This window comes from Carettochelys insculpta, chromosome 16, assembly GCF_033958435.1.
Source record: "Carettochelys insculpta isolate YL-2023 chromosome 16, ASM3395843v1, whole genome shotgun sequence".
Classification (NCBI taxonomy): Eukaryota; Metazoa; Chordata; order Testudines; family Carettochelyidae; genus Carettochelys; species Carettochelys insculpta.
Window position 1 is genome coordinate 2099817 of NC_134152.1, and position 109933 is coordinate 2209749.

Sequence of the window (109933 nt, forward strand, 5' to 3'; positions counted from 1 at the left end):
CCCTCGCGCGCACCGCCAACCGCCCCGATTCGAATCCGCGTCCTGGGCGCCCAATGACGGGGCGGGAGCGAGGCCACGAGATCCCGCCCCGTCAGCATTCCGGCCAATGACAACCCCCGCTGGGTTTGAAAAAAAGTGCGCGCGGCGGCTGGGCGGGGCCATGCCTGGAGGCTGGGCGCGGGCCCGCGCGCGGATCGGTGGGGCGGGGCCGACGCGCAGGGGGCGGGGCCCCGCCGCAGGGGGCGGATCCCCGAGCTCTCCGTGACCCGCATTGCGACTGGGCCGCGGCCATGCAGTTAGGCCCCGCCCCGCTCCTCCTTCCCCGCCCCTGCCAATCGCCGGGCTCGTTCGGAGCCGGCTCGCGGGCGCGCTGGTGGCTCGGCTCGGCTCGGCTCGGCTCGGCTCGCTCCCGAGCGGCAGGGATGAAAGCGGGCGGTGAGCGTCCCCTGCGCGGGTCCGGGCCTCCCGGGGGAGTTGGGGGTCACGGTGCGGTGTGGGGAAGGGCCCCCCCGCGGGGGAGTTGGGGGTCACGGTGCGGTGTGGGGAAGGAGGCCCCCGCGGGGGAGTTGGGGGTCACAGTGCGGTGTGGGGAAGGGGGCCCCCGCGGGGGAGTTGGGGGTCACGGTGCGGCGTGGGGAAAGGCCCCCCCGCGGGGGAGTTGGGGGTCACGGTGCGGCGTGGGGAAAGGCCCCCCCGCGGGGGAGTTGGGGGTCACGGTGCGGCGTGGGGAAAGGCCCCCCCGCGGGGGAGTTGGGGGTCACGGTGCGGTGTGGGGAAGGGCCCCCCTGGGGGAGTTGGGGGTCGCGGTGCGGTGTGGGGAAGGGGGCCCCCGCGGGGGAGTTGGGGGTCGCGGTGCGGTGTGGGGAAGGGGGCCCCCCTGGGGGAGTTGGGGGTCACTGCAGTGGGAATTTGGGGTTGTACAGGAACTGGGCTGCCAGCCAGTAGCTGGGGGGCTCTCGCCCCTGCGGTGACCTGCCTCCCGCTCCTCGTGGGGCTGGGAAGGATTAAGCCCACCAGAGCAGAGCCTCTGCTGGCTCGGCTGCAGATGCGGTCGGGGTCCCTGAGAGAGGCGCCTCTCCTCCCCTGGATGACGCTCTGAGCCCCAGTTGCTAAATTCTCAGGCCTGAAGGCTGTGAAATGTCTGAAATTCTCCTCCCAGGATCCTACCAGCTTCTCCCATCATCAGATGGGCTCAGACCCCTGCCTCCCCTTCCACTTCGCTCTGGTGGATCTGGTGCCTCCTAATTTTCCTTTTTACTTCTGCTGCGCTCATAGAAGAGCGTGTGTCTTAGATTTTACTTTTAAATTCCAAAGAGAGGGAGCCCCACTGGTTTAGGCGGGTGGATTTAAAAATCAGCCGAGCCTATAGTGGGACAGGACCTGCCTGTAGGGGGAGGGGACTCGCTCAAGCTCCTGCATGGACACCCCGGACATTAGAAAAGAGCTACTAGTCTTATCTTGGCTACTTTGAGTTTTTCATCACTCTGGAGAGTTTCGCATAAATTCTAAAGTAAGGTTACCATTATTGGGTGGAGGAGTGGCTGCAGGAATTGCAGGTGAGATGTTTGCCTCAAAAAGGCAGGGTGTTTGAATGAATGACATGTATATTATTGAAATGCACTTATTGCAAAATTCCCTATCAGAAAGAGCCACTTGAATAAAAATACTTAAAAATCTTAATTCAAAATGAGAGGGGTTTTTGATATTTCAAGCTGGTCACAGGACTAGAAGTCAGAATACAGGATTGCAGTTCCCTGCTTCTAAATAGAAGTCTCGTTTTTGGAAAGGTTTTATGTTTGTCAGAGCAGTAAAATCTAAAAGTGAAATATGACAGCTAACCAACTCCCTGTGCTCTCGTGCTCAAAGATTGTTCAAATTTAATATATAGTGCAGGATATCAAAATGCTTTACAAACTGCAGTATTTATTCTTAATTTAATATGGCTTTCTCTGGGTTGGAGGAAAGCACGGTTATGGAGGGAAGATGGAGAATGTATAACGAATGAAAAGGGATCAAGCTCCCCTACTTTTATAAAAGTGCTAAGGACACCTATGTTCAGAGCAGACAAAACTTTCCTTTTTTGTAGTCTGTGCATAATAAATTGCCTGGCACAAGAGCACTTGGTCTATTTAGGAAGATCATTTAATAAATTACTTTTTGCCAAAAATTATACATGGGTTTTCCAAAAAGAATATTTTTGCTGAAGGCAAGTTTATTTTAACAGGAAAGGTTGTTTTATTTTTTTAACATTTTCTGCATTAAAGGGACAGAAATCTGAATAGTTCACTGAATTTGATATGTTCTGATTCTTGCTATGGGATACTTAACATTAGCCAACCTGCTTCTATAGTATACTATCCATGTGCAATCAGTACCTGAATTTAACATATTAGAAATGCAGCTTGTGTACACAATGTAGATATGTTTGTAGTGTCTGGAGCTATGTTAAAGTAAAGTCACCCTAATCTAATTTCTAGACTGTTCGAGCTATATAGTCTGCCATCTGGTCTTGCTTCAATTTCCTGGACTGCTGAGTCAGTTTCAGGTCTGAGTACAGGCTTAATTGGCATGCCAGTGTAGAGATGCATTCCCTCTTGTGTTGTAGTACTCTTGCTCAAATTGCAGGTGGGGGCAGGAGGAAAAGGAACACCTATAACAGGGGTCTGCAACTGAAACAGCAAGAGGAGCCATTTTTTTCAAATTCAGTTACAAAATCAATCCTTCAAGAGCTGCAATGCATGTGAATACAAGACAGTCCTTAATAAATAACATCAAACTGTACTTTTTGTCAACCCTATCTTAAAAATAGTGCACTCACAATGATTTTTGTATGAGTTAGAAAGTTTTTTACCCCCATCTCCAGGCTTCACCTGTTTCAGCCTCCAAATCTGCCCCCATCCCCAGGCTTTACTGCCCCAATCCTGTAAACTGCACCCCCCCACCACCAGGCTTAACCCCTCTGAGCTCCAACCTCTGGCTCTGCCCCCAGGTTTAACCCTCCAAGCTGCAACCTTCCCCCCACCTCCAGGCTTAACCCCTCTGAGCCCCAACCTCTTCTTCCACCATCCCCAGGATTAACTCGCCTCAGCGTGCACAGCTCCTGTGCAGCCACCCTGCTGCTTCTTGCTGCCTTCTTGGTGTGGGTCCACCAGGGGCAAGCTTGATTTCCCCTCCCCAGGTCTCCTGCCGGCTTAGAGCTCTGCCCACATAGGGCTTTCGCTTCCAGGGATATCTGCCTGGGCGCATCTGACTGCTGAGTGGCGCCAGAGGCTGCAGCCACTTAAACAAAAATCTAAATTCAGTTGGTCTAAGGGTGGGCAACTGAATTTAGGGTTTGTTTGTTTTTTTGTTTGTTTAAGCAGCAGCAGCCTCCAGAGCTGCAACAGGAGTCAGTGGTGGCAGCGCTTAGAGCTGCAAGTGGCTTGTTAAAGAGCCGCATGTGGCTCCGGAGCCACAGGTTGCCAACTCCTGACTAGAATAATAATAGTCCAGTGATTTGTATGTATCAGAATTGCCCTTAAATTACATGAATATAGCTTTATTCAAAAGGAATTAACAGGCAAGTCAAGCTTCCAGGGGAGCATGGGCATTCCTTTAGAACAGTAGCTCTCTTCATTCTTGACCCTGGAAACTTCAAAGTGGTGTTATCTATTTTGTTCCAAGAAGATATTCCAGATGGCCCGTTGCTTGTTTTTTTTTTTTTGTCTGGGCAGATACCTATATGCCTGCATTAGGAAATACCCAGCTGAGGGGATTCAGTCTTGTTGAGTCTCCCTCTGCCTGGAAAATGTTGCTAGTTCTTGTTAGATAGAGGGGTACTTCTGGTGACCATTCCTGCAGCTGCACCATGTTCTCTCTCCTTTCCAAACTGATATAACACAATGGCATCTAAACTGTGGTATATACTAGAGCAGCATTAGCCCACTGGTTTTCCACATACTGGCTTATTACAAAGAAAGGGTAAAAACTAAAAATAATAGAGCACATCTGAAAAGATATCACAATAATATACAAAACCACCTCACTTTTTATTTTAAAATTTAAAAAAATGTTGGATGAAAGATTGGGAGAGAAACTTGCATGAAAAGAGGGGTTTGAAGCTACTGCCATAGAATACATCACCTTGTTCTATTAGTGGGATGCTGGGCTCGATGGACCTTTGGTCTGACCCAGTATGGCCGTTCTTATGTTCTTAACTTACCTAGTGCTGATATAGTTAATTATAAATGAGCAAGTCCCTGCAGTTGCTTGGCTTGTTTTATTTATTTAATCCATGTATGGTTTATTTATGGTTAGGTAGACTTGTTACCTTACCTCCTTTTGTAGGGATTCTAATGGTCAGCCGGCTAACTGATTGGGGCTGTAGCAGCCCCCTCACCCCGCTGCCCACCGTGGGCAGGGGCTTGCTCCAGCCTGGCCGGAGCAATCCCTGTCAGCAGCCACCTTTGGTTTGGAGGCGGGGAGGACAGAGGCTGGGGACTGGGATTGCTCTGCCCATATGGTTAAACCTACTGTTTAACTGGTTAACCAGTTAAAAGGGATTTTACATTCCTATTCTTTTGCCTTTATTGTTGTGTTAATTTACACTTATTTTAAAACATTTTAATGCCGTGGATTGGAAATTAACTGATAGAATAAGGGACAGAAAAAATCATTAATTCTTGCAAGAGGAATACACTGGGATCCTGAGTAGTACCTGTCTTTTACGTGACTAATCTAGAAGAAAACTCAGCTCGTTACACTTCCCAGCTAATCTATCACTGGATAATAAGACCTACAATTTGGATTTGAAAAATGCACCTGACACTGCCAAGTAGGAAATGTTCCATGGTGAGAAGAACAGCCCTAATTCTTCAATTTGCTGAAGAGTGTGGGGATACATATGTTTCTAGCCTTTATTGTTGCAAAGTTAACTTTTCAAATGTGACCTAGTGCTGAGCAAACAGACTGACCCATCACCTGCTTTGGCTGCTGTTCTGAGCTTCATCAAGCAGCAGAATGAAACTGACAATTCTCTGGTCCCTGCTGGTCTTTAGAATGGGTAGCAATGAAATTGACAAGATTAAAGTAATTTTTCACTCCTCTCGTGCTTGGCAAAGGTCTGAGAAGCACGCAGGCAGGCACTGAAGCTGTCCGCTAGGGAGAAAAATCCAAAAAGAAAGCTGTCTGGCAGTGAAGGATCCCTCTCGTGTAATGTCAGGGCTTAAAGTGACAGATTCTTTACTCTTCTAACTGGTCAGGGTGCTTCAAATTTCTGACATCTGCTGTTCAGAATGATGCAAAATACAGAGTTCCTAAACAGTCTGCAGGGCCAGCATCTCGGTAGAAATCCAAACATCTGACCCTTCTCAGCAAGTGGGAGTGGGACTGGACTTCACACCAGAGTATTGCCCCATAATCTCTACCGTGAGCACACCTCCCCACATCATTAGCTTTTGTTTCTGCCTCAGGCTAACTTAGTCCTTTGGCTAGCAGATGCAGGATGAACTTTTCCATCCTTCCTTGGGAGCACGTAAGGAACAGATCTCTCTAGACCAGACAGCAATCTAAATACCATAAGGAACTAATGCATAGAGAAAGGACTTAGATTGCTGAAGATGGCAGTTCAAGGACTAATGATAGGAGGCAGTGGAAACGGCTAGATGAGAAATGAGGACGATGTTATCAGGAAAACAAATTGAAAGCGACTGGTCCCATCATTGATGTTCCTCCAACACATTAAATACCACTTGAATGGGAATCGCGTATAAAGGATGTTTTGTGCAATGGGGAATGTTGGGCTGAATGACCCAAGTGATCTCTTCTGGCCTTGTCAGTTTAACTATTTGTGTGTGAGTTGGTTAGTGATCTCCTTTTTTTATATGACTGTGCAATTGATTTGCTATTGTAACACAGTCAGATTCTTGTATTGTCCATTTCACTGAAGAAACAACAATAAAGCAGTCTTGGTAACACTGATCATTTGCGTGTTTTTGTGGACTAGTATTCTTTACAGCTGTTGACTTTTGTCTTAAATTTCCTGCTCACTAGTGCTCTTTCACTTACTGAGATGCCTTTTTTTCTTCTTCCTAGTAATCCACTGTAGATGTTCCAGGTGTTTTTCTTTCCCTTCAAAGCGAAGGGTAAGAAAACGACCTCGAGTCCTGACATTATTGAGTCTCCCTGAAGATGTTCTGTTTCACGTTCTGAAAGGCCTTCCTGCCGAAGATATCCTCTCTATCCGAGCTGTGAGTCTTCTAACCCTCTTCGCTCTGTCAGTTTGAGGTCCTGGCTCCTGATGGCAGGACTGGACATGGGAAAGGCTGCATCTTCATGGCAGAGTAAATCTAACTACTGGATGTATTCCTTTGTTTTCCTTATGATCTGTGCCATTGTGGTAACAGTTTTGTGCTTAACCCCTTAAGCTTAGAGGATTAGCAGCAATATTTGAATGTTTTGCTTAAATTTTCAAAAGGGAGCTGTTAAGACAAATCATTCTGATCAAACAGTTTGGTTTGGTTCAGGGTGCTTCTTATTTTCCAAGATTGACTTTTGTCTTTCTTAAATTATTAATATAAATAAAGCAGAAGAATAGTTGTACAAAAATTTACCTCTGTCATGTTAACATGGCTGTGGAAGTAAGCCACAAGAGATTTTCAGTGAATCCCTATGAACTGAAATAATGTGTGTCTGTTTTTTTCCCCTAGGTGCACTCGCATCTTAAATATCTTGTAGATAATCATGCTAGTGTTTGGGCATGTGCAAGTTTTCAAGAAGTATGGCCTTCTCCAAACAATCTGAAGATGTTTGAAAGGTAACGGTTAGTAATCCAGGCTTGGCCTATGGATTAGGGGAGATTTTCAAATGTGAGGAGGAAAATTAGGTACCCAAATCCCATTGACTTTCAGTGACAGCTGGCCACCTCTCCCCCTTTTTTTCTTTTGAAAATCTCCCTCTTGATGTGATTAGGAGCACTATTGGCTTCTTGTCTACACTTCAGATTGGAGAACTGTCTTTCTAACTGGAGCAGGGGCCATAGTGGTATTTAGAATTTAAACTGAAGCTATGTCTACAAAGTCCCATGATGGAATGTAGTGTATAAGCGAAAAGTGTTGCTTTTACTTATCCATGATATTTGCTTCAGTATAAAGTTATGAGCCAGAAACGTGGACCAAAAGACTGCACAACTGTGTTTTTTAAAGACTTTTAAGAGTAATGTTTGGACTTGTTCCATGTTTAAAATGAGTGCAAAAATATAAAGTTGCAAGCAAGTAACTGTACTTTGAAAGCATAAAGACACTGTCTGAAAAAGGTGTGTGTGGAGAGAGGCAGAACATGAGAGCTGAGTCTGTATGGTGCCTTTGTAAAAATCCTCTCTCTGTCAGAAGTGCAAATTCTGCATTCTTGCACTGCATTCTGCAGCTGTCGTCATCTAATAGAAATGACAATGGAAGCAAAGTCTTCTGCTGCACTTGAATCTTCAAATGGTTCAGATCCGCACCAAGTAAATGTTATCTTTTTATACTCTAATATAGGGCTGCTGAAAGGGGTAACTTTGAAGCTGCTGTGAAGCTGGGTGTAGCGTATCTGTACAACGAAGGCCGTAAGTATGAAAGCACGTGCCGCAGAGAAGATGGGACTCATTATCATCATCAACAACCACCATCAGTGCCCATTGGTGTTCATTGCCCCCCCCCCCCACTATTTCCTTTCATCTTTCCCTGTCCAGTGCAAAGTGGCTTAGTTTCTGTAGACTAGCTCCTCACCAATCTACTGTATCTCTACCCATTCACTGTGGGGTTTACCTCTCTAATTTGAGCCATCCATTATGCCAAATACCAGGTTCTTACTTTTCGTTCATTGTTCATTCTGTAGATATGCCCGAATAGCTGTAACTTGCATTGTATAACCTCCAGCAGTAGGTTCTCTTGCAGCTGCGGCCGTGGGGGGGCAGGGCAGGGGTATGCATTTTTTTGCAAGGGAGAACCCACGCCCCACCTCGCCCCGTTTTGAATTGCTTTGGGTCACAAAGTCTTACTGAATTGTCAAAATGGGTCCCTGTCTGAAAAAGGTTGGGAACCACTGGTCTAGATCATGCATCATGCTGCTTCCCAGATAGGTGAACTTCTCTATGTTCTCTAGTTCAATCCCGTCTATGCTGATCTTCCTTCCTAATTCCTTATCTCCAAATACCATTGTTTTAGTGATGTTCATGATCAGTCCGTACTGCTTCCCTTTCTTGTTTAGCCCCTGCACCATTCTGGCTTGCTTCTCTTTATCTTCCTTGAGCATAAATATATCATCTGCGAACCTCAGGTTGTTAATGCTGATCCCGTGCACCAATATCCCTGCTGTCTCTTCCTTGATCTTGTTCATTGTTCTGTCTAGGTGCGTGATGAAGATACTCAGTGATACCGGATCTCCTAGTCTCGTACCTCTACTTGTTCTAAACCAACTGCCAGTCTTTATCCCTACTACTTTATGGATGTTTGGATTTTTTTCTGGTCATGTTTAAAATTGTTAAACAGAAACCCATTGTGTGCCCCCTCCCCCGATTTTTGTGTATATGTCGAGGTCTTGTATACCATTGTGCCTTCTCGGCAACAGCTGCCCGTGGCATGGTGAGCATTTCCCTGGCCACTGCATTGCCATTATGGCACAGTAAACCTGTAAACGGCACTAATGGATTCCACTCCTAGCTGAAATGTGCCTGCGTCTGAATTACGCAGCAGCCCTTGAAGTTAGTTCAGCTTTGGAAGTCTCCAGTCCAACACAGCTGCTTATGTTGCACGTACTTTAAAATGCAGATTAAGTAGTACGAAAAGTGTTGATTAAAAGGAAGATTCTGCCTGGTGAAGGCTCTGGACAATGGGGGTAGCCAGTATGCTTGGCTCTCCTGCTGTTACCTTGTGATGTATTGGCACTTAAAAAATCCTCGAGGCTTAAGCATCGCTGTGGGCTGACCGTGCAACACAATTTTATATTGCTGCCATTGACTTTTGGTCATGTAATTTTTCCTGTCAAAGCATCACACTGAATCTAGGAGAGGCATCCTTCTCCTTTGGCCACCTGTTGCTGTTTCTGTGAAACCATCCAGCTGGCTGTAGTGCTGTGGCCCTGTTCAATTCCAGACAGCTATTATGGATTAACTTCTGTTCCCTCTGTAAAGTATCTGTTTCCTTTCTTCAGTGTCCGCCTCCGATGAGGGTCGTGCAGAAGTAAATGGGTTAAAAGCGTCTCATTTCTTCAGCCTGGCGGAGCGTCTAAATATCTGCGCAGCCCCATTTATTTGGCTCTTTATTCGTCCCCCATGGTCCGTGAGCGGGAGCTGTTGTAAAGCTGTGGTCTATGAGAGCCTCAAAGCAGAATGTCAGTTGCAGAAGGTAAGTGGTGCCCTCTCTGTCGATGGCTGTGTGGCAGAGGGTAACACGTCCGACCAGCATTATGCACAACTACATTTCAGCTTCTCCAAGGAGCATCTGGTTCGCAGGCCATTGATTTATATCGATTTAACCCCTGTGGGGAAATTAAAGTTAATCTGGAGCAAAATTCTGCTGTATGCAAAAGGAGGTACTCATTGGTATCAGTCAAAGAACTGTCCTGTGATTGGTGTATCAATTTCCACCTCAAAAGTGATGAAATAGTGAAGGGGGAGGGAATAGTCAGTGCAGGAGAGGCCAAGCCTGGGACTGTTTTGAAGAAGTCTCCCTCCTTTCTTGGTTCTCTGTAATAAAGTATAGTTTTAAAATTCTTTTTAGGCACAGAATGGCTCTATTCTCCACTGCTTGGCAAAGGTTTTAAGTCTCTTTGAGGTGAGTAACATTCCTGCTGATGGCTTTGTGAATTTTGAAAGTACAATTTTACAGGCAGTTTTCCCCTCTGACTTCTCAAATGCTAGTTGTTCTGTTTATCAAGTATCGGAGGGGTAGCCGTGTTAGTCTGGATCTGTAACAGCAACGAGGGTCCTGTGGCACCTTATAGACTAACAGAAAAGTTTTGAGCATGAGCTTTCGTGAGCACAGACTCACTTCTTCAGATGCTGGTCTTGGAAATCTGCAGGGCCAGGTATAAATAAGCCTATAAATAAGTATAAATAAACAATTGTTCCGTTGTTATCTTCACCTGAGATGGTACCAATTGTTCTTGGTTACCCCAGTGTGAAAAAGTTTTTATGTTCTCCTTATAGTGGCAGGAGAGCCCTGGCGTCTGCAGAGACCTTTTCTATTTAAAGGGAAGGTGTTGATGTGAAATCTAAGTAAAGATTTCAGTTAGGGTAAAATCCTGGGCCACATTTTCTGCTGGAATAAGCTTGTGCAGCTCCATTGACTTTAGAGGAACCATGCTAGTTTACATCAGCTAAGAATCTGTCCCCATTTAAAAAACACAAAAAATGATCTGAGCACACATTTAACTGCTAGTTCTTCTTGTTGTTCTTGCTATATGGTAAGCCTGATAGCATCGTTTTGAGACTTGTCACACTGGCTATCAAAGGAAGGGGGCATACAGGCCACCAGGAGGCCTACATTGCTTTTGCAAAGTAAGTCTTAAGCCAGGGCCTCCACAAGATGGTACCTGCAGCGGTCCAGGAAACTTTGAACATTTGGAGAATGCTCCTGATGGTGATGGACTGATTCTGTTGGACTGTAGCTTTCAGTCTGGGGGTCTTATCTACTGCTTGGAGTCCTGGGAGCACAGGTGTTCATCTGACTTGGTGTGTACTATAAATAATGTGCCATAACTCATATGACCTTTTATTTTCAGGATGAAGAGAAAAGGAAAGAAGCCCTTGAAATGTTTGATGAGTCTTCCAAACAGGGTTGCCTAAACAGCTCCTACCTCCTCTGGGAAAGTAACAGAAGAGCCGCTGTGAGTACATTTGACTCTTAAAATTATCTTTTCACCTCTGACAGTGGCACCAGGAGTAGAGATCTGTTGTGTTGAGCGCTGTATATACACCCAATGAGAGACCACTTACCGTCTAAACAGACAAGATGAATTAATGGAGTCAGAGAAAGTAGTACCCCCCTCTATATATTGCGAAGATAGTCTCTCTCTAAGTGACTTGCACAAGGTGACACTGGAAGTTTGTGGTCCAACTAAGGACTGAACCCTGATCTCCTTTATCCCTGTCCAAGTCCTTAAACCTGGGATCATCCTCAAAAGAATGAGGCTTTTTCTCACAAAGGACAGAAGAGGTAGGAGAAGTGATGCCTTTGGTTAGTAGGAGTGCTCCAGCCTTCCTAAATGTTGTACCAAATGATTCTCCCCACTGGAGAAGAGGGACAGTGCTTTCTTAACACTGTTCATATTTCCTTTCTCCAGATGTCAGATCCTGGCAGGTATCTTCAGAGCCTCAGGAAACTAAGGGACTATGCTGCGAAGGGTTGTTGGGAAGCCCAGGTAAGACTGACTAGTGACACCAAGATGTTGTGTTTTGGATAGCCCTGTCCATGCTGGCATAGAAAGACATGGGAGAGTGCTTGAATGTGATCCACCAGCTGGCCATTATGAACAGCAGCTGAAACTCTTCTCAGACACATAAACACACTCTTCAAAGTAATCTCTTCTGACAAGACTGCACTTGCATAAAGAAACCTGAGCAAAGGCTTATCATTAGCAAGCCTGTCCCCAGATCCTGCACGTGTATTGTGTACAACAAAATAACTGTCCTTAATGTCTCTAGAGCTGGTCCCATAAGCTAGATTTCTTTGTTCTTAGCATGGGAAAATGGGTTCTGATGTTTTTAGTTCAAATTTTGTTTCTCTGCCTAAATGGGAAATAGCTGACTTACTATTTATATATCCTGCCCTTGTTTGCCTATTGTAGGTGTCTTTAGCCAAAGCTTGTGGGAATGGAAACCAGCTGGGATTAGAAGCAAAAGCCTCCAATGAGTTGGTGTCTCAGCTCTTCCAGGCCTCCCTTCCTATCAGAAAGCAAAGAATCTTCACTGTGCAGAAGGGAATGAATGAAACAATGAGGTAAAGACAAGCTCAGCGGCCAGGCCTTTGACAAAGAAATGTCAATGATATGGCAGGAAAAGCTGCTACTGTTTGCCTGTGATAGTTACAGTTGTGTGGGATAAGAAGTGGCCTGCCAGATCATTAAGCTCTTTGTGGAGGTATCACAGTTTTGGGACACAAGCAGTGAAGTGCAATGCAGAAAAGTCTGTACTGTGTTCCACGAGGGTTCGCACCAGGAGCACTGCGCAAGTGGTTCTTATTTTGAGAAGTTCGTGTTTTAAGATGTCTTTCTTGGGGCATGTCTACATGGCTGGGAAAATCGACCCAGAGGGTTGCTCATCCAGAGTTCAGTTTTGCACATCTAGTAGAGACCTGTGGAATCAATCTGTCTGGAGTCGACAGTTGCAGCCTGTATTCCCCACTATGGCAAGGAGTAAGGGAGGTTGAAGGGGGGAAATGCTCCTGTGGAGCCACCTCAGTGAAGACGGTCAGATAAGTTCATTTCAGATATGTTGATTCTGGCTATGGCAATTTTGTAGCTATAACTGTGCATCTGAAATCTACTTACCTGTCTAGTGTAGACCAAGTCTTACTTGCAATCTTCATCAGTTTGCCTGAAAAACACTTACTGTGGTCCATCAATCTAGAGTTTGATTGAAGTGTCTGCCATTTTAGTTGGATGCAACTGGACATTTTACTGAAGTCTTGTTTTCATGTTCAGTATTTTCCTGACTGGTAACTTTTAAAAGAATAAAAGTCTTTATGTGTCGAGAGTCTCTGATGTTACGGCTGTTGCTTAGCATATATCTGGATGGCTTTTCACCTAAGAGATCATGTGATTTTATTTCCTTTCTAGATACATCCTGATTGACTGGCTGGTAGAAGTGGCCACCATGAAAGATTTCTCCAGCCTCTGTCTTCATATGACAGTTGGGTGTGTCGATCGGTACTTGAAACTGAGACCTGTATCCCGGGCCCGGCTCCAGCTTTTGGGAATTGCATGCATGGTCATTTGTACCCGGTGAGTTTTGACGACTCATGTATGTGCATCAGTGGTGATACCAACCCACTATGTAGCTTTTGCATTCTGCATTCTCCACTGCACTAGTAATGGAGCTGAAACCAGCCTTCTGGGTCCCTTTACATGATCACTGCTCTTTGAATGTTGCTCTTCAGTGTGAAACTTCTTAATTCCCACTGAAATACAAAGTGGTGTTGCTGCTACCTAAATACTTACTTAAATGTGCTGGTGGTGCCAGACCATGCCACACGTAAAGGGCTGTCTTCACTGTAGAGTAGATGGCTAGCATCTGCAATCCTATTAGGAAGCTGGTCAGCATATCCTTATGATCAGCCCATCTGCCATAAGACACTCAAAAGCAGGTTTCTACCTATGTCTGTGTTCATGCAGTTTGAATAACAAGTCTTTGTGGCAGAGAAGCGTTGTGTTCCTGGCATAGTGTACTACATGGGACTTCTGCTAATTCTGCTGCTTCTGCTATTTCAAAGGCCTCCAGGGTTTAACCAGAGGCTGCCAAATAGTAGACTGAATTCCATGCACAAGGGATAGGTCTGGTTACTGGTTCTGCAGCCTGACTATGGAAATTATACCCTGTGAAAACTGCTCTAGGATTTAGGCCTCCTAGTCACGGACATGATAAATATGGAGGCCTAGCAACCAGGCACTATCTTGTGAGAACACTTGACATTCTCTAAAGAACTCAGAACTCTTCCTATTATTTGCCTAAGCTGCACTAACTTCCCCTCACCAGTGCAGAAGTCTCCATAGCACAGGAGAGCCGCCCCAGTGCTAACCATCTTTAATATTGCAGCTTCATCAGCAAAGAGATTTTGACAATTCGGGAAGCCGTGTGGCTGACAGACAACACCTACAAATATGAAGATCTAGTCCGGATGATGGGGGAGATAATCTCTGCCCTGGAAGGCAAGATAAGGGTAAGTTTGGAAAAATGAAGTAAGGGATGGGACGTTTACCTTGGGTTGTCCTGTGCCAAGTCCTGGAGAGTTATACTCTGAAATGTGGGACCTTCTTCCACTTCTCTGTAGATTATGTATACTGTTCTAGGTGTTCCTGGTTTCTTCTGAACCAGCATCCTTTGCTGGTGTGGCAGGTGACTGGGTTCTTAATTTGAGTAAGCATGTTTGAGGATTGTACATAATTCTGTATCTGCAAGTACTTGGTGTGACTGCATTAAATTAACTCTCTTGGAACCAAGTCCAGACATCTCATGTATGCCTGTCTGAGTGTCTGGGGAAACATCTTGGTACCAGTGGGGTATTAAGAGGCTGTCTCTTGTAATGATACCCCATGAAAAGAGGTCACCTGGGAACAGTTCTATTCTAACATGTTTGATGTGTTACTGTGTCAGGGTTTTGCCAGACTCTTTGTTCTCCCTTATACCTTTAGATTCCTACTATTGTGGATTTCAAAGAAGTGCTACTGAACATCATCCCTCTGGAGAGAAGAACTCTTCACCTGTACAGCTTTATCTGCGAACTCTCACTGTTGAACACAGGTCTCTGCATATATTCCCCTGCCCAGCTCGCTGCCGCAGCATTGCTGCTGGCTAAGATACTGCACAGGCAAGGTAAGGACCGTACTGCTGCTAGTCACCTCACAACAAGCTGTGGGTTCTGCACGGGGGAGTGTCCATCCATGTTACCCCCCTGGAGAGCAATCTTTCTGCTTTAGCACCAAGGTATCTACTTGTGCTAGCCTTCCGTGGTCATTTGAAAGATGACTAGCCATTCAGAAGGATGTGTTTGGGCTTGGTTCCTTTCCCCAGTAACTTGTGTGTGAAGCTCAAGTGTTAGCATGAAACGTGAGTTGAAGAAATGCCTAAGGAATACCTTCTAGTACTCCTATGGACTAGATTACACAGTAGGACTCCCTTGTTCTGCCACTGACAGCTGTTGTTGGAGCTTGACAGTCGATTCTGAATTTTGGATGGATTATCTGTAGACATGGTCTCATGTAGGAGCTGCTTTATTTCTGAAGTACAGAGTTCTGGGCGCTAATATACGCTTTCCCTTCTCTAGCACATCCTTGGACAAGCCAGCTGTCTGAATGCACTGGATTCTCTCTTGAAGACCTGACACCCTGTGTGCTGAGCCTATACCAGAAATGGTATAACTTTGAGGAGCTTTCTGGGTAGCTCTGAGGGATGGAGAGGTGTTTGCAGACCAGCAGCACAAGTTTTGATAATGAACTTTTGCTAATTCATTGCTGCCTCGGAACTAAGGAGGTGGCATTGGTCAGAATATGACTTACGCCCCACAACACAAGAAGGTTGAGAGAACTATTGTTCGAAGCCCCCACATTGTCTGAATAGTGGCTCTTGGCTCTGGGAGGGGATTGTATGCATTACTAGAAGTCTCAGCCTGCCAAGTCTCCCCTGAGTCATAAGGCTGGGACTTGCTGGTTGGCATATTACAGGAAGATCCCCAGCAGGGCTGCAAGCTCACCTTGGTGCCTGAAGGGGTGTCAAAGTCCAAATCCCGCTCTCTGCTGAAAAGTGACACAGAGGCAAGGCACAAAAATGGTGTCTGAGGCCGGCTGAGCTAGTCCGGTTAGTCAGCGTCCTTGCTGATGAACTGGGGTTGCTCTGTCACACCAGAACTGAGGGGGACCCATCTTTAGAGGAGGATGTTTTTAGGTCAGCTGACTCTATGAACCGTATCATTTCCAATGTGCTCCTGTATGACCTGTGCTGTGATTTTCTTTCTTCCTAGTTTCCATGATGATGTCCCAAAGGATTATAGGCAGGTGGTGTTGACTGCTGTGAAACAACGATTTGAAGATGAGCGTTATGAAGAAATTGGCAAGGAAAAGGTGGGGAATAGCTTTATTGTTCTGCTCTCTAGTCTTGGTGGCAGGCGCCTTAGGCAGAATGACACTGGTGGAGCAGCTATCCAGCACTCTGAAAAGTAACAAGTTCAAATGGCAGATCCCAGAGGAAAGGTGAGGAGAACACAAGAAATGCAGTGGGTTTGGCATCACTCAGCCTGTGGAGATAGCGGTACAGTTGGGGTGTCTGTGCCAAGGGGCAGAGTGAGACGTACTGATCCTGGAGAAAGCTTTGGCAGCTGGGAGGGCACTGCTGTGCTAGTCTGACTAGGTTGTCCTTTGTTTAGGTGATGAGTCACAGCCAGCTCTGTTCACTGCTAGGAGTGAAACAGGAGGACCCAGAGCCCAGTCCCTTACACACAAGTGCAGAAGAAATTCGGACTTTCCTTAGCTCTCCTTCTGGAAAGAGAACGAAAAGGCAAGTACAGCTAAGCTCTGTTGGAATGGCATACTCTTCTGTGTTTGCAGCCCCTAGGCCTGGTCACTCATGGGCATCTGACAAGGGGTCTTCTGCCTCCCCAAAGCATCACTTGTGTGCATATTATTGAGTGGGATTTTAACCCCCTTCCCTGATCCGAGCTGCTGTTCTCCATGGATTCCATCACTCCTTTCCTTCATCACCTTCGCTCTTCTTGGCCTCTTCCTCTGCGCAGGCTGGAAGGGAAAGTTTGGGTTTCACATTAGCAGTTTCCACCCTCACCAAAGCATATGAGGAGTTGTGTCTTTAGTGTTTGCTAGAAGAGCTGAGGGAGAGCCAAATGGGCAGAGACTGACCTGTTCTCTCGTTCAGGATAACTTCTTCCATGTACGTACTGAGTGAGTAACTGCAGAGTTTCCCCGCAACAGGAGAAGGGAAGACAGCATTCAGGAAGACAGGGGCAGCTTTGTGACTACCCCCACAGCTGAATTATCCATGCAGGAGGAGAGCCTTCTGGACAACTTCTTGGACTGGAGCTTGGACTCTTGCTCTGGGTACGAAGGAGATCAGGAAAGTGAAGGGGAGAGAGAGGGAGACGGTAAGTAGTGTGTTGTTTTTTCCTTCACTGATGACAGTAGACATGAACCAAGCCAAGGCTGCATATTAAGGGACATTGCTGCTGTCATAATCCAGTGTGACAAAGCCCCAGCCTTGTCCTCATCAGGTCATGCACTACGCGGCAGTTTAAATGCAGCCCCAGAGGCTTGCTGTGTCCCCTGCTCTGCCTCCTGCTGATGCAGAGGCTTGAGTCATGGCACCGCTGAGTCATTCTCATCATTAGCTAGTCCAAAATACAGTCATTAGTGGAGGAGGCCCCCCACAAAGGGGTGCCCTCTAGGGCTGCCCTGTGGTGTGGAGTGGTCTGGAGGGAACCTGGACCCATCCTACACATAGCAGGTTGTGGCCCAGGGACTCTAGGCAGCTGTGGCTGGATGGGGCTTCCCTCCCAAGGCCCTCCTGGTACAGCAACTGCTCCCTGGGCCGCTTCCACCAGATGCTTCCTCAGCTTGAGTTCTCCTTCCCTGTCCCCTATCTCCTTCTCCCCTGCTTACCTGAAGGAAGCCTCTTTTTAAGGGTGCTACAGGCCTTAATTAGCCGCAGGTGCTAAATTGACAGCAGGTGCTAGTTTAGCCTGCTGCTGCTAGATGACCCCGGATAAGCCTCAGTCTCTGGGAAGCATAACAGCACATACCCAGCTGCCAACATATCTCCCTTCCACCAGGCTTCTGTAGCCTGCTGCGGGCCCGGGTCTATCACACCAGGAAAAGCTCTCCAAGGAATCTGGCTGTAGCTAGCCATGTGGTGGACCTTCGTCAGCACTATAGCTTCTCCTTTTGCTTTATTAGTGCTGTGACTTAAAAGCTTTCATACCATGTCCCGGGTATGAACAACGGTTAGAACACACCTGTGGAATAAGGAATCCCCGCTTCGCACAAGGGAGAATCAAGAGCAAGTGTGTTGACTTTTCTGAACCCACAGTGGCTGTAATTCCTGTGCTCTGACTACACTGCTGCGCAGGTAGATGCAAATCACTCTTCTGTATCTTCCTCTAGTGACTGCTCCCAGTGGTGTCTTGGATGTAACTGTAGTCTATATGGATCCAGCAGAGCACTGCTGCCAGGACTCCAGTGATGAAGATAACCCAGCTGTGGAATGGCCTGGACAGGACATACCATCAAGGGAGGCTGAGCAGGCAGAAGCTGAGAAACAGTGGCTCACTAGTCAGGGCCAAAAAGAACCCACCCGAGAAGCCACATCAGGCTATTCCTCTGTGCACAGCACCAGTCCTACTTCTTCAGTAGATGGCAGCTTTCGAGCTCCGAACAAAACTACCTCAGCACTGTCTCTGGGCAGTGCCGCAAACAAAGGGCCGTGTGTGCCTCACTACTTGAAATCCCACTTACAGTCTGTCTGGCCCAGGTCTGCTGAGGGCGGGTGTGAGAGAAGGCAAGTCAAACGGAAAAACGTGTCTGAGCATAATGAAGAAGAGAGGATGAACTTGGGCTTCTTGAGCCTCTGATTTCAGTGCAGTTTCCTTTCATTTCGGAGGGTCCTTGGAAACAGTGTTTTGGTGTAGTCTTGAAGGGAAGATATCAAATAACAGTCAATCTCTCTACCTGTCCCCCCTGCACGCCAGCCCAGGCCCACCATGGTCTGCAAGCTCCATTTTGTGCTTCTGTGTCTTGGCAGCTGCTTTTTCAAATGTTCCCCATTGCTCATCCTATGCAAATTAAGAACCCCCTCTGGCATTAAGCATGTGTAAAGAAAACCCAGAACCCTGGTGTGCTACCCAAAGCCACCTTAATTGTATCCTGCACTGCACTGCTCAGTGATGGCTGACTCCTCTGCAGAGGAAGAGGGGGGAAATCTGCTGCTATGAGCTGTCCTCCCCATCCACTGTCATAATCCAGAAGCTCCTGAAGAACGTGGCTGTAGCCAGGCAGGTGGCAGAGAACTGTTAACACTGCAGCCTGACCTGTTGTTAGTTCTCTCAGAGGACTCCCTTATCAGGTTATCTGTGTGTGAAGCTAATGCCAGGTCCTAGTTCACTCCCAGTCGGTGCTCCCTTATGCCCTCTGGACACTAATTACACAGCCTTAGGGTATATTCTGGAGCCAAGCAAAGGGTAAATGGAGATACTCTCACAGACTTGAGCTTTTAAACATCCCTTCTCGGGGACAGGCTCTGGGCCTTACTCTCCTTCCCTTAGTCCTACTATTGCAGCTCCAGTCAGTTTCATCACTTTACACTGCTGTCAAGGCCTCTCTAGCCCCATGTGTTTTGCTCAACTGAAGAACATCCCATCGGTGCCTTACTATGCCACTGCCTTGTGCCTTTAGTTACAGCACCAATGGTGCAGCTGGCAAGAACTTGTTCCCAGTGTCACTGTTAAGTGCTATCTGTATTGCACAGTTTGTCTTCCTTGTTATGTCTCTAAAATTGCCACCAGCAGAGCCTGATTCTCCTTTCATGTTTGAATTTCCTTTGAACACTAGAACAGAGGCTGCAAGGTAACAATAGCAAATAGCCCTCTACATGAAATCCTCTCTTAGACAGACATTCTCCATGGTATCGCAGTCAGCAAGGAAGAGCTGGCATCTCTCCCACAATACAGGACAAAGGATTCCATGGCTAACGTAGTCTGGGCAAGCTGCATGAGAAGAGCAAAAGCCCTAAGAACTGAGGACTAGAAACTACCTGACCCAGTGAGTTAGTTGTTACAAGAGGGACTGACCCTCAAGAAGGTTGTGAGACAGTACCACGGTACGAGACTTCTGGCAGCTGTCTGTCATGCTTAGAATCTGATAACACTGGAACTGTGCTCTGTTTACCTTCCCGTCCTTTAGAAATGGCTATGGTGGAGGCAATGACCGTTCACACAGTGTAGCGACTTTTGTATAAAACAATCTTTTTATACATGTCCCTTTGCATTTATTTTACAAAAAATAGCGGAGGCAGCGCCTATCTCTCTATAGGAGAGCTGATTGTAAAGAGGTGGTGATGGGAGAAAGTGTCTAACAGTGACATGCCTTCAGCCCCAGAAAGGTGAAGTGACTTACTTAGGTTGTTTCATCACTTATTTCTGCTGACTAGATGGGGCTGCTGGTTATAGCTGATCTGCAATCTCTACAACTACCGGTTGAACCTCTCTAGTCCAGCACACTGGGAACCTGACATGCTGAGCAAGAGAATTTGCCAGACCACAGGCAGTCGATACTGTCTAGCACATTACCAACACTTTCGCTTATTGTGGTCTCTTAACAGACATTCAGGGGTAAATCGGAGTTAAATAACACAGAACAGTGAGAGCTAGGAGGGCTGGCTGTAAGCAAACTTTATGGGACATGGGGAAACTGCCAAAAATAAGTGGTTGTCTGGCTAACTAAAATCATGCTGCACCACACCTGTTGCTGGATGAGAGATTCAACATGCAATACCATTGCAGAACAGGTACTGGGGTAGACTGTTTTGCAGCTGCTATCAGCGGGAGCAGTTATGGATTGAAAAGCAGCACCTTATCAAGCAAGCTGCTATTTTCACTTTCCCAAGCTGGGTTTGAGAATTCTGCATCCTGGGGAGGCGCAAGCCTTATAAAGCTCATCGTTTCTTCCAGCTATGGGGCTGCTGAATTGAATTTCATTTGCCATTTTGTTGCTCAGTCTCCCTCTTTTGAGACTGCTGTTTGAAGCTCTTCACAGGCTGCTTGGGACATAACAATCGTGAATAATTTTATATCATCTGCAAACTTTGCCACGTCACTATTTTTCTCTTTCTCCAGATCATTTATGAACTTCTTGATTAGGATTGATCCTAGTACAGACCCCGGTACACACCATTCTTGTCTGAAAATTGACAATTTATTCCTATCTTTAATCTGTTACCAGTCCATGAGAGAAGCTTCCCTCTTCACCCTTACTTTGCTTTAAGTGGCTCTAGTGAGGGACTAAGGTAACTGCAAAGACTTTTTTGAAAGCTAAGAATGGTATGTCCACTGGAGCTTCCTTGCTTGTTGGCATCCTGAAAGAAACTCTCGTAGATTCCCATTTATGAAGTCCGTGCTGACTCTTTCCCAAAAAGTTATGTTCATCTATGTGTCTGACAGTTGTGTGGTTTCAGCTAGTTTGCCCAGTATTGATGTTAGACTTACTAGCCTGTAATAGCGAGGATCACCTGTGGCGTCCTATTAGCCACCCACCAGTCATTTGGCAGCTGATAGTTTCATCCTCCTCAACAGCATAGATGCTGGCTCACTGGAGCTAGTGCTGTTCTACTGTGTCCTAGAAACTCTCCCTTAGGTCCTCCAGTTCAGCCCCTCTGGTCTCCAAAGCCTGTACATAGACTTGGAGCCTGGAGCACCTTGCACCAAATGCACGCACGCCCCCTCTCTATTAGACAGGTAATCGTCCATGCTGAATTGGATGTAATACACCGGATAGCCCTCACTCTATTGCGGGGCTTCTGCCTGCACTCTCTCTTTACTGCTGGGGCTTGTTACATTCTTGAGTGGATTTTTTTTAATCATCAGGTTTTGCTTTTAGGTTTTAAAGACTATGGAGTAGCTGCTATCCCCATTTCCTCCCCAACATGCACTGTCCTTCCCTCCCCGGCCCTGTGGCTGACTGCACGGGCAGCCAGCCTGCGCTGTTTCTGACCAAGGGTAACAGCTCAAAGAGAAAAACCTAGCTTCCCATTATCTTGCAGGGGCAAAGCCAAGCCTAAGCACGGCAAATGTCTAAGCCTCTGCTCTGGCTTACCAGGTGTTCTTTTGTATCGCTCCTGCCCACCATCACACCCCTCCCTGGGTGCCAAATTCTTTTGCAGAAAAATAAGGGGGTAAAGTCCAGCCATAGCAGGTTTCCTGAGTGGGTGACAGCTGCTGCCTGCTTCCATCTTCCTCCAGAGCAGTGTTGTTAATCCAGCCTTGCAGGAATGGCAGCTTGAGCAGAGATTGAAAAAATAAGAGCTTACTAACAAGGCTCCTTGATGCTACAGCTTCCCTGGATGTGGCAGCAGGATCTTTACGCAGCTTGTTCAGCAGAGCAGAACGTGCCGTAACTCCTGCATTTTCCTTCCAACTGGTTTCCAGGGGAGATGCCCTAGTGGCTTGAGCAGGAGGAGACCTGAGTTCTGTTTCCAGATCTGCCATAGTCACTGCCTGTGAGCTCTGCCAAGTTACTTGACCTGTGTGCCTTGACTCCCTCTTTGGGAGGTGTGCCTCCCCTCCTGAGGTGATGGGGGCCTGAGGAAAAGGTACTGTAGATGTCAAGTAGGATTATTTAAATAAAGAGGCTATAAGGCCCTGCGATTCAGCCACAAAGACTTTATTACAAAACAGACAAATGTTTACAGACCCGGATTTTCTCATTCAGCAGGCTCAGTGTGTGTCCTAGGGCCATTGCTCCTAGTTGCTTCTAAACAGTAGGGGGGCAGCCATCTGCCAACCAGGGTTTAATCTTCACAGTAGAGGAACTCATTAAGCTATAGCACTGGCTCAGAAGTCAGATTTCTAAAACATCTCTGTAAAAGCCCTAAAATGAATCCCTATCACACCCCCCCACCCCACCCCACCCCCAGGGATTCTAGAACAGGAGCATCAGAGCAGGTTAAACCTTCCCGCAGGTTAGACTTCCCACAGTTGAGTCCAGTTTCTTGAGATCTGAAAAGCCACAAAGAAGAAGAAAAATCAGGGGATGGAGCAGGTTCAGCCCACCCTGGTCTGTTACTTGGGGCCTGTGCTATTGACTCCAGGTGGCACTGCCAGTTGACTTGGCTGTGAATTTAAGACAAGGGCCAAATCCCCATGTGTTAGATTGTACGAGGGCTGAATTTGATTCCATACATTGATGGCCATCAACAAATTTTACAGCCTCCAACAAGGGAGACACATTTTAGCCAGCACAGATGTAGGTGGACTTGACCAGCCATGTGCTGCCTGCTCTAGCAAGATCCCAGCCCCTGCCCACCTTACAGCCCAAGACGATGGACATTAGAGAAACCTAAAGTCAGAAAAAGAGCTGGTTCTACTGATGTGGGCTTCAGAGAGCCTCTGGTGGGCTGTGTTGTCACAACTCAGCAAAATTAGAGCTAAATCTATGGATGGAATGAGCGTCCACTGCTCAATGTCCCTGTGAAAGCAGAGCTCTAGGATTGCTTTGATGGGCGAGCACGGCATGAAGCAGGGCATCCCTCTTGCTGCCCGTGGTGCACATTTTCGTTCCTCCTATCCCCTACTCAGGGAACTCTGACATGACTATCTGAGATAGGCAGAGCCCCTCTGGCCAGGTAGGCACATTTAGCACCAAAGAACAGTGCTGCAAATTTTCATCTTGTTCCAGCCTGTGGGAACAGCCAGCCAACCACCTCAACTTCTCCTGAGCAGTTACTCTCAGGATGTCAACCCTTTCAGAGCTGATGAGTTCCTTGTGATGACAAATAAAAGAAGTTGGGGGAAGACCTGGGGCCAGCATGTGCAACTCCCCAGCAGGGAGGAAGCAGACTCAGGTGTCACTCCTCCTACTAGAAAGTCCTTCTCCCTGCTGTCAGAAACTTCCCACAGACCCAACTGGAGGAAGGGAGGGACCAGTGTTTGAGTGGGGACAGAGGGCTGACAAATGAAAAATAAGCATCCCTGACACTCTAAGGGTTACTACTGGCCTCTTAGCTCTCCTCCGAGCTCTTCCCGCCCCATGCAGAGAGAAGCTTTCATTAGATTCATGTACAGAGGGGAGATCTGATACAAGGCCATGGTCACCACCACCTGCTGAAGTGCCACATTCCACTACCTCTGGGGGATGGGGTCCATGACTGCTTTCCCCACCCATGTGGGATGCACCTCACCTATGGTACCACCTTGAGATCCACTGAGTCATATGCTGAAGCTCTTCTCCTCTCCAGCGGCTTCCCCAACAGACTTCGCAGTGCCCCATAGTCAGGCTTCTCTTCAAAGGCCAAGGCCATTGCTCTCTGCAAGTAGCTCAACAGGCCATCTGCACAGACCACAGGGATGGCTGGGATTCTCCACAGCAGTAGCCCCAGCGTTCCCATCACTCCCACTGCTGCTGAACACCACTGATGAAAGGGCTTTCATCGTGTCACGTTCCCAACATGCCCTGCTACACATGCAGCAGCTGGAAGAACTCAGGTCCAGGGAGGGAAGTGCCTTGACCAAGACCACCCACTGAGTCAGCAGCAGAACCTGGCATAGATCCCATGTCTCCCAGTTCCCACTCACTTGCTTTAACTGCTGGCCCACATCCCACTGCAGCAAGAGCAGGAATTGCAACCGTATGCTGACACCGGAGTATGCAGGTCACCCTCGCTCCAGCACCATGAGAGAAACTGGATCAGTAGGGGAGCCTGAGAGCTGGCACAATTCACCCCACCCAGCTATTGAGGATCTTTCTGGAGCTCCCATGGCCTCACTAAGCACGATCTGCAAGGGCAGCTCTCATGGTAAGGGCTATTCATTTAGGAGCACACTGGCACAGCAGCAAAGATTTGAGACTAGCTAGGATCAGAGACAGCCCATCCGCTGACACTGCCTGGGGAGACAGAGACCAGTTCCTTGTTTCAGTGACCAATCAGCCCCCGCCCACAGCGACCCACTGGGTCCTGCAACCACCCCGGTACAAGCCCATACCTGGAACCGGGTTTCGGCTGAAGCACACTTGCAGAAGCCCGACCACATCTGTTAGGTACCTACAGTGTTCAGCGCACACACAATGCCATTAAATACAAGAGAAGGGCCAGAGCACCTGACCAAACCATCCCAGCGCCACAATGGCAGAAAGGGTGGAAGACGAGTGGCGAAGCTCACACCTCCATCCCAGTGCCCACACTGATTTCAGAGTGGATCCTGCTCCCACTGCAGTCAAGAGGAGTTTGACCAGCTACTTCCAAGGGAGATGGTGCTTAGATTACAGACACCCCAACGTTTGCACCAGGGCTACTAGTGGTGAACCCCCATTAGTTCTGAACCCCCTTCCCTCACCACTTGCCTTCCAGAGCCCCCCAGAATGGTCGGCAGGGTCCCCAGCCCAGGGCTCACCTCTCTTTCTGCTTCATGACCTTGTGCACATCAGCCAGCTCATCAGTCCAGGGCAGGAAGCCACACAGCCACTTCACCAGACAGTAGCCCAGAGACTGCAGGTCACTGCGTCGAGATGGTCCTAATGAGAGCGGGACAGAAAACCGGCAGCTCAGGAACCGGTGTGAAAAGCACAACTTGAAGTAATGCTCACAAAGGCCTGGTTCAAGGGGCCCTTCTCCACAAGGGTCTGAACTCTGAAAAAGGTACGGCTGCACAGCAGGAAATATTTCCTAATAGGGTGGCCAAGTGGTTAGAGTCAGATTTCTGGGCTCTCTTTCCAGCTCAGCCACCAATGCACTGCAACTTTGGAAACACTTCACCTCGTTGTGCCTCAATTCCTCTTTGAATACAGCAGATGTCCAGACTCGCAGAATCAGAAAGTAGTGTCTGTAGGTCCACGTATGCCCCTGACTTGCCTTCTATTTCTGTCCCAGGCAATAAAGGGTGGGGGGACCGACCACCCACATCTCTAGATCCTTCTCACCACCATGTGGGCTGGTGCAGAACCTCCAGTGTCCCCGTCCTGGACAAGGAGGTTGAACACTTCATCTGCAGGAGCACCTCCTGGGGAAGGTCATGAGACCACGGTAGAACCCAGGTGGGGAACCCCACACACACAGGCGCAAATGAGTGAGGAATGCACTCTGTCAAGCTTTCCAGATGCACATCAAACCAGCACTCCCTGGGTTGGATTTCTGCTCTCCTCCCGGGCTGGGTGACCACCCCCCACGCGGTGGAAACAAGAAGAGCTGCTGCACGACAGGAGGGAGTAGCAGGCTGACCGGGGAGCAAACCATTACTGGATGCAAGCCAACAACTTATGGAAGAGCAACGAGGAGGAAGGAGACAGGCAGAGGGATGACTAGGCAGGAGCTGTCACAGGCTCACCAGCTCCCCTGTGCCCATCCAGGCTGATGAACTCGACGGTGCCCTCGTGGGGAGTCCTGCTGCCTTCGCGCTGAGCCACGTGCTTTCCTCCAGGGGAGTATCGGAACGCAAAGCAGTAACCCGCCAGGGTGACCTAGGAGAGACAGGTGCCGTGAAACTTCTTCCTGGGCAAACGCGCAATGGCAAGGAAGAGTGCGCTCTGCTCTGGGCGACCTGGGAGCCCTTCCGCTCCCAACAGCCCTCCTCAATTTATGGGATCCTCCCTCCTCCAAGAGTTCCTGCGCCTTCTCCCTGCACCACCGCTTGATACACAGAGACTGAAGGGAGCCCAAAGCGAGCTCCCTGGGGGTGAACATGAGGGGCTCTGTGACCCTCACAATCCTGCACAGTACCTGCTATTGGACACAGGATGCAACCAGGAATCAGCCTCCCTCCACTGCCCCACTGCCCCTGCTGTTCTCACTTCCTACCTCAGTGAGGTCAGCTGGGTTCATGTAGATGTTCTCGGCGGTGATGTCCCCATGCACGTACTCGTTTCCGTGGATGTACTCCAGGGAGTCTAACTAGGGGCAGAACAGATGTCAGACCCACCAGCAGCCCCAGGTAGCTCTGAGCTAGAGCAGCTTCCCCAGGCTCTTAGCTGCTAGGACACTAAAGCTGTGTCTACACGTGCACGCTACTTCGAAGTAGCGGCACTAACTTCGAAATAGCGCCCGTCGCGGCTACACGCGTCGGGCGCTATTTCGAAGTTAACTTCGACGTTAGGCAGCGAGACGTCGAAGTCGCTAACCTCATGAAGGGATCGGAATAGCGCCCTACTTTGACGTTCAACGTCGAAGTAGGGACCGTGTAGACGATCCGCGTCCCGCAACGTCGAAATTGTGGGGTCCTCCATGGCAGCCATCAGCTGGGGGGTTGAGAGATGCTGTCTCTCCAGCCCGTGCGGGGCTCTATGGTCACCGTGTGCAGCAGCCCTTAGCCCAGGGCTTCTGGCTGCTGCTGCTGCAGCGGGGGATTCATGCTGCATGCACAGGGTCTGCAACTCGTTGTCGGCTCTGTGTATCTTGTGCTGTTTAGTGCAAGTGTGTCTGGGAGGGGCCCTTTAAGGGAGCGGCTGGCTGTTGAGTCCGCCCTGTGACCCTGTCTGCAGCTGTGCCTGGCACCCTTATTTCGATGTGTGCTACTGTGGCGTGTAGACGTTCCCTCGCTGCGCCTATTTCGATGTGGTGCTGCACAACGTCGATGTTGAACATCAACATTGCCAGCCCTGGAGGACGTGTAGACGTTATTCGTCGCCACATCGAAATAGGCTACTTCGATGTAGGCTTCACGTGTAGACGTAGCCTAAAGGAGCAGGCTAACTGCACAGCCTCTTCCACGCTATGCATTTCATGGTGTGGGACACGTGAGTAATGTGGAGGGAGGCCTATCGTTCCCTCCTGGAATTGCGTCTCCCAGTTCCCTTGGGTTGGCCCAAAAGCTCGTTGCTACCTGACCGGGACCTAGCACAATGTTACACTATGGAGAGATCAGAGCCTGGAGCCCTGCTCAGTCTGCTCTACCCCATGCTCCAAAGGTGCTGAGCAAAAGTTGCACTCCCTGCCGACTTGGGTGGATTTGTGGGGACTCAGTGTCTCAGAAAGCCTGGCTCTGAGGAAGTGACTCAGGAAGCTGGGGCAGTTTCACTGGCTCGTCTGTGCATGTGTTTGAACAGAAAGGTAGCAATGGGTGCATGCGTTTAATGGTAGCAGTGTTTCCCTCACATTCTCCCAAAGGCCATGCACAAAGCAGCAGCTGCACAGGAATCACCCATGACACCACAGGTCCCAATCCTAGAACTCGCAGCCTTGCAAAGGCCAGAGAGAATCCAGCTCTGAGCAGCCCCCAGGCCAGGGTCCACCTGCCACACACCACTCTGATGGCGATCTGGAAAGCCGGTGTCTCTGTCAGCGTGTTCATGCCATCGTCCAGGATTGACTGAAGGCTTCGCCCTAACTCAGGGAACACCAGAAACCTGTGAGTGGCAAGAAGAGCACATTGCACTGGGGCAGCAGCACCTGTCCACTGGAGGGTCACACAGCTGTCGCTCCTGACCCTCTAGTTCAGTGGCTATCAAAGTGTCAATGTCAGGTCACTCGTGGGCTGCAGGCTCGGGACTCACCCCTCTGCCCCGACACAATGGGGAGCCCACCCTGGCTCTCCAGCCCTGCTCCCCCCATTACAACTGGTAGCTACCTTTTCGTGCTCCAGTGGGCTGATATGAACAGTTCAGTATTACTTAGAGATAAAGCAATGCTTTTCGTTACCGGGATTGTGAACGGAAAGGTTTGCACTGAGCGGCGCAGGCCACAAGTCCCAAAGGTTGAGAATCACCGCTCTAGTTTAACAGCAGCTTCCCTCTGTTGGACACCAGAGCCCGTTTGGGGAGGGGAGAGGCCCTCGCAGGCCAGCATTCCCTTGGAAAGATTCCTGATGGGGCCCTCTGTACTACCACAGAGCTCAGTCTAGGGCAGACAAGACGGCAGGCGATGGGAAAGGAACAGCAGGAGGGAGGGCTCCTGGGAAGAGGGAGCACTGTGTGCATGGGGAGCCGGAAAGCGTCCAGGCCTGAGCACGAAACGATACAAACACACGGGTGGAAAAGGCTGGGCGAGAGCAGAGCAGGGAGCAGGGAGCAGCAGGGTAAGTAGGGCAGCCTTTGACGCAGGAAGAGAGTGCAGATCAGCACAGGAAGGGGGCTTTATCTGCAGCATTTTGGAGAGCCTAACTGGGAGGCAAGACAAGGAAGTCCAGGAGCCGGGGTTACAGTGATTGGATGAGAGCAGGCCAAAGCACAGACAGTGGGTCAGTCGCTAGGGGGACAGAAAAGGCTGCCATTGTGAGGAAGAAGTGAGAGCCTGACAGTGGGAAAGGGGGAGATAAAGAGGATAGTGGAGTCCCAGGCAGGAGGGAATTCCCCAGCTGTCCCTATCTGGCAGCTTGCAGACCTGCCTTACCTGTAGTTACTCTCATGGAGTCCAAAGCCAACGCAATCTGGGATCCCCAGCAAGGGCACCGAGTGTGTCCTCTTCCACTTAGCCACTAGAGGAGAGCAACAAGACAGAAGGGCGTGGCTTTGCCATGCTGCTGGCCAAGGAGCTCTGCAAGCCGCCAGGGCACACAGCCAGTGCCTTGTGCCGGAGCTGCCTTTCCTGGCCCCGCAGGTACAGACCAGCTGCACTGGGTCAAGGCTCATCCTGTCATCTGTGCCACCCCCCTAAAAGGCCTAGCAGCAGGCAACCAGGTGTGACACTAAGAGCTCAGAGGGACCAGGGGCAGGCATCAGGGATTACAGGAAGGGCAGAAGAGAAGAGGGCTATAGAGATGCCAGGGCAGGGCATGGGATGCTACAGCTCCAGGTCCGCTGAGAAGGGAATGGCAAGGAGACTCTCAGGGTGATGGGAACCACAAAGGGGCAGGATGGACCTGGAGCCCCACTCCTGCTGCCTGGATCCAACTTGCCCTGAGCGGCCTGGCCCGGGCTGAGCCAGCTGGACAGAGAGCGCCTCTGCATCGCCAGGGTTGATGGAACAGCCCTGGGAGGAGCTGGGGTACGGAGATGAAGAGCTGTCAGTGAGACACAACTCTTCCCCATAGGAGCGTCTGACTGCAGCTGGGAATGGGAAAGTGCTGCCTCACTGGCAGCCTGGAAGCTCATGCTCCAGGGAGAGTCGTTTCCACCACTCAGTGCTCCGAGGCACAGCCCAAGCCAGGCTTTGAATCACCCCCGTTTGGTCTCTGCAGCATCTCCTAGCGGATACGCACAAGAGCTCTACAGCTTGGGATCACGCCAGGAAGGGGCCTTACCTGTGATTTTCTTTGCTGCTCGCTGCAGGAAGATCTGCTCGTTGTAGGTCCTGCCATCTTTGGCGTCCTGAGGGGTGGGAAGAGAGGAATGACACTGAACTGGTTTACGTTCACAGATGTGCTGCGGCAGTATCACCACCACGGCAAGGTCTGAGGCAGAGGTAAGAACCTGCTCTCTGGCTCTCACAGCACTGCACCGACCAAGGACAGGGAAGTCACCCGCAGGTCAGTGGCAGAGGTAAGAACTGAACATGGGTCTCCTTGCCTCCCAGGCCAGTGCCCCATCTACTGACCCACACATCCTCCCACTAGCAGTACCGCATAGCTATTCCACGCACAGGAAGGCCTCCAGCCAGGCAGCTCAAGTGCTACTGCTCAGCGCTCTCTGCAGGTGTCCCAGACAGCCCTGACGCTGGTTGGAATTGGGCGATCCTGCAGCTCCTTCTGAGGTGGGAGCCTTCTGATGGAGGAGCTTATTGAATGCCTGAGTTTCCTATGGCCATTTAGGGGGGATGGAGGAGCCAAGTGACAGCCTTGAAAGTGAAACCCAGTTAGCCCATAGCAGGGAGGGGCATGGCTGGGTCAGATAACATGGGAAATCCAGCAACAAGGGCTGCGCTGAACCCTGAGAGCTCCCCCGCAGTTCAGCCTGCTGGGAAGTACTAGAAATCTGGCAAGGCAGCCTGTTCTCATGCTACTTCCTGCCCAAGAGATGCTGCAGCCAAACGTCAGTGCTGAACTGAGCCCCAGGTTTTCTGGAGGTCCCAGAACGCCTTCCTGTACATCTGCACGTCTTCCACACGCATTTGGTGCTGCTCGTCTGTCGCTGCACTTCCCTAATGGTCTGAATAATCCAGAAGCTGCAGGACGTCACGCACTAGCTTAGGAGACATCACAGAAGGGGAAGGTGATAATTTCAGGCCCAGTCAGGTATCCGGAGCCCCTCCCACAGGTGGCCAGGAGTGCTGTAAGGCAGCAAGCTGGTGCGGATTAACAAACTGCAGAGCTCTTTCAGTACCTCCCACCAAGAGTAGTTTGGCTGGTGTACAGAACCTATCCTAAACCCTCAACACCTGCAGCTGAGTCCCACCGTATCCCATAATCCTTTGCCACTGCAAAGGGCTGGGGGATTGAGTCACACAATTAATGCAGTGACAGGGTTCACGGGAGGTGATGCTGGAAAGGGACGGGACTGCTGAATGACAGAAGTAGCTGGTTCTGCTTTACTGTATTGCCACTACAGAAAGGAGGTGGTGTCCTGGCTGCCTGTTAGCTCTAGTTATACATTCCCTGTGGTGTTAAACCCTCCGCTGGAGGGTGCCACCCTGTCACACTTTCCTCTGCACCTTTTCAGTGGGTCTTCCCTGGCAGAGTTCCAGTGACTGGGCATATTCTTCCTAAAATCCCTTGTCCGGAAGAGTCACCCCTGAGGTTGGCCAAGAATACTTTCTAAATCCCATTAGCCAGAAGAGCCACAGCAGTGCAGAACAGTGCCGTACATACCACTCCGGTTCGTACGCTGCCAACAGCAGTCAGAAAATTTCCAGCTGCAGTTTCTGAATTATTGGAAATGGCACCAGTTCTGGGGAACCCGCTTGGACTGACAGATACCAGGGGAGCTGATCCAGGGTGAGAAATTTAGATCAATCAGCATCTGACTTTATAAACCCATTTTGTGTAGTGATGCCAAAACACAGACATGCCATGAGTTTCAAACAACACCTTCCAGCATTTTGTTCTTGCTAAGCTTCACAAAACAGGCTTAAAGAAGATCCTCTGACATTTATAAACAAAGGGGGCAAAGCCTACCCTCGTTTACAACAGAAGATCTAATGGAGGGCAGAATTTAGCTTTGTAATCCAAGGGCAGTCACCGTGGGGCAGGATTTTTATACCCTTAAATCTGTTTTCCTTCCTACTCTGCTCACTCCTGTCTACTAAGTGCCTCCTAATCCAGCTTCCACTGAAGTCTGAGCAAGATTCCCATGGGAGCTGTATTGGGCCTTTAACCAATGAGGTTTGCTTCCTCACTTCTCTAAGTCCACCTGCAATGACAAAGACGATGCCAGTTAACGCAGGGGATGCTATGGAGAATAAGACGAGAGAATCATCTAGGTTTCTGCATTCTAACACTCCTTTCGCCTTGCTACCAGCAGTGCTGGTAGGTCAGACCAACGGGCCCCATACACAGAACAGACCAGAACTCACAAGCTTGAGAGAGTATCTTTGCTTTGGAGAGCAGGCTCCAGATGCTGATTGTGCTGTGGAAAGATGGAATAAACGAGGTTACAGGTGCACGTGACAGAGGTACTTGAAATGCTAGCTGCTCAGAAACTCGCACAAGAGAGGCTTGATTCTCAGTTATCCTCTGCCTCCCTCACCTTGGGACTGTGAAAATACCAGCTGTGCAGGCCTCTTTGCAAGCAGCTGCATGACAGTTCCCACCTTGCTTCAGAGTCACAGGGCCTTTGTCTCAACTCTCTCTAGACGCTGCTATGGCAACAAGCACTGGAGTTCCTAGCCATGGCTGTAGTAACACAGAACTCTGCTCTTTAAACACGGCATGGACATAAAACGATTCGTGCCCAGAGACCTGTGCCGTGGGCCTCTGACAAAATACAGCAGAGGCCAGAAAACTGTGCAAGAGCCCTAGCCAGAGACAGAGCTGCAGATGGTGCACATTATCCTCTCTCTGGGGCTGGAGAAGGCTCAATGGCTGTCAACACTTCAATGCTCTCCCTTTCCAGCTAAGTGGAGGGTGGCATCCTCTGAGCCTCAGAACCTGGTGTTTCCACTTGTGAGTGAGATGGGGTGGAAGAGGGGTGCTCTAAAATGGAAGGCAGAATTGAGAGCCTAATCCTCAGGCTTTAAATACTACCCACCACCCAGACAGATGCTGGGTACAACTTTGGATGCACTCCCAGCAGAGACATGTCTCTGACAGGCCTGCTGCAGACAGAGCCAAAGATTCTGCGAGCATAGGAATACAAATGTGCTCTGGGGCTTGCTGCATTGTACCTGGAGAACAGGAAGTCTGCTGGGCTGAAAGAGTCAGAGGCGGCAGGACCAGGATGGGGAAGGGCAGCCATATCCCTTATTTGCCAGAGATGCAAATTCGCCTGTGACTGTCTGCAAATGGGGAAGTGTCAGCAAGAGGCTTCCCTTGTGACTGCTTTCAGGGAGCAGCTTCCTGTCTTTCCACACACCCTGGGGATCCTCCCCAGCTGGCTGAGCTTCCTGCACACCCCAAGAAGAGGCAAAGGGGGGTACTCTTCATCTCCTCCCCACCCAGACAGCACCCCAGCCTGAGATGGCTCAGCACCTTCGTACATCAGCCCACACGTGCTCTGGTGCAGAAGCTTCCCCAGTTTCCAGCGCTTGCTGTTCTGGTCGGTCAGGATCTCACCCTCTGGGAGGGGCGGCACTGAGGCACACTTGAGCCGCCGGGGAGATCGGGGACTGGCCTTTGCTTTGGAGAGGAGAGGAGACAAAAGCAGGGCTCTGATCAGATACCGGGCACTGCGGTGAGCAAGGCCAGCTGCCCTCCCATGCATGCAGCTCAGCTTCCAGCCAGGGACAGCACAGCAGTACCACCCCAGCCTGGCCCAGCCCCATCTCTCTCTCCCAGACACTTCCCCTGCTCCCTCGGTGAGCCCTCACTCCACGTATTTCCTTCCAGCAGTGGCTCGGCTCACCACACCACCCCGTACCTCAGCCAGGAGGTAGGGAAGGGAACAAACAGGATGGCAGGACAACACACGGGCCTCTGGGGGCTGAACAAGCCACCTCTGCAAGTGCTCTAGTGCTTTCCTAAACGCCACGAAACATCTGTCTGCCCCACCCCAGGCAAGCACAGAAGCACTGAGGAACTCCCAGCTCTCACCCTTGGCTGTCACCATGGTCCTTGGGGAAGTAGCCTGTGGGCTGCAAGCCCCCTCTTTGGTGGAGATGGAAGCTGCTTCTTTCTTAGGAGACACCCACTGCTCTGGTTTTCCTGCTGACAGAGATGCCTCATCCTGCCTTGGGACTGAACAATCAAAGAAACAAACCCTCACAATGCTGTCCACATTAGGCCAGTGAATGTCAATCATAATTCTCTGCACGGCACCTTCCATCTGTAGGGCTCAAAGCCCTATACTGTGAAATGTCTCACACCCACACCTCTCCCCTGCCATAAAACAAGTCAGTGCTGTTAGCCCCAATTTACAGATGGAGCAACTGATGCACAGAGGAAGTCACACCGTAATCTGTGGTACAGCTGGTTCAGAGCCCAGGAGTCCTGGGACTCTAGTGCCCACACCCCTCTCTACCACACTGCCATCAAAGGCAACAATTCTGCCATTTTGCCATAAGAGAATCTATGCAGACAGACTTGTACTTGGTATGCCAGTGCTGCAGCACTTCCTGTAAACGGGGAGCTGCAGTTAATCTGGAATCTCTACCAGAGGCTGCTGCTTAATGTAATCTTACCTACCTTTCAGAGCAGAAGCAGCAGCAGCATCTGGAGTGAGTTGCATTGGCTCCTCATCATCTTCCTTAGGCAGCTTACTCCCACAAAGAGGACAGAAATGAAATGACGTCTCAACCTTCTGGCCACACTGCGGGCAAAAGTTGATCATTCTGCAAGAGAAGACAGGGCAAAGCGGGGTGGAGAGAGAGAGGTGTCAGGGGAAATGTGAGCAGGCAACTTCTCAAAGGTTTCTCTGGTGCTTTGGTGGCTCTGTCTCTGGAGCAAGGGGTTGACTACGAGATGTCCATTCACCCTCCATCCGAAGCTCTCAGAATATACGTTATTGTGAGAGCAAACGTAACTAAGCTGCAAAGATCAGGAAACACATAAAATGATTTAAGGAGACTGCACAGCGAATCAGCAGTACAGAGGATGGGAGTCCCCATTTCAGCCGCTAGATCACAGGTTCCCTAACTGGGTGGGGGGGTGGGACAAGGCAACCCAGCCCTCCTGCCCCCCACCCCAAGAAAGAGCCTGCACTGGTGTTACCTCCTGCAAAAACGGAGGTAGGATCAGCTTCCTGCAGGGTGGGGGGAAGCCCTGCAGCTGCATGTCAGAGTCGGTATCTCAGGAAGCATGCGCGCTGCTTCCCCCCCACCCCAAACAGCCAGTGTGTTGTCTGAAAAGCTGGGTCTGCTGCCTGCTGGCAACTTCCTTCCACCAGCTGCCTTCCTGCGAGCGGGGCAGGAGGACCCCGGGTCCATGCCACCTGCTCCTTGCTCCCCAGGGCAGCCGCGCGCTGCCTGAGCAGTTGGAGCTGGCACCCACAGGATCCCGCATTTTTGGCCCCAGCTCAGAGTGTAGAGGGGCCGACAGATTGCACGAACCCTGGAACCCCAGAAGAACTAATCTGGCCTGAGGCCTTGAACCTTAGCCCTACCTACCCTCCCCCATGGGGCTCGGGTGCCAGGGGTGGGAGGCATCTCAGTTGGGGCCACATCAGTAGGCCTTGGAGGGTTATTTTTCAACTTTTTTGCATCTCACTTGTGTGGTCCCTGACTTATTTTTCCGTGGGTCAGTGACCCCTGACCCAAAACAAGCCCCCCCCACCCATAAATAAAGATAATGCTGAAACGTTTGTGTTGGACAGATTTTATTTAAAAATGAAGCCTAGACAACAAGCCCCCATCTGGCAACAGCTTCATAACACCTCTGCATCCCCACACTCACACACCTCAGTCCTGAGCCTGCCCTACATCAGAACCCCGTCCTGAGCCTCTCACATCCCATCTTCTGCCACAACACTACCGCGCAATCCACACACTGCAAATCTGTGTCCTCAGCTCCTCAGCCAGAACTCCTGCACCCTCACATCCATCAGCGTGTGGTTTGCTCAGCACCCCAACAGTCTCCAGCCTGGAGCCCCCTCCCTGAGCCAGCAGCCCCTTCTCCACCTCTTCCTGCATGCAAATTCCCTCCCTGAGCTTGCACCTTTCACCCCTCCCCACACCCGAATCCCTTGCCTTCTGTCTCAACCCAGCCAGAATGAGTGAAGGCTAGGGATAGCAAATGATGGAAAGGAGGGGAAGAGAGAGGGTGGAACCTCAAAGAAGGGGTGGATATCGGGGCTTGCCCTGACACTTAAAAAGTGATCTTGGGTGTAAAATGATTGGAGATCACTGCTGTAAAGATATTTTAAATTTCAAACCACAAAAAGTAAATTTGTTTTTGCCCTTCACTGTGTTGGGTACCAACTGAATTTTTCTGTTAAAGGGGGCTGGATGATGGCAAAGAAGAGCTGGGGGCGTGTGAGGGTTTCTCAAAAATCAAAAAGCGGGTGTGATGCTGAAATGTGTGGGAACCACTGCGCTAGATAATGCTGCCAGTGAAGTCTCCAGACAGCACTGGGAAAGCATCTGCCTTTATCAACATCCCTGTTATCAACCTCAACAGCAAGTGAAACCGTTTCTGCACCATCTGAGGAAGGAGTCCCTATGCAGTTGTCTTTGCTAGAACCTGGCATGCACCTTGCCTCTCCGCCCCTCACCTAAGAACATAAGAATGGCCGTACTGGGTCAGACCAAAGGTCCATCCAGCCCAGCATCCCATATGCCGACGGTGGCCAATGCCAGGTGCCCCAGAGAAGGAGAACAGAAGACAATGATCAAGTGATTTATCTCCTGCCATCCATCTCCTGCCCTTGTTCTGAAGGCTAGGGCACCATACTTTATCCCTGGCTAATAGCCATTTATGGACCTAACCTGCAAAAATTTATCAAGCTCTTTTTTAAACCCTAATAGAGTCCTGGCCTTCACAGCCTCCTCGGGCAAGGAGTTCCACAGGTTGACTGTGCGCTGGGTGAAGAAAAATTTCCTTTTATTAGTTTTGAACCTACTACCCATCAATTTCATTTGGTGTCCCCTAGTTCTTGTATTATGGGAAAAGGTAAATAATTTTTCTATATTCACTTTCTCCACACCATTCATGATTTTATATACCTCTATCATATCGCCCCTCAATCGCCTTTTCCAAACTGAAAAGTCCCAGTCTCTCTAGCCTCTCCCCATATGGGACCCGTTCCAAGCCCCTAATCATCTTAGTCGCCCTTTTCTGAACCTTTTCTAATGCCAATATATCTTTTTTGAGGTGAGGAGACCACATCTGCACGCAGTACTCAAGATGTGGGCGTACCATAGTTTTATATGGGGAAGTATGATATCTTTTGTCTTATTATCGATCCCTTTTTTAATAATTCCTAACATCCTATTTGCCTTACTAACTGCCGCTGCACACTGCGTGGATGTCTTCAGAGAACTATCCACTATAACTCCAAGATCCCTTTCCTGATCTGTCGTAGCTAAATTTGACCCCATCATGTAGTACGTGTAATCTGGGTTATTTTTTCCAACATGCATTACCTTACACTTACCCACATTAAATTTCATTTGCCATTTTGCTGCCCAATCACTCAGTTTGCTGAGATCTTTTTGTAGTTCTTCACAATCCCTTTTGCTTTTGACTGTCCTGAACAACTTGGTGTCATCTGCAAACTTTGCCACCTCACTGCTTACCTCATTTTCTAGATCATTGATGAACAAGTTGAACAGGATCGGTCCCAGGACTGACCCCTGGGGAACACCACTAGTTACCCTCCTCCATTGTGAAAATTTACCATTTATTCCCACCCTTTGTTTTCTGTCTTTTAACCAATTCCCGATCCATGAAAGGATCTTTCCTCCTATTCCATGACCACCTAATTTACATAAAAGCCTTTGGTGTGGGACCGTGTCAAAGGCTGTCTGGAAATCTAGGTGTATTATGTCCACTGGGTGCCCCTTGTCCGCATGTTTATTAACCCCTTCAAAGAATTCTAATAGATTAGTTAGACACGACTTCCCTCTGCAGAAACCATGCTGACTTTTGCCCAACAATTCGTGCTCTTCTACGTGCCTTGCAATTTTATTCTTTACTGGTGTTTCTACTAATTTGCCTGGTACTGATGTTAAACTTATCGGTCTATAATTGCCAGGGTCTCCTCTAGAGCCTTTTTTAAATATTGGTGTTATATTGGCCGTCTTCCAGTCATTTGGTACCAAAGTGGATTTAAAGGATAGGTTACAAACCACTGTTAATAACTCCGCAATTTCACATTTGAGTTCTTTCAGAACCCTTGGGTGAATACCGTCTGGTCCTGGAGACTTGTTACTATTCAGCTTATCAATTAACTTCAAAACCTCCTCTAATGTCACTTCAATCTGAGTGAGTTCCTCAGATTTGTCACCTAAAAAGGCTGGCTCAGATTTAGGAACCTCTGTAACATCCTCAGCCGTGAAGACTGAAGCAAAGAAATCATTTAATCGCTCCACAATGGCACTGTCTTCCTTGATCGCTCCTTTTATATCTTTATCGTCCAAGGGCCCCACTGCTTTTTTAGCGGGCTTCCTGCTTCTAATGTATTTAAAAAACATTTTACTATCGTTTTTTGAATTTTTGGCTAGCTGTTCCTCAAACTCTTTTTTGGCTTTTCTTACTACATTATGACACTTAATTTGGGAGTGTTTATGTTCCTTTCTATTTTCCTCACTAGGATTTGACTTCCACTTTTTAAAAGCTGCCCTTTTCTCTCTCACTGCCTTTTTAACATGGCTGTTTAGCCATGGTGGTTCTTTGTCAGGTCTCTTACTGTGTTTTTTTATTTGGGGTATACATTTAAGTTGGGCCTCTAGTATGGTGTCTTTAAACAGTTTCCATGCAGCTTCCAGGGATTTTAGTTTAATTACTCTACCTTTTAGTTTCTGTTTAACTAGCTTCCTCATTTTAGTGTAATTCCCCTTTTTGAAATTAAATGCCAGAGTGTTTGACCGCTGCGGTGTTCTTCCCAACACAGGAATATTAAAAGTTATTATATTGTGGTCACTATTTCCAAGCGGTCCAGTAACAGTTACCTCTTGGACCAGATCCTGCGTTCCAGTCAAGACTAGATCGAGAATCGACTCTCCCCTTGTGGGTTCCTGTACTAGCTGCTCCAAGAAGCAGTCATTTAAGGCATCAAGAAATTTAATCTCTGAATCCCGTCCTGAGGTGACATGCACCCAATCAATATGGGGATAATTGAAATCTCCTATTATTACTGTGTTTTTTATTTTGATAGCCTCTCTAATCTCCCTTAACATTTCAGCATCACTATCACTGTCCTGGTTAGGTGGTCGGTAATATATTCCTAATGCCATATTCATATTAGAGGAATGAATTGTTATCCATAATGATTCTATGGAACATTTTGATTCCTTTAGGATTTTTGCTTCATTTGATTCTATATTATCCTTCACATATAGTACCACTCCGCCACCCGCACGACCTGTTCTGTCTTTCCGATATAATTTATATCCCGGTATGATAGTGTCCCACTGATTGTCCTCATTCCACCATGTTTCTGAGATGCCTATTATGTCAACTTCCTCCTTTGATATGAGGTACTCCAGTTCACCCATCTTATTAGACAGACTCCTAGCATTAGTGTAAAAGCACGTTAAAAAACTACCACTATTTATATGTCTGCCTTTCACAGACGCGTTGGATTTTTTTATATGCGATTGTTTCACATCTGATCTTGCCCATATATTATTTCCCACGTTCCCTATCTGACTAACTTCTAGGGAATCCCTATCTATGGAGCCTCGTGTAAGAGAAGTCTCCATCCGATCCAGGTGCTCCCCTGCACCAATCGGCTTTCCCCCACCTCTTAGTTTAAAAACTGCTCTACGACCTTTTTAATGTTTAATGCCAGCAGTCTGGATCCACCTTGATTTAGGTGGAGCCCATCATTCCTGTATAGGCTCCCCCTACCCCAAAAGTGTCCCCAATTCCTAATAAATCTAAACCCCTCTTCCCTACACCATCGTCTCATCCACGCATTGAGACTCTGAAGTTCTGCCTGTCTATCTGGCCCTGCGCGTGGAACTGGAAGCATTTCAGAGAATGCCACCATAGATGTTCTGGATTTCAGTCTCTTTCCTAGTAACCTAAATTTGGCCTCCAGAACATCTCTTCTACCCTTCCCTATGTCATTGGTACCAACATGTACCACGACGACCGGCTCCTCCCCAGCACTGCCCATAAGTCTTTCTAGATGCCTCGAGAGATCCGCAACCTTCGCACAGGCAGGCAAGTCACCATACGGTTCTCCCGGACATCACAAATCCAACTATCTATATTTCTAATGATCGAATCCCCCACTACTAAAACCTGCTTCTTCCTAACAGCTGGCGCTCCCTCCCCTGGAGAAGTATCCTCGGCACGAGAAGATACAACAGCACCCTCTGGAAGGAGGGTCCCAACTATGGGATGGTTTCCCTCTGCTCCCATTGACTGCTCTCCTTCCCTGAGCCTTTCATCCTCCGTAACAGCATCAGGACTGTCAGATTGGAGGTGGGACAGCCCTACTATGTCCCGGAAAGTCTCATCAACAAACACCTCTGCCTTCCTTAGCTCCTCCAGTTCAGCCACCCTGGCCTCCAAAGCACGCACTCGGTCTCTGAGGGCCAGGAGCTCCTTGCATCGAGCACACACATACGCCACCCATCCACAGGGTAGGTAGTCATACATACTGCACTCGACACAATAAACAGGATAGCCCCCACTCTGCTGCTGGGCTTCTGCCTCCATTTCCTACTCTAATTATATATGAGGGCAGTGCCTGTGCCTGTGGTCACTAAAGCCTCTCATAGGTAGCAGGTCACTTGCTAATTGAATCTTCCCTTTGCTGCTGCAGGGAAATCCACTAGTGGGGTGAACACCAGAGAAGAGAAAGGTGCTGGGAAGCGGCAGGGCTCCCAGGATGGTATCTGAGCAGGAGTCACGGTGAGACATGGGTCCCATGATGAATGGCCAGCGTTGCAGCAGCACTGCTATAGAGCACCAGCGGGTGGAGAAGAGGTTAGATCCATGGCAGCTCCCCTAAGTGATGACAGGGCTGCAATGCCAGGTCTCACCTGCCTTGGCTGGGCCACACGTACACCAAAGTCAAAAACACAGTAGCCCCATTGCCTGAGGTCCTGCCCAGCCCCACAGCCCCATCACCAGAGGTGCTCCCGCTCTGACACGCCATCCTGCCCCCATTGCCCTGTAGCCCCCCAGCATCTCTCTAGCTCTGTATCTCCCATCACCCAGAGAGAGCCTCCAGTTGCCTCGTCCCCATAACTGTGACCTGCCTTCTAGGGCCCCTACCTGTGCGCCATCACCCTGGGGTGCCCCGAGCCAGGACAGCTCCCATCACCCTGGGGTGCCCCATCTCACATCAGCCTCAGGCACCTACCTGCCCCTGTTCCTCGGAGTACCCCCTTCACAGCCCTATCCCAAACACCCAACTGGTCCGCCATTCCCAAGGGCCCTGTCCTGCCCCAGCTTGCAGGGCTCCCTCCCACTTCTCCAGCACCCACCTGCACCCCGCCCGGGGCTCCCCCCCCCAACACCCGCCTCGCCCCGCCCGGGGCTCCCCCCCCAACACCCGCCTCGCCCCGCCCGGGGCTCCCCCCCCCCAACACCCGCCCGGGGCTCCCCCCCCCCCAACACCCGCCCGGCCCCGCGCGGGGCTCCCCGTTCCCCCCAGGCCCTGGCGGCCCGGGAGCTGGGCCGGGCCCTACCCGTGCGCCGCCCGCTTCGGGGCCGAGCAGCTCGCCGCCCCCCGGCGCCAGGGGCCGGGCCTGCGCACACCGCGCGGCGCCGCTGCAGCCGGGCCCGGCCGGGCCGCGGGGATCGCTGGGCGCCCTGGGCCTTCCCGCTCGGCCCGCGGCGCCGGGCTCCTGCCCCGGCCGCGCCGCCCCATGGCCGCGCCGCCCCGCCCCGCCAGGGCCCGGCCAGGGGGGTCCGGGTCACGTGCACCCCGGGAGCGGGAGCGGGGGGAGCTCGGGCCCCGCCTCTCCCAGGCCGTCGCACCGCGTGCGGCGCCGGTTCCCTGCCGGGCTACCCCAGCCCGGGGCGCAGCACAACGCGGTCTGCTGCGGCCGAAGCCCCCGTGGCGGCGGGCTGCGCAGGGACCGCCGCCCGGCGCGGTGACAGACGGCCCGGCCTGCCCGGGGCAAGGGCCCGTCTCCGTCCCGCGACCCCCTCCGAGCGCTTGCGGTGCTCGCATCGAGCGCCGGGGCGGTGGCCGGGGTGGCCTGGGTCGTAACAGCAGCCGAGGGTCCGGCGGCAGCTTGTAGGATCGCGGCAGAGCTCTGAGCATGAGCCTCCCCGGGCGCGGACCCGCTGCACCGCTCACGCTCAGCGCTGCTCTGCTCAGGCTATCAGGCGCCACAGGCCCCTGCGTGGCTCTGCTCAGAGCGTACGTGCCTCGTGGCGGGGACCCCCGCGCGGGCTGGGCTTGGGGCGGAGGAGCCCCTCGCCCGCTGAGGTCGTGGGCCGTGGGTAGGACCCCAAGGTGCTGCGATCAGACAAACAATATACAGCAAACTCTCTCGTGTCCAGTGTTCCTGCAGCTGGAGCTCCCACGCAACCGGCACGCGCGCTCCCTGCTTGTTCTGCAGGAAAACGGACCAGAAGTGACCCCTGGCCATCGCTGCCAGAGTCATCCTGACGGGTCTGGGCCCCAGCGTGGCCAGCGCTCACACAGCCCCAGCCGGCTTCCCGACCCCACTGGCGCTCTCATGGCTTGCCTGTGCCACCCTGCGCTCCGGCCTGGTTTCCATCCCCAACCCCACCTGTGGTGCTGCCTGCGCGCCCCCACACTCCAGTCAGCTCCCTTGCGCCGGCGATCCCCTGGCCCCAGCCCCGGTGGTGTTTCTGGCCCTGGAGTTGCCGGCATTGGCTCACGCCCCAGCGCTGACGACACTGCCCCGGCCCGGATCCTGCGGCTCTGTCTTTCCATGCTGCCTGTGCCTGTCCTGAGCCCTGCCTGTACCTCCCCAGCTGCTCTCTTCAAACCGGCATTTCTGAATTATATGGCAGCCTCCTGGTCCCAAGGTTGCTGGATATGAAAGAGTTTATTGTATAGATATTAGTTATTTACCATTAAAAATCTGACAGATGGAAATGCGTCCACAAGATGCAGGGCAGTGAAGAATCAGCCACATGGTTTAAATCAGCCCCTTTAACCAAACTCCACCCTGCTTTGTGAGTGGCATATCTGAACTCCTCTCTTGGCCAGTGGCAATCCTTGAGGAATCCAAACTGAGCTTATCAGTTGGTCCCTTTTGCCTCTCAGTACCATCGGCGTTAAATTTCCCACCTTGTCCTTGCCAGCTTTGGCTGGCATTTCCTGCAGGAGCCAGGGTCTGGTTTTGAAACCACATGGCTGGGCTGTACTGCCAGTTTTCTACAATGACTCTCCAATGAGTTTGGGCCAATAACAGACCCTGCTGTTCAGTGCCTCTTTTCTGCCTGACCTTTACCCTCGTGCCATTCAGCACAACCACAGATGGATTCTCAATGCTCCCTCTGCATAGCTGTTACCAGCAGTCTCCTGTCAATAGAGGTGAGGGTCTACAGTTCTCCAGCACTTCCAGTTCCTAGGTACATTGGCCCAGCTCCTCAGCTGTGCCAGAACCCTGCTCGGTGCGTCTGGCGCCATTAGTTGTGTCCACCAGTGCTGAGCACTGCTCAGCCCAGGTGAAGAGACTAGGGACAGGGGCTTATGCCACCTTCGCAGCTCCTGGGAGTGGGAGTTAACCATCCCCTGACATATAGCACTGCCTCGGCTGCAGTGGGCCCCAAGAGACCGTCCAGGAGCCTGCAGAGCGACCTGGCTGCGCCTCCCTCCTTCCTTGTCACGTGACCGCCAGTGCCAGGATGCGCCAGAGAGGTCACATTAGTTCCAAAGGCCTCCTTGCCAGGGCTATTTCCAGGGGGGGGAAATCTGGCTGGCTCTGGGCTGCGACGCGGCCTGGGATCTGGGCTTGTTTCCGGAGTCGGTAACACCCCTCCCTCCCTTACCAGAGTATCTGAAACTGCTGCTGTGCTCTGCTTGGCCAGTCGCTGGGACGTTCCGAGTGGGAAGGTTTCAAACCGCGCGCTAGCGGCCGGTTGGGCTGGGGCACAGGGATCTAGTAGGTGAAGTGGCTTTGTAATCCCCAGGCACTTTTCTTGAAAAATAATCATTCGGTAGGCTCAGTCCCAGACAATCAGTCTGCAGCTTCCTTCCATGCCAGTTGATAAAAACTGCCCCTGATCAGGGAGGACACTGTTGCCTAGCAACGCCTGGGAACCGGCATTTCTGTGGGTGGGTATCACCCCGGGGAGCGATCCCTGGAACAACTGATCCTTGTCAGGGCGCTCAGTGAGCAGCAAAACTACCACAAGTGGCTAGGGGGATGGGGGGGGACCTACCAGATGCCAGATGCTGTTATTTGTGCTGCAGTTTATTCCAGTGTTTGACCACCCTGACAGTTAGGAACTTTTTCCTAATGTCCAACCTAAACCTCCCTTGCTGCAGTTTTCGCCCATTGCTCCTTGTTCTATCCTCAGAGGCCAAGAACAAGTTTTCTCGTTCCTTCTTATGACACCCTTTTAGATACCTGAAAACCACTATCATGTCCCCCCTCAATCGTCTCTTTTCCAAACTAAACAAGCCCAAGTCTTTCAGCCTTTCTTCATAAGTCATGTTCTCCAGACCTTTAATCATTCTTGTTGCTCTTTTCTGGACCCTTTCCAATTTCTCCACATCTTTCTTGAACTGCGGTGCCCAGAACTGGACACAATACTACAGCTGAGGCCTAACCAGCGCAGAGTAGAGCAGAAAAATGACTTCTTGTGTCTTGTTCACAACAGACCTGTTAATGCATCCTGGAATCACGTTTTTTTTTTTTTGCCACAGCATCACACTCTTGACTCATATTTAACTTGTGGTCTCCGATAACCCCGAGATCCCTTTCTGCTATACTCCTTCCTAGACAGTCGCTCCCCTTTCTGTATGTGTGAAACTGATTGTTCCTTCCTAAATGGAGCACTTTTACGTCAGACCATTTCTCCAATTTGTCCAGATGATTTTGAATTTTGACCCAATCCTCCAAAGCAGTTGCAACCTCTCCTAGCTTGGTATCATCTGCAAACTTAATAAGCGTACTTTCTAGGCCAATATTTAAATCGTTGATGAAGATATTGAACAGAACTGGTCCCAATACAGGTACCCCTGCGGAACCCCACTTGTTATGCCCTTCCAGCAGGACTGAGAACCATTAATAACTACTCTCTGAGTACAGTTATCCAGCCAGTTTTGCACCCACCTTATAGGAGCCCCATCTAAATTATTTTTGCCTAGTTTATTGATCCGAATACCATGTGAGACTGTATCAAATGCCTTACTAAAATCTAGGTATACCACATCTACTACTTCTCCCTTGTCCACAAGGCTCGTTATCCTATCAAAGAAAGCTATCAGATTGGTTTGACGTGATTTGTTCTTTGCAAATCATGCTGGCTGTTCCCTATCAGCTTACCACCTTCCAAGTGTTTGCAGATAATTTCCTTAATTACTTGTTCCATGAAATTAATTAGGGGCTGAAGCACATGACTTATGAGAAGAAGCTGAGAGAACTGGACTTATTTAATCTGTAGAAAAGAGGAGTGTATTTGTGTGGGCGGAGGATTTGATTGCAGCCTTCAACTGCCTGAAGGGGAGGTGGTCCAAAGAGACCGGAGAGAGGCTGTTCTCAGGGGTGGCAAATGGCAGGACAAGGAGCAATGATCTCAAGTTGCAGTGGGGGAGATGAAGGTTGGATGCTAGAAAAAAGCATTTAACTAAAAAGGCTCTGGAATGGGTGGAATCTCCATTCGAAGAGATTCTCTTCAGTCCCGCTTCACAAAGCCTCAGATGGGACGAGTTAGTTGGGCTGGTCCTGCTTTGAGCAGGGGTTGGAGTAGGTGACCTCCAGCCCTAATCTTCTATGATGCCATGAAAGGGTCTGCGTGACGGTGACAGGTGTCTGAGCTTGCAGTGCCGTCCTCTCTCCACAAAGCAGCACCCAGTGATGCGTCGGCAGCCCTGGGGCTGGGATGTGGGGTGACAAGGGGTTAGGAAGAAAGCAGGACGAATCAGTGCAAGGGCCTGGACTAAGAGCCTCCTTGGAAATGCTCCAGCCCCTGTGCTGAGAGCACAGCCTGACTCCTGCCTTTGATTTCTGTATTGCAGGTGCTAACTAGCGAGGGAAGTGGGCCAGAGGGGAAGAGCTCCCAGACTTTGAGTAAGGTTATTTACTTCCTAGCAACTGACATGCTGTAGAATCTTTAAAGCATCTTTGCTTAGCAATCAAGTGTTCTACTCGGCACTTTTTTTGTCCCGGCACCTCGGCAGCCCCCGCCATGGGATTGGCTGGGAGTCGGGGGAGGGGGCGCTGGTTGAGGACAGGCTCCTCTGTTTTCTCCACAAGGCAGGCCCTGGTTCTACTTGTGGCGCTCTGGGGATGCGGATTCCTGACCCGAACTCTGGATCAGTCGAAGAACAGATCGCTCTCTCGCCTGCTGAGCCTTCCCAGGTTTGATGCGGAGCTTGGTGCATGCTGGGTGCCAGGGAGGGACCCTGGGGGCTGATGGGTGCTGGGTGGATCTCCACATTGGATAGCTGGTAGGAGCGAAGCTCCTAGTTACCTCCCTTACTAGGGTGGTACAGAGGTGTCTGAGAGGGGATCTGATGGGGATCTATGCTGGGGTGGCCAACCTGTGGCTCTCAAGCTGCATGCGGCTCTTTGAGCCTTTCACCTCCTCAGAGCCACATGCCGGGAGTGCCGCCACTTGGGGGGAGGAGCGTGTGGTGATGGCAGTCCCTCCATCAGCTTCAGGGCCTAGCCCAGGGACCCTGTAGAGACTAGCCATATGCCAGCCACAGCACTTCGAAATTGCTGCGGCTCATCCAGACAGGGCTCCTTTTCGAAAGGACTCCAGCAACTTCAAAATCCCCTTATTCCTATCTGCTGATCTGCGGCAATTTCGAAGTGCTGCGGCCGCCCGCATGCTATTGAGGTGCTGAATATGTATTTCAGCGCTTCATTAGTAAACTTCGAAATGGCCATTTGCATGGTCATTTCCAAGTTTTGGGCTAGTGAAGACACAGCCAAACTGTCAACTTTACATATTCTTATTTTCCAGTAGTGTTCTGTAAAAATAACTAATTTATAAAAACACAAGATCTAAAACTTGCATTTTTTCATAAAAATCTTCCAGGAAAATTTGAGTTATGCAGGGCTTGCAGGAACACCCCGGGTAACTCAAGTCCCACCCCCCGGCCATCTGCCCTGCAGACCTCACCCATGGCCAGGTTTTAATATCCCCCAACAACCCCAAACCAACCCCAGCCTTAGAGCTCCCCAGCAGCCCCAAACTGCCCCCAGCATTACACCCCTCCAGCAGCCCCAAACTGCCCCAGGCTTAGAACCCCCCTGCAACCCCAAACTTCCCCCAGTCTTAGACCCTTCACCCCCACATCCCTAAACTGCCTCAGCCTTAAATCCCACCCCCCCAGCTCTAAAAGGTCCCGGCCTTAGACACTCCTGCTCCTCCCACAGCCTCTTCACTGGGGCTGCTAGGCTCAGTGGCTCCCCCAGCCCTCCTGCTCTCAGCAGGTAAAAGTTGTTAAAATCAAGAACTCAGGTGTTAAGCTTTCAGCACCTAGGCATAAGGTAATTGCTATTTCTAGTGACAGATGTCTGCCTGAGGCAGCAGTGTTAAGAAACTGCAAATGACTTCTTTAACAGCCACATGCAGCTCGGAACTGCCCAGCTGTGGACCCTTAACAAATCTAACCGTGACTCATAGGTTGGAAATCCCTGCTCTACATACATACACTACTTCCTATTTCTGGTGCCCAATTATTCAAATACATCAGAAAAGTACCTAAACTTAAATGGTTTATGTAAAGTTACAAGCACTTGGAACAAATTGGAGACTTTTACATGTATTTTCATGGGAATTTAGTGTCACACTTGTGATGTTTTCACCTACGAGCAGAAATTTGGGAACCAATTGTGCTCATATAGCAAGGGATGTGTGTATTGGCTGGCCGTATTCCTAGAGATTTCACCACAACATAATCTTTAATTCCTGGAGACTCCCAGCCAGTCCTGGGGGGTTGGTCACCTATTTCATGGGTGCAGGGAATGAGTTGGGTTCTGGGTGTTTTGTGTGATATCTGGAGCATTTATAAACTATAAAATGAAACCAAGAAGCAAACTAGGAACAGTTTTTTTTAAAACTAAGAAAAAAGCTGTTATTTGCCCTCTCCATAGTTCTCTATTGTCTATACCAGGTGTGTCCAACCCGCAGGCCGCATGCAGCCCTGGACAGCTAGTAATGTGGCCCTACAAGATAGTAAACTTTTAACATTATTATGTGATTTATGTACATTAACTAACTATATTATATATTTTATATGCGGCCCAAGACAATTCCTCTTCACTCAATGCGGCCCAGGCAAGCCAAAAGGTTGGACACCCATGGTCTATACTGTTATCACCTTCATTTAAAGCTTTTCTTTCATGCTATACAACTATTATGCCCGATTTCCTGTATATAACAGTCTATAACACACAAAAGGTTCAGGTTACATTGGAATAATCATTGCACATTCTTGTTACAGCAGGAAACAGAATTACTTATTAGAAAACACCATTCAGAAGACAGTGATCAAAAGAGAGGCTGTTAATGTAACTTCTCCTAGGAGGCTGTTGCTATAACTTCAGACAATAGGAGAGAGCCCCCTAACATAGATTCAGTACGGCCATTACAATGAATACTCATTGAAAAGCCTAAAACTCTGCCTTTGATTCTATTCTTGTGGTTGGGACCCGTACCATGCTTGCTGTCACCTTCAGTCTCCGGGTATGAGTTCAGTCTTCCAGGGCAGAGCTATTGTAGGCCAGGTGAGTTAGAAGTGCTGAGAAAAATGGAGAACTCTCCTCTCTGCATCTGTGTTTTTCAAGCAGAGTCTCAGCCATCTCTCCTCTTTTAGTGAGAAGCCTCACTCCTGTCTCCATTGTGTTTTCTCTTCATTTGGGCAAGATGCCCTGGGAGTTTAATTGTAGGCTCAGTCAGCTGAGTACAAATTCAATTTTAGATGCAAATAGCCATTTTTAAACTAAAATCTCTTAATGGAAAAATCTTTTTTTAAAGCAGTGATGCCCAAACAGCTTTACTAAAATAAATCTGCAGCCGAGCTTCCCACCTAATGCAGTAGGGGTGGAAAGTAGATATATTCTTGTAACCTGTACTCCAAAGAATGATCTACACACAGAAGATGGGTTACCATAAAGCCCATGAGTGTATGTGATGAAAGCTCATGGCCCACGTGTATTATGTCATCCAAGTGCAGCAGCCAAACCAGAAGCTCTGAGGTCCTCTGTCCAAGTAATAAGCCATTGTTTGTAGTGCGGGGAACACTGCAGGCAAGAATGAATCGTTCCACGAGTAACAGTCTAGGAGAACCCTGGATTTTGGAGGTACAAACCACAGAAACCTCATAATTGCGTCTTTCAACTGGTTTAAGGAGATGCCACTCAAATGGCTTTATTCCTCTCCATGCTCGTGGGCTCCCCAAAGCGTAAATGACACAGCTCCGCCACTGCGCAGCGCCTCGGAGTTAAGGATGGGTGGCCCTGCCCGGCTCTGCTCAGGGAGGGGAGAGGCGGTACAGAGCTCCCCCCCAGTGCACGGGAACGGGGGGGAGGCAGGGCCAGGCAGTGCAGCGGATGCCCGAGTCCCACGGCGGCAGGACCCCAACGAGTAAGGGGCGGACCCCTGGCGAATAACTGCCCTGGGGCTCTCGGGGAGGGGCAGCTGCAGCGGCTGTGTCCGGCGCAGGACATCAGGGCTCCGCAGCAGTCCCTCCCCGGCTCCGGCGGCCCTGGGCCCCAAGGTGCTGCGATCAGACAAACAATATACAGCAAACTCTCTCGTGTCCAGTGTTCCTGCAGCTGGAGCTCCCACGCAACCGGCACGCGCGCTCCCTGCTTGTTCTGCAGGAAAACGGACCAGAAGTGACCCCTGGCCATCGCTGCCAGAGTCATCCTGACGGGTCTGGGCCCCAGCGTGGCCAGCGCTCACACAGCCCCAGCCGGCTTCCCGACCCCACTGGCGCTCTCATGGCTTGCCTGTGCCACCCTGCGCTCCGGCCTGGTTTCCATCCCCAACCCCACCTGTGGTGCTGCCTGCGCGCCCCCACACTCCAGTCAGCTCCCTTGCGCCGGCGATCCCCTGGCCCCAGCCCCGGTGGTGTTTCTGGCCCTGGAGTTGCCGGCATTGGCTCACGCCCCAGCGCTGACGACACTGCCCCGGCCCGGATCCTGCGGCTCTGTCTTTCCATGCTGCCTGTGCCTGTCCTGAGCCCTGCCTGTACCTCCCCAGCTGCTCTCTTCAAACCGGCATTTCTGAATTATATGGCAGCCTCCTGGTCCCAAGGTTGCTGGATATGAAAGAGTTTATTGTATAGATATTAGTTATTTACCATTAAAAATCTGACAGATGGAAATGCGTCCACAAGATGCAGGGCAGTGAAGAATCAGCCACATGGTTTAAATCAGCCCCTTTAACCAAACTCCACCCTGCTTTGTGAGTGGCATATCTGAACTCCTCTCTTGGCCAGTGGCAATCCTTGAGGAATCCAAACTGAGCTTATCAGTTGGTCCCTTTTGCCTCTCAGTACCATCGGCGTTAAATTTCCCACCTTGTCCTTGCCAGCTTTGGCTGGCATTTCCTGCAGGAGCCAGGGTCTGGTTTTGAAACCACATGGCTGGGCTGTACTGCCAGTTTTCTACAATGACTCTCCAATGAGTTTGGGCCAATAACAGACCCTGCTGTTCAGTGCCTCTTTTCTGCCTGACCTTTACCCTCGTGCCATTCAGCACAACCACAGATGGATTCTCAATGCTCCCTCTGCATAGCTGTTACCAGCAGTCTCCTGTCAATAGAGGTGGGGGTCTACAGTTCTCCAGCACTTCCAGTTCCTAGGTACATTGGCCCAGCTCCTCAGCTGTGCCAGAACCCTGCTCGGTGCGTCTGGCGCCATTAGTTGTGTCCACCAGTGCTGAGCACTGCTCAGCCCAGGTGAAGAGACTAGGGACAGGGGCTTATGCCACCTTCGCAGCTCCTGGGAGTGGGAGTTAACCATCCCCTGACATATAGCACTGCCTCGGCTGCAGTGGGCCCCAAGAGACCGTCCAGGAGCCTGCAGAGCGACCTGGCTGCGCCTCCCTCCTTCCTTGTCACGTGACCGCCAGTGCCAGGATGCGCCAGAGAGGTCACATTAGTTCCAAAGGCCTCCTTGCCAGGGCTATTTCCAGGGGGGGGAAATCTGGCTGGCTCTGGGCTGCGACGCGGCCTGGGATCTGGGCTTGTTTCCGGAGTCGGTAACACCCCTCCCTCCCTTACCAGAGTATCTGAAACTGCTGCTGTGCTCTGCTTGGCCAGTCGCTGGGACGTTCCGAGTGGGAAGGTTTCAAACCGCGCGCTAGCGGCCGGTTGGGCTGGGGCACAGGGATCTAGTAGGTGAAGTGGCTTTGTAATCCCCAGGCACTTTTCTTGAAAAATAATCATTCGGTAGGCTCAGTCCCAGACAATCAGTCTGCAGCTTCCTTCCATGCCAGTTGATAAAAACTGCCCCTGATCAGGGAGGACACTGTTGCCTAGCAACGCCTGGGAACCGGCATTTCTGTGGGTGGGTATCACCCCGGGGAGCGATCCCTGGAACAACTGATCCTTGTCAGGGCGCTCAGTGAGCAGCAAAACTACCACAAGTGGCTAGGGGGATGGGGGGGGACCTACCAGATGCCAGATGCTGTTATTTGTGCTGCAGTTTATTCCAGTGTTTGACCACCCTGACAGTTAGGAACTTTTTCCTAATGTCCAACCTAAACCTCCCTTGCTGCAGTTTTCGCCCATTGCTCCTTGTTCTATCCTCAGAGGCCAAGAACAAGTTTTCTCGTTCCTTCTTATGACACCCTTTTAGATACCTGAAAACCACTATCATGTCCCCCCTCAATCGTCTCTTTTCCAAACTAAACAAGCCCAAGTCTTTCAGCCTTTCTTCATAAGTCATGTTCTCCAGACCTTTAATCATTCTTGTTGCTCTTTTCTGGACCCTTTCCAATTTCTCCACATCTTTCTTGAACTGCGGTGCCCAGAACTGGACACAATACTACAGCTGAGGCCTAACCAGCGCAGAGTAGAGCAGAAAAATGACTTCTTGTGTCTTGTTCACAACAGACCTGTTAATGCATCCTGGAATCACGTTTTTTTTTTTTTGCCACAGCATCACACTCTTGACTCATATTTAACTTGTGGTCTCCGATAACCCCGAGATCCCTTTCTGCTATACTCCTTCCTAGACAGTCGCTCCCCTTTCTGTATGTGTGAAACTGATTGTTCCTTCCTAAATGGAGCACTTTTACGTCAGACCATTTCTCCAATTTGTCCAGATGATTTTGAATTTTGACCCAATCCTCCAAAGCAGTTGCAACCTCTCCTAGCTTGGTATCATCTGCAAACTTAATAAGCGTACTTTCTAGGCCAATATTTAAATCGTTGATGAAGATATTGAACAGAACTGGTCCCAATACAGGTACCCCTGCGGAACCCCACTTGTTATGCCCTTCCAGCAGGACTGAGAACCATTAATAACTACTCTCTGAGTACAGTTATCCAGCCAGTTTTGCACCCACCTTATAGGAGCCCCATCTAAATTATTTTTGCCTAGTTTATTGATCCGAATACCATGTGAGACTGTATCAAATGCCTTACTAAAATCTAGGTATACCACATCTACTACTTCTCCCTTGTCCACAAGGCTCGTTATCCTATCAAAGAAAGCTATCAGATTGGTTTGACGTGATTTGTTCTTTGCAAATCATGCTGGCTGTTCCCTATCAGCTTACCACCTTCCAAGTGTTTGCAGATAATTTCCTTAATTACTTGTTCCATGAAATTAATTAGGGGCTGAAGCACATGACTTATGAGAAGAAGCTGAGAGAACTGGACTTATTTAATCTGTAGAAAAGAGGAGTGTATTTGTGTGGGCGGAGGATTTGATTGCAGCCTTCAACTGCCTGAAGGGGAGGTGGTCCAAAGAGACCGGAGAGAGGCTGTTCTCAGGGGTGGCAAATGGCAGGACAAGGAGCAATGATCTCAAGTTGCAGTGGGGGAGATGAAGGTTGGATGCTAGAAAAAAGCATTTAACTAAAAAGGCTCTGGAATGGGTGGAATCTCCATTCGAAGAGATTCTCTTCAGTCCCGCTTCACAAAGCCTCAGATGGGACGAGTTAGTTGGGCTGGTCCTGCTTTGAGCAGGGGTTGGAGTAGGTGACCTCCAGCCCTAATCTTCTATGATGCCATGAAAGGGTCTGCGTGACGGTGACAGGTGTCTGAGCTTGCAGTGCCGTCCTCTCTCCACAAAGCAGCACCCAGTGATGCGTCGGCAGCCCTGGGGCTGGGATGTGGGGTGACAAGGGGTTAGGAAGAAAGCAGGACGAATCAGTGCAAGGGCCTGGACTAAGAGCCTCCTTGGAAATGCTCCAGCCCCTGTGCTGAGAGCACAGCCTGACTCCTGCCTTTGATTTCTGTATTGCAGGTGCTAACTAGCGAGGGAAGTGGGCCAGAGGGGAAGAGCTCCCAGACTTTGAGTAAGGTTATTTACTTCCTAGCAACTGACATGCTGTAGAATCTTTAAAGCATCTTTGCTTAGCAATCAAGTGTTCTACTCGGCACTTTTTTTGTCCCGGCACCTCGGCAGCCCCCGCCATGGGATTGGCTGGGAGTCGGGGGAGGGGGCGCTGGTTGAGGACAGGCTCCTCTGTTTTCTCCACAAGGCAGGCCCTGGTTCTACTTGTGGCGCTCTGGGGATGCGGATTCCTGACCCGAACTCTGGATCAGTCGAAGAACAGATCGCTCTCTCGCCTGCTGAGCCTTCCCAGGTTTGATGCGGAGCTTGGTGCATGCTGGGTGCCAGGGAGGGACCCTGGGGGCTGATGGGTGCTGGGTGGATCTCCACATTGGATAGCTGGTAGGAGCGAAGCTCCTAGTTACCTCCCTTACTAGGGTGGTACAGAGGTGTCTGAGAGGGGATCTGATGGGGATCTATGCTGGGGTGGCCAACCTGTGGCTCTCAAGCTGCATGCGGCTCTTTGAGCCTTTCACCTCCTCAGAGCCACATGCCGGGAGTGCCGCCACTTGGGGGGAGGAGCGTGTGGTGATGGCAGTCCCTCCATCAGCTTCAGGGCCTAGCCCAGGGACCCTGTAGAGACTAGCCATATGCCAGCCACAGCACTTCGAAATTGCTGCGGCTCATCCAGACAGGGCTCCTTTTCGAAAGGACTCCAGCAACTTCAAAATCCCCTTATTCCTATCTGCTGATCTGCGGCAATTTCGAAGTGCTGCGGCCGCCCGCATGCTATTGAGGTGCTGAATATGTATTTCAGCGCTTCATTAGTAAACTTCGAAATGGCCATTTGCATGGTCATTTCCAAGTTTTGGGCTAGTGAAGACACAGCCAAACTGTCAACTTTACATATTCTTATTTTCCAGTAGTGTTCTGTAAAAATAACTAATTTATAAAAACACAAGATCTAAAACTTGCATTTTTTCATAAAAATCTTCCAGGAAAATTTGAGTTATGCAGGGCTTGCAGGAACACCCCGGGTAACTCAAGTCCCACCCCCCGGCCATCTGCCCTGCAGACCTCACCCATGGCCAGGTTTTAATATCCCCCAACAACCCCAAACCAACCCCAGCCTTAGAGCTCCCCAGCAGCCCCAAACTGCCCCCAGCATTACACCCCTCCAGCAGCCCCAAACTGCCCCAGGCTTAGAACCCCCCTGCAACCCCAAACTTCCCCCAGTCTTAGACCCTTCACCCCCACATCCCTAAACTGCCTCAGCCTTAAATCCCACCCCCCCAGCTCTAAAAGGTCCCGGCCTTAGACACTCCTGCTCCTCCCACAGCCTCTTCACTGGGGCTGCTAGGCTCAGTGGCTCCCCCAGCCCTCCTGCTCTCAGCAGGTAAAAGTTGTTAAAATCAAGAACTCAGGTGTTAAGCTTTCAGCACCTAGGCATAAGGTAATTGCTATTTCTAGTGACAGATGTCTGCCTGAGGCAGCAGTGTTAAGAAACTGCAAATGACTTCTTTAACAGCCACATGCAGCTCGGAACTGCCCAGCTGTGGACCCTTAACAAATCTAACCGTGACTCATAGGTTGGAAATCCCTGCTCTACATACATACACTACTTCCTATTTCTGGTGCCCAATTATTCAAATACATCAGAAAAGTACCTAAACTTAAATGGTTTATGTAAAGTTACAAGCACTTGGAACAAATTGGAGACTTTTACATGTATTTTCATGGGAATTTAGTGTCACACTTGTGATGTTTTCACCTACGAGCAGAAATTTGGGAACCAATTGTGCTCATATAGCAAGGGATGTGTGTATTGGCTGGCCGTATTCCTAGAGATTTCACCACAACATAATCTTTAATTCCTGGAGACTCCCAGCCAGTCCTGGGGGGTTGGTCACCTATTTCATGGGTGCAGGGAATGAGTTGGGTTCTGGGTGTTTTGTGTGATATCTGGAGCATTTATAAACTATAAAATGAAACCAAGAAGCAAACTAGGAACAGTTTTTTTTAAAACTAAGAAAAAAGCTGTTATTTGCCCTCTCCATAGTTCTCTATTGTCTATACCAGGTGTGTCCAACCCGCAGGCCGCATGCAGCCCTGGACAGCTAGTAATGTGGCCCTACAAGATAGTAAACTTTTAACATTATTATGTGATTTATGTACATTAACTAACTATATTATATATTTTATATGCGGCCCAAGACAATTCCTCTTCACTCAATGCGGCCCAGGCAAGCCAAAAGGTTGGACACCCATGGTCTATACTGTTATCACCTTCATTTAAAGCTTTTCTTTCATGCTATACAACTATTATGCCCGATTTCCTGTATATAACAGTCTATAACACACAAAAGGTTCAGGTTACATTGGAATAATCATTGCACATTCTTGTTACAGCAGGAAACAGAATTACTTATTAGAAAACACCATTCAGAAGACAGTGATCAAAAGAGAGGCTGTTAATGTAACTTCTCCTAGGAGGCTGTTGCTATAACTTCAGACAATAGGAGAGAGCCCCCTAACATAGATTCAGTACGGCCATTACAATGAATACTCATTGAAAAGCCTAAAACTCTGCCTTTGATTCTATTCTTGTGGTTGGGACCCGTACCATGCTTGCTGTCACCTTCAGTCTCCGGGTATGAGTTCAGTCTTCCAGGGCAGAGCTATTGTAGGCCAGGTGAGTTAGAAGTGCTGAGAAAAATGGAGAACTCTCCTCTCTGCATCTGTGTTTTTCAAGCAGAGTCTCAGCCATCTCTCCTCTTTTAGTGAGAAGCCTCACTCCTGTCTCCATTGTGTTTTCTCTTCATTTGGGCAAGATGCCCTGGGAGTTTAATTGTAGGCTCAGTCAGCTGAGTACAAATTCAATTTTAGATGCAAATAGCCATTTTTAAACTAAAATCTCTTAATGGAAAAATCTTTTTTTAAAGCAGTGATGCCCAAACAGCTTTACTAAAATAAATCTGCAGCCGAGCTTCCCACCTAATGCAGTAGGGGTGGAAAGTAGATATATTCTTGTAACCTGTACTCCAAAGAATGATCTACACACAGAAGATGGGTTACCATAAAGCCCATGAGTGTATGTGATGAAAGCTCATGGCCCACGTGTATTATGTCATCCAAGTGCAGCAGCCAAACCAGAAGCTCTGAGGTCCTCTGTCCAAGTAATAAGCCATTGTTTGTAGTGCGGGGAACACTGCAGGCAAGAATGAATCGTTCCACGAGTAACAGTCTAGGAGAACCCTGGATTTTGGAGGTACAAACCACAGAAACCTCATAATTGCGTCTTTCAACTGGTTTAAGGAGATGCCACTCAAATGGCTTTATTCCTCTCCATGCTCGTGGGCTCCCCAAAGCGTAAATGACACAGCTCCGCCACTGCGCAGCGCCTCGGAGTTAAGGATGGGTGGCCCTGCCCGGCTCTGCTCAGGGAGGGGAGAGGCGGTACAGAGCTCCCCCCCAGTGCACGGGAACGGGGGGGAGGCAGGGCCAGGCAGTGCAGCGGATGCCCGAGTCCCACGGCGGCAGGACCCCAACGAGTAAGGGGCGGACCCCTGGCGAATAACTGCCCTGGGGCTCTCGGGGAGGGGCAGCTGCAGCGGCTGTGTCCGGCGCAGGACATCAGGGCTCCGCAGCAGTCCCTCCCCGGCTCCGGCGGCCCTGGGGCTGGCCAGAGCTGGGGGGCGGGGCGAGGTCACGGCGGGAGCGGCGGCCCTGGGTCTGTCCGGAGCTGGGGGGGGCGGGCGGCAGCCCTGGGTCTGTCCGGAGCTGGGGGGGAGCGAGGTCACGGGGGGGGGCGGCAGCCCTGGGTCTGTCCGGAGCGGGGGGGGGGGGGGTGAGGTCACCGGCCCTGGGTCTGTCCGGAGCTGGGGGGGAGCGAGGTCACGGGGGGGGGCGGCAGCCCTGGGTCTGTCCGGAGCGGGGGGGGGGGGGGGGGTGAGGTCACCGGCCCTGGGTCTGTCCGGAGCTGGGGGGGAGCGAGGTCACGGGGGGGGGCGGCAGCCCTGGGTCTGTCCGGAGCGGGGGGGGGGGGGGGGGGTGAGGTCACCGGCCCTGGGTCTGTCCGGAGCTGGGGGGGAGCGAGGTCACGGGGGGGGGGCGGCAGCCCTGGGTCTGTCCGGAGCTGGGGGGGCCGCAGCCGGCGGGGGGGGGGGGCGCTAAGGGGAAGGCAGCGCCCCTACAAGCTACCCCCCTTGATCCGCGGGGCGGGCGGGGCGGCTGGGCACGTGGCCGAGGACGCTGAAGACCCCGCGCCGCAGTACCGCCTCCCGGGTCACGTGACAGGGGCCGGTCACGTGAGGCGGCGCCGGGATCAGCTGGCCGCCGAGCTGCCTCCCCCGCAGGTGGCGCCGGGCCCGAGTCGAGCCGGGAGCGCGATGGCAGCGGGGCGGCACTGACCGCCCGGCCCGGTAAGCGGCCCCGATCCTTCCCCGCTCCGTCCCCTCTGCTCCCCCCGGGGCGCGCCAGGGACCCCGCCAGCCCCAGCCCCCCCCCCCCCCGCCAGCCCCCCGCACTCCGGTCCCAGCCCCCCCGCCAGCCCCCCGCCCACGCCACCTGCACTCCGGTCCCACCCCCCGCACTCCGATCCGCGCACTCCGGTGTCAGCCCCCTCCCGACAGCCCCCCGCCCCCTGCACTCCGATCCCCACCCCCCCGCACTCCGGTCCCAGCCCCCCGCTGCTGGCCTCCCCCTCCTCCTGTACTCCAGTCCCAGCCCCCCGCTAGCCCACCACCCCTGCACTCCAGTCCACTCCGTTGTGTATCTTTGTTTCCCAGCATGGAAGGCTGGGCTGTAAAAGCTGGGGCGAGCTGTGTTCTGTTGTAGCCCTTCAGCATGGGTGGCTTGGGTGTGACCATGAAATTCCTGTCCTGTGTGTGTGTAAACGTTATGATGGTGACACTGTTGATTGCAGGATTGAATTGCTCTGACAGGTAGGGAAACGTGGGAGTTACAGTCCCATAACCTTGCATGGCGACAAGTATCAGAAGAGGCAGCCGAGTTGGTCTGTATCTTCCAAAACAACAAGAAGTCCTGTGGCACCTTATACACTAACAGATATTTTGGAGCATCAGTTTTCATGGGCAAAGACCCGCTTCATCAGATGATGAAGCGGGTCTTTGCCCATGAAAGCTGATGCTCCAAAATATCTGTGATCTATAAGGTGCCACAGGACTTCTTGTTGTTTTTAGTCATACACCCAACAGTGGGATTTTTGTCGCCCACTTGCGTGAGATTGTCTTGTAACTTTTGGCAGCCTGTGTTAGACTTCACCACCTAGAGCAATTTTGTGTTGCTTGCAAACTTTGCCTCCTCCCTTTTTCTAGATCAGGTAGGAGTATGTTGAGCAGCGCAGGTCCCAGTAGCAATATCTGGGGGGACTTGACTTCTCTCCTTTATGGAAACAGACCATTTACTCATTCCCTTTGTTTGCTGCCTTATAACCAATTACTGATCCATGAGATGACCTTCACTCTTATCCCAGGACAGCTTACTTTGCCTGAGGGCTTTTGTTGAGGGATTTTGTCAAAGGCTTTCTGAAAATCCAAATATGTTATGTCCACTGGATCACCCTTGTCTGTCTATATGTTTATGGAGTCCCTCAGATACTTCCAATAGACTGGTGAGGTGTGATTTCCCTTTGCAAAAGTCATGTTGACTCTTCACCAGCAAATCATGTGCATCTGATAATTCTGTTCTTTGCTATAGTTTCAACCAATTTGCCTGGTATTTGGGTTAGGCAACTGCCATGATTGGCCGTGGAACTTCTTTTAAAAACTAGGGTCGCATTTGCTATCCTCGTGTCACCGGGTACAGAAACTGAGTTTTACACTTGGCAGTACGTAGTTTGCAACTTCCAATCTGAATTCCTTCAGAACTCTTGGGTGACTATTATCTGGTCCTGCTGATGTACATTCAACAGTAGGGCTGTCAAGGGATTTAAAACAATTTAGTTAATTGTGGTTTTAATTTCACTGTTAAACTGTGATAGTATGCCATACATTCAAATATTTTTGGATGTTTTCTGTATTTTCATATGCAGGCCTGGGGCTAAGGCTGCATGCAAGTAATGTGCTAAATAGGTGCATTAATTGTTGTTACAGTGAACTCTTTCCTATCTGGCATTCTATCATGTGGAACTCTCAGATAACCGGCATTTTAACCATAAGTAAATGTTAGTTACGTTTTCCATGAGTACAGTGCAATGAAAGGAAATACACATAAGTACTGCAAATACAGGAGAAGTTTACAGTGTACAATGCTACTTTTTTGGGAAAGTTGCTCTGCATACATTTTTGTTTGTTAGTTAGTATCTAATCTTGTTTTCCATTAGTGTTTATGCATTGCTAGGTACACCTCTCTATTATCCAGAATATTTGAACATCTGTCAACCTCACGGTCCTGGGGCTGCCAACTATGAAGGAGTTTAATGTAATTGACAGCCCTATTAAACAGTTATATCAGTCTGACCCAAAACTGCTCCTGTTGACACCTCAGTTTGGGATCATTCTGCAGATTTGTCTCCAAGAAAGAATGGCTCGGGTGTGGGTATCATCCCCTGCAGTAAAGGTGGGTGGAATGGCCTTGTCTGTCTTGAATCTCTATTAACATGTCCATTGTCCAATGGCAGGATTCTTGCTTGTGACGTACTGACAATTTTTTGCTGTTAGTTTTGTGCCTTCTGCTAGTCGTGCTTCAGATTCCTTTTTGGGGGCCTAATTGTACTTGGCTTGCCAAAGTTTATGCTCCTTTGCATTTTCCTCAGGAGACTTTGATTTCCAGTTTTTAAAGGCTGCCTTTGAGCCTTTCTCTGTTTCAGTCAGTATCACTAAGTTGGTGGCTTTTTGGCCCTCTTCCTCTTCTTTTTAATGTGAGTTATGCCTTTAATCTGAGCCTCTGTTGTGGTGTTTTTAAAAGTTTCCATGCAACTTGCAGGCATTTCACTCCTGTGGCTGTTCCTTTCCTTTTCTGTTTGAGTTTCCTCATTTTTGTGTGGTTCCCCTTTCTGAAAGTAACTGCAACCTCTGTGGGCTTTTTTGGTGTGGCTAACCCCACAGCCAAAGATGTTAAATTTAATTACTGTGGCTGCTGTGTGACAGAGAGAGTGAGCCATGTTTTCTACCAAAACAAAAATGCAGTCGTGTAGCACTTTAAAGACTAACAAAATAATTTTTAGGCGATGCGCTTTTGTGGGGCAGACCTGTGGCTGCTGTTACCAGTTGGTTTCGTTATATTGACCTCTTGGACTAGAGCTTGTGCGCAACTCGCTTGATTAAATCAAGAATTGCTTCTTCCCTTGTGGCTTTTAGGACCAGCTGCTCTAAGAAGCAGCCAATTACAATGGGCGCCAACAGGACAGCACGGTCTGGCTGAATGGCAGCGTGACGGGGAGATGGTGGACTCCTGTGTCGGAATTTCAGGCACTGCCACTAACTTGCTTTGTGACCCTGGGCTGTCACTTGGCTTCTCTGTCCCCGCTTGCAGGGATTGCACTGCCCCGTCTGGACGCTTTGGGTGGCTACTTGTTGATGGCTCTGAAGGCACAGAATTCTGTGTAAATGGCAGCCCAGTGTCTGCATTCAATGCACCTGTCAGCAACTGTGCTACCTCCAGGCTTAGAGCCAAGGGCAGAGCTGGAGCGTACACAAGGTCTGTGGGCTCACATGGCCCCTGAGTTCTCTGGGCACTCATCTTCTCCCTGCGGAAAGATCAAAGGGTTCGGTTTTGTCACGTTGCAGCCGCTGCTTGAAGAGGTCCTGATGAAAGAAATCACCACTGTTTCAACAGCAAGAGAACAGGCAGTTTAGGGGGCCGTGCCCCTCAGGGGATGAAGAGGCTTTCGTCTCAGTACTAGAGACAAAAGTGGGAATGGGAGCCAGAGTGTTTGATTAGGGCAGGCTAAATTTGGCTTGGACCCATTAGGGCTGGGCTGAGACCGCCTTGGATAGGCGCCATCCTTGGGGTGAGGACTGTGAATCCTCTCTGAAATGTCAAGTGGCTGGCGGGCCTCTCCACCCCTCCCTGGCCCTTTGCGTGGGTTTTGTTCTGTAACCTCTGTTGACGTGGGCTTGGACCTGCCGCCCTGGACGATCCTTCTGCCTGCCTCCGCGGTGCCAGGCTGCAGGGCAGCGAGTGCCCCCCCCCCCCGCGGCAGTGCCCAGAGGACAGCCTGCTCCGGCGTTTCCTGCTGCTGCAGGGGCCGTCTCTGCCTGTGGGTGCAATAAACGCCTCCGCTTCGTACAAGAAGGAAAAGAGGCAGGTGTGGAATAGCTGCCGTGGGGTTGAGAGCCAGCCTGTGCTGCCAGTGCTCACCCAGCAGGGTTGTCCAGCGACGGCAGGGCACAGGGACGGGGGTGCCTGTAGAGGTGTCTGTAGGGGCGTCTGTAGAGGTGGTTGCAGAGGCTTCCAGAGGTGTCCTGGCAATGGCGCAGTGTACGCGGAAGTCCTGCTGCCTCCTCCAGTCTGTGTCGGATTCCCCTGCACAGGAACCTGTGTCCTCGTGGTGTGTGAAGGAGGGCGGAACTGCGAGGTGTGGGCGGGGGTGGTGCACGTCCAGTGTCTGATCCTGAGGTCCCCGTCTGCTGTGCTGGGCGTAAGGATGAAAGATCCTCCGTTGCGTGAAGCTCGTGCTCCAGCCTCTCCTCCAGTCGTCAAGCTGCGTAGTGCCCATAGAGAGGGTTTACTTGCTGCCTTGCGAGGGGATTCCCGACTCGGTGAAGGCTCCCAACCTCTGGCACCATCCTTGAGCTGTGGAGTGGATGAGGGCTTGTCCTTTGACTGTTTCAAAGACCAGGGTGTGGGAGGAAGGGCATGTGGTGCAGGCTGCGCCGGGGGCAGAATTCCTCCCTGCCTGGGCCGGCAATGGGTGGCGGTGTTCTTACGCGGCGCGCCCGACAGGCAGCTTCGGCTCCAGAGGCGGGAGGCCCGGACGCCGGGCCCAGCTTGGCTGCAGCAGCTGTGACTTGCTGCTGGCCTCTTGCAGGAGGCCTGTCTTTTGCGAAGCGGCGGCTGGTTCGGGGCCCCCCACGGAAGGGGCCAATGGCAATGCCTGAAACTCAGGCTTCAGCTGGAATGAAGGGTGCTTCGCATTTCCCCACAGCAGCACCCAGCACTGTCTCCAGCAGGGCTCCCAAAAGCAGTGGCTGGTTGTGGCTTTAGCTCTTCTGTGCCGGAGTTTCTCCAAGTTTAGTTTGGGGTTCGTAGTGTCACTGGTCTGCACTGGGGGAAGCGTCATGGTGGCGTTGGGATGATGAGAAACCATCCCCAAGGGCACATCAAGTGACTCCCTCAGCTCAGGGTCTCCTCCCCAAACACCGAACAGTTACTGGCCCCCCTCGTGGTGTCTTCCCAGCACTCCGCAGGTGAGTGGGCTGGAGAGGCTGGGTGTGCTGAGAGCTGGAGGGTGCTGATCCCTTGGCAGTGAGGGCTGGCACTGGAAGGGGAATGGTCCCTGGCTGACGCGTCAGGGATGGGCAGACCACGGCCCTGCTGGAGATGGGGCTTTACGTGTAGCTATACATGAGCCTGGCCAAAGTGTGCCCCAGAGAAGGGGTCCCTCCTGCAGGCATCAAGGGGCTCTTGAAATGTTGAGATGAAACGGGAAGACTGAAGCAGCCCCTCGGGAGGGGTCCAGGGGCTTCGGCACGTGACTGAAGGAGGCGTTTGCCCTAGGAAAGGGGTTGATGGTGTGTGGCACCTGGCGGATGTTTCTGTGCCTCTGCTCCTCGAGTCGCTGTCCCTTGCCACCTTCGTCTTCTGTTCCCGTCTCCTCTCCCGCCCCTCGCTTGCCGTCCGACACCCCACGGATTTGTCATGCTCCTGCCAGTGTAACTCCTGGGCCATGTCGCCGAGCTCAAGGGGGTGCCTGCCTGTGAGATGGGAGGATTGGGCCCAGAGCCCCCATGCAGCTTGCTGGCCGCATCCCTGGTGAGCCAGTGCTCGGCTCACTCGCCCGCTCCTTGGCAACAGGCTCTTCCTGTGGGCACCTTTCAGTCGACTCCTCCTGGGTTCTGAGTCCCTCCGCCAGTGAGTGTGGCCTGGGTGCCGTCTTCTCCCGTTTGCATTAACTGCCAGCCAAAGGGCAGAGGGTGACGACCTGCCAGCTGGGTAACCGGCCCTGCACTGGAAAGCGCGAGCGTGACTTAACTCTGTCCTGTGGCCGCCCCTTGTGGCTGCGGAGTAGAGTGAGGCGCTGTTACGCCAGGTGCTGTGCCAGCCGCAGAGCCTGCTTGGCAGCGCTCCCTGTCTGAGACGAGGCTGCCAAAGGGCCGAGTGACCGTGTGCGTGTAGCACAGCTGGAGAGTCGAGACAGGGATGTTAAGGGAATTGAGGTTAAGTCTCCGGAGTCCCATCCCGGGGCCTTAATCGCAATCCACAGCCCCGAAAAGACTGGTAATTGCTCCAGGACGGAATCCCAGAGGTTAGCGGGTAACCACGGTGGGCATTGCTCAGAGGCAGGCTGAGCAATGACAGCACCACTTTACCACAGAGGTTCCTGGACGGGGTCTGGTCTCGCTTTCTCCCATGTGTCGTCCGCCCCAGCTACCTTCCCAACGGCTTGTTCTTGTCTCTTAGTCATTTCCCCCGCTCAGCACCTGCAGGAATTCCTCTGCAAGCCAAACTCCCTTTTCTCGTGACTTGCCCTGTTGCCTCATTTCATCAGTGGGAGGGAGGGGTGAGCTGTTTGTGCTTGCAGAGATCTGCTGCAAGCCCCGGCAGTTAATTTGGGGCTGTGTTCTGAATCCTGTAAAGCCAGAGCCTTCTAGCCTGAGACGCTACCAGTTCTGCTGGGAGCTGGCCATGTCTTTGTGCAGAGGGATAAAGGCATACACGGTGTAGAAAAACAAGAAAGCAGTCCAGTAGCACTTTTTAAAGACTAACAAAATAATTTATTAGGTGATGAGCTTTTGTGGGACAGACCCACTTCTTCAGACCATAGCCGTACCAGAACAGACTCAATATTTAAGGCACAGAGAACCAAAAATAGTAACCAAGGTTGACAAATCAGAAAAAAGTTATCAAGGGTGAGCAAATCAGAGAGTTGGGGGGGGCGGAGTCAAGAATTAGATTAAGCCAAGTATGCAAACGAGCCCCTCTAATGGCCCAGAAAATTCCCATCCTGGTTCATACCGCGTCTTAACGCGTTGAATTTGAATATAAAGAGAGTTCTGCAGCCTCTTTTTCCAGACTGTTGTGAAAATTGCTCTTCACTAAGACGCAGGCTTTTAAGTTGTTAACAGAATGGCCCACTCCATTAAAGTGCTGGCTGACCAGCTTGGGGATCAGGAGTGTTCTTATGTCTGTTTAGTCTGAGCTGTGGAGAAGGCTGTGAAGGGTGGCTGGTGTGCTAACATGTTATGGATTTGGTCCCTGGGTACAAAGGTCAACTGGCCTCTCGGGGGGGTTTCCAGTCTTCCAGCATCTAGTGAAAATTTAATTCCTTTAATAAGGTGATTGCCTAAGGCCATGTCTATGTTACCCTGGAAGATCAACCTGCTCAGGTAGGGACGTGCAAAACTGAGCTATCGGGGTCAGCAGTCAACCCCTGGACTCCAAGCTGTCGTGGGGAGTGAGGGAGGCTGACAGGAGAAACCCTCCCATTGACCTTCCTCCATGAGGACGGCCAGGTCAGGCCACTTCAGAAAGTCGATTCTGGCTGCGCAGTTGCTGTGACTAGACTTGCACGTCTGCAGTGGACTCTCTGTGCCTACTGTGGACGTAACCGTAGTCTCGCCTGTGCGTGCCTGCTCAGGCTGGGATGCTGCCGAGCCGTCGGGTTGGCGAGGATCTCGTGGCTCCGGGGCGCAGAGCCTTACTGCCCAACGTGAGCAGCCGTGGCGGGGCCTGGTGCTCAGGCTGTGAGCCCAGCCTCTCTCAGGTGGTTCTCCGAAGGTCTCGGTGCAGAGGAGCTGGAGGGCGCCTGGAAGAGGGAGATTCTGGGGTTACCAATGGATTAAAGTGTGTCTTTCACCCTGCCCCTGCTCGCTGCCACGCTGGGGTTTGCGGCCTGTGAGGCCGGCATGCGGCGTCTTCCCGCCTGGCGTGAGGCGAGGGCAGACACGCAGCCGGTCCTGCAGGTCAGGCACGTTCCCACTCTACCCGGCTCTCCTGCGTAGAGGTGCTGACAAGGGAAACTGCCTTTTCCAGTCCTGGTTTCCATGGAGACGGGACATCGGAGGAGCAGAAGCCCAGTAAGCAGTTGCCAGTTCTCGGCGCGCCTGGCCTCTCTTCCTGCTGCAGGCAGCCAGCCCCCAGGACAAGATGTCGCGGCAGAGGAGCTCTGGAATAGGCAGGCCCCAGTGTATTGCACACTGAGTCATCTAGGCCTTTGAGCAGGGCTAGACGCGGCAGTGCCGGTCCACGCTCGCCCTTCAGCGCTCCCCGTGCTAGTGAAACAGCCGAGAGCGGAAAGGCGATTGCGGTGCAGGCACAGCTTCTGTCATCCACCTTCTGCTCGTTTCCTTGAGACCTCTCGCTACGCACTGGGGCACCGGTGGAGCCGGTAGCTTGGGAAGGTGGGGTGGAGAATGCCTGTAATTTTTCTCTCTCCTCCCAGGAACTGGGTGGTGGTATGCTGAGGATGCATATGGCCCCACTGGCCCCAGGGAGTTAAATCCCCCCCCCCCCCCCGAGAGAGGTGTGAACGCAGGTGATCTCTGGGAGCGAAGGTTATCGCCTGGCTGTCCTTGCTGCAGCAGCAGGTTTCTCCTCCTCTTCCTGTTTTGTTTAACGTGCTTGGGGAATGAGTACTATGTGTCGTCGTCCAGAGCTTAGTGTTGAGGTCAGGGTGAACTGTATCCCTGGCTAGGAACTGGACCTGTGATATGCTGAAGCTGCAAAGAAGCATGCTCACATGCCAATTCCACAGCGTTCCTCTCATGCCTGTGTTTGCATCCGTTCGTGATGGGCGCTTTGCAAGGAAGATGCTCCTGCTGACGCTGGTGGAGAGTCCCAGGAGCTGATGTTCAGCTGATTAAACATCCTTTGGTTAATTAAAGCAACAGTGTCCTGGCTTCAGAAGTGAAGCCCCAAAGCCAGGCCCAGCACATTCAGTATTCAGAGCGTCTTGGGTTGTTTGTGACATCTTTGGGAAGGAGTTTCCCACCAGCGCTGTACGCTCTGAGCTACAGACTCTGGAAAAAACCGGTATGGTCTCGGTCATGGGCTGACTTCTAGGTTTAACTCCCGAGTTCTGCTTCCATCTGTCCCCAGAGGGTCAGACACGTTAGTCGGCGTTGCAGCAACGCATCTTTCGCTCTCAAGGGGTGCTAATTCCACACTTCTCTTTTTAAACTCATCAGAGGTTTGCTGGGTTGTGACTGATGTAAATAGAGTCTTCTGGCTTCATGTGATCTTGGTTTTACTCCACAGTTGCGGCAAAGGCTGCAGTATCACTAGCGCTTTGAGCACCCTGATTGGAGCAGACCGCAGAGCCAGAGGTCCTGTCAGGGCAGGGAAAAGAATTCCTGCTGCGAGCGCGGTCTTCCTTCCTCCCATCCTCTCTGTTACTCCTGGGTTGTAAACTCTCAGTGAAAATGGTCTGCACCGTTGAGGCTGGCCAAAAACCCCACAGTCTTCTGGTCGCTTGGCCCAGGGGAACCTCAGATGTCACATTTGATGTCTCTCACAGAAATCAAGTATCAGAGGGGCAGCCGAGTTAGTCTGTGTCTTCAAAAACAACCAGAAGTCCTGTGGCACCTTCCAGATGAACAGATGTTTCAGAGCATCAGCTTTCGTGGGCAACGACCCACTTCATCGGACGCCGTCTGCCAGCTGATGCTCCAAAATATCTGTTCGTCTACAAGGTGCCACAGGACTTCTGGTTGTCACAGAAATGGGGCCGTTCAATGTGCACGTCAAGCTCTGAGTCCCGCTGGAACACTGGAACGGATATTACTTGCTTCTGCAGTGAGGGACCTTTCTCTGCGTGTTCTGCTCTGGCCCGTTGTGCTGAGACTTCACTGCTTTTATCCTCTGAGTTTTGCATGTCCCACCCTCACCTCAGCTGATTTGTTGAGCTTTGTCTTCGCCCCTACAGATCGGACGCTGAGGGCTGAGGCTGTGCAACTGATGGGAATTTCACTTCGGGGTGGCTGGTGTCCATCAGGTTTGCCCCCTGGATCTGGTCCTGTGGAGTAGCCAGCCAGGTGCCACTGCTGCGTGGGGCCGTGGTTCTCTTCCACTGGTAGCAAATAGTCTGGAGCTGGAGAGTTTCTGCTCTTGGGTCATTTGCTTGTGTCTCCATCAGATCCTGGAGAGCTTTTCATTGCCCGCATGCGGCTGTGGCTTCTGCCGCCGTGGCACTGCAAGTTAGAGCAGTGATTCCCGCGGGGAGAGGCAGGCTGGTGCTGGGGAACGTAGGCCTCCTTCAGAAGGCCAGCATACAGGCCATCTGTTTTGAGGGAGCTGGGGTGGGTGAGGGTGCAGGCTCTCCTGTTCCGTCCCAGGAAAGCATTGCGGTTCTGAACCTTGCCAGAACAGGCAGCTGCTTCGGTGCAGGGCCACCGTGTGCAGTCAGGGCACCAAAGCCACGGCCTGGTGTGTGCTGCAGTTTGGTGGATGCGACACCTGTGTCTGCAATGGCGGGAACCCGACACTTCTCTTTGTCCAGAGGATGCTCAGGCTTGTGTCCTCCTCAACTGCTACCCAGGCGAGGTTCAGGTGCCCCCCGGCTGAGCAGCAGAGCGCCCATGGCGCACAGCTGGCAGCACACATTCCGACCGGTGGAGCAAACCGCACGTGCCCCTGAGCGTATAACAAAATTTATTCTGAACATGGGTGGAAAACAATAGAGGAAACGCTGGTTCCCGGCTGGGTACGGCACGTCATCCCGTTCTGGGATATGGGCTGCAGGTTGGTCACATGCCTTAGAAGCTGGTTTGCCCCTGGGATGTTGCCGCTGGGTGGGAGGCAGGCGGATACCTATCTACACACGTTCTGCCTGTGGGTCCGTACTCAGCCGCGTTATGGGTCATCGCTACAATGCAGTTATTGCAGCAGCCGGTACTGTGGCGATAGTGCACTCTACAAGGCAGTTCCTGTCTTGCAGCGTGGCTCAGGCAAGGCGATCCTTTCACCTGAAGTCGCTCATTGATTTGTCTGTCCCTCTTTGCTGCCTTGAGCTCTCCATGGAGGCTTGAGGCTCAGCCGGCATTATGATGGGTTCATCCCTGGGGACCCATCTCTTTGGGGAGGAAATTCCGTCTTGTGAGGTGAGGAAAGTAATAGTTACGTTTGTGTCAGTCTGCGGCAGCTGAACGCTCTCACTGCAGTCAGTCGAAGGACGCGGGACTCTGCAGCCTATGAAATTCCCACTGCAGTCAGGCAGGGGCACAACCCCCGTGGCAGGGTTTTACCAAGAGCCCCTGTGACATACCTGGGGACAGTCTACACTAGTGAGGAGCTGGGTCGCCCCTGCCCTCTAACCTGGAGCGCCCTTTATGCTGTTTAGCTGTTACTGCCTCTGCCTGCGTGGTGCAATCCACCACTAGCATGTAAGTCTCTCCTCGCTGTCTGTGCGAACTTGCCACCTGTCAGTCACAGCCAGGTTTTACTGGCTTGGATTGTAGTGCAAGGTGACCCCAGCGCACTCCCAGCCCCGGGTGTCCTCAGAACCGGGCATCTGATATGGCACAGCCTTTTCCCAGGCAACGCAAGCTCAGGGAAGTCCAGCATTTGAGGAGTGGAAATGCTGCCCCTTCTGGCGCAGTGATGCATGGGGGGGCGGGGTACTGCCTCTTTATAGTCCTCTCTCCCCTTCAGCCAGGGATCAGGAGCCAGAGGGGTGGCGTGGCAGGGAGCCCCAGGCTGTTCTTTTGTAGATTTGTCTCCCCTGCCTCTTTTCCAGCCAGAGAATGGCCACTTGGCAGGTGGTGGCCCAAGGACCTTGTGCGCCTGGGCGGAGGCAGCAGCTTGCTGGCTGGGGTGCAAGAACTGGCTTGGCCGCTCCCCAGGCTTGGCTCATTTGTGTGTTAGTAACACCAGACCTAGGAACCTTAGAGTGCCACAGAGAGCGTCGGTGCCCGTGTTTCACCAGGACATGAATGAGCAGCAGATTCCGAGTTGAAGTGCTCTCTCCCAAGGCAGGCTTTGTACAAAGCTCACTAGGGTGGTACAGAGCTACAGTCTGTCTCAGCCCTGTGAAACTCACCACCACCCCGTGGGTTTGCTGAGAGAGAGGTGATCAGGTCTTGTGTTTCCAGGCATAAGACCGTTGCTGGACGGTGTCGGAAAGGAGCTGGCTCACCTGCCGGCTTCTCCACCTGCTAGCCGAGTGCTGCGTTTCCTGCTTTGCTGGGGGTGTTACAGCAGCATCCTGCATTCCAAAAGAGGTCTGGGCAGACCCCTGGGAGCTGTGATATGCTGGTGTCCAAGAGCCACGACCACCGTTACACCCTACCTCCCTCGTGGCTTGAGGAGAATTACAGGAGCGGATGGAGGGGAAGCAGGTGCCCTTGTTCCAGCCCAGGGCGCTGAGGATGTGTGTCTGCCCAGATCTTACCCTTGATCTGCTCCCACCTGACTTCCTCCTCCCCTTGCTTTCTTCCCTGCTCCCACCCAGGCTTCCCTCTTAATTTTTTCCATCCATGTGCGGAATAAATTTAAAAAATAAAAAACAGATGTGTGGCAATACACCTGTCTCGTAGAGCTGGAAGGGAGCGTCAGAGGTCACTAAGTCCAGGCCCCTGCACTCACAGCAGATTTTTTTTTTTTAAAAACTCTTTGTGGGAGATCCCTAACTGGCCTCCGCAAGGATTGAACTCACAGCCCTGGGTTTAGCAGGCCAGTGCGCCAGCCGCTGAGCTGTCTATCCCTCCCCATCCTGGTTAGCTGCACCGAGGCACGTGCGGACATGCACCACCAATAGACACATGCTGCTGGCTGTGGGCGCTCTGCTAATCAGCTGGGAGGCACCTGGGTGGCTGCTTAAAGGCTCAGCTTATAAGGAGCATGGCCCCCATCCCCTCTGAAAGAGCCAGGGACAAGGCCAGTTCCTAAACTGCTGGCCAGGGCTGTGCCAGTTGCTGACCTGGCTTTCAGGTGAAAGCCAGACATCCAAGCTCCTGGGAGTCCTGCTCCTAGGTTACTTAAGCTGTGTGTGCACGAGACGCCTTGATGTTTTGTGGGGGGGGGGAGATAAACACCAATCAAGTCCTTCGTGTGCAGCGTGCCCGTCCCTGGCGCCTGGGCGGTGCGAGGTGGGGGACGGAAAATTCCTTTGTTTGTCCCGAAGCTTTTAGAAAAGTCTGAGGTTTTGGCTCAAAGTGCACAGAGAGGTGCAGAAAAACCTGCCTGGGTGGGGCCACATACCCTCCCCCAGAGGTGCAGTACCAACTGGCAATCCAAAGGGGTGAAATCCCAGCTCATCTCTCACCAGGGTGGAGACTTCTTTTCCCCCCACCCCATAGGGAAATTTCTCAGCGCGGTGGCCAAATAATGGGGACATGGTTGGAATGAAGAGCTGAGAGAGAATCTTGCAAGACCAGTTGAAGGGCTGAGGTGCAATCCGAGTACTTATGTCTCCCACACACCTCCCTTCTGGTCTCTGCCAAACTCCCCGTGGTGTTTCGTCCTCACCTGTAAGAGCCCAGTGCAATGAAACACGGTTAATGCAATCGAAGGTTGCAAAACTGAAAGCTCAGCAGCCTGGAAATTCCAGAAGCAAAAGAGACGCCAGCTTGGGAGCTCCTCCGTTTCGGCACAATGGTAAAAAACTAGCTTCCTGCCTCCAGGCTTTTGAGGTTGTAGGAGCCTGGGTTGCTAGTGTGTAAAAGGTAACTTTGTTGTGGGAAGGACTCCGGAGGTGGAGAAACTGACTAGAGACAAGTTGCTAAATACACAACACACACCTTTTGCCCCTTGTTCATTTTGGTTCTAGAAATCACAGGGTTTACCTGAAATCACCCTGGATGGAAGGCTTGAAGGGAAGTCTGGCTTTCACAATGATGTCGTCCCTTTAAGGCTGGTCACCCACCTGGTCCCCTTCTCTGTCTTACCACACATCTTTCCGGTGGTGGTGGTGGATGCCTGGCCTATACAGACGTGTTCTGCATTCCGAGGACGTGCCGTGTGGCGTTGGGTGCAGTCCCTGTGTTATATAATTATACACAATTGCCTCTTGTTTTGGAGTTACGGGGCCAGCCTTGCAGGGGTGACCTCTCTTTTGTGCAATTACCCCATTAGGTGCAGTTTAGGCCACTCACGTGGCCTGAGTCTCCGATAGTACCTGGTTAAATGCCTTATGATTTCAGTTGGGCTGTGCTTTGGCTTCTTCCCTCCGGACTCATTCTGTATGGTTATTTGTGGCAGTTTCGGCAATGTTGAACCGAGCCCTCGGGTGGGCGACAGGCTGCTTTCATCTGGGGTTGGGAATGTGAGGCGGGAGGAGCATGTGAGCTCACCCCTCTGTTACTCCACAGGCAAAGGGGTTTTGCTTGAAAGGTGAGTTTGCATGAGACCAAGTCTGGAAAATTTCAGCCCAAAAATTGAGTGGTTGGGAAAGCTGCCTGCACCTGTGGGCACAGGAGCTTAGCAGGGTGCTGTTACCTGTCACCTGGCAGCTCTTACTGTCACGTAACTGACTTAGAGCATTGAGTGTTCAAATACTGGCCTTTCAAGTGCCCAGCTCTGCATGTGGCCTCTCTCCTCGTTGTCTCTCGTGCCCTCCTGCTGCTGGTGGTGCCCTTGCCGGTAGGGTAGCTGGAGACCATGCGCTCTTTGAGGCAAGGCCCTGGTCATGTATCGGCCTATTTGAGGTCGCTGTACCCCTGAAAGGGGCTTTGCACACTTGTTAATGGGAGTTTCCAAAGTCACCGAAGTGCACACAAGGCCCTGCAGCAAAAGTCAGTGGGACTTGGGCATGTGATTCACTTGACCACCTTTGACAATCCCGAGCTGTGCAAATAACCTTTCCCTCCTCGCTCTCCCAGGCGGTTGGCTCCGTTGGTAGAAGAAAGTGGGTGAGCCCCGCTGCTGCTGCTGCTGTTTGCTGGCTCTTCCGGGGGCTGTGTGATGTGACCTGAGCTGGTGGCCCCAGGGGAGTTCTTTCCCGGTGGGTAAGGGTCCGTGTTGCCCAAGAAGCCCACGTAACTGAGCGCTGTGCTGTGACTCTCCCTAGTGACCCAAGACCCAAAGGCGAGGAAGCATGAGCTGCTCCCTTCCTCCCTCCTTCCAAGGAGTAGTTCCTCGGGGACGGGTTTGACGCACAGTTGCGGAGGGGCAGAGAGAGGGAAGCTGGCCCTGCGCCTGCGTGTGCTGTGCAGATCCTACATCGCAGCATGACTCCCTCTCGCCCCTCCTCCCCTAAGAGCTAGGTACAGGCGGATCAAAGAGAGTCAGCTGGTGAAACCTGTGTGGGGGCTCTTCCCCGGCTGTCTCCATGGGAGACGATCCCCGGTGGTTTTGTACGTTTTGCTCACTGCTGACTGCGCTTTTCTTCTAGAGTCCAGGCCAGAGGTGACTCTCCCCGTCCACCTGAAGGATGGTCGTGCTACGGCAGTTTGGGCTGCTTCTCTGGAAGAATTACATCCTGCAGGTACTTTCACACCGGGCTTGCTGTGCAGAGGAGAGCAGGTGGCTCTGGAGATGAGGCTAAGAGAAGAAGCATCTAATGAATGATGCCTAAAGTCAAGTCACTTCTTAAGACCCTTCCCACTAAGTCCTCGAGCTCCAGCGAGCCTTTCTCGTTAGCGCGGGACGTTATGGAGAGGAGGCTGGCTCTGGGGTGCTGGGTATGAGAGAGGCCAGTGGCTGTAATTTGTGTCATGTGCTACACCCTCACCCCTGACATTTACCCGTCTTTGTCAGTTCCCGGTCTAGCCTGTTGTGCTTTTGGTTCTTTGCAGTCTGCTCCAGATAGGGCCTGGAGTTACGCCATCTAGCTGTCATGCCTGCAAAGCTGAGCCGTGAGAACAGGGCAGCTGGACTCTGGCTTATCTCGTTCAGCCGACTGACGCTTTGGAATTGGCATTAGTTTCCAGCCATTGAGATTCTGGTCGGGGGGGCACTGTTTTAAGTGCCTGCCGTCTCTGTTGCTTTTATTTGAGGGTGGGGGCTCCATCCATCTGGCATGCAGCCTGCACCCAGCTGGCCTGTTGCTCAGGGCACCGGGGCATTTGCTCCCCAAACATGGTGGGTGTGACATGCGGGATGGAACTGCTGCTGAGCAAGCGCCTCCCCTCTGCCTGCCCCACACTCCTGATCGCCACCGAGCTCCCCCACGACCCTGCTGTGTGTCGGTAGCGTGGAAGCAGCGCTTGCCGGGAGGTGAAGAGGTTACCTGCCTCATCTCTACCCTGACCGAAAGAGGCACTGGCTGGCGGAAGCGGCTAGGCTGTACACGGGCTCAGTCTCGAGCTTGTGTACCCTGTGAGTCACGCCACAGACCCCAGACGGCAAGACCTTTGAGGCTGGGACTCTGTCTTCCCTTTGCCTGTACAGCGCCTAGCACAGTGGGGTCTTGGCTTGCTCGGGTTCCTTCTGCCTGGGAGATACAAATGATGGTCATCGCTTTGGCCTTTGGCTCTGCCTAGAGTGAAGTGCCGTTGACTTGCGATGTGTAATGCTGTCACGAGGGAGCCCTGGTTTCCTCCCCAGTGCTACATTTTCCCCCTAACCTGTTTTCCCTCATTTCTCCTGCAGAAGCGACAGATTCTGGTGACGGTCATAGAAATCTGCTTGCCATTGCTGTTTGCCGCAATCCTTATTGCACTCCGTCACCGGGTGCACTCAGTCAGCCACCCCAATGCCACCATCTACCCCAGCCAGTCTGTGGACAAGCTGCCATGGTTTTTCCATCGCCCACAGCCCCGCCCCTGGGAGCTGGCCTACATCCCCTCCAACAGCACGGCCGTGAAGAACGTCGCGGAGGCGGTGGAAAAGGCGTTGCACATCAATATCAAAGGTTAGAAAGGGCGGGAGGTTCCTGGAGGGGAGGGAAGTCTTTTCGACTATAGAAGCTGGTGCGGACATGTAGGCAGGGACTCGTTTTATGGCCTTATTCAGAAAAGCGCTTACGCACCTTCTTTCAGTTGCCCGAGTGGTCTGTGGAAGAGATCGGATTATGAAAAAAAGGCCTCGCAAGCTGAGCACACGCTTAAGCGCTTTGCTGGACTGGGATTTGCAAGGAGGCTGTTTCAAATGTCACAGATTCAGCTTTGGAAGGGACTGGCAATGACCTTCCACCAACCATTTGTAGGGTCCAGAGTGGGCGGGTGCTGAGTGGGTGGCGCTGTTTGGAGGATGTTTGTACAGGGCTTGCCTAAGCGGGGCTGAGTCTGGCTGGTCTCTGGTACACGTGAACTAACCTCTCCCAAAGTGTGGTGAGGAGGAGGAGGAGGAGGGGAGAAGATCCTCTCTTGTGGTGGGATAACCCAACACCGTGGTACTAGCAGCTGGTGCTGAGAGGGCATCAAACCAGGGGCTGTCTTCAAGTGGGGAATGGAGCCAAAGGCGCTGATCCAAGCAGAGCTCAGACGAATTCCCCTTCCAGCCGCTTCTCTGTGCCCTCACCATGGGGCCCAGCAGGCTGCTAGGACTGACACCCCAAAACCTGGGGCTCCCCCTCCTGGCTGGGTATCCCATCCGCTTCCTGGAGCTCACTGTGTGGATGTCCCTGTCCTGCAGCTCAGGGCTTCCCCTCAGAGAGGGACTTCGAGGACTACGTGAAGTCCGATAACCGCTCGGGCAACGTGCTGGCTGCCATCGTTTTCACACACCTCTTCAATCAGAGCACAGACCCCCTGCCGCTGCAGGTGAGCGAGTCCCCTGGCCAGGCCCTGTCTGTGCCAGGGAGTAGGCCAGCGCCTCTCCCGGCTGGGGGGTGACCCCTCTGCCGCCCCAAGCTGGCGTGAGAGAGAGGGTATCCCAATTACCCTGTTACTGCCCCCCGGCCCCCCCGCGGTCTTTTGACTCCTAACCTCCTTCTCGTCCTGGTGCCCGGCAGGTTAATTACCGGCTGCGCTTCAAATACAGCCCTCGGAATGCCCCCCGGAGCGAGCAGACCGGCCTGAACCCCAACCTCGACCGGGACTGGCACACCAGCTACCTGTTCCCGCTCTTCCAGCTGCCAGGCCCCAGAGAAGCCAAGTTCCCTGATGGGGGGACGCCAGGTGAGCCAGCTCGCTCGGGTCCGCAGCTTCCGAGGCCAGGAGGGACGGTTGTGAGCTGTGGCTGACCTCCTGTGCAGCACAGGCCTGAGCTCATTTGAACCAGTCAGTGCCGGAGAGCCCACCACAACCCTGGCAGAGTGGTTCCCATGATTAATCCCCTCACCCCCAGCAATTTCCAGCCTGGCTCCTGCCTGACCTTGTCGCGCTTCAACTTCCAGCCAGCGGATTGCGCTGCGGCTGTTGCTGCTAGAGTGAGGCAGCCATTGCCAAATACTTGTTCCCCATGTAGGCTGTGATCGTCACGCCTTCAGCTTGTTCGACTAACCGACCCCGGTGCCCCTGCCGTCGTTAGAAGGCAGCTTTGGAACCCTTCCGTCAGTCTGATCCCTCCTGAGTTGTGGGCCCCAGAGTGGGAGCCGGGATCCCAGCGGAGGTTGTGCCAGAGGCAGGGGTAAAATAACCCCTCTGCTGGCAGGGGCCATTGCCCTGTTCATGCAGCCCAGGATGGCATGTGCCTGCCTGGCCTCAGCATTGCGCTGGGAGCTCCCGGTCAGCTGATCATCCACTGGGACCCCCGCGAGTTCCTGTTTCCCAGGATAGTTTCCCGCCTCACCCCACACGTACGGCCCTTGTTCCTGCTGGACACGCTCCTATTTAACCACCTGACAATGCACGCTGTTTGCTGACCAAGCCATCCAGTTTGCTCTGTGTCGGTGATCAGGCCTGGCCTGCGCGTTAGTTACCTCTCCCTGAGTTTTGTGCCCTCTGCAAACGTTCTCGGCCACGGTTTTATGTTTCATTCTAGAATGTTAAATTGCGCATGGCTGAGAACTGACGCCTGTGGGATTCCTCCCTGGAAACACCCCGTTTGACTTCCCCATTTACAGTTACATTTTGAGACCTCCTCAGCCAGCCAGCTTTTAATCCATATGACTGTGCCATGTTCATCTTGTATGTCTAGTTTTTAAGCAAATGTCATGCAGTAACAAGGCAGGTGACTCACAGAAGCTATTACATCAACACTGTTACCACCTCTATCAACCAAACTTGTAATCTCATTGAAAAATCAAGTTAATTTCACAGGAACTGTTTCACATAAATGCATGTTGGTTGGCTTCAATCATGTTATCCTCCTTTAGCTCTTTATTAGTCGTGTATCTGCCGCTCTTATCTTTCCTGGGTTTGATGTTGGACTGACATGCCCAGAGTTAGTAGGGTTGTGCCATTTTATCTCTTTCAAGTATCAGCACAATAGCAACTTTATTCCACTCTTCTGGAACTTTGCCTTTGTTCCAAGACTTAATGAACATTAACACTAATGGTCCATTGAGCTCCTTGGGCAGCTCTTTTAAACTCTTGGATGCAAGTTCTCCAGGCCTGCTGATTTTTAAAATTGTTTAGTCTCCTTTTCTGTGGTATCGTAGTCTGCCAGCTAGTGAGCCAAAGAGGCTGTCCTCTGAATAATAACTCCGTCAGCCTCGAATACCTCATCCCTTTCCGTACCTCTGCTCCAGTAAGCTGCAGCCCCTTGGGAACGCGCCGCTAGTGATCATCCTGCCCTGGCAGGCAAGCAGATGGATGCAGGCTTTCTCTTACGCTCTGGTAACAAGGGGCTGTACGGTTTAGTCCCTGGCTTGCACCTAGTAGAAGGCGATTTGGGCCTGTGTTGTGCGCAAGCGGTTTTTAAGGCAAACGGGTGACCAGCTGTGACCTGATGGGCTGCTCAGCACAATGGCTTCACCGTGCTCGTTCCAGTTGTTTCTTCCTCACGACACCAGGGCACCTGTCGGGTGTTGCACTTATTGAGACACGTGCCCTCTCTAGGACAGTGCACATTGAGGGAGAGTCGTGGCTCTGCCCGGCATCGCTGCCTGCCTCTCGCCCGGCAGCTGGTTTTGCTCCCGAACTGGAGGTGGGCAGCATTTCTAGCCGTCTGTGCAACCATGGGCCACGTGGAACTAGGTGGGGTGAGCTGGGCCTCGGCCCCAGACCCAAATCCCGACCTGCGCAACAGCTCAGCCCAGCTCCCATCTCTGGGCAAGAGGCGCCTCCCCGGCATGGCTGCGTGCCCCTCTCTAACACCCACGCTGCCTCTCCCGGCCAAAACCCTTTCCGATAACTCGCCGGCCAGGGCAGAGGGTCCCTGAGGGCGGCAGTGAAGTTGCTAGTTGCTGGGCCTGGCATCTCGAAGCCAGCGTGAAAGCTGGTTTTCGAAGCTGTGCTAGTCCAGCTGAGGTGGGACACGGCATGGCCACACGACTGTGGTTGCTGTCACTGCAAGTGGGGCCGTCTGAGCGACTGGGCTCCTTCCATGCAGCCCAGGATGGCACTCGCCTGTCTGACCACATCATTGCACTGGGAGCTCCCGGTCAGCTGATTATCCACTGGGACCCCTGAGTTCCCGTTTCCCAGCATAGTTGTCCCCGGCATCCCGCAAGTACGGCCCACGTTCCTTGTTCCTAGCTGGACACGCTCCCATTTAACCATCTGACAGCGCACGCTGTTTGCCTGAGCCCCGCTGACCAAGCCAGCCAGTTTGCGGGAAGAGGGTGCAGGGACCTCTGGAGCACCAGTGGCTTTGCTTCCGCTACACACAGGATGACAAGTGTGATCGGTCTTAGGGCTCAGGATGCTTCTCCTCCTGCTCCCGGAACTGCCTGGCAAGGCTGCCTGTTGTCCTGCTGTTTGCAGCGTTGCCCCTTGTCACTGGGAGCTCGTGTTCCATGCACCCCTCAGTGTGCGAGCTCCTTGGGGCGTGTTCTGCGGCTGTGCAGCGCCTAGCGCCATCGGGTCTGTCCCTGCTCGTTACGCTGCTGCAGGGCAGCGCACAGGGCTAGGCGCAGAGCAGTGAGCCAGCGGGAAGCTGTCCCCTCTTTCTGCAGCGCTCACCCCCCAACGCTTCCTCGTGCAGGGTACATCCGGGAAGGGTTCCTGGCTGTGCAGCATGCTGTGGACCGAGCCATTATGCAGTACCACGCCAACGCCTCGGCCTCCAGCCTGCTGGAAGGGGTCACAGTGGCTGTCCGGCGTTTCCCCTACCCGCCCTACATCAACGACCTCTTCCTCCTGGCCATCCAGAACCAGCTGCCTCTGCTGCTCATGCTGAGCTTCACCTACACCTCGCTCAACATCGTTCGCGCCGTAGTGCACGAGAAGGAGAAGAAGCTGAAGGTAAATGCCAAGCTGGCGGCCTGCCATTGCGCACTCTGGTCTGGGGGAGAGCGGGGCCCTGCTTCCCGGACACGATGGTGCCTGAGTGGCCCCCTGCTGTGCACTGGGGAGGTTGCTGTGCTCCCCTGGCCCCTCCGGCCTGGCTCTGCACCTCTGCTGGGCTCTGCACCTTCCGCCAGCTGGGAGGTGACCACGAGGGGAAATGGCGCTGTCCCAGCCTGCGGGCTGGCAGGAGACCCGAGTGTGCCAGGTGGGCTGGAGGCTGGAGGACCAGGGAGGCAGGAGGGATGGGGAAGCGAGGGCCAGGTGGATAACCCCGTGCGAAAGGAGCGTGTCGGACAAGAGCCCTGGAGCAAAACCAAGGACCGGCCAGAGCCATGTGTTGCTGTGTGCCTGGCGTGCCCCTTGGAAGGAACAAAGAGCCAGGGAGTGGAGTGGCTCAGGTGCTAATGGCCCTGAAGTGGGCTTGGGTCTCCAGCCAGCGCTCGGGGGACACTTGGTGTTTTCATGCTGCCGTCCTGTGGCCACCCGCCACCCAGAGTGGCTGGTGGCTACAGGTCAGCGGCAGGCTGGGGTTTCAGGGCGTGGGTGACGACTGCACCTTGCTTGGTTCTCCTCAGCCGCCTGGCTCTGTCCCACTCTGGAGATCCAGGAGGCCACCCTCCCTGGCTGTGCTCCTGCCGGCCGTGGGGCAGTGGGGGGCCTGCCTGTGGCTGGCTGCTGGGGCACCGGGTAACGTGCAGCTTCTGTTGGCCTCCTGCAGGAGTACATGCGCATGATGGGCCTCAGTAACTGGCTGCACTGGAGCGCCTGGTTCCTCATGTTCTTCCTCTTCCTCCTGGTGTCCATCTTCTTTGTCACGGTGCTCTTCTGCGTCAAGGTGAGTGTCCTGGCCCAGGCTCCCAAGGGGGGGGCTTTAGATGACAGGGCTGGGGGGGTCCTAGGCCCTTACACTTGAGGATGCTTCTGAGGTGCATTTCCCCGGCACTCTCTGCCCCTTTGGGTCCAGGCCAGCGATCCCAAGCAGGGGGAAGACCTGGACGGCAGTAGTGGGTGTGAAGGGCGGCTGGCCCCTTTGTGCCATGGGGAACGTGGAAGTTCCCTTTCCTCTGCCAGGCTGGGCCTCTGCTGCCCTTGGTTTTAGGAGCGTTTGCCTCCCTCTCTGCGGGCCACCTTAACAAGCTTGTTATGCAGCCTGCTCCTGGCGGGAGGGGTAGCTTAGTGGTTGGAGCATTGGCCTGCTGAACCCAGGGCTGTGAGTTCAGTCTGGAGCAAACAGATTTAAAAAAAACTGTTGAGGTGGTGCTTGGTCCCACCAAGAGGGCAGAGGAGACAGGACTCAATGACCCCTCAAGGTCCCAGTTCTATGGGAGAGGTTTATCTCCATATATTTTCTATTAACCTGTGGGCCTTCCTGCCCCAAGGTATCCTGGAGGGCAGAGCTTAGCCAGGTTCAGAAGGGGAGGGGTGTTGACATGGGAGCACATGGCCAATGGAGGAAACGTCCCTCGTGGGCAGGCGATCCCAGCACCCCTGCGGAAGGATTTCCTGGGCCTGCCCCTGGAGCAGCTAGTGCCAGCCACCGTCAGAAAGAGGCCCTGGGCTGGAGGGACCATGGGCCTGGCCGTTCTGGTGTTGAGCCTGCAGGAGCCCGGGGCATATTGAGGCACAACGGCCTCTCTTCTGAGTGTCGCTGCTCAGAGCGCCCGCTCGGTGCAGGCTGGAGCGTGGAGCTTGCCTGCGCCTCCAGCGCAGTTCCTTTCTCCCTCGGCCCTCCCCGGAGTCCATTCTGTGCCACCCCTGCCCCAGGAGGGTCGCGGGTCCCAGCCCAGCTGCCAGGTAACCGTGCTCCTACCCTGGGTTTGTTTGTAGGTGAGCCAGCAGGGAGCAGTACTCACCAACAGTGACCCGACCCTGGTGTTCACCTTCCTGGTGCTCTTCTCCGTCTCCTCCATCTCCTTCAGCTTCATGGTCAGCACCTTCTTCTCCCGAGGTGAGCCGGCCTGTGCGCGGCCGCCCCGCGAGGTGCAGCGCCTTCTCCGCTCCCTGCGCAGACCCGAGCGGCCGGCTTGAGTCCCCCGCGCAGCCTGGCAGAGCCAGCCCAGGGCAGATTGGCTGCAGAGCCGGGGAGAGCCCAGGCACCCCGCGCCCCACAGCTCCGTCGTGGTTCCTCTTCCCCAGCCGGTGGAAGGGGCCGTGGCTGGAGCCGCTGGCGGCTTGGCCAGAGCTGCTGGGGCTGGGCTGGGCTGGCTCCCCTGACTGCCCCTCGCTGCGGGGGGAAGTGAGGGGTGATGTGCCCCACTTCCCCGGCCAAGGGCTGTGCGAGGCTTGGGAGCGGCTGGGGGGTTTGAACAGAATTCCCAGCTTCTTCCTGCTGTCCCCTCCAGTGGAACTCGCGTGGGCCCTGGTTTGCGAGCAGCCCAGCGCCCATGGTGTGCGGGGCAGTGAGCTGTACTTGTGTGCGCCTGTCGTGGCCCCTGCTTGGCAGAGGAGAGTCGTGTGGCCTGGCAGCCCGTTTGGAACCGGGAGTTCAGCCTCAGCGTGCTGGGGACAGAGGGATGTGCCGCAGCCCGCCAGAGCAGGGCCTTGCTCCCTGTCCGCAGCGGCAGTGGGATGCCCGCTGGCCTCACTCACCCGTCGTTTGGTCTCCTGGCAGGGGGTGGGGGGCTGCCAGCCCGGCTCGAGAAGCTGCAGCTCTGGGTTCCCGTGCTGGGTGAGGAAAGCCAGTAAATGCTCCATCAGCCCCTCCAGCAACTGCCGGGGGAGCTGCGGGGAGCAGCTAGCTGTGAAAGGCCCCAGGAGGGGCAGCCCCTTCCGAGGGCTCTGCCTGAGCATCGTGGCTTGTAACATCCCCCGGTCTGATGGGAGAGGCCTGTGTGCTGAATTGCCGACACCCTCCCGCTCGGGTGGGGGGCGGGGGGGCAGGACTCCTCTGGTGGAAGCAGGGGTTGGTTTCGTCCATCATCCTGGGGCCGACAGGCACCGCGCTTGGGGAGGCCACAGGTGTCCGTGGCTGCTGCGCTCGGTACAGTAGGCCCCTGGGAAAGGCTGGGAAGTGTGTCCCCCCCGCCGGCAGGCTGTCCCTCCAGAGCTGTCACTGCACAGCCCCTTCCACTTGGGTTCTGCGCTGCAGTGCACCATACCAGCCCCGCCCAAACAGGCCAGCTTGTGCAGCCAGGCCTCCCCGAAGCAGCTGGCCTCCGCACTGCGCAGCGTGGAGCTCTGGAGGCCCGTGCAGGGAGCTTGGGAGACTCTGGGGCCAGTCGTTCAGCCGCCTTGGCAGCCCGTCTTCCCCAGCACTTAGCTCTGCTGGGCGCGGCTCTGGAGCAGGCACAGAGCATCTGTACCCCTCGTGTTTCTCACCACGCCGACGAAAACTTCTTCTTTCCCCCCTCCCTCCTCTGCCCTTGCAGCAAACGTGGCCGCTGCCGCCGGGGGCTTCCTTTACTTCTTCTCCTACATCCCCTACTTCTTCATCTCCCCGCGCTACGACCTGATGTCCCACAGCCAGAAGCTGTCCTCCTGCCTCATCTCCAACGTGGCCATGGCCATGGGAGCGCAGCTGATAGGCATGTTCGAAGGAAAAGGTGAGTGACTTTCAGGGTTCCTGGGGGTGGAATAACTTGTGTTGTGTGCACCGCGCTCTGTGTGATGTGCACCCCCAGCAGAAACACGTGTCAGCTGTGGGCGCTCTGCTGATCCGCTGGTGGCACCTGACTCTCTCCTGGGTGGCTCAGGGTGGTTCCCTCTCCGCCCTGCTGGGGTCACCGGCACGGGAACACCAGGGGCCATTTGGCACATGCCTGTGGGCTTGCACTGAGCTCTAGAGTCCCTGGACCGGGGACGTGAAGCGCCTTGATGCCAGCCAGAAAAACAGGCTCTGATGTGGCCTCCTCTTTCGAACCGTGAGTCTCTCTCCTGACCCCGTACCCTTGGAGGAGTCTGGCCAGTGGCGTAAGCCAGAGCAGGAGTCAGTCCTTGGAGAGCTAATGCGAAGGAGCTCCCTTTGCAGGGAGATGGGTCAGCACACACGCTGGTCGGTCTTGAGGTTCTGAGCAATGGAAGTCTCGGGAGGAGCCGTGTCGGATGTACCTGGCCGACAAAGCTCGGGCTCTTCTGTGGCCGTGCTTGTTAATTACCCAGTGCATACCGCTCCGAGGAGCGTCCATCTCTCGAGCGTGGAGGAGGCGATGGGGCTGGGTGGACAGGGTACCCCCAGCCCGAGTGTTTCCTTTGCCAGCTCGGTGGCCTGTCATTAGCAGTGGTTTGGTTCCTGGAGTGAGGGGAGTTGCTGCAGGTGTTGGCTGGGGGAGGAGGAGGGTGTGTGGTTATATGGGTGTTCAGCTGCCAGGGTTTTGCAGATCTTCATCAGTGAAGTTGCAGGCGTGTGCTAAACCGGGGCTCCCAGACGTACCTGTGCCGCGACCCCCTTCCCGCAGCAAAACTCCCTCCCTGGCCCTGGAGCGGGGAACGAAGCCTGAGCCTGCCCAAGCCCTGCTAGCTCGGGGGTCGGGGGGAGCCAGGAGCTTCAGCCCCAGGCAGAGGACCTACAACCTCAGCCCCAGCAAGACTGTGCCAGCCCTGGGGTCCCAGGAAACTGGAGTCACAGGACCCCCTGTGGGTTCCTGACCCACAGGTGGAGAACCACTGTGCAGCTGAATGTATTTTGGTGGTTTGCTCCCCCCGAGGCAGAGACACGCAGGGCCCTCGCCGTGTGGAGAAGCTCCGTGTGCTAGCAGGGGCTTTGTCTTGGGATCACTTCTTTAGAAGTCCCAGTGACTGCACACCACCAGGCATGTTCTCCCAGCCGGTGCTGAGCTGCACTGGCCGCCTGGGACCCACCGCTCTGGCTGGCAGATGCCGACGCTGTCTCGTGTGTTTCAGGGACCGGCGTTCAGTGGCGGGATCTCACGAAGCCAGTCAGCGTGGACGATAACTTCACCTTTGCCCACGTGCTGGGGATGCTGCTGCTGGACTCTGTCCTCTATGGCCTGGTGGCCTGGTACGTGGAGGCCGTCTTCCCAGGGGAGTACGGCGTGCCGCAGCCCTGGTACTTCTTCCTGACGGTGAGGAGCGCTGCTGTGTGCCGGGGGCTGGCTGCAGCCAAGATCCAGCACAGGGCGTCTGCTCTTAGGAATTCTCTGCCCTGGGTCGGGAGGGAGCTCAGAGGGAAACCACTGCAATGGTCTCTTCTGGACTTAACCCCTCAGCAGCTGTGCCCCGAGCTGGGCAGCCGAAGCCGTGTGCAGCCTTTGATCTGCTGTGTCTGGCCATTAAGGGCTGGACAGGTCGCAGCCAGTCTGGCCCCTGGACTGAGCCTTGTGTGCTCTGTGGCGGGGCAGGCGGGGAAGTGGCCCCGGGGGCCTTGCACGTGCTTTGGCGAGAGCCTTCGGCCAGCGCCCCGTTTCCCTGTCCATCCGTGCTCTCCCTGCCATTCCAGGTGCGCTAGAGCAGCCTTCCTGGTAGCTAGAGCAGCCGTGCTCCTGGCGCCTTTTCTGTTGGGAATGGCTGTAAAAAGGCTTCCCTGGGGCCCGGAATAGAGGGGGTGGAGAGCCTGATCCTGGGAGGTGCTGGGCAGCCTCCGCTTGTGTTGTGCTGCAGACGCTGCGGTCCTAGGTGGATGGCCCAGCGCGGGTGTGAAAGGGGGCGTTTCTAAAGCGCGGCTGAGTTGCGTCCTGTGGCTGGACGTAGCAGCTGAGCAGAGGCAGAACATACTCCGTCGGGATTGCTGTGCGTGGCAGCTGGGTAATCCGCTCCATCTCTCTCCCCTCAGCCCTCCTACTGGTGCGGGACTCCCCGGACCGTCCTAGGGAAAGAGAAGGAGGAAGAGGAGGATCCGGAGAAGGCCCTGAAAAGCCAGTACATCGAGGAGGAACCTGCCGACCTGGTCTCGGGGATCAAAATAAAGCACCTCTCCAAGGTGAGGTTGGCCAGGCCAGCCCCTGCTCACCAGCAGGCGCCATGGGCCAGCCGCGTGCTCCGGCTCTTCGGAGCAAGCGAGACATCCCCTGCCCCCCACAGGAGCTAAGGGGCTCGTACAACACTCTGGGTACCAAAGGCCTGAGCGGGGCTCCTGGGGTTCGAGCACATTCCCTGCCCTGCAAGAGCGGGAGCCGTGCAGGGCTTCCAACCCCACCCCCCCATCCTGAAGAGCTGGCGGGTGGAGGTGGCGCGGCAGCTGCTGGGCGTGCCGAGGACCCAGAGTGGCTGGTGCTAGTCCCTGAACTCCCAGGAGAGGCGCCTCCTGTCTGCACTGGGCAGTCGGGCCTTGCCCCGAGCCCGACGCAGTTAACAAACCCAGCTGCCCCCGCCGCTTTCTGCAGTCGTGGCTGGCGAGCCCTCCCAGGCCATGGGCCACCCTGTAGTGTCCACGCAGGCCTGGGAGCTACAGGTCTGTTTGGCCTGGGTCGCGAGTCCTGCAGCTCTGTGCGTGCTGCACAAGCTGCTCTATACACGTCCTCTGTCCAAGGGCTTTGGGCTTTAACCAAAGGGACCGGTTGGCTCCCTGGCGCCTTGCCACGTGTCCAGCCACGCATGCTCAGGAGGGACAGGAAGGATGGCTCTAGACTGGCTCCCAGTAGCTGATGGCGCTGTTCTGATTGACGCTGAAAAGAGGTCTGCCTGCAGGCTGTGGCTGTGCCGTGGCTCAGGGGGAATTTGGGGCACACCTGTCCTTTGCCAGGGGTCTGAAATGCCTTCACTCGTATTGGGATAATTGCCCAACTGCAGCTACCAGCAAGGCGCAGAGTGGGGCCGGGCAGTGTTCAGGCTCGTGCCAGGGCAGCTGAGCAGGGGGTGAGACAGCCCACGGGAGGGATGCCAGCACACAGGCTGCCCAGTGGAGTGGATGTGACGTTGCTCTGCTTAGACACGTTCGAGGGTCGTCTCTGGAGGCCTCGGGCCCACGTGAGGAGCAGGGCTCTCGTATGGCCTCGTTGCAGCTGGTGCCTGGGGGCGCGGAAGGCGAGTTCCCTTCTAATGCCGGGCTTCTGCAGGTGTTCAAAGTGGGGAACAAGAGCAAGGAGGCAGTGAGGGACTTGACCCTGAACATGTACGAGGGGCAGATCACAGTCCTGCTGGGACACAACGGGGCTGGGAAGACGACCACGCTGTCCATGCTCACAGGTACGCCCCCGCTGGCCACCCAGGGGCAGGTGCCCTGGAGCACAGGGGTGAGACTTGGGTGTTTCTCACTCGGGGGCGTGTGAAGCCACAGCCATCTGCCAGGGTTTCTGATCCATCCCCAAAGCAGCCTCTGGTGGCAGCTTCAGCCCAGTTTACGCTTCCGTGGTCCCATCCACCAGCTCAGCGGGGGCCGAATGAAATCTTTTCACTGCTCTCCACCTTGGACTGGCTTCATTCAGCTTTAATGCTTCAGATCTGTGTCCTCCTTCCCTGTGCCAGCCAACGTGCCCTCTGCCTCGCTCGGCTCCGTGCCCCATGCATGTCAGTGGGTGGCACTGTGTGGCTGGTGTCTGTCCCAGCTCCACTCGGGGCATGTGTCTGAACCGGGGAAGTTGCTGCCTGGAACCCTCTGCCACCGCCCTGTTTCCTGCCCTAGCTGCTTGCTTACCGCAACGGTTTTCATTTTCTGCCGTCTCAAAGCTGAGCAGCCCGCTCGGCCTCGTCATGTGTGTCCACCCTGCCAATCCTTCGGCCCCCCGCCTGCCCCATGCTCCAGCTGCCCAGCCCAGCCGGTGGTCCCACATATGCCCATTTCCTTCTTTGTCACGTCTTTGGCCTTCCCGCTGGTGCCAGCTTTTGGACTCGGGAGCCTTGAGTCCAGTTCCTTGTGTGTCTTCACGTTCCCGGTCTCCAGCCCAGACCCCCAGGGCAGACCCGGTTGCTCGCGTGTTCGGATTCTTTCTTTGAGTCCGACTTTGATCTTTACCTTTCTCCTCTCGCCCTTCCACTGGCCTTTTCCTTTTCGTCTCACTCTTCTCTCTCTGCTAAGCTTCAGTCCGAATGTTCCACTGCCCTGGCTGGCCTTGGCAGCTGTTCTGTGCAGGTTTTCTTTGGCCCGGCCCGGTGAGGCTGGGCTTGTCTGTGTGTCTGAGATTATCCTTCCCTGACCTGCCATATAACAGACTCCTCCCGTTTCGCCACTCAGCCCTTGTGGCTCCCGGCACCAAGTGGGACAGCCCTGATGCTAGTAGGTGCCCTCCTGTGCTCAGCCTGAGCTGCTCCACCTGCTTCCTGGCCGCTCTCCCCGCACTCAGCACCGTGCTGGAAATGTTTGGTGCTGGCCCTTCTCCTAACCCCGCGCTGCCAAGTGCTACAGAAGCCGGGGGGGTGTGGGGGGGGGCGTAGTCTAGCAGCTGTTCTGTGTGGGTCTCTGGCATCCGCCCTGTCACAGAACCACGGTCCTTGTCGTGTTCTGCTTCAGGCCGGTTGCTCTGCGCGTGCTGCTCCGCGCTCCTCGTCGTGTTGTGTGGCGCCCTGCAGAAGGGTTGCTGTGCTGCGTTGTGTTGTGTTGCTGCGGCTCCGCACTCGGCTCCCTGGCGGGGACGGGCTCTTGCCAGTGCAGAGCACTGTGAAGCAACATAGCCCCTTTTTCCAGCTCGTGGGGCCCGACCCCCTGCCTCTGTGGCCCCAGGAGCAGACGCTGGCGTGTGGGAATTTCAGCCGGAGGCTCCTGTGTGGCGGCTGCCTCGCCCTTCCCGGGGCTCTCAGCAGCGTGCAGAGCACAGGACTTGCTGACCAGATCAGGCCAGTGGTTCGGCCGGTGCAGCGCCCGGTGCTGGAAGCATCGGCCGACGGCTCGGCTCCTGCCACTTGAACAAAGGGCGGGGCGAATTCCCCTTTGCCCCAGGCATGGCAGCTCCGGGGCATTTGCTAGCCTGCGGCGAGGGGTGTGGGAAGCCCCCAGGGGCTGGAAGTGGGGGCTCAGCGAGGGCTGGGAGGAGACAGGGCCCCGGCACCTCCTTGCTCTGACCTCTCTGCCGCGTGCGTCGCACCTGCTAGGTCTGTATCCTCCCACGAGCGGCCAGGCTTACGCCAGCGGCTACGAGATCTCCCAGGACATGGTTCTGATCCGCAGGAGCCTGGGGCTGTGCCCCCAGCACGATGTTCTGTTCGACAACATGACCGTGATGGAGCACCTGCACTTCTACTCCGGGGTGAGCTGAGACGGGGGGAGGCCCAGGAGGGAAGGGATGGGGGGCCTCGCAGTGGGGGCTGGGCAGGCAGGAACGTAGCACCTGTTACTGCCGTGTGTCCCCAGAACTGCAGAGCGGTGGCTTCTACTTGTCACACGAAGGCTAGAAGTGGGGGTTCTCCTCTGGGCTGCAGCCTGTGCCGGGGCTGTCTGCGGGCCAGCCTGCAGCAGGCAGGGTGGACGCACTGGCTTTGCTTTCAATAGCTTAGTCCGCTCAGTTGAGCGTGAACCTGTCGCTGATAGGAGGTGAGCCAGGTCTGCCCCGGGGCTTGCACCAGTTTGAGGAGGCTGGAAGCGACGCTGGTGCAGTTCTGAAGCGGACAGCCCTGTGGTCTGTACATCTGGGGGCTGAGAGCCATCAGGAGGTTACGTGCTTAGTCACCGATATGGGAGGGCAGGGATGTTCATGTAGAACCCAAGTGCCCTCGGGTGCCTGCCGACGGCTCCGTCCTGCTGCTTCAGCTCTGTTGCAATGGGGCAGGAGGCGCTGGGCCTGGCCACCCAGGGTGGAGCGTGGCCCTCACTACAGCCCGGAGGGAACTGGGGGGAGGGCGCTCACCTGTGTGCGGGAGCCTTTTCCCACGATGAGCCGCGGCTCCAGGGGGGCGTCTGCAAGCACAGCAAAGTCCCTGTGTGGTAGAGCCACTCTCAGGCTGGTCTCCCACTGACACATCTTGCTGCCCGGGCAGAGTTAGTGGCTGAAGGGAGAGTTGCAGGCAGCCCCCCTCCAGCAGAAACGCCCCCTCTGTTGCCAGGCTTGGCCTGACTCCCACAGCTCAGCTCGGGTGCACCATGGCCCTGCTGGGGCCAGGGGCGGGTCTGAGCCTGGGCATGCAGGGGGCCTGCAGGAAGGACTCGCTGAGTGGGAACTTCTTGCGGTCAGTGGGGAGAGCGGGAGCGGAGCAAGCAAGGCCCCCGCTTTCTGGGCGCTCCCTTTCAGTACCGGGCAGGTTGGCTTCCTTGAGCGTTAACCCTTCCTTCCCCGGCCCGCCAGCTGAAGGGCTACCCCTCGCCGAAGTGCCCCGAGGAGATCGACCGCATCGTGCGGCTCCTGAAGCTGGAGGAGAAGCGCTGCTCCCTGTCCAAGGCGCTGTCCGGGGGCATGAAACGCAAGCTGTCCATCGGCATCGCGCTCATCGGGGACTCCAAGGCAAGCGGCTGGCCCCGCGAGGGATCACCCCGGGCCCCTCGCACTCTGCCAGCCGGGGGCACGCTGGGGGTCTCGGGCACAAGGGAGGCTGTGTGGGGCAGTGGCTACAGCAATGGGGACAGGGCTGGGGCGGGATGGGTGCTGAGCTCGCCGAGGACTGCCCCGCCTTTGGGAGTAGTGGGGGCTGGCAGAACAGCCGGTGTTGGGGGGCAGGGAGCGGAGGCGGCAGGAGGCCAGGCCACTTGTCCTGGACCAGCCCAGGGTTGGTACTGGCAGCATCCCTTCACCACTGAGGCAGACGCATCTGTGGCAGTTGGTCTGTGTGCGCCGGTGCCTGGCTCCACGTTCAGAAACAAGCCGGCCCCAAAGCCCTGCCCGGTCTCTCTGGCTGCGGGGTCGTTCCAGGGCCCGGCCTTTGGGCAGTTGTGTTGTTTGTCTCGGGCATCCTCATCCGCTTCCCCTTCCTGGTTTGCTGCTCTGCCGTCGCCCCTAGGTTTTCCCTGCCCTTTTATCCTTCACCTCGATGCATCCAGCTGCTCTGCCTCCCCCTGCTCCCACCTGAGCACCAGTGTCATGTCCTTGGTGAGCAGCGTCAGCCTCCCCTCCCGTCTCACCTGCCCACTCTCCCAGAATGAGCTGCTCCCTGACCCATACCCACAGCCCTGCCATGGCTCTGAACTCCAAGTTTAGCTCGTGCTCATAGAGCCGCATGCTCCGGTCTGCCCTGCCATGTGCTCCTGTCTGCCCTGCTGTGTGCGCAGATGTGAGAAGCTGAGCTGCTTGCGCCTCCAGTTTCCCACTCACTGCTCTGGCTCAGCTGCCAGCCCAGGGCCGGGTTCACCTCTGACCCCTGGGCTTGGGGAGCACAGTCCGTGTGGCCCCTTCTAACGGTCTGTTCTCTGGTGCCCAGGTTGTGATGCTGGATGAGCCAACGTCGGGGATGGACCCCGCCTCCCGCAGGGCCACCTGGGACCTCCTCCAGCAGCAGAGAAGTGGCCGCACCATCCTGCTGACCACTCACTTCATGGACGAAGCGGACCTGCTCGGGGACCGCATCGCCATCATGGCCCAGGGCGAGCTGCAGTGCTGCGGGTCCTCACTCTTCCTCAAGCACAAATACGGTACGGGGATGCGGCCAGGGCCTGCCCCTGCCCCTACCCCTACCCCACACGGGCCGAGAAGGAGGGCAGGCCAGGCCTTGTGCCGCTGCCTTTCAGCTGGGGAGCGGGATGTTGTTGCAGGGCCGGTGTTAGCCAGGGACCTTGGATGCCTCTTGGCCCAGGGGCATCGGCACCCCCAGCTCAGGTCTGGCCCAGCTTCCCTTCTCTCCCGCCACGGGTGACCTGGCTGCCGCTCCCCTTCCCCTAGTCTGACAGACGGGCTTCGGGGCTGAACCCGACTGGGCTGCGACCCCCTCTGCCAGGTCCCAGCCCAGCTGCCCGTCGGCCTATGGGAGGAGCGGGGAGGGTTTGCCCCAGCCCCACAGGGCAGGTGCTGTCCAGGCGGGGTGGGGGCAGCGTGGGCTCGCTCTCCAGCTCGCGCTCAGGGCTGCAGGCGGTAGGGGGCTGCTGGGGCTGGCCAGTGTGCTACACGTGTGGGCTCAGGCTGTGTCTGTCCTGAAGCGCTGCTGCCAGGCCCCTGGGGGAGGGGAGGACTCCCGGGGCGCACAAGGAAGCCCCTGGCCATCTCGGCTTGGTCTGACTTGTCCCCTCCGTTACCATTCTCGTGCATCTCCCCTTCTCCACGCCGAGAGCGGGCTGGATGCAGGGAGGGAGTGGAGGTAGGTCTGTCACGGGCTGTCGGCCGGGAGGGTCAGGGACAGGACCCCCGGACCACCGACTGCCAGAGGGTGGGTTGCTCGTTTAGTTGCCCTCCTCCATTTGCTCCCGCTGAGGCGCCCGGCTCCGGCCCCTGTGGGAAGCTGTGAATTGGGGCTAGTTGGCCAGACCCCAGGGGATCATTCTCAGCCTGCAGGCACGGGGGGCTGGGAGGGGTTTCCGCCCCTGCTGCTGTGGGGAGTCCTGCAGGCCCCCTTGAGACCAGCACTGCCCTGTCCAGGGAGCCGCACCCAGCCACGGAGAGCAGCTGAGGCTCCCAGCCGGGCACCACCCGATGTTCGCTTGTGGAGGTTCCGCGTCCTGTCGGCTCCCCAGCAGTGAGTGGCTGGGTCTGCCCTGCAGGAGCTGACGGGGCTTCTGTGGAACTGGTCCCCCAGGTGCTGGCTACCACATGGTGATGGTGAAGGAGCCGCACTGTAACCTCGGGGAGATCTCCCGTCTCATTTGTCAGCACGTGCCCAATGCCAGCCTGGAGAGCAACGCTGGGGCCGAGCTGTCCTTCATCCTGCCCACGGAGAGCACCCACAGGTAACCTGCCCTGGGGCGCTCAGCCGTCGCCCTCGGAGCCTTCGCTGCTGTGCTGCGCCCTCCGGCTGGGTGGCGCTCGTTCTGGGTGCGTCCGGTCGGGAAGGTCGGCGACTGCCTCCTGGAGCTTCCGTCGTGAGGCGGGTGGGGAAAGCTGCTCCCGAGCCAAAGGGCGTCGAGCTGCGGGGGCAAGCCAGGCCCTGGGCTCAGGTCCACTCCTTCCAGTGCCGGGGCTGTCTCTGCCTTAGCTGACGTGGTTGCAGCGCAGCCCTATGTTGGAAATCTGGAGCCTGCGGTCTGCCCCGTCCTGCTTCCCTTCCCCTCTGCTGGCCTGGTAATGGAGAGGCGGCTCGGCTGTCTAGTCAGCGCCCAGCGAGAGTGGCTGGCTGCTCCCCGGCCTCTGCTCGGCAAAGCTGGAGAGCCTCTTCCAGCATCTGTGCCAGGCGAGCCCAGGCCTTTTGTCTCCGCCCCTCTCCTGCAGGTTTGAGGCACTGTTCACGGAGCTGGAGCAGAAACGGGAGGAGCTGGGGATCGCTAGCTACGGAGCCTCTGTCACCACCATGGAGGAGGTCTTCCTCAGGTGGGGTCACGCGATGAGCGGGAAGGGAGGCTGCATGGGGACGGCCAGCGGGGAGGCTTGCCCCCCCCCCCCCGCCCCGCCCACAGTGGTGGTCGGCTCCCACTACGAGCCCCTGTCAGCACCATCCGTTTCAGGGCTTTGAGGTGGCTGGCGAGCCCGATCCCTTCCTTGCCTCCTCAGGCCAGGGGTCCTGACGTGACCTTGCAGCAGGGCTGCGAGACGTGCCCAGGGATGGACGTGTGAACCCTGTGCAGAGAGCAGGGGCGCTCGGGCACCTCTCAGGGAATAAGGGGCTGGAGTTCACACCTCCTGTGCATGGTTGGTCACTGACACGTCCTGCGAGCACAGAGTCCTGTCGTTCCTTGTCTGTCACGGAAGGGCCTCGGCAGCTCCCCAGTCATTGCGGCCATTACCCGAGCATCCTTTACTCAACCCTGCCCGTTTGCTGTGTGAGGGCTTGAGGTCCTCGGAGCCAGCGTGCAGAGCTCTCCCATGCGTGTCGCCAGCCCTGCCGACGGGGGTGCAGGAGCAAAGGGGGCAGTTGCCACAGGACCCAGCGTTGCAGCTGCCGCCTCTGCTACTTTGCAGCAGTGACGGTTGGTGCGTCAGGCCCCTTCGCAATGCTGCGCAGCACTGCTCTGCCAGGCTCCTGGGGGCTGTTGGGGGGCCCAGGCTGCGGCCCGAGTGGTGGTGAGGGCTGACTGTCCCTAGCCCCGCCCCTTCTGCCCTTGGCCCTGCCCCTTCTACCTGAAGGGAGGCGGAGTGGGCCCCCTTTGCCCCAGGATGGGGCCCGCGGTGGCTGTCAGCCCAGCTGGGTGTCACTGGTAGTAAACGCCAGTCCAGCTGCGGCTGAAGACGCCGGAGCGTTGGCTTGGGAGGCTCTGGGAGGTGGAGGTGTCCCCTCAGTCAGCATGTGATGGACCAGAGCTGTCTCCGGAGACTCAAACCAGATGATCCAAGTAGCGTTTGACAGGTCCGTGCCCCCTTGTGCTGGCCGGACTGGGGATGAATAGGTGGCTCGTCTCCCATGCTCCTCTCTCAATCCTGCCATGATCTGACTGAAAGGGCGGGCGGGCGGGCAGGTGGGGTTTGGCTCGTCCGGGGGAGCCCTGCCTGGTCTGGTTCAGGCTCCGGCCGCTCCGTAGTGCAAGTCCTCGGCACCGGCCCCGAGTCTCCTATGTGTGACGGTAACGACGGGAACTTAGTCCCTGCCTGAGGCCTATTGGCCCTTCCCCTTGTTTCAGAGTGGGCAAGCTGGTGGACTCCAGCATGGATATCCAGGCCATCCAGCTCCCAGCCCTGCAGTACCAGCACGAGCGGCGCTCCAACGACTGGGCCATGGATGACTCCAGCAGCCTGAGCGGGGTAACAGACATGACCGATGACAGCGGGGCTCTGATCACGGAGGACTGCTCCAGTATCAAACTGAACACGGGGGTAAGAGCTCAGGAGGGACTGTCAGGGCCTGGGGACGGCCTCTGCTGGCTCAGCTGGGCGTCTGGAGGGAATCCAGGCAGCCAGACTTCGAGGGGAACCTGCCAGTAACTTACTTATTATGTGGGGGTGAGGGAGGAAGAGATCCCATTAGCTTCCCCTCTGAATCGGGCCCTGGGACTCTTGGTCCATGTAGCTGCAGATGGTGCTTTTCCCTATGAACAAGAATCATTTCAAAGCCCCTGGCTAGACCTCCACTTTCCAGGGTCTCAAAGCTCTTTGCTAACGTTAACCGACTCGCTCGATAGAAATTGCATCGTCCTGTTGAGACGAGGCTGGGGTGGAGATACCTTTTACTGAGAGAGCACGACGCTCTTCCGGTCATGGTGTGGCAGCGAGGTGCAGCTGGAACAGGTCGTTAAGCGTACGGAGATAACGCACCTGTTGCAGGAGAGCATCCGAGAGGAAGTGGGCATTTAACAAACTACAGTCGGGCTGAGCAGAGATAAGGGGTCCCGGGTTGTTGTAATGAGTCTCTGCTGAGTCCCTGGTGTCTAGCAGCGTTGTGAGCTGAAGCTCCCGGGTGTGCTGCAGCTTTCCTCGGAAGCAGAGGAGCGAGAGGCCAGATGCGGGGTAACTGCTTTATGACATGTTCTCCCCCACGCGAGGGAGAGCTTTTGTCCTTTGTCATCCTGCCCGTGTCCTTTGGCTGGTTTCACCTGTGTAGACGTGAGCCAGGTCTGGAGCGTATCCCATCAGCTCCTCCCAGGCATGGCTGGCGGGGCGGGTTCCAGCCTGGCTTGTCCAGTGGGACCCCATTCACGCCTGCCCCCTCCTGTCTCCCCTCTCAGTTCTACCTGTGCTGCCAGCAGTTCTACGCTATGTTCATGAAGCGGGCCGTGTACAGCTGGCGCAACTGGAAGATGGTGGCTGCACAGTTCCTGGTGCCGCTGATTTTCACAACCCTCGCTCTGGTCGTCGCCAAGACCTTCCCCGGGCCGCGGGATTCCGCCCTGCTGCCGCTGCCGCTGGACCCGTACGGCCAGACTGTCGTGCCTTTCTCTAGCTCGGCAGCGGCCGGCCTGGCGCCGCGGCTGGCGGAACAGTACGCGGTGCTGCTGGATGGCCAGCACCAAGTGCCCCTGGAGGTGCTAGGTAGGTTGGGGCAGGGGCGGGCCGCTACTCTGGAGGGCTTAGGCCGGGGTGTAAGCAGGACAGCTGCCGCTTTCCTGCCCCAGACATAGCGAGTAGCTAGAATAACGGAGCAGGATCAACGTGGTGTTGCCAGCAGATGCCAGGGAATTGTGATTCCATCCTCGCTGTGCCCGGGAAGGCCTGGGTGATACCCGACATGGCTTGTTTCTGGTCCCGCCCTGCTAGACCAGGCAGGCTAAAGGCACCACCCAGCTCCCCCCGGCCTTTCAACCCAGGCACTGCAGGGAGCGAATTCTTCTTATGGAGAGTGGCCAGTAATGTCTCGCCTGGCTCAAAGCCTGGTGTGGGGCTCGGTATTCACTGGCTTTCTGTTCTCAATGTCAGGTGTGCGCATTAATGCTCATTCAACGTATCCAGGTCTGCAGATCGCTTGCTTTTGCCCTTCTTGTGGTTTCCCTGGGCAGGCTGTCTTGGCTCTGAACGAGCCTCTGCAGTCTGTAGGGAAAGTAAGTGTTTGCAGCTCTAAACGTTTCCTTGCCTAGACTGGGCTGAGGCTCAAGCTTAGTTCAGCGTTGCCAGACCGCAGGCACGGTTACTGAATGCAAAAATGTGTCTGCCTGCCGATCGCTGCCTTGAACACGGGTCTCTCGCTTCGAAGTGAGGAAATCTGGGTTGGCAGGAGCGCGTCGGGCTGTGCCATGGACAGCTCTCTGGGTAAAACCCTTCCCCAATGGCCTTTGCACCCCTCAGACCCACAGGCACTGTTGGTAGATTTGCTGTCCTGTTTTGAATTTGGCTTTTTCTGTTACTTTAAATAAGAGCCCAGACCACCCCTCTGGCTGGCGTGAGCCTCGCTCGGCTTGGCATAGGAGTGCTGCGGTATCTGCTCCATTCAAAGGGCCTTTCAGTTTCATAGGAAACGCCACATTAACTGCAGATAAAGGGCCACATCTACCCTGACTGAATAGACTTTGTCAGCTCTGGCCCTCCCCTTTACTGAGGCTCCCTCTTTAAATCCTCCTCTGGACCCAGCCCCAGCCCCACCCCATGCATCTGGCGAAGCGGGTCTTTTCCCATGACAGCTCATGTTCCAAAAGAGGTAGTAGCCTCTAAAGTGCCGCAGGACTTCTGGTGGTGGCTACAGCAAACAAGCAGCCTCTAACTGCGGCCCTGTGTCTGCGGCCTGCGCTGCCGCACGTCTCCCGGCTAAACCCCGGCGCCTTTGCAGAATTTTCTCATCCTAAAACTGAATTAGAAAACCACCGAGCAACCGTAAAGCCTCCCGCCTGCAGACGGCGTGAGCTCTCCTGGCAAGACGCGTGCCGTGCCTCACTCCAAACTGCCCCCCGGGCTGTAGACGCTGAGGCGAGGAGCCCGGGCTGCTCCCGGGCACTTCTGCTGGAGCGGGGGAGCTCCGTATCCCTGGCGCGCTGCGCGGGGACGAGCCGGGACCCGTTGTAACCGGCTGTGATTGGCACAGGTGACCTGGAGGAGTACCTGATCTCCCGAGCAGCGGAGGAGGGAGGAGCCTTCAACGAACGCTACATCACAGCCGCTTCCTTCGACAAGCTGAGAAACCGCACGGTGGTCACAGCGCTGTTCAACAACCAGGCCTATCACTCCCCCGCCACAGCGGTCATGCTGGCGGACAACGCCCTCTTCCGCCTGCTGGCTGGCCCCAATGCCTCCATCACGGTCACCAACTACCCCCAGCCTCGGAACATCACGGAGACGGCGAAGGACCAGCTCATGGAGTATATCCGCCTTCCTTACTGCTTGGCTTTCCCCCCGCTGGGGCCAGGGGCTTGGCGCGAGGGGCCTAGTGCCTGCCGCTTCAGTAACTCGCCCCAGCCGAGGGTCTGGCATGGTGCCCCGCAGCTGACCCTGCCTGAGGGGAGAGCTCTCAGGCCAGAGCACAGCACTGGGAGTCCCACTGTTTCTAGCTGTGCTAGGGAGCCGCCCCCGTCCTGGCCTGAGGCGCTCTAAACCCAAACCGCCGACAGCGGCTGGGCATCTGTCTGGACCTGGTAGGCGGCTGTTCCAGGGGGCTGAGGGTCCAGGGTCCCGGCTGTGCCCCAGGGACCTAGCTGCTGAGCGCCTGGGGAAGCCGGGCAGCAGGTGTCCGAAGGCAGGTACCTGATACGGAGACGCCGCTTTCGGCCGAGTGGTACTGGGTTCAGCTGAGCCCCCAAGGGAGGGGCTGGGTGACAGACGGTTGCCAGGTGCTGTGAGCGTCACGGGGGGCGGCACTGGGTCCCTGTTGGGTGTGTTTGTTTGGTGGTCTTTCCCTGACGTCGTGGGGGTGGATTTGTCCCCCTCGAGCAGAGCTGGGGGTGGGCAGGGGCTGGTGGAGCTCAGCTGGTACCTTGGCCTGCCAGGCTCCTCTCCAGAGCCAAAGCAGCCCGCTGTTTGGTGCTGAACTGCTGGGGCCCAATCCTGAGCGGCAGCGTGCCTGTGCTTCCCATTCAGGTCAGTGGGAGTTGTGGGTGCTCAGCGCTGCTCAGGATTGGACCTTTGGTGCAGCAAATAGTGAGCATGTTAAGGAACAGACGTTGCTCCAGGTCCCGTCTCTCTCCAGGCTGGTGCCTGGCGCTCAGAGCTGCCGGACGCGATGGCGAGGGACCCGGTGTGTCTGCGTGCCGCCTGCGCGTAGGATTGCTCTGCCGGGGCTTCCCCTGCTAACCCGTCGCTTTCGTGTTCCCTAGAAGCCAGACTGGGTTCGCCATCGCTATCAACTTGCTCTATGGGATGGCCTCCTTGGCCAGCTCATTCGCGCTCCTGCTGGTCAGGGAGAGAGCCATCAAGGCCAAGCACGTCCAGTTTGTCAGCGGGGTCTATGTTGCCAACTTCTGGCTCTCAGCCCTGCTTTGGGACCTCATCAACTTCCTCATCCCCTGTGCACTGATGCTGGTGAGTCACCCCGGAGGCGTCGGTCTTTGAATCACAGCAGGGCAGGGCTGGCAAGGACCACGAGAGCCCGGCTCATCCAGCTGCTGCACCGTGGCAGGGCCGGGTAACCCTGGTCCAGCCCTGACGGGTGTGTGCAGCTCTTCTTTAAAACCTCCCAGAACGGGGGTCCCAAAACCTCCCGGGGCACTTATGCCCGATCTCGACTAGCCCCCTAAATAATTGGTCTCCAGAGTAACATGGACTCTGTTGGCTCACGCTGAGTTGGTGAATCCCCTGTGACCCACCCGCTTCTGGGCAGTGCTCTTGCCTAGCCAGCTGCGGCTGTCAAAGGGGGAACCTGTTTGATTGTTCCTTCCTGCGGGAAGCACTTTGCACTTGTCTTTGTTGAATTGCCTCTTGTTCCTTTCCCCCAACGGCAGCCGAGTGATTACAAACGTATCCCAAATACCTGCCGCTGTGATAGCGCTGTTATCGCGGATTTACTCAGGTGTGGAGGGTTTCTGTGTTTGCAGCTAGAGGCCGGAGGCTTTGGGCTTTAGCTCTTTCAAGGTGCCTCTGGAGCTGCAGGTTAGGGCTTCGGCCCCCACACCATGGCTGCCCCCTGCCCAGTGCATGCGATTAGCATCTTACAAAAATGACTGTTCATTTCGATTTTAGTTAATCGCAGGTGTGAGCTGGAATCAACAGCCCTATTGCAGGCTAATTCTGCAACTGTCAGGGTCCCTTTAAATTCTCATCCTGCCTTCAAAATGCTGCACCCCTGTCCCAGAACAGGGCCACCTGCAGATTTTACAAGCACCCTCCAATCCCTTAACCAGCCCCTCCATGAAAATATTGAACCGTATCAGACCCACCAGCAACATGTGCCGTCCGACGGCAAACCACTGATAACTCCTCTTTGAGTACCCAGGCTTCCAGCAACTTGTGCACCCACCTGGCCGGTAAAGCCCGGCGGGGATACAAATTTGTACCTGTGGATGTAAATCAGGGCTCTCCTGGGAACAGCAGAAGGAGCAGAACATGGGGCTGCCGCTCCCAGGAACCAGTCCCCTGCTCCTATTCCATTGTGGGGCTGAAGGTGGCTCCCACAATGGCCGGGTACTTATGGGGGCCAATCCAGACAGACTACATCACCTCGTGTAACTCAATGGCCCGCGTGCCTTGGACTCCTCGAGCCTCTTCACCAGTCTTGTGAACTGGTGGCTTGTCTGAATGAGGGTTAAGACCTGGATCACGGCCCTGACCTGCCTCAGCCTGCCTCGTGATTGGCCCTGTCGCTCAGTTCCCACCTGTAAAATGGGGACAGTATTTCCCTGGCTCACTAGTGGTTGAGGATTCATTGGCTGGTGTTTTTCGGGGATGCTCAGACGCATACATGGTGCCCAGTATTGTAGCCTGAGGCCAGGCAGAATGGGACCTCCTGCCTGGGTCCATTATTGTCTCTGTTGTTATAGAGGACCAAAGGGAAAATTGCATCTCTGGCCTATGGAAGCCCTGCTGGACAGACAGGTGTGAACAGTGTCTCAACCTCATGTAGAAGGAGAAAGTCATTGTGCCCCAGTGGGAGCTGGGGTGGGGGTGTCTGGAACTGGGGGCTCCATGGGACATCTGACTCTGCCCACCCCTGGTGGGAGCTGGCCGTGTGTGTAAAGAGTCGGCGGCATCATTAAGCTGTTAGCCATGGTCTAGGCCAGCTCCTGCCTGGTGATTCTCCTCGGGGTGTCCTCTCCTAGGTGATATTCCAGGCCTTCGACGTGAGAGCCTTCACCCAAGACAGCCACCTCGTGGACATAATGCTGATCTTCCTGCTCTACGGCTGGGCCATCATCCCCCTCATGTACCTGCTCAGCTTCTTCTTCTCAGTCGCAGCCACGGCCTACACGCGCCTCACCATCTTCAACATCTTCTCGGGCACAGCCACCTTCCTTGCAGTCACCATCATGAGTATTCCAGGTAAGGGGGACGCCCCTCTGTCTCCAGACACAATCCTTCTCCCCCTGACCTTGGCCTTCCCCGACTGCCTCATAAGGGGACATGATTCATCCTCCACTCAGAGGTTTTTCTCACTTCCTCTGCCAGGGACCCAAGTGCTAACCAGTAGCAGGGAACTCTCGGCAGATTGCCTCCTCCTGCCATGCACTGGGGTGCCCGTTCCTTTTCCCTCCCAGCTTCATAAACTCCCAAGTCTGAGTGCTTCACTTTCTTGAGGACGCAGGCGGTTCCCTCCTGGAAGTCCGCCTGGCTGAGTTCGTTTCTCTTTCAGAGTTGGGCCTGGTGGACCTCTCCAAAACCCTCGATAAAATCTTCCTGATTTTGCCCAACTACTGCTTGGGCCAGTGCATCAGCGACTTCTACCAGAACTACGAGTTCATTCAGTTCTGCACCTCGTCTGTCGAAGCCATCATCATCTGCAAAGCGTTCAGTGAGTGTCTGCTTGCTCCCCGCTCAGCTCCGAGCCCGTGTCGGTCCCACGCGCCCTGCAGGTAGAGGGCACAGGCTGGGCTCCAGAGAGAATGGGCCGTTGCCGACGTGCGTTACGAGCGCTGCTCGCCCCGTCTGTCGCAGGGCGCTATTGAGTGTCTGTGGTGTGTTTCCGGAGGTTCTGGAAACCGGTGCAGATTGACAGGTGGAATTACGTTCAGTTGGGTGGCATTCCACCTGCTGGGGAGCTGAGGGCGGGTTAGAGCCTTCGTGGGCCTCTACAGCCTGGGTGTCGGGGGGGCCAGGCTCAGAAGGGTTCGGCCGGGGGGAGGCACCTGGAGAGAGGAAAACACTGGAGAGCTTTGGTCCCTGCGGTCTCCACACACAGCCAGGGTGAATCCCGCCCTGGTTGTCTGGGCCACAGTTAACCTCCACGCAGGGACCTGTGGTTCCGGCACCTCAGCTTCCATGCCTGGCCTGGGCTGGCTGGGCTGGGGCCGTTTACCTTGGAGGGAGTAGGGACAAGTCTGCCCAGAGAGTGACAAACCCAGTGGTGCCTTCCTGGGTCCTGCTTCGGCCAGCCCTCTTCTGACTGACGGGTGGGGCGGGGCAGCTACTGAGCTGGGAGGGGGCAGGTTGGGCAGAGGGCCACTGGCGGAGCTGGAGGGGAAACAGCTGCATTCATAGTGAAAACATAAAGGGCAACACCGCCCACCCGCCCCCTCTCATCTGCCCCCTCCAGATATCAGTTACCAGATGAATTACTTCTCGTGGGACACTCCCGGGATTGGCCAGTATCTGAGCTCCCTGGCGGTGCAGGGCACTGCCTTCCTCCTCTTCCTCTTCCTCATCGAAACCAACCTGCTCTGGAGAGTGAGGACGGCCGTGTGCGGCATCTGCAGGCGGCGGAAATGGGTGAGCCGTGCGGTGCACTTCGCAGGCCTGGACGGCTGGGTCTTGCTCGCTGCCTGGCGCTTGCTCTGCCGCCTCTGGGCCTCGTGTTCTCTGCCCTTGGCTTGCGGCAGACCGGCTGCATGGGCGCCACTGACCCCAGGGCTCAGGGAGGCTGTCGCTCACCCTGTCCCAGGCTCCCCACAGCTGCCCATGCAGCTCTCCATAAGCTGGCTCTGTCCAGGGGCAGGGGGGCCTTGGAGCTGCAGCCCAGCCATGATCAGAGCCAGGCAGACAGCTGTGGGCAGCTTGGGAGGACCCTCCACCTGCCCAGAGTGCAGGGGGACTGAGAGCAGCCCCTGAGCCGTGTCCTGCTCCCCTGGGTTCCCACCCACCCAGGCCAGGCGGAGGGCCCGTGGCTCTGCCCAGCTCTGAGTGCAGCCAGGCAGCAGTTCCGAGCTGGAGCCGGGGGTGGGGCGGGGAGCAGAGCTGTGCGGGCGGCTGGGGAGCCGGGGAGGACAGGGACAGCCCCTCCTGCTCCCCTGAGTGTGCGGAGGGTCTGCCTGGGCTCCCAGCGGGGCTCAGTGCTGGCCAGGCCTGAGCTGGGGCCCCTCCCTCCTTCCCCCACGTTCCAGCGCCACTAGCCCTGGGTGGCAGGCAGCAGGAGGGGGCCGGAGCTGGGGCTGGGGCTGGGGCCTGGGCCTGGGCCTGGCAGGGGGGGCACACAGGCAGTTTGGCTCGGCTTAGCCTGGCCCTGCCTTAGATACCCACCGCCCCGGCCCTGCCCAGGTCCAAGCGTTTGCAGCAGGGATCTGCCAGGCCTAATGTGCTTGGGTCCCGGCTGGGCTTTGCTGTGTGAGGGATGCGACCTGGTCGTCAGAGGGAGTTGGACCCCTTGGCTGTGGGACAAACTGGGCTGGAGCTGGGACCTGAGCCTTTGGGGCCGGAGGGTGAGGGAAGCGCGTTCAGTTGTGGGGCGCACCTGGCAGGAGGCGAGTCCCCTGGAGCATGGCAGTGAGGCCCGGGCTCAGCCAAGCAGGCGGCCGGGAGGGGTGTGGCTGTCGGTGGACCCCCAAAATGACCAGCTCTTGGCTCCGAATCCTGTCGTCCCGCTGCCAAGAGCGGGAGTAATCTGGCGACTCACAGCACTGCTCCATCCTTTGAGCGAGGGGGGCTCCCGCCACCCCCACCAGGCTTGTTTGCAGTGTCAGCTGGGCAGAAGGGTCAGTTCTGGGGGTGGGGGACGTGAAATCAGCCCTGGAGCTGGCCAGGGGGGGCCCTGCCCAGTGTGTGGGGTCAGTGTTCTCCCCCATTCGTTGCGTCTCTCCCCGGGGTGCGGTCTCGCCTGCGGCGGCCCACCTGCACCCCTGCCAGTAGCTCCCTCTGCCCCCGGCCAGGCCCAGCTGCTGAACCGGTTGCCTGTGCTGCCCGAGGACCGGGACGTGGCGGACGAGAGGAAGAAAGTCTTGGAGTCCCCGCCAGAGCTGCTCTCGTCGCTGAGCAGCCCGCTGGTCATCAAGGAGCTCACCAAGGTGAGCTGGAGCCCAGGCACTGCGCCAGGCGACGGCGGCGCTAACCAGACCCCGTCCCTGCAGGGCTCCTGGGCTCAAGGCTGTGCACGGTGTAGCCGGGGCATGGGGCCATGTTCCCTCAGATCTCCGTCCATGCGCAGAATAAATTTTCATGTGCACCGAGGCATGTGCAGAGGTGCACCACCAGTAAGAGCACCTGGCGGTGGGGGCTGTGCTGATCAGCTGGGTGGCACTGGGCTCTCTCCTGAGCGGCCACTCGAGTGCCCAGCGGGCGGGAGGCTGGCTGTGGGGCTGGATTTTGGTGTGCTCTAGCGGGGCTCCCCAGGGAACTCGGACACTCGGAGCACGGCACGCGAAGGCCCTGCGTGCGGGCTTGTGGCCTCAGTCCCAGGGCTGCTCCCATGCAGAGCGCCACGCGCCCAGCATGCAGTCGGCTTCTCTGGTCGCACAGCTGTGCCAGTGGAGGTTCCCCACTGCCGTGGGGCATGGGTGGGCTCTAATCCTGCCTTCCCAGGCCAGGGGCCTGCTTTCCCTTTGCCTCAAGGCTCTTGTCCTGAGCCGCCCTGGCGGAGCCCAGGCCCCCATGGCCCCACGCTTGCTCCCCAGGTGTACAATAGCCGGGAGTCCCTGCTCGCCGTGGACAGAATTTCCCTGGCCGTCAACAAAGGGGAGTGCTTCGGCCTGCTGGGCTTCAACGGGGCTGGCAAAACCACCACCTTCAAGATGCTGACGGGCGACGAGAGCATCACCTCAGGGGACGCCTACGTGGATGGCCACAGCCTCCTGGCCAACATCAAAAAGGTACCAAACCCTGGGAGCCAATGGGCCAGCTGGGGCCCTGCCGGTGCCCAGGGCCGGCGCCCCGCGGGGCAGGGTGGGGTGCAGCCAGGCCTGCTCGAGGGGGTTGGGGGCGGTTACATCAAGCTCCACAGTCTGAGCAGTGCTATCAGCCGACTGCCCTAGACCCCCCTCTTCCGGGGCATGGAGCCGGCCCCCCTCCCACCTTGCCCTGCGGAGGCTGGGCTGCCGGACCGGCTGGGCGCAGTGCCCTGTGTTTGATTCTCAGCGTGTGAGGCTGCTTCTGCGAGGCCAGCTTGACACCCTCTTGGGCAGGGAAGGTTCGAGGCAGGACTGGGGGCGCTGCGCTGTCGGCCGATGTATCAGTGACCCCAGGGCACTGCTGTCCCGTGCGGCCAGCCCGTGCCACTAGCTGAAATCTGGGGCACAGGGCCTGGCAGCTGCGGGGTGAAGCACCCGCCACTCCTTACCAGGCAGCAATGGGGGTGTGGACAAAACTTCGCTGGCACCCTCTGGCCGCAGTCCCGTAGTGCTGCTGGCAGTCCTGGAGAGCGCCAGCGCAGCTGCTGGCCTGCTGAGGCGGTCTGGCTTGCTGGGGATGCGCCGCATTGGGCGGGAACTGTGAGAAACCCCAGGCTGGGAGGAGGGAGACAGGCCCCTGCCCCAGGGAGGTGGTGGCGGAGGAGCCTGAAGCAGGTGGACTCGGGTGGCGTAACCGTGGGGTTGGCCTGCGCCGGGTCAGATCTGCAGGGGTGGGATTGGGGAGGGGGTGACTCGCCAGCGGTTGTGGGTTCCCCCACGGCTCAGTTGCTCATAAGGTGTGAGTGGGGACAGAGCAAACGGAGCCAGACAGGAGAAGAACCCACATGCCTGCCAGTGGTCTTGCACGGACCACCCCGTCTCCAGCAGGGTAATGGGGCGTGTGAGGCGGCATCTGAGTCTCCTGACCAGCTGCCCAAGCGCCCAGCTTACGGGGGACATGGTCCGGTGTCTGTCTGGAGCTCCAGGGCGTGCGGGGCCCTTCTGGTGGGGATCTTCCCCCGACGTGATTCATGTAAAACACTGAGGCTGGGGAGGAGCCTTGGGACGGGGAAAGCTCCCCTGCTGGTGAGCCCGGGGAAGGGAGCTCCCTGCGGGCTGGGCTCTGGGCTGATGTTCTCGCCTGTCCTGTGCTCCGAGGTCCAGCAGCGGATCGGCTACTGCCCTCAGTTTGACGCCCTGTTGGACCACATGACTGGCCGGGAGACGCTGAGCATGTACGCCCGGCTGCGGGGGATCCCCGAGCGCTACATTAGCAGCTGCGTGGAGAACATGCTGCGCGGGCTGCTCCTGGAGGCCCACGCGGATAAGCTAGTGAGGTCCTACAGGTGAGACAGGGACCAGCCGGCCTCTCCAGGCAGGGCTGGCAAGCTGTGGGCGTGCAGCCTTGTGGGCAAATCTCAGGCCTGGTGGGTGGAAGACCTAGGCCCTGCCTTGCCACAGGCTCCTGGAGAAACTACCCCCCGCTGGGCTCCCCTCTGTCCCTGGAGCCGACAGGGAAGCCAGGCGGTTTGGGGAAGCCGCTGGCACGCAGGGCTGTGCAGGCTGCTGCTGCTGGGGGTGAAGGGTTTGGATGAGCTACCCCGACGCCCCCCAGGGCCTGCGCCCCCCAGCATCCAGGCTTGGCCCCTGGTGGCCCCGAGACAGCTGGGTTACCCCAGAGAGCCACGTACGCTGCCTCCCTGCCCCTGCCCCGGCTGGTGTCACAGCTGCCCATCTCCTCGCAGTGGCGGCAACAAGCGGAAGCTGAGCGCTGGCGTGGCCCTGATCGGCGGCCCCCCCGTCATCTTCATGGACGAGCCGTCCACCGGCATGGACCCAGTGGCCAGGCGCCTGCTCTGGGACGCCGTCACCAGGACACGGGAGTGCGGGAAGTCCATTGTCATCACCTCCCACAGGTGGGTGGCGCCCCCTCCTCGCTGGGCCCTAGGGGAGGGGGCAGGCGGGCTGGCTGGGCGTCCCTGTGGCAGACCAGCCCTTGCTCCCAGGCCATGTTGCACCGGCTGGCGTTTGCGGCGCTCACGGAATGACTGCTGCCGTGGCAGGCATGCGCCGTCCTTCTGGCTCCCGCGGCGGGGTCCCCTGCTCAGCTCTGGCCTGCCACGTGGGGGCAGCAAGCCGGGGGCTGGCAGCCTGCCTCCCATGTGGGTGAAGGGGGGGCCCATGGCCGCAGCCCCAGGGAGCAGAACCCGCCAGTGCTCCAGTATCGTCGCCTCTGGGTGCTGCCGCCTGTCCACGGCTCTGGTCTCCCCTCCCCCGCAGCATGGAGGAGTGCGAGGCCTTGTGCACCAGGCTGGCCATCATGGTGAACGGGCAGTTCAAATGCCTGGGCAGCCCCCAGCACCTGAAGAGCAAGTTCGGCAGCGGGTACACCCTGCTGGCCAAGACCCGGGCCGAGGAGGAGGGCGACCTGCAGCTGTTCAAGGCCTTCGTGGAGAAGACGTTTCCAGGTACGGCCCCGGCCCCGTTCGCACAGCAGTGGCCCCCCGTGCACCCCTAACGCCGCGCTGACCTCTGCTTGTCTCCGCCAGGGAGCGTCCTGAAGCACGAACACCAAGGCATGGTCCATTATCACTTGACCAACAAGAACCTCAGCTGGGCCCAGGTGAGGGCTGGCCAGGGCTGGGTGGGGTCCGGGCTAGGCCGGGTGCCGCCCTCCATGGCAGAGCCCAGGCGGTGCAGCAAAGCAGGGCGCGAATGGACCTTTGGGTGCCGCTCCAGCCAGGGGCTGTTTAAAGGGACAGCACGCGCTGGAATCCAGGCCTGCAGCCGTAACTGGAGATGCACCATCCCGTCACGCGCGTCCACAGCCCCTCCCAATTCCTGTTTGCCCCCAGGTCAGTTACCGGGGCGAGAACCTTCACCACCGCCCTCAGGCACCGGCACAGCCGCCGGGGCCTCAGCCACGCTGACTCGTCCGAGAGCCCCGGGTCCTCTTCCCCGTGGCGCTGACGCGCTCCTGCCTGCTGAGCCACTCGCCGATCCCTGCTGTGGGGGGCGTGCCGGTCGCACAGGCTGCACCGTGTGGGTTGCCCTGGCCTGAGCCGCTTCCTGGGGTTCCGGGGAAATGCACGGCCCAGTTGCCTCCAGCACTGGGATGTGTCCGTTAAACGGGCACCCCAGCATTGCACACCCCTGTCCGGAGCCCCGCCAGGTCAGGACAGTCTGACCCAGCCGTTTGAGCAGCAGGCGGCACCGCAGGCAGGGTTGTTCTGCCATGAGCCCTGCCAGCATGTGGTGGGGCCTGGGCTGGCAGCCAGCACTCTGCCACGGGGTCCTTGCCGCCCTCCCTGGGGCTCCCCCAGCAGGTAGGGAACGGGCTTGCCAAGTGCACCGAGCGCTGGGCAGCGTCTCCGTTGGCTGCACGCAGTTACGTCGGCGAGGCTGGTGGAGCTCAAGACGACTGCCTGCCCTCCCATGAGCCCTGCGCCCAACCCCGCGGAGTTACCTGGCCTCTCGCCCTCTCCCCAGGTCTTCGGGGCACTGGAGAGGGCCAAGGAGAAGCTACGGGTGGAGGATTATTCCGTCAGCCAGATCTCCCTGGAGCAGGTGTTCATGAGCTTCACCCGCTTCCAGCAGTGCACAGAGGAGCGAGGGAAGTGACGAGAGCCGCCTGCCGGATTGGCCACCTGCCTACCCCTAGTCTAGAGCGAGACAGTAATTTATCTTATCAGCGTGTGTCTTCAGTGCCGTGTCAGTGTCAGACCAGTGGGACCAGGGTGCGTGGGGGCTGCCGGCTCCTCGTGCAGGGATCACAAGGAACGTGCGTGTGCGAGCACGTGAAGCACCAACGCCGGAGCAGCTGGCCGACTGCTGCCTTGGGAGACGTCTGACTTTTCCTGTCCTGCCTGTAGTTCAACCAACCACCGGGGGTGCTCTGTGGTCGAGCGCCCCTCAACCAGTGCAACTACAGAGCCCCAAAGTCCAGGGCTCATCTCTGCACCACGGCGAGCCTGCAGCTTGCTGCCCCGCTGCCTTGCTGGCAGGACTCTGTATCCAACCAGCTGGGGTGGTCAGAGCTCCCCTCTGTCCGGGTGCCCTTGTCACCAATCCCTGCCCGCAGCTCCAAGAGGTTGTCACTCTCCCATGTTCACTCCCAGCCGTGGGCACGCCATCAAAGGCCGGGCAAAGGGGCCCCCAATCCAGTGCTTTGCAGTCTCTGTGGCTTTGCAGGGAGCAGGATTGGGCCTGGGCGTTGCCTCGTTCCATGGGGGTAGCAGCACAAGCCAGGTTCACATCAGAGCTGCAGTGGGGGTCCCCTTGCTCGTTTCCCGTCCCTGGCCACGTCTCATCCGTCCGGAGGCGCCTGGCGGCAGGCTTTTGCATGTTGAATTGTATTTCCCGGGGGTCAGAGCCTGCATTTCCTGCTGTTCGGGGGATCTGCTGGGGATTATCTACCGGGAAGAAGCAGACATCCACTGTTGACGCACAGGCCCTGCCACAAACCTTCCGTCCATCCCTTGGGGGGCCACTGGCTGCAAAGGGATGGAACTGGTCCCTGTCTCACTTGGGTCCCCCGACAGCTGGGCCTGGTCTGATGGTGAGAGTGCCCTGCTCCAAGCAAAGCCAGGCTGCAGCGAGGTGTGCTCTGCGTTCGGAGGGGACGAGACCCACTGCCCAGGGAGCAGGCGTCAGAGCCCCCACCGGTGCCCGTCCCGCCTGCTGCCAAGGGCGGGAGCCAGGCGAGCGTGTGCTGACCGGTGCTCTGAGCTCAGGGCGTGGCCTACGCTTCTGTCCTTTGGAAGCAGGGAACTCCTCGCTCTGGGCTCCCGGGAGCAAACGCCCGCCGTGCCTGGCAGGAGTGAGCGGCTGGCGTGGTGTGTTGGAGGAGCAGCCCCAGGGCCCTGTGCCGCGCTAGCCTGGGAGGTCAGGACTTCAGTGGAACAAGGGCACCCTGCCGATCCTGCTCACGAGGTCCCCGCCCCTGAGGGCAGTGCAGGCCCGGCGCATGCTGCTCCGACTTGCCCTGCACCTGCTACGAGCGCCAGCTCAGCACTGAGCCCTGCGTATGCTGCTAGCTAGCTCACCAAAAACCAGCCCGGGGCCAGTGCTGTGCCAGGGGCGAGGGAGAACGCCCCTCCTCCTCCCCCAATGCCTGCCTGGCCGGGGAGGGCCCCCCGCTTGTTACACAGTGCGTTCTTCAGCGTGTCCTGCAGGCGGGATCCCCTGATCTCCCCCTCCCGGCGAGGGAAGCCGCTCCTGCTGTTGCTGCTGAGAGGAGGCGCTGTGTAACCCTGAGGGCAGCCATGGCCCCACCGTGGGAGCGGGACCTGTTCTGCTTCCCAGCAGCAGCTGGGAGCCACGGCCCCAGCCCAGAGTGGGCTCCTGCATGTCCGTGGGCTCATTCCAGCCAGGGGCAGTCTGGCTCTTGACGGTGGGCCCAGACCGGTCAAGGCACGCCCACAGCCCTGCCCCCCAGTGCTTGCAGCCCGGGGGGGTGGGGGGTATGGACACAAATGGCGGGCTGGGAGGAGGAGGTGGGATTTTACAGGTTGAACCTCTCTAGTCCAGCGACTTCCGGGGCCTGGCATGATTGCACTGAGCTGGCCGACCACCCCTCGGGGCGTGGCCAAGCGTCCCACGTCCTGTAAAGTTTGTTTCCAGCCCTGGCTCTGTGCTGTTACTTAGCTGTGACTAACCCTTGAATGTCTTCCAAGAGCCCAGAGGGGCAGCTGGGTTAGTCTGTAGAGTCACAGCAAAATGAGCAGTCCTGGAGCGCCTTGAAGCCTGAGTGTTGTTTATTAGGTAAGGAGCTCTTGTGGGTGAGCCCCACTTCATCAACTAAAGCTGCTTCCGGCTTGCTTGTTTTTTTCCCCTAAGAGCCCAGGCAGCAGTGGACGTCTTGGTAACTTGCCAGACAATATTAACCTCCCAGGGTCCAGCAAATTCTCTCAGCCAGCACCAGTCAGAGCCCGAGGGTGCTGGGCGAGAGAGGTTCAGCCTGTGATTCCTGTGGGCTGCCTGCCCCTAGGAGTGAGTCCAAAGCCCTAGTCCACCATGGGCCAGCACAAGAGCCTGGCTGTGGGGCCCTCTCCTAGGGGGTACTCCAAAGAGGTGAACAACCTCGGGACCAAGGGTGCCCTGACTGGGCCACCTCCCTGCTTGGCTGCCCTGGGTACTTCCCCAGCAATGGCCAGACCATCGTGCTGCTGGTGTGGTCTGCTCACACGGCTTACGTATTCCTCACCCAGCCGTGGGCCTGATCCTGCAGCATGTGCTAGTCGTGACTGGCACTTGCTGGCAGAAGGGGCTGTCTCAGTTCTGTCTCCTTTGCGTATAACCTGGTCTGATGCCCTGGGGGTGAGCAGCCCCCCTTGCCAGCTGCTGGTTCCGTGAGCAGAGCAGTGCCGGCCTGTTGGACTATAGCGACACATGCTTGGTGAAGGGAGATTTCTGGACAGGGCACAGATGCCATTGGCGTGGTCAGGGTTTTAACTGGGTTTCTGTTCCTGTAACCAGCCCCTTTTCTGGTCCACTCCCCCCCCCAGTCCTGGTACTGCTGTGGTGCACCATGTTACTGTACTAAGAATGGCTCTGGAGCTGCAGGGCAGCCTGTGTCAGTTTTGTTATTCACCAGCCCAGTGCAGGCACCGGGGGTGGCACTGCCCAGGCAGCGTTGGGCCCCTCCAGCCCAGGTAGGATGGGGGCCCGAGGGCAGCTCTCAACCCCAAAGGCGGGGTCCTGCTGGCGACAGCAGTGGCCGTGGGAGCTGTTGGGGGAGCCCTGTAAAGGGATCTGTGGGCCGGTGTCCTGCATCCCCCATTTCACCAGGAGTTATGGGCCAGGTTCTCCTGCAATTGTGCAGCGAATGAGGAAGGGCCCAATCCTGCTCGCCTCAAACGCCCTGGGAAAACAAGTGGCCACTGGCTCAGCCCAGGCAGGCACGTGGCCTGGTGCCTGGCTGATCCCCGCTCTGCTGGGTGTGGGGGAGCCCCTGTAATTAACCCTGGCCCTGCTGGCAGGAATCCCTGGGCCTGGCCCAGCAGGGAGCAGAGCTGGCAGAGCAGTGGTTGGCTGGATGTGATGGGCAGCTTTCCCAGGGGCTGTGTCTCAGCTTTACGTTTTGCCTTGTCACTGGCCCCAA

The 109933-nt window shown here is 55.0% G+C and overlaps 3 protein-coding genes across 4 annotated transcripts; 2 read left to right on the forward strand and 1 right to left on the reverse strand.

Annotated features, from left to right (window-relative positions):
• The first annotated feature begins 349 nt into the window (after positions 1-349).
• On the forward strand, positions 350-19706 carry CCNF (cyclin F). 2 transcript variants are annotated; one of them, XM_075010554.1, is made up of 17 exons: positions 350-435; positions 6073-6227; positions 6687-6793; positions 7515-7582; positions 9169-9362; positions 9738-9791; positions 10741-10845; positions 11302-11379; positions 11806-11957; positions 12796-12960; positions 13772-13895; positions 14368-14548; positions 15000-15087; positions 15693-15792; positions 16095-16225; positions 16654-16823; positions 17839-19706. In XM_075010554.1, the coding sequence occupies exons 1-17, from the start codon at positions 423-425 to the stop codon at positions 18303-18305; spliced, it is 2352 nt and encodes a 783-aa protein (XP_074866655.1). In that variant the 5' UTR covers positions 350-422; the 3' UTR covers positions 18306-19706. The 2 variants fall into 2 exon arrangements, with proteins under 2 accessions (XP_074866655.1, XP_074866656.1); XM_075010555.1 differs by lacking the exon at positions 350-435 and having other exon boundaries at positions 6203-6320.
• A 2390-nt stretch (positions 19707-22096) lies between these two features.
• On the reverse strand, positions 22097-41403 carry VRK3 (VRK serine/threonine kinase 3). Its single transcript, XM_075010994.1, has 14 exons — positions 41201-41403; positions 34083-34228; positions 33492-33635; positions 32931-33077; positions 31817-31869; positions 29610-29676; positions 28760-28844; positions 27675-27777; positions 26234-26326; positions 25764-25896; positions 24834-24954; positions 24426-24484; positions 23624-23772; positions 22097-22442 (listed from the first exon to the last, which is right to left on the reverse strand). Exons 1-13 carry the CDS (start codon positions 41380-41382, stop codon positions 23624-23626), a joined length of 1482 nt encoding a protein of 493 aa, XP_074867095.1. The 5' UTR covers positions 41383-41403; the 3' UTR covers positions 22097-22442.
• A 15984-nt stretch (positions 41404-57387) lies between these two features.
• On the forward strand, positions 57388-106599 carry ABCA3 (ATP binding cassette subfamily A member 3). Its single transcript, XM_075010653.1, has 31 exons — positions 57388-57551; positions 72581-72673; positions 73780-74041; positions 74764-74891; positions 75083-75248; positions 78160-78419; positions 79183-79299; positions 80292-80412; positions 81833-82006; positions 83304-83485; positions 84193-84339; positions 85415-85544; positions 87384-87538; positions 88571-88726; positions 89637-89847; positions 90942-91092; positions 91571-91669; positions 92914-93106; positions 93955-94258; positions 95739-96012; positions 96964-97168; positions 98902-99121; positions 99432-99590; positions 100332-100504; positions 101878-102012; positions 102619-102813; positions 103990-104177; positions 104577-104747; positions 105112-105299; positions 105381-105454; positions 106321-106599. The coding sequence occupies exons 2-31, from the start codon at positions 72620-72622 to the stop codon at positions 106450-106452; spliced, it is 5124 nt and encodes a 1707-aa protein (XP_074866754.1). The 5' UTR covers positions 57388-57551; positions 72581-72619; the 3' UTR covers positions 106453-106599.
• The last annotated feature ends 3334 nt before the right edge of the window (positions 106600-109933 follow it).

Coding starts and splice junctions, on each gene's coding strand:
- CCNF (XM_075010554.1), top strand. Junction 9,363..9,737: donor CAGAATGTCAGTTGCAGAAG/GTAAGTGGTGCC, acceptor AATTCTTTTTAG/GCACAGAATGGCTCTATTCT. Junction 10,846..11,301: donor AAAGTAACAGAAGAGCCGCT/GTGAGTACATTT, acceptor TCCTTTCTCCAG/ATGTCAGATCCTGGCAGGTA.
- VRK3 (XM_075010994.1), bottom strand. CDS start 41,382: ATGGGGCGGCGCGGCCGGGGCAGGAGCCCGGCGCCGCGGGCCGAGCGG. Junction 34,229..41,200: donor CCGAAGCGGGCGGCGCACGG/GTAGGGCCCGGC, acceptor CTTCTCTTGCAG/AATGATCAACTTTTGCCCGC. Junction 26,327..27,674: donor TCCAGATCGCCATCAGAGTG/GTGTGTGGCAGG, acceptor TTCTGCCCCTAG/TTAGACTCCCTGGAGTACAT.
- ABCA3 (XM_075010653.1), top strand. CDS start 72,620: ATGGTCGTGCTACGGCAGTTTGGGCTGCTTCTCTGGAAGAATTACATC. Junction 78,420..79,182: donor AGAAGGAGAAGAAGCTGAAG/GTAAATGCCAAG, acceptor GGCCTCCTGCAG/GAGTACATGCGCATGATGGG. Junction 94,259..95,738: donor AGTGCCCCTGGAGGTGCTAG/GTAGGTTGGGGC, acceptor TGATTGGCACAG/GTGACCTGGAGGAGTACCTG.